The 144,179-nt window shown below is 46.5% G+C and overlaps 1 protein-coding gene across 1 annotated transcript; it reads right to left on the bottom strand.

Annotated features, from left to right (window-relative positions):
- Window positions 1–40,573: 40,573 nt before the first annotated feature.
- Window positions 40,574–102,040, bottom strand: LOC138262386 (cytochrome P450 3A19-like). The gene is made up of 5 exons (XM_069212286.1): window positions 102,019–102,040; window positions 91,196–91,356; window positions 81,594–81,848; window positions 75,209–75,283; window positions 40,574–40,672 (listed from the first exon to the last, which is right to left on the bottom strand). The coding sequence occupies exons 1-5, from the start codon at window positions 102,038–102,040 to the stop codon at window positions 40,574–40,576; spliced, it is 612 nt and encodes a 203-aa protein (XP_069068387.1).
- Window positions 102,041–144,179: the final 42,139 nt, after the last annotated feature.

Raw genomic sequence — 144,179 nt, 5'->3', positions numbered from 1 at the left:
TTGGTAAAAATATTGTGGATCATTAGTCATTTAGACACAAACAAACAGTATAAAATAATAATGTTCCCCCAGCTAGCTATATTCTTTTTTTTTCTCAAAGCAGTTCATCAGTAGAAGAAAGTATAAAGTTCTATGGTGCCCCAGGTCTAGTCAGGGAAGTAGAGTTCATCCTCAAACTGAGGTGGTTTGCCCAGACGTTGTTCAAATAACACACTACCATGACCTGAGTCTTCCCAATCACCCTCATCCACTTCCCATTGTACTTCAGGTATGCTGTAATTCCGGGGTATATAGTGCTGATTCATTTTGATTATGATCAATCTCTTGACGTTTTGAGGTGAGAGACTGGTCCTTCTTACTGTGACAACTGCTCCAGCTGCACTGAACACACGCTCAGCAGAAACACTGGCTACAGGGCAAGCCAGATACTTTATTAGAAGCCTGCAGAACACTGGCCGTTTGCGCCTCTTCCCATACCAATACACCAATGGGTTTTGATCCAGAAAGACCTCCGTTGGGTCATTCATGTAGGGCTGGACCATCCTCTCAATAGTCATTGGTGTTCCACCTTGCTCAACCTCATTTGCCTTTGCCTCCGCATTGGACTTAAGCCCTGGCTTTAGAAACAAATCAAATGCAGATTTTGTGGCTGATGCTCCTGTTCCTGTTGTTGATGCTGGTGTTGATTTTGGCTTCTGTGAGCCAACAGCACTGTACGCAGGATCTATGGAAGTTGTAGCTGCACCCTGGAACATCTGCTCGTGAGTGAGCCTCTAATTTCCAGCCGTTCTGTTTCTAGATCGCTGGCTTGCTTACCAATCCATATCTTTAAGGTTGAAAGATCCCCGTCTGAAAAAGGAATGAAAGTGGGCAGTAATTGTTTGTACCGTGGGTCAAGAATTGTGCCACAGATGTAATGTTTGGATCATACAATGTTTCTTTGCAGCCTTTTATTAACAGATAAGCGAAGGATTAAGCACTACGCCAACTACTGAGCATCTGTTTTTCATCCACACTTGCATGCATTTCAGACACCTCCTTCAGCTGTTTCTGCAGCATTTGCACCATTGGGATAGCTTGGACCATGGTACAGTCCTCCTTTCTGATTTCTTGTGTGACCATATTGGTTAATCTGAATGATTATGCCTTTCACAGATGCATCCCCTCTTCGCATGACATATTCATTGATCGGTCTGTACTGCTCAAACAGATGTTGCAACACATAATAAGTTGAATTCCAGTGTGTTGGCACTGCTTGTATGAGAGATTTAACTGCCATTCTATTATCACTCTGAATAATCCTCAACAGCTTGCAGGCTTTAAAAGAATGGCTAAAATGTGTGCAGATTCTTCTGCATGTGGACAGTAAGTTGCTGACTCTGGGTTCTTTGTTGAGACAGTCATGTACAATGATGTTTACGCAGTGCGCCAAACCAGGACCCCGAAATAGCCACCATTTGACATGGCCTTAACTCTATTACTGCCATTGTCCATGGCAACAAATCCAATGGTAAGCCCTCTTGGGCTCAGCCATTCAAAGACCTTGTCGTTAAAGTCACCCAAGATGTTTACAGCTGTATGGAATTTCTCCATGGTAAAATAACTACTGCTGCATGCGTCCGAGCCATATAATATTTTTTAGCAGTGTCAACACGTGCAGGTATAATTTCTCTCACCCTCTAGCCCTGTGCCCAGCAGTGATTCACATGTAATCAGTGACTTGGCAACTTGGCCACATGTCTGTTGTCAGGTGGATATTGTGGACAGCACTATGCTGCAAAGCTTGTCCAACCAATTCCAGCACATTGTGATGTAGGTCTGGAACAGCAACTCTGGCAAAATAGGTCCGGCTTGGAACCTTCCATTTCAGGCAAATGGCTGCCACAAATTCTAGAAAACCCACTCCTTCCACAAAAGGAAAAGGGAGGATGTCCAACGCTAACATTTTAGCCAGCTTCCCTTTGTACAAAAGTGCCATTCAGTGATTGCGTTCATACTGCCCCTCCTGCCTAACCATGTCAGTAGTAGAAGCCTGGATTTTTTTCTTTACTGGTGCCACTGATGCAGGCAACTTTAAAGAAGAAGGTGGTGGTAGGCTCATTGTGCGTCTCGGTGGGGGGGGAGCTGGAGGGGGAACACTGTATGTTCTTGCCTTGGTGTTTCGACCTGACTCTGAGTCTTCCTGTGCCACTGCAATGTTGCTGATGTGGGCAGCAATACTACTGCACTGCTGGGCACAGGGCTGATTTGTGTAACGAAAATGTCACCCTCTTCTTCACCTTCATCTTCCACCATGATTGGATCATATTCTCTGCTTTCAACACCTTCGCAACCACCACTTGCAGGCTTTTGGCCGCTAAGGTGTGCCTTACAGCGAACTGCGTGGTGTTTTCATAGCTTGTACCAAGCTTACCCCTACTAACTCTTGCTCTGCAAATGGAGCATATGGTAATGTTTGGCTCCTTTACTCTAACCGCAAAGGAGTCCCAAACAAAGGATGGTCAACTTCCTCACACAGGGGCCACTGTCAATGTCTGAAGAAGTGGCAGTAGGTGGATGTTGTTTTGATGACGTTTGCCTCTGCAGTACCTACTTCTACTGAGATGGCAGTGGATGTAGGTTGTAGCCTGCACCTTGTAAATATAGACGTTGGTGGAGGTGGTGGTACCTGTGCCACATCCCTCAGAGTAGATTGAGAAATGGGGTAATGTTGGACTCCACTGGGCTGGGCAAACATTCATGATGACTGGCTTGTCATCAGACTCATCATCATCCTTTTCTTCATACATACCTCCAAGGCATTCAGGAACTTAACTTTTCACTCCTTGCCTCTCCTGGCATGTCTCAGACTGAGGTGGAGTCCAAGTGGAGTCTTGATCATCAGAAGGGGGGCTTGAAGAAGATGTCAGAGATCTGGAAGACAGTGGATCTTGTGAAAGAGGTGCTTCTTTGGCTTCCTCAGCATGAAGCTCAACATCCTGATGTGCTCCTACTTCAGAAGGAACTGCTATTGCTGGCTGCAGCTGTTGTTGTTCACTGGCCTGAGTTTCTGGCAACAATAGGGTACTACTTTGAGAACTACATAAGTCCAATTCAACATCACTGCTCGTCAGCGTTTCTGTGATTAGAGAAGCTGCCTTTGTGCCAGGCACGGGCTTGGGCCTAGTTTGGAGCGGGCCCCTGATGCAGGAGTGCTGCTTCCAGTTTCCTCCCCAGAGGCTGGTCCGGCAGGCGCAAGTTTTTGCCTGAAAAAGGTCTTGGCGACATACCAATGGTGGGAAGTTCCTTATCACTGGCCACTTCTTGGTAGCACCTTTCCTTAAGGCCATCTTGAAGCTGTCAGTTGACTGTAGCACTTAGCTTCACAGGCTGAAGAGACGTCCCTGTGGTTGTAAGTGCGGTCATGCATCACGTTGTGCAAAGGCCTTCTGGCTGGCAGCACTGTGGTTGATCTCTCTTTCTCTTTGTGCACCTAAAAGCAAAAAGTCAAGAAGGATATCAGTGAAACATGGCATTGTTGCATTTGCATTAGTAGTAGAAACAATATAATTTAATGGTTACTTAACTTATAAATAATTATGAAATAATACAGCATATCCATTTGTAAAACCACACCAACATTAACTTCATTATCATGTTCACTCATAAAGGATAAGAAAGAGCAACAACTACAGCTTACAGAACTTAACTGTGCATCAAGTTGGCATGTGGCACTCAGGGAGGTGCTGGTGACAATGGAATAATCCTTGAATAATGTAATGTAGTGCAACTGTACACCTTTGACAGACAAGGGGCTAATGGAAAAACAGTAAAAAAATCAAAATTGTCATTTATTAAAAAAATTCTAAAACCAAGTTTAAAAAATCAAAAAATAATTATTAAATAATATTATTATTATTATTTGGATTATTATAAAATAAAGTTTGCAAATTATTTAAAAAAGAATACAATTTAAAAAAAGAATTCAATTGCTGATGTATTAGGGCAGGGTTCTGCAAAGTCGGTCCTGGAGAGCCGGGTCCATGCCAGATTTTTAGCATATCCACATTTAGAAACAAGATGTTTCAGAAATCTACATTTTTCTAAATGTGGATATGCTGAAAATCTGGCATGGACCTGGTTCTCCCAGACCGACTTTGCAGAACCCTGTATTAGGGGAAGGGGACTACCATAATAAAATGGAGAACAAAGATAAATGGTGGCCTATGACAAACACTCTCATGCACTGGCCAGACAAAGAAGGTATTGGTACAGGAAAAAAAAATGGCATTAAGTCCCTAATTCCCAAAAAAAGAAAATTAAAGGGGATAAACATTTTACAACAATAACACACATCATTCAAAGGCATCAAATATTACCCCACCATACACTGTTTGCAGAAAGAAAAGTGAAATACCGCCTAACAACATTTTTCTATATTTAAGCCAATGCCATCCAGGGTGGTTCAGTTCAAAAGACACCACAAATAGTTGTTTCATCATACACTCATGACTAGTACTGGGCCCACAGATGGAAGTCCTGTTCCATTAGCAGACTATCCCACTTAACATTCACATAGTGAATTAAATGAATATTGCAAATTTACAAAATAAAAAATGGAGAAAATTTAGTGAACTGTAAAACATTTTTTCTTTATAGAAGAAAAATTACAAGTCAAACCATAACTAGGCCCCAAATGCAGGCCACCCACTACAATAAATGTAAAAATTTTAATAAAAGCACAGACGAATATTGGGACCATTTCAAAATGGCCACCACATTCTTGAACCTATTCCTCGTATAACACTTTGAACGCGTATTGGGACAACATCCCGAATGTGCTGCATTGTGGGTACGGGATGAGGCGGGGTTTTTCTAAAAGCGAGCACCTCCAATGGCTCGGATTCAGTCTCATGCCTCGGTGACGGCTGTCACGGGGGTTGTGGAAGGCGAACTTTCGACATATTTAGCCACACAAGATAATAAGGTAAGCCATTTAAAATAAGGGCCTATTGGTTTAGATTGGCTTCTCTGACATCATACGTTAATATAAGAGCTCACTCTGTATGTTTTTGTTGGCGGAATGGGGTAATCCTTTCCCCTTTGGAGTTGTGACAAAGCGAATAACGAGTGGTGGGGGTGTAGTGTGGTTAGTTTTATGTATCCTTTGCGCATTAGCTTCAGGCTATAGGCCTTTGTGCACTTTGCCCTGGATGTATTTTATTCATTTGCTTGCAGCTTAGATCCTCTGTACACTTTGCTCTAAATGCTTTTTATTAGGCTTCGTATTGTTATTTTTCACATAGCCAGTTCTACGGTCTTGTTTTATATTCATATCACACTGTTTAGCCTACTTCAGCACTGGAGTTCTCCATAACACATTCTTGTTCACTCTGTGCTTCAGTCAAGGACAGTCTGGTACATTGCCGATAGACGTGGTAGGTGTTTAGTCTTTGGCATTCCTGCGTAGGGACATTTTGTGATCACGTATAAAAACACTTCCTTGTCCCAACACACGCAAGAGGGAGATTCCGACCAGGGAACCACAACTAGACGCTGACTGCCTTGTTGCAGATGCTGAACCAAGATCACAGGCCTTTGCTCATGTATGAGGGCTGATGTCTCCCCAGTGATTCAGAAAGGCAAGTTAGAAGCTTAACATGCTGTGCTCGAAATAGAACAAGCAGAGGGAGAGTAGAAACTATTAGACACGATGATAGCTTTGTTCCTATGTTTTACTCTCCTGGTGACTATTTCAATCCTACTGTGTTGTATGGTTCTGGTTATTGCGGCTCACGTCTTATTATCTAAAATGCAGTCGTTTTATTAAAACATTATATAAAACTTATACTGCCTTTGTAATTTGTATATGAGATCATACTGTAAATGAGAGAGTTGGTTTGGATCTGAGTGACCACGACTTCCCTGAGAAGTTCCAAAGATGTCATGCGCTCGGCTGCCCAATCATCTCTTCCCCGTGGGAGAAATGAGGCACTGCTAGTTAGTCGGAGCAAAAAACGGATTTAGGGTGACAGAGTTCCTTACACGTGGGTCAGACTCAGTCCCCCACACCGTTATCGATCCTGCTGCCTAGAAATCCAGTAGTCTCATTTAGGATAATGAGAGCCCACGCGACATGGCGCTGCCAACGATTGGTCAGGCTCTAATTTTTAGGTCCGGCTGACTCTCTCGGTCTCATATATATATTGACTCCTCGGTTCCGTAAGCGGAGACGTCCGTGGGGCTGAGGATTTCCGCCACCACAGGATAGGTACATCCTCTTACTTAGTGGTTGGTTGTACAAGCTTGAACTTTAAAGGAAAACCCCGATATTGGTGTGCCTTCTCTGACCTGGCGCTGTTTTTACAAATGGCGAATCCGAATGTAGTGAATATATTGCTTAATATGCGACAACCGCTCACAGGACATCTGATAGCACATGGACTGACAGTCCAGGGGGGTCCGGTCACTTTTGTGGTGGACGCCCATGCAGCCTATAGAACAGAACTTTTTTATTCTTGGGTCGTATTTCCAGCTGTTGATGGGGGTACAAACACTTTTCACGAATACACTGTTGCGAATGTCCCTGGACAGTACAGGGCTTATGCATACTTAGAGATACCTTTATCTTATCAAGAACACCATAATTGGCTTGATGGCACCCTCCCACACAGTAGCACAAGTAAGGTTAGGTCCACTGAGTAATGATGGTCCGACCTGGCCTTTATTGGCTACTTACACACCATATCCTGCGGTTGCTAATTTGGCAGTGGCTGACGTGCGTCGTTTATATATAGACTTAGCAACTACATACAGAAGACTGGTTCAGTTTGTAATACAGGCATTAAATACTAATGCAGCGCGTGCTGCTCCGGCGCACCCACAAGCAGTGGTTCCGGGTATTAATCTGGCCACTGTACACTCAGTTATGGGTAAAGTACCGGCTAAACGTGAGGAAACTCCATTTTGGTTGGCGCAAAAAATTTATACGCTGGAAGCAGTATTTCCCCATACGGGCCTCAGGATAAACATAGAATTTTGACGATGTGTTTGCCGTATGGGATGGTTCCTCCGGTGGACCTTTGTAATACCTGGGGCACGGTGTTTGCCTCGCTCTACACTACGGCACACGGTACACCGACATTAGCTAATTTACCGGAAGTGCTTAAACAAATTCAAGATGAATATGGGGCTGCCCCTGCCTTAGATTTAGGCATGCAGTTGATGGGCAATTTTGCCGCAGTTTCTTCTATTATTTTGAGTAATCTCAAGGGAGAGGCAGTAGCACTAGCAGTGCATATGCATCTTCAGGACGTTCCGCAGATTAATCAGGAGCAGGAACTCACGAGAATAATAGCAGAAACATATTCCAGTATTGGTTGTGATAGCCTTGGGGCTAGACCGCAAAAACCCCAATTACTGGGTAAAAATAATAAAGATAATGCTAAACAACAGCAACCTGAGGGTACTAAAAAGCGCTGGGAAAAGAAACAGCAAACACCTAAGAACGATGGGGGACAGTCTCCGCAACCGGAGACCCCGCAGAATAGGTATAACCTCAGGAATAGGGATAATTTGAAGACGCCTGATAGATATCAATATACTGATACACGCCAATCTCGTTCCTTTCAGGACTCCTCGGACAAGAGAAGTGAGAGAGGTGGGCGGTCAGAGCAGAGAAATGAGTACGTGAAACCGAGGCAGGACTCACAACGCTCAACAGAGGTTTCTATTAAACAAGAAGAGAAACCACTCCAACAAAAACAACAATTTAAAAAGAAGAAAGTGGCAGCAGTCTCAGTTAGACATGCCGCTCAAGAAGAGAGTTCTCTTGACGAACAAGACGTGGGCGTTGGCACTGTTAGACAGTGCAGCAGAGGTCACAATAGTTCGCCGGAGTCTTCTAGAGCATCTGGAGGTGAAAGCAACTGATGACTTCATACAAGTCGAAACAGCAGATATGCGAGTCTCTGATCCTGATAGAGTATATAAAGTAACTCTGCGATTAGAAGGGGACATTGTCCGCATTGTACACGCCATCTTTTGGGACCATGTGGTAAAATCATATGACGTTCTGCTGGCCGAACAAGATTGGCCGCCTGACTTTGTTCGTGACTGTCCGGTTGGGGAAGAGTTTATTACACCTTCCTTCTCACCACTTGTTCCGAGAGAACTAGCGGAGTCCTTTAGTAAAACATGGGCTCTAGCACTGGCCCCCGCCCTATATAGAAATAACGTGGGGTGGGATAGACATTCACCTTACCATGTAATTCCAATAAAGGGCGAACCTCAGCCGCAGCCGCAGTATCCTATCAAATTTGAGGCAAGGGCATCGGTTAGGAAAATTCTTACACAATTGGAGTACCAGGGTGTAATTGAACCCTGTGTCTCGCCGATGAATAATCCCTTATTTCCAGTTGCTACAACCGGACCATTCATATAGGATAGTGGTGGATTACAGACACTTAAATGGACATACACGCACATATGCAATACAGAATTCACACAGCGCAGCGCTTATGAATAATATTGTGCGTAAAAAATACAAAACAACATTAGATATCTCGAATGGATTTTTCTGCCAGAATAAAGCGCCCGAGAGTCGGGACTATACCAGTTTCAGTGCGTTTGGCTCTCAGAAAAAGTTTTGTCGTTTGCCTCAGGTGTATAAGAATAGCCCAGGACTATTTTCGGCTTGTGTGACTGAAATTCTGCACGAGTTGGACCCTGAGGCGTTATCATATGTTGATGACATATATTTGACAGATGATGAGATTCTGCAACATCTAAGGCGTGTAGCACGCATTGTTGTGGGGTTTGCTGAAATTGGCTATAAGTTTAATTTTAAGAAATCAAAGATTGCCTTCCTCAGCGTCATTTTCCTGGGATATGAGTTGTCGAATGAGGGCAAGAGCTTAGCGCCACATTTTTTGGAGAAATGTGCTCAATTGCAGCCTCCTAATACGGTTCGGAAGCTCCAGTCATTGTTGGGGTTTCTGAATTTTGGCAGAATTTACATTCCTGATTATGCTACGCGTATAATACCTTTATACGAGTTGATTCGACCGAATTTTTCGAATAGATTTTGGACGATTGAGCATACACATATACTACGAGATTTACAAACTGATCTCTTAGCAGTTAAACATTTGCACACAAGGGACAATAATATGCATTTAGTCATCAGGGTTATACCTGGGGCTGTTGGGTTTACATATGTCACCTTTAATGAGGGTGAGACAGTCCCGATAGCATACAAGTCTCATTTGTATTCTGCTGCAGAACAACAATTTGCACAGACTGAGAAAATACTCACTGCTGTACAGATGGCTGTAAATAAAGAAAGACCTCTTGACCAGGGCCAACCCATTGTTGTCGTTTCCCCGATTCCAGCCTTGGAGGCTGTTACAAAAGCGAGTGTTCCTAATTCGAAGGCTTTACACCCGCAATGGATACAATGGGCTACGTCTTTGACAGCCACTGATGTAGATTACATATTTGACCCTAAATTGCAGACTCAAGATTTTCTTCAATATGAAATGGAATACCCAGTTCCTGCTGGCACATTGCCTATTGACCAATATCAGGTGGTCATGTATACCGATGGCTCTGCGCAACCAGCGGTTGGGACTAAACAACAATATTCTGCTGCCTGTGCAGTGGTGAGCGGCACTATGGAGGGGGAAGTGTTCTGCCCCCGACATACCTACACTCAAACTTTGGGAGATTGTACGGCACAGCTGGCTGAGTTCAAAGCTTTATTGTTAGCAATGGAACACGCAGATCCGGCGACTTTGACCTTGCTGGTCTGTGACTCCTACTACTGTGTTCAGTCTTTCAATGAATATTTACACTATTGGAAGTTAAATGGGTTCAGAGACTCTAAAGGCAACACCATTAAACACAAATTGCTGTGGGGTAAGGTTGCAGATCTGAAAGAAACGCTTCCTAACGTCCACGTTGTACATACACTTGGACACCAGCGCGTTGGAATACACGTTGCTGGGAATACTTTGGCTGATGAAGCCGCGAAGTCGGCAGTGGCTGTCGCCACTGTGGCCGCAGTGACTCGTTCGAGTTCCAAATCAGACACTGAGATTTCGGCTGCCATAAAGGCTACGGCTGATGGCACGCCCTTTCCTAAAGGATTTCCTTCTAAATATAGTTACTGCTTGAGTGGTGTGCTAAATGCTGTTGTTAACATTCCAGGCATTGGTGTACGTGAAATGCCCAATAAGATTGAGAGGCCTCTATTAATATCTGCAGCACATGAGGGGGCGGCATCTGCACATGCTGGTGTGGCTGCCACGATTTCACTTTTACAGGCTCGTTACTGGTGGCCTGGTCTCTATAAGGAGACAAAGCAGTATGTCCTTTGTTGTGACGTTTGTCAACAAATTAAAGCTTTGTCGGCTAGACGCCCACAGCAGATGCCCCTTCTGATTTCAAATAAACCTTTACAGTGTGTGTACTTGGATCATTGTGGTCCACTGATGCCAGATAGTGCATACAAATATATTTTGGTTGCTGTAGATTCGTGCTCCAGATTTGTGTGGGTCTGGCCACAGCGCTCGGCTGACGCTCGGACTGTTATTAAAGATTTGCGCATCTTTGTCGATACATTTGCAGTTGCGGCTTTTCATTCGGACCAGGTCCCTGCTTTTGCCTCTAAGGCATTCAGGGACACCATGGCTTCATTGGGGGTCCAACTCCAATTCTCGTCTCCATTTCATCCCGAGGGAAATTCTGTCGTGAAGCGTTTAAATCGTGATTTAAAGCAATCCTTAACGGCCAGAGTTATAGGTACGGGTCGTAGTTGGCTAGCCCACCTGTATGGAGTACAGAGAGCACTTAATAACTTGCCTAGAAGGTCCCTGGGGGGTCGTACTTCATATGAGTGCCTGTTTGGAACACAAATGTATGTTCCTGATCTAGATGGTCCTGGTGTGGAGGCGGCAGATACGCCCTTTGACATAAATGATCGTGTCACTGTTTTGCAGGATTTACACCAATTCCGTGAAGATAACTCTTCTGCAAGTGCTGCCTCCTCAGGAATTAAGGATGAGCCAGTAACACCTACTGGTTGGATACCCAGGATTGGGGATCTAGTGCATGAAAAGGTCGCAGTAAAGAAAGAATTTGGTCCTTCTTATCGAGCACCAGTCCCTGTATTGGGGGTTAGCGGCACGAGAACTGTAATTTTACCGCTGCTGCACGGGGCCAAAGGAAATCGTTTTGTTTCCATTGATAATGTCAAGTTACAACATGTGGCCGATTCTGCACAGCAGACCAAGAGGGACACCCAGTAGTTCCGGAATCCCTCTCACTACTGGGGAAGAAGTCCCGCTGCAGGTGATTTGCACCGATGCTGTTTCCTCTCCAAGCTTGGGGAGGGTGGAAGATGATCTTGCGATTGTTCCACAGATGACGATTAATTTGGAATCTTTTGATCAAGTTGCTGTACGTTCTACTGATGTTTCTGAACATGTGGTTTACAGTGTGCCAAGGTGAGAGCCTCCATCTGCTTCTGTGTTCACAGTTGCACCTTTTGCAAGAACTGCCTCTGGCTGCTTCAACGACACTGATGGTGCTGTGTCCGACTCCTCGTCATCACTATCTTCAATCCAAGGTCCACGTAAGCTGCTGTGTTGGCTTAAACGCACATATTTTGTTTTTCCTTGGAACTATTTGTGGCTTTTTATGGTTGTGATGACTCTGTTTTTGTGGTTGGGATTTGTGGTTACTTTTTTTCTAGTAATACATGGTCATTTTCTTCCTGAACAATCTGACATTGAGCACGTGGAGACAGTGTTAAAACCACATTTTTCATCTCATATGGTTCGAAGAGACTTGTCCAATGTGAACATTTCTGCAATACCGATTCCGGATGGGATTGTGTGGGATAAAGTAATGTTTGATATATATGGTCCTACTGAATTGATTCAAATACCATATGTTCTCAAATTATCTATGAATGATATCGTTATACCAGGCATTGTTTCTGATGATTGGGATGTGAAGACAGTTGATTCTATGCTGACAGAATTGCAATATTATACTGTCTATGACGATGAAGATGCTTACCTATTTAGAGATAATCATGGTGACATGTTTTGCTACAGTTATTATGGACACCACTTTATTCATAAAGCTAGTAGCCCTAAGTCCATATTTGAATATGTGCAATGGGAACATTGCCCAACTCCTCCACAGGAGAGTTCTAAAACGTATTATGATAAATTTGCATATTTTTCTGGACATAACCTACGAAATGCTAAGTCTTACTATTTTAAAGTTGCTCTGTATGCTAATAAGCAGATGTTATTGACCGATACTAAATTGCTGTATTCAAATTTGTTTGTTTCTAAACTTTCGGTTGAGGGGTATGAATATTGGTTTAAGACTGTTGACTTAAAAAGTGTCTGGGGAACGAAAAATTGGCAAATGCAGGGCAGGGACACATTATTTAGGGCATGTATCATCCCTGTGCAGATGATTTTCCTCAATGACACAGTACAACAGACTAGCTGTTTGGGCTTAGCATCCATTAAAGAATTGAATTTGCCTGGTATACCTGTCCCTTCCAAATTGAACAATTGGCAGCGATATGTTAATGCCACGTTTAGTGAGTTTACACACTGGGTCCAGAATGGTACGCTTAACACTTCATTGGTACATCCGGGCGGGTGGTTATTTTGGCCTGTAGACACTAACAGGTGTCATCAGCGTTTTGTCACCTCTGCAGGGGGGTTAAGGACTAGTAGGGCAGACCCTCGCTACATTTCACCAGAACATGCTGATATCATAACTACATACAGCGTGGGGAAGCTTTGTCAGCAATGGTTGAGATCATCCACGATGGATGCAGTTAAATCACATCTCAGGTTACTGTCTAATGATACTGACTTGCAAGATTTTTTGTCAGGACCTAAGGTGCCTCGGAAGAAACGTTTTTTATATGAAGTATATAATGCGATTTGGAAGCTTTCACAACAAGAAGCAGCGGCCCGGTTGAGGCAAATTGATCAGGAAAACCTGATACAGGCTTTGTCTGTTGTGGATAATGGGATGCATACCCTTTCTGACCGTGTTTACACAATTGACAGCATCATTTCCTCTGCTATAGACATTATTAAATCGGATATGTCTTCTTTATATCATGGGCAGAGTCAGACGCGGTCCATCATGCAGCTGGGTAGGACTCTACAGACCTTGAAGGCAGGTCGCATTCCGTGGCAGCACATTCGTGCCAGAAAGATCTTTGTTTCCTTTAATTTGACTCGTCAACAACAGCTGATGGCTAAAAAGGAAGCGACGTATGTCATGTTGAATATTGAAAAATTGGAGAAACTGCCTTTTACGGTTGCTGAGATTCCATCAGCTGAATGGTTAATTCATGGGGTTATTAATCTGCCTATCTCCACTCTGCAATTTACTTCTTGTTTAAAACACATTCCGGTGGGTAGATACGAACGGTTGGGAGACAGTTACATACACGAGGTGTGGGAGCTTCCCTTTCTATACAGATGTATTAGTGGTTTGAGGGAGGTTTTTCTTAGCGGTAGTGAATGCAAAACTTCTGTCAGCCATTCCATGGTTTGTAAACAGCTGTCCTTGCACGGGGCGTGTAACGCTTCGATTGCTAACTTAGCTTGTTATCTGAAGGGAGTTCCAGTCCCGTTATTAAAAACACTTTCCAGGTGCTTTCTAACGGCAGTTACATTGTTCTTAACAGCGAACGCTGCTGTGGCATGCGTGCCGGAATAGTTTACGTGGTCGTTGTCACCAAGGCCGTTACGTGCTGCGGGAATGTGTTGTTTCCCCCCACTCAAATTAGGGAGGTAGCAGACATCTGGCCTCATATTGCTACTTCCAAGGTAAATTTCGACAAGTTGAGTCGACTAAAGGCTTTATTGTTTCAAAAGCATGTGGCCCTTACATCTGCTAGCGAGACCTACGCACTTCAGGTGGCAAGGTCATCAGCGGAAATACAGTCCCTGTTAAATACTAACTTTCTGAGTCACTTCGATGAACTTGTGGGACGTATATTTAATGCGTCCAGCACTGCTGGAATTGCACATTTTTTCGAAGCCGTTGGTGTTGGTTTTGCTCACACCTTCTCTTCCATATTCGGTTTAATACCTTTGGCTATACACTCTATTTTCGGAAGCATTTTTGGGGGTTTCCCAATTACTTTGGCTTTATTGTCTGGAGTCTTGCTATTGCTGCTGTTCTTCCGCAATGGCTGTCCCGCCACGACGAGATCCTATATTGATGCTCCCGTCAGCGCAGCCGTGTCGTGATCGCATGATGCAGCATTTTGGAGCAACACTCCTGGGACATTTGGAGTGTGACTGGTCTCTGTCATTTCGACCGGTTTTGGATTGTGTGCAACCCGTGTTTCGGTGCCTTTGGTGCTCGTTTGAACATGCACTGGCTCTCTGTCTCTCACTGCAGCGCCCTCCAGTGGTCGATACTGATCTGTTGATGTTCCCGATTAGGGCTCATTCCCAGACCTGTGCACTACGGTTGCGTTTGCTTCGTGAGGCAGTTTATGAGATTCCCTTCCTGGAGGAAGATGGTATTGTCTCATTCATAGGCCCTGCACGGGATGCCGCCCTGAATGGTTTTGGGGCTTTGGAACACACCTGCTCCATGGTACTTTTTGGCATGGATCTTCCGATATTGACATATATCGAAGTGGAGGAGCTCCTGCTTTCTATTGCTTCTGTCTGACAATTGGATTTTTTTTTTTTCTTCCTCCTCAAAAATTGACATTATATTGAATTTGGCTTTATCGTCACATGCTTCCCAAATTTATGACTTTGTTGTCCTCTGACCTTGTCGAAATATATATTTTTATGTATTGTTTATATCTGGGGCATACTTTTATATTATTGGAACCACTTGCTACCGACAAGGGGAGGGTGTAGTGTGGTTAGTTTTATGTATCCTTTGCGCATTAGCTTCAGGCTATAGGCCTTTGTGCACTTTGCCCTGGATGTATTTTATTCATTTGCTTGCAGCTTAGAGCCCCTGTACACTTTGCTCTAAATGCTTTTTATTAGGCTTCGTATTGTTATTTTTCACATAGCCAGTTCTACGGTCTTGTTTTATATTCATATCACACTGTTTAGCCTACTTCGTCACTGGAGTTCTCCATAACACATTCTTGTTCACTCTGTGCTTCAGTCAAGGACAGTCTGGTACATTGCCGATAGACGTGGTAGGTGTTTAGTCTTTGGCATTCCTGCGTAGGGACATTTTGTGATCACGTATAAAAACACTTCCTTGTCCCAACACACGCAAGAGGGAGATTCCGACCAGGGAACCACAACTAGACGCTGACTGCCTCGTTGCAGATGCTGAACCAAGATCACAGGCCTTTGCTCAGGTATGAGGGCTGATGTCTCCCCAGTGATTCAGAAAGGCAAGTTAGAAGCTTAACATGCTGTGCTCGAAATAGAACAAGCAGAGGGAGAGTAGAAACTATTAGACACGATGATAGCTTTGTTCTTATGTTTTACTCTCCTGGTGACTATTTCAATCCTACTGTGTTGTATGGTTCTGGTTATTGCGGCTCACGCCTTATTATCTAAAATGCAGTCGTTTTATTAAAACATTATATAAAACTTATACTGCCTTTGTCATTTGTATATGAGATCATACTGTAAATGAGAGAGTTGGTTTAGATCTGAGTGACCACGACTTCCCTGAGAAGTTCCAAAGATGTCATGCGCTCGGCTGCCCAATCATCCCTTCCCCGTGGGAGAAATGAGGCACTGCTAGTTAGCCGGAGCAAAAACCGGATTTAGGGTGACAGAGTTCCTTACACGTGGGTCAGACTCAGTCCCCCACACCGTTATCGATCCTGCTGCCTAGAAATCCAGTAGTCTCATTTAGGATAATGAGAGCCCACGCGACAGGGGCTGTTCCTAGAAATAAAGAGTATTATGTTCTTTCTCTTTCGTTTAAATCTGACTTTCAGGGCAAAATATTTGTGTTAAAACAAAATAGATTGGCAGAGTTGTAAATAGAAATGCTTATTTGTAGATGATAAATCTGTTGGCCTGACAGGGTACTTTCTTCCTTGATATTAGATTACATTGTTGCCTTGTTCTTTGGTAGTGGTGAGACTTGCTTGATCTTGACAACATGTGTGATTTATAATGGTGATATTGTTGGTGTGATAGAGTTATTTTTATTTTATATTAGGTACTACTTTCAATGTACGGACCATGTTGCCCATAGTGTACTCACTGTCTTAAACATGAAGGATGGAAATCAATTGGAACATAAAAATGGTAAGGTATGGGTGTCTCTTAATTCGGTTTGATAATATAAATTATGATTATTGTATACAAAAACTGCAGAAATCTTTGTGCAAGCATTTTTATATTTATTTATATAAAATAGTCTTTTTGGTGAATATGAGTGAATGAAATGACACGGGCCGACTATGGGAGGGATAACATGACACTGAATATAAATATGTTGATAACTATTAAAAATGAATATCTTCATTTGTGGAAAAAGTAGGTTGAGAATATTGCGGAGGTTCTCCCCTTTAAAAAAAGTTTTTTACACACAAGTGTGCTTATAAGTTTGATTAGTTATTTTTTGGTTTATCTCATCGTTAAGTTTGTAAGTTATGTTGTTGTAATAGTGTGAATATATGTTCTTTTGATAGAAGTATGTTAAATTTGTATCAAGGAATGTCTTTTATTTATATTTATTTGATTTCTGAATTTGATTGTGTATATTGTTGGTATCCCTTGTCTGTATGTTAACTTAATAGTTAAATGTGATAGGTTAATAGTAACTGTTATATGTTTGGTTTTGAATGTATGATGCCTATGTGGGCTCATAATGTAAGGGTATTATATTTATTGTATTATAACCCTGAAGAAGTCCTGTTCTGAGGACGAAACGCGTTGGCTGATGTTGTTATGAACGTGTTTTAACTTTGAAAGAAAATAAGAATAAAGAGAAGACAACAATGAAACAATATTGAATGATTGGACTGTTTTAAATGTATTGAAAGTGGTGCACCATCAAAATCTATATACTTTACAGTTTCCTTTTTAAGGATTGCACCTTGGCAGCAGGTGCTGTGATGTGTGCACATATTATCGAAAAAATTTAGATTTATCACTTTCTTTTTAATACAAAATAGGTGATGGGGGTTAGGTGCATTTATTGATTAACCTGCTGCCAACTGTATAATTAGTGTCAAAAAGCTTATAATCACTGTTTGATAAAGAAATTGGCCTATAAGACTCACAGACTCTAGGGCACTTTCCTGGCTTCAATATGAGCATAATTATGGCCTCATTCAATGATGGAGGGATACTAGGGCCTTTCTCAAATATCTCACTGAATAGGGCCATCAATACCGGCAGCAAAGAGTCAATCAGAATTTTATACTACTCATGTGGAAGGCTGACTGGCCCAGCTGCTTTGCCTGTTTTCTCCAATTGCACAGCCATCTTGACCCCCCCCCAAAGGATTATAGAACAATTGAGAATAATTTTATTTTCCTCATTCAACCTGTTCATATCTGCTAGCTCTTCTTGACCCAACCAAAACTCCTCCTGATATAGACTCACAAAGAAGTCCAAAAACGCATTTCCTATATCCTCACTCTGCCTTAGTATCTAGTTTTCTCGCATTTGATTTGACATCTGCTTTAATTTTCCAAGCCAGCAACCTGCTACAGTTTTCTCCATACTCAAAAAAGACTACCTACTTGCTTCCAGCTTCTTCTTTACTATCTCCTCAATTGCCCCCTTTAATTATGCTTGTAAGTTTTGGAGTGACACCTGTAAAAGCTCTTTCTCAGCCTGCCCAAGCACTGTTTGACCTAATTTATCCTCTTACCCCTTTATTTGAGACTCGAGGGCCCTGACTTCAGGAATATAAGTTTTCCTTTTAAAAGCAGCAATATTAATCAATTTCCCTTTTATGAAGCCTTATATATATCTCACACAATTCCGGAGGTGCAGAGACAATATTCAGTCAAAATAATTCATCTGTCTTTGCAAGAAGAGCTCCCACCACCTCCTCATCAGCTAAAAGGGTACGATCCGATGCCCACCTTCTGGTTCCCACTCTACCTGCCAGAACTACCTCTAATAACACAGCTGAGTGGTCTGAGAGATGTGCTCCTAAGTGTTTTATCCCTGAGACCTGGGCACTTATTTTATGATCTACCACAAAGTAATCAATACAGGATTTGTGGCCATATTTTTTATTACTAAAAGTAAAACCTTTTTTAGCGCCAGCTCTCTCCCTCCAGAGATCACACAACCCCAGCTCAAACATAATCGATTATATTTGGGATAACATTTTTGGGTTCACTACTGATCTATTAACACTAGATCTATTGTGTGTGCTATTTAACACAATATTTAAGTCTCCGGCCAAGATAATGGGATTCGAGAATTCAAACAAATTAGATATCATATCCCTGAGGCAACTTGGGCCGTCTACATTTGAACCATAATAACCTTTTAAGATGTACTTTTGACCATATCCCACTAATGTTGAGATGACCCACCTTCCTGCTTCATCTACAACACTCTTTGTAATACAACAATTTAGATTTTTCTTTAATAGTATAGCCACCCCTTTTGTATTAGAATTATGATGTGCACAGACCAGTTGTTGGGCCCATTTTCTCTGTTTAAACAAATCAAAACACTCATTCTGTCAGATACGACTCCTGTAAAATGAGAATATGAGCAGCTGAATCTTTCATATATAGCAATAGGCTCTCCATACGCCTTTTTGTATGCAACCCATTTACATTCCACGCTAACATTTTTGCCTGAATTCCCATGACCTAAAGACCATACAGACCTAACAATAAGAATAGTGTGATAGGCTGTGGAACTAGTCGATAGGTTATAAATGGACCTTGGATGTCAGAGGTTTTTAATTTCTTTTTCCCGAATGCTCCCCACCATGTGATCCCATACCTACCCCCACCCACCCTCCCCAGGGGAATCCCCATAAGTTTCCTCATGGCCTAAAGACATAGGGAGACCCTCTACCTCAAAGCACATTACCCAGAGAGGAGAAAACATCACCAAGACAAAAACAATAATCATAATATCATAAGAACAAGGGAGCAACAACAGGGGCGTGGCCGAACCAGGCAAGATGTTGGACGTGTAGACGCGTAGCTCCGACAGGGCCTGCAAATCGATCCTGCTGAAACGGCCCTCCCAGGGACTGAGCGGGAGAACCTGTCCTGGCGGGGAACAGTGGAGCCTGAGGCTGCTTTTCCCGACCCAGCTGGCGCGCTGATCGAGGAGAGGCCTTGGCGCGTGCCGGGCTCGACGTCGGACCCGCGGCCTCGGGTGGGGCGGAACGCCCAACGGAAAAGGCAGGCGGAGGCCGTGGACCACGGCGGGTCCTCGAGGCCGCCGCGGTGGACAGTGCCATGCTGAGGGGCCATCTCAGACCTGACCCTCGCTTCGGCGTCGCTGGAGATGCCCCGCTAACTCTCAGAGCTGCGGAGGCGGCTGCTGGGGCTCCGATCCCGGACGCACCAGGCAGGTGAGCTGCACCCGGGCGGGTCCCAAATCGGATTGCGGGGGCCCTGGAGCTTGCAGAGAGACCCAAGCGCCCATTGGAGAGCTGACGGAGGGGGCCCTCTGGGACATCGAGGGGCGCCCTCCTGAGATCTGGGGACCGGCTATCGGCGCCCCCTGGTCCCCCAGGAGAATGGAGGTATTGGAGCAGTGTTGAGGAGGAGGCCTGAGTTGGATGGGCAACGGCCGAGACTGGTGCTGGGGAGAAGCGGACAAGACTAGTCTGGGACCTGATGGCTGCTCCGGGGCGCTGACCCCGCCACGAGGATCTATGCCACTCCGTGGCAACACCGTGCAGGCAGAGTGGATGGGGGCTGGAGGCGGGCCCCCATAAAACGACCTGCAATGACACATTGAGTGGACAGAAAGTGTACTGGGTTCTTGGGCATCGGTGGAGGGATAACCCCTTGGTTAAAAGAACGGTGGTTGAGACAGCAGCAGGCCCTGGTAGAGTGTGCTACGAACGCCAAGAGCTGAGGCCTACAGCAGAGGGGACCTGCCCTGAACAGGTACTGAAACCACAGAGCAGCGACCTGCAGATGCCATCCAGATCCCGGAATAGAGGCAATATGACGAGTCGCAGAGCCCAAACCGAGCGCGGCGGAGAGCACAGCGGAGATCCCAACCACCCAATAGTGCAAGCCACTCTTGATAAAATACTAGATGCCATCGAAGACACCAAAACAACTCTGCAACATGATATCAACCAGGTGGCGGTGGAGGTGGGCCTCCTGAGAGTGGACCACCAAAAGTTAACTGACAGAGTCCGGGCGGCAGAAAACACACTTTTGGAAATTGCTCAGAAACAAGAGACTCTGGAAGCCACGATAACTGACCTGACCGACCGAGTCCTGCGCCTAGAGAGGTGGGCAGAGGACACGGAGGGGAGAAACAACAGGAACAACGTACGGGTGGTTGGCCTACCGAAAGGTGCAGAAGGAAAAAACACGGTGGGGTTCTTGGAGGAATGGATGCGGACAGTGGTGGCCCCGAGGGCCGGACCCCTTTTTTCTCCCTGGAACGTGCGCACTGGGTGTCCTCGAGACCCCTAGAGCCGGGAAGACCACCCCAGGTGGTGGTGGCCAAGCTGTTGCACTACAGAGATAGATATGCCCTTCTCCAGCGTGCCAGAGAGTCTGGACCCTTCAGGGTAGCGAACGGGGAGGTGACACTGTTCCCGGATTTCACGCTGGATGTACAAACCAAATGAGCCTCCTTCTTGGCAGTGAAGAGAGTGCTTAGGGAGGAGGGGATCCAGTATACGCTCCTCTTCCCAGCCAAGTTGAGGGTGATTGCCAACGACAAAACCTTGTTTTTCCTGAAACTCGATGAGGCATGGGAATAGCTGGAGTCACGAGAAATGGGAGAGGGGCGCCGAGGAGGCGGCAGCCAGGCCAGGCCGGGCGGAACCCCCGTGGGGGACAGAGGAGACCACGGAACAGGCGCCACACTCGGGGCGAACCGACCAGGGCGCAGAAGGACCTCGCTAAGAGAGCGGCCTTGGAGGCTGCTGCCTCCATTAGCGAGGAAATATCGTTGCGGGAAAGTAGTGGAGGAGAATCGGACCAGGCCTCTGTATTCTCAGTGGGGGGTTTAGGTTGTTTTGCGTCTGCTCCAAGGGTGACCCCTCAAACGGCAGATGAACTGGGTTGAATGAACCCATAAACTGGACCTGAGGTGAGAAGTACAATACGAACAGCAGGCCCTGGCGGGCATGGAGCTACCACCCCCCACAGGTGTCTCGTCCACTCAGATACGGATGGCGAGACCTATATTTAACTTGTTGACTAAGTCGCACTGTTGCGCTCTTTCATGGGCCCCCTACAGTTGGAGAGGCGCCCTGGGGAATGGGAGTTGGGAGTTACAGTTTTATGTTTTTAATGGTGATGTCGCGCTGTGGGGCCACAAATATATAGGACACATAGGCAGGGGGCTGGTTGTGTGGTCCGGCGGGGTGTGGGGCACATGGCCTACTACAGACATGTTACCATGACAGAATACAACATATTAACATGGAATATAAGGGGAATGGGGTCGCCCACCAAAAAACATAGGGTGCTCGCTTACTTAAAAAGACAAGGTATACACGTGGCCTTACTACAAGAAACTCATCTTGTGGCGACCGAGATTAAAAAATTAAGGCGGAGATGGAGGGGGCAGATTTTTTCCACCAAATATTCGGCATTTGCTGGGGGGGCCCTGGTGTGGGTCAGAGCGAGAGTTCCCTTTGAGACCACCTCGACAGACATTGACCAGGAGGGTCGGTTTGTAACAGTAAGGGGGACGCTGCATGGAGTCCCGATTACATTAACTAGTGTATATGCCCCTAATCAAGACCAGATCCCCTTCATGCAGCGCCTTTCGAGCCTTATTATACGCCGCCAAGGGGAGGAGCTAATGATTGGGGGAGATTTTAATAGTATAATGGACGTTGATCTAGACCGATCCATTCCACCACTAATGGGTGCCGTAACGCATAAAATAGCTAAGAATCTGAGAGAGTGGGTGAAGGCTTGGGAGCTGATAGATGTATGGCATAGTCAGCACCCAAGAGAAAGGGACTGCTCCTATTACTCCTGCCTCCACCGGGTCCACACCAGGATAGATAGGATAGTATGCTCGACCGCAATTGCACAGGAGGTGACACCCTCGGAATATCTAGGGCGCACCCTCTCTGATCACAGCCCCCTCATGCTTACATGGAAAGCGATCAGCGACAGACCCCCCATCCCAATATGGAGATTGTCCCTGACAGCGCTGGAAGACCAAGCGTATAGAGAGATGCTACTCTCTCACCTGGAGAACCATATTGCTATTAATAAGGGCTCGGCATCTGCAAGACATGTGGAATGGGAAGCTCTTAAGGTGGCGACTGGGGGTTACTGCTTGGGGCAAACAATCGGGATCAGACGCACATTGGAACGGGAACTGAATAAATTAGAGAAGGTTATACATGAGGGTCAAAAGGGGAAAGCAGAGAGGCGACTGAGCGAGATAGATACAAGCAAGCATAGAAGAACTATGCACAGGTTGAGGAGCAGTTGAGATGCCACAGTACACAGGGACTTTGGTGCAGACGGAGGAGGGCAGATCGGGCAGGATGTTAGATGTTAGCCTTGCTGGTGAGACTAAGAGGAGGGGAGACACCCATTGTAGAAGTCAGAGACCTGAAGGGGAAACACAGAAGTACGCCAGGAACCATAAATGATGCCTTCAGAGAGTATTACATCTTCCTCTAAAAGCGCCCAGAGACTCTTGAGACATAAACACTAAATACCTACCTGCACCCATTACCTCTGAACAGAGTAGATCAGAGAGGGGGAGGCTAGCTGGGTGGGCCAGTGACTCTGGGGGAGGTACGGGAGGCCATTGCACAATTAGCAACAGGGAAGACCCTGGTTACAGACGGACTCCTGATGGACTTCTATAAGAAGTCTTTGATCCTACTGGCGCCCCAGCTGGTGGAAATGTACAGAGAGGCGTTCCAGAGAGGCCGATTACCGGACTCAAAGAGGTAGGCACTGGTGATCCCTCTCCCCTAGGCGGACTCAGGCGACGCGTCTGTGACCGATTTTCGCCCACTATCGATGCTGAATAATGATTTCAAAATCCTCAGCAAACTTATGGCCAATTGACTGCTCCTACATATATCCAGTTTGATCCATGAGGATCAGAACGGGTTTGTACCTGCACGCAATACCTCAATAAACCTTAGACGCCTATTTGCCATCTTGCACATGCCACGCAGAGAGAGGCCCCCTGCATGGACGCTCTTGGCCATTGATTTTGAGAAGGCCTTTGATGCAGTCGGATGGGACTACCTGAGGACTGTCATGCGCCGGATGGGACTCTGGGAGGGATGGGCGAGATGGGTAGACCTATTATATGAAGCCCCACTGGCTAGAGTTAGGACAGGCAGGACGATATCGGAAACTTATCCCATATACCGGGGCACCAGGCAGGGGTGCCCACTGTCTCCATTGTTATTTGCATTGGCGATTGAACCCCTAGCGGCACGGTTAAGGATGGAGGGCAAGGGAAGATGAATCGAGTGGGGACAGGATGAACACATTGTCTCCCTCTATGCTGACGACATCTTGATCTACTTAAGAGATGGTGATTCGGGACTGCCGTAGGCACTCGACAGCCTGGACCGCTTTGGTAGCTTATGCGGCCTACGTCTTAACAGGGGTAAGACCTTTGTATTTCCCTTGGTGGCAGGAGGTCCGCGTCCCCAGTCCTGTCCGGAAGATATGGTATGGGCACCACACTTTCAAATACCTGGGCATACAGGTATTTCATGACCTCAGGGACCTACGGGAAGGTAATGTGGGAAGGGCACTCCGATTGCTCTGTTCCTCTGTGGGATTCTGGCAATCTCTTAAATTGTCCATAATGGCCAGAGTGGCATTGTCCAAGATGGTCATTTTACTGCGCCTCCTTTATTACTTCACTAACCTGCCGGTATTACTCCCTCTGTCGTGGTTTAGGGAACTGATCAGTCTCCTCAGGGACCTCATTTGGGATGGCGGACGCAGATGCACGGCGCTCACGATCATGTGTAGACTGACTAGTGCAGGGGGTTTGGGAGTCCCGGACTTTGAGCTTTACAATCTTGCGTGCCAGCTACAGTGGATTTCCAGATGGTGCTCTGGGGGGGGAGGGGCGCATGGACAGGTGCACTCAGAGGGGTACGACAGACACAGAGCGGATCATAGCACAAATGATTGGCAGACGAGTGGAGACACAGGAAGAGAACATCATGACGAAGGTAGCCCTGTCGTGCTGGAAGCGATGCTTGAGACGCATGAGGGTCGGGCACCCTTACTCTGCTGCACTGCCTCTAGGTGTGATGACTCAGGGCACCAAGGAGGGCGTCTTACTGGGTTCCGGTCTGGGAGTCTGGGCCAAAACTGGAGTAGAGAATATAAGGGACCTCTTCAATGATGGTATATTAATAACTTTCACAGAAATGGCTGATCAGAAGGGAATACCAACCGGGCAATTTCTACTACATCACCACTTGTTACACCACATAAAGACACACTGGGACACAGTTAATGCGGAACCTTCCACACACCGGGTCTTACATCTCCTGTTAACCTCTGGAACCGACCGACACCAGGTATCCGGGTTGTATAAGGCCCAGCGTGATGACACACTCGACCCATTGCAGACACTGAGGGAGAGATGGGAAAAGACATTAGGTAAAGATTTGTCAGAGGCAGAGTGGAGAAAGGTCCTGGCATACCCACGGTTGGTTTCACGGAATACTAGACTTCAAAACATACAGTACAATTACACACATAGGACATACCTCACTCCGCACAGACTGAACTTAATAAACAAGGGTGAACTCAGGGGATGCCCTAGATGCGGAGAAGTAGACGCGGACCTGGACCACATGATGTGGCGCTGCCCTGGACTCCTGAGGAGCTGGAGGGCAGCTCTGACTCACCTGGAGGGCCTTTTCGGCGCCACTCTGGGGCTGACCCCCTCTGTGTTTTCTGAGGAGGAGATAAGGGTCATAGTGGAGGAAATATTCTGGGTAGAGCCACAGCTATTCGGATCACAGGTGCAGCAGACCTCCATTGCAAGGAAGATGGAGCTATGGCAGAGGATTGTCGACAAGGTAAATGCCGTTGGACAGCATCCAAGAACAAGGGATGACATCAGGAAGAGGTGGAATGACCTACGGGGGAAGGTGCGTTCTATGGTTTCAAGACACCAGCTTGCTGTACAGAGGACTGGCGGTAGACCCCCACCTCCTCCCCTACAACTAACAACATGGGAGGAGCAAGTCTCGGCGATCATGCACCCTGAGGGCCTGGCAGGAGTAGCAGGAGGACTGGACTCTGGTAAGGCAAATCTTTACTACTTTATCCCCCCCACCCTACCTGCATGCCATCACAAACTCCTACCCCTACCATCACCCCATCACTCCAACACCTCACATATACCTCACTATCACAACCCACCCCTCCCAATACGAAGCCCTGCATGCAACAACAATAAATGGACCCCCATCACAGACCTGCATGGACACCCATAACCACAGCATGCACACTCAATAGACTCACCCAGCCCACATAATCACCAATCACACAAGGCCAAGGCGACAGTGCAAGCACGTTTATACAGGGAAACACACCCATTGCACAGGATGCCACAAACAAGGCATTTGCATCCCAACAGGACCCCTACCCAACATCACTGGACAGGAGGTGCCAGCTACATCAAGTTTACCCCAGAAGAGGCCCACAGCGATGACAGCAGCTCTGCACGCCTGGATCTGGCTGACCAGCCTGGCCCATCTGGAACCTCTGGACAGTCGGTTTCCCATCCACAGTCCCAACCCACAGAGCCTCCCCCCTCAGGAAACACCGGCACAGCACCCACCCAGCGGGCCCATCCCTCTGTCCCCTGGACACGTCAATCAGCAGTGTGTCCACCACTACAGGGACCCCAGGCAACCCCACAAACACAGGACGATCAGGGACCAGGAGTCAGTGGCAGTGGGCACACGGTTCAGGGGACAGAGGCACAGGACAACAGGGAAACAGGAAGGACTGCTGTGCGACAGGGGGAGGACAAGCCCAAGGAACCCACTCTCCATGAGGCACTCTCCAACATCATGGGAGCATACCACCATTCCCAGGAGACCATGGGCACGGTACTGGCCAAGTTTCAGGAGACCCAGCGGCTGCAGGAGGGACAATACATGGGATCAGGGATGACCTCACCAGAAATTACACAATCCTGGTCACCATAGCAGGGGTGCTGGCAGACATGGCCAACACCAAGAGGGACACAGTGGCACACCAACGGGCCCCTGACACTAGCCTGAATGATGAACAGCCCTCCACCTCCGCCGACGCTAGTGAACAGGAGGCCCCGCCACAGGACCAACAGGTCACCAGCACCCCACCCCCTGCAGAAGTAGAACCACCCTGCAAACGGTCCCTGCGATCCAGGCAGAAGACAGAGAACATTGCCAAGACCCCTGCCAGGAAATAAGACTCTCCTGATTGTCACCCTTCTGTCCCACTATGTCACCCTGTCCAACTTGAACTGCCATTACTCCCCTTCCTCATTGGACAATGCACCTGTGATACAAATAGACTGGACTCTACCATGACGTTCCTCCACCATCACCCCAGCCCCTTGCACATACCCCTATACCCATTAGCACCTAAATAAACACCCACTAATCAAAAACCAATCTGGAGTCAGTCTGATCTTTCACAATGTATAATTACAACATTAGCAACAAATAGCAATGTAAATGTTCATTTACTCATACCAATGTATGGCAGTTGTTGCGCAGCTGTCCATATAGCAGAATGCAGGATGGGGTACCGGGATCTGGAAAAAGGAAATCAAAAGAGAAAAGTCATTGTCCATAGACAGAGGTTAAGAGGGTGACATGTACAATGTTCTAAAGTATACTGAAATGTGAGGAGGAGTTACAGTCTCTTACCTGTGTGTCACTTGAAGTACTGCATGATGATGTTCGTTCTGTTGTCTTTATCTTCTTCCTCTGCCTCCTCTTCCTCACTGTCCACAGGCTCTTGCGCTGCCACAAGACCATCACCAGGCTCATCCTCCAGCAGGAAAGGCACCTGGCGTCTCAATGCCAGGTTGTGCAACATACAGCATGCCACGATTATCGATTATCTGGCACACCTTCTTCGGTGAGTAGTATAGGCAGCCACCTGTTAGATGGAGGCACCGGAATCTGGCCTTCAGGAGGCCGAATGTCCTCTCAATAATACGCCTAGTTCAACCATGTGCCTCATTGTAGTGGTCCTCTGCCTTTGTTCTGGCATTCCTCACTGGGGTCAGTAGCCATGAGAGGTTGGGGTAACCAGAGTCACCTGCAAATTTCGAGGGATACCTATTAGACACACACTCACCCTTAGGGACTATCCCATACCCAGACACCTACACATACTGTGTGGGGACCTTGGGCTCACCTATTAGCCACACCTGGTGCCTCTGAAGTTAGCCCATCACAAAAGGGATACTGCTATTCCGCCAGAGATAGGCGTCATGCACAGAGCCAGGATACTTGGCATTAACATGGGAGATTAACTATTTCTGTACACCTGTTCATTTCTGCAAGGGGGAACAAATGCCACATGTGTACCATCAATGGCACCAATGATGTTGGGGATATTTCCAAGGGCATAAAAGTCAGCTTAAACAGTGGCCAAATCCTCCACCTGGGGGAACATGATGTAGCTGCGCATGTGTTTCAGCAGGGCAGACATAACTCTGGTCAACACGTTAGAAAACATTGGCTGGGACATCCCAGATGCCATGGCCACTGTAGTTTGAAAGGAGCCACTTGCCAGGAAATGGAGCACTGATAGGACCTGCACTAGAGGAGGGATACCTGTGGGCTGGCTGACATCAGGTCTGGCTCCAATTGGGCACACAGTTCTTGGATTGTGGCACAATCAAATCTGTATGTGATTATGATGTGTCTGTCTTCCATTGTCGACAGGTCCACCAGGGGTCTGTACACCAGAGGATGCCACCATCTCATCATCTGCCCCAGCGGTTGTAGCCTATGGAGAGAATGGTGAGCAGGGGGTAATTTACCACATAGGTAGCACAACTGTGTATGCATGAACGTTAGTGAATCCGTGTCTGAAAGAGTTAGGCCCTCATTCCAACATTGACGGGCGGCGGAGGCCGCCCGTCAATGTTGCGCGTCAGGAATACCGCTCCGCGGTCCAGAGACCGCGGAGGGTATTCCAAGTTTTCCCCTGGGCTGGCGGGCGGCCGCCGAAAGGCCGCCCGCCAGCCCAGGGGAAAACGACCTTCCCACCATGAAGCCGGCTCGTAATCGAGACGGCGGAGTGGGAAGGTGCGACGGGTGCTGTTGCACCCGTCGCGTATTTCACTGTCTGCAAGGCAGACAGTGAAATACATTTTGGGGCCCTCTTACGGGGGCCCCTGCAGTGCCCATGCCCCGCGGGGCACCGCCGGCCTGTCGGCGGTGCCTCCGCGTCCCGCGGCCCTGGCGGAAGTAATCCGCCAGGGTCGTAATGACCACCTTAGTCTGTAAATGCGGCAATATGTGGTGTGATGCAGTTAGGTGCCATGCCATGTGCACCCCTGAATTGGCGGCTGATTGACTTGTGAGGGGGGACAAAGGGAAATGAGGTAACTGCGCTGGTCTTGTGCAGCATCGCAGTAGGCGGTCGAAGACTGCCGCGCAACTCAGCATTGGTTATCATTAGGCCCTATGGGTTACAGGAGCCAATGGCCATGTACGCTGGCTGTGACGGTACACACCGCCGCGGACGTGACCGCCATTTTCTATCTGTTCACTCACTTGATACCTGACCATCAACAGGAGAGGACCTACACTGCAAGTGCTGCTGTGACCTGTGTCTAGAAGCGACAATGGCTACAGTGTCTGGGGAAAGGGCCCCTGCCTTCACTGCGGAGGACTTGGACAAACTGGTGGATGGGGTCCTCCCACAGTACACACTACTCTAGGTCCTCCAGACAAACAGGTGAGTACACTGTGAGCATGATGCGTGGGCAATGCCTGTTTGGAGTGGTGTGGATGGAAGCCACATGTTGGGGGGGGCTGAGTGCTGCATGTGAGGATGGTCAGTGTATGTGCGTCAGAGCATGGGTGGGAACTGGTGTGCAATGAGTATGACGATCCGGACGGGTGAGTAATTTCCTTTCCTCCTGTCCTTTCCCTCTAGTTCAGCGCCCACTAGAAGAAGGGTATTTGGCGTGCCATTGCCAATGAAGTGAGGACCCTGGAGGTCTATCACAGACGGAGCACCCACTGCTGCAGATGATGGGAGGACCTGCGCCGCTGGATCAAGAAGACGGCGGAGGCCCAGCTTGGGCTGGCCTCCCAACATGGAAGGGGTGCCCGTCGCACCATGACCCCCCTGATGTTCCGCATCCTGGCGGTGACCTATCCGGAGTTGGATGGGCGCTTGAGGGCATCACAGCAGCTACAAGGGGGTGAGTACAGTGTCATAAAGCTGACTCTGTGCGGTTTAGGAGGGATCTGGGTGGAGGTGTGGGCTGTGGGTGCCCCTAGGCCAGGGCGGTCATGCCAGGGTAGGTCCCTTTTTTGCAGGCTCAGAAGCACCCCTACCCTAATGGTACAATTGGGCCGCTACTAGTGTGCAGGGTCCTGTGGGTGTCAGGTGTGCATGTGTTGGCGTTAGGCATGTACCCCATTGGGTGGTGACTACCATAGTGACTGGTCGGGCAAGGCCTAGTGTACAGGGCAGCTCAGTGTGTGTTGCGTCTGCCAACGGTAGTGGTGTTGCTGGCATTGACCATGTGTGTCCTCTGTCTTTCTCCCCCTTCTTGTTTTGTCACCCTGTCCTTGTGTGCATTAGCATCATCTGGCGGAGGAGCAGAGGCACCAGCGACGGAGGGAGCTGCATCCCACATGGCCCAGGAGGGTGAATCCATGGAGGGTGAAGGCACCAGTGGGATGGAGGGCGAGGGGAGCTCCAAGACGGGAACAGGACGGGAAACCAGCAACAGTGACTCCTCCTCTGATGGAAGCTCCATGGCAGTGGCAGACACCTCTGTGCCCACCCCAACAACAGGTACAGCTGCCACCCCCCCTACCAGCACCGCCCTCCCAGCAGCCCCTCAGTGTGTTTCCTGTGCCCGCTCACCCAGGAGGGTGGGCATCTCCTTCACCCCAGGCACCTCAGGCCCTGCCCCAGTCAGCCCTGCTGCCCTCAGTGAGGAGGCTATTGACCTCCTGAGAGCCCTCACTGTTGGGCAGTCAACCATTCTGAATGCCATCCAGGGTGTCGAGAGGCATTTGCAACAAACAAATTCATACCCGGAGGGCATTCATTCTGGCGTGGCGGCCCAACAGAGAGCATTTCAGGCTCTGGCCTCAGCACTGATGGCAGCCATTGTGCCTGTGTCTAGCCTTCCCCCTCCAACTTCCACTACCCAGACCCAATCCCCTATATCTCAGCCTATCCCAAGCACACCTTCAGACCAGCATGCACACACATCAACAGACAAAAGTGGCTCAGGAAAACATAAGCACCACACATGACAGGCACTCACACAAGCACCATACCCATACACACATACCAATATCCACTTCCTCCACTGTGTCCCCCTCTTCCACGTCCTCCACCTCCCCCTAGTCTTGTCTCTACTCACACCTGCATGTACTACATCATCAGCCACTGCCTCCAACACCAGCATCCCCATCACCACACACCTCTCACGTATAATCACCACCCCCACTACCATACACACATTCCCTGTGTCCTCTCCAAGTGTGTCTGTGAGCCCTCCTCCCAAAGTACACAAACGCAGGCACACACCCACTCAACAGCCATCCACCTCATAACAGCCTCCAGCCCATGCACCTTCACCCAAACTCAGCAGCCGTAAACCCCCTACAACCACTGCCTCTTCCTCCACTTCCACACCCCCTCCATCTTCCCATCCCAGTGTGTCTACACAACTTTCCTACCTAACTTGAACCTCTTCCCTACACCTCCCCCCCCGTCCGTCCCCTAGGGCCAGGATGTCTAGGTCCCAGCCCAGCACCTCAGCCACCACATCTGCATCTGCTGTGATCCATGCAAGTCGGGGTGGATCGAAGGGGGCACCCGTCAGTGCTGCCAGTGTGCCCCCGATTCCGCCACCTGCCAAGGTAAAAAAGGGGCTGGCTTCCAGCAGGGAAAGGATGCACCACACACCCAGCAAGACCTCACCCAAACACAGAGAGGACAGTGCCAAGGTCCCAGCAGCGACTGCCAAGGTGGGGAAGGGACACAAGACAAAGGACACCTGCACCGCTGCTACGACCGCCACCTGCACCACCGCAATGACCACCACCTGCACCGCTGCAACGACCGCCACCTGGACCACCACCTGCACCGCCGCTGCCACAACATCAGTCTGCAGCATCCTCCCCAAGGATCAGCCATCTGAGGCTGCCGGAGACGGTATGGTGTCTCCCTCCACCACGCCAGACACCTGCAATACGGCCAGCACTGGCAGCATCTCCGCCGTAGCCACCACCACCTGCACCACCATCTGCCCCGCCACATGCCCAGCCACTAACAGTATATCAAACGTCAGCAGCATCACCAGTGGGCAGCCGTCCGAGGCTGCAGGTGAGGTTCCTGGACATGCCACTTGAGGCACCACACCAGCAATGGCACGACCAGCAGTTGGCAGCCTAAGTCGCTGCAGAATGTACTGTGGCTCTGCCTCCATGGGGTATCATGCTACCTGTTCCATGTACATCTGGTGGCTCAGAAACCCAGGTGAGAGGATGTTAAATGCCACACCCCAGGTGCAGCATCATTGGGTACAAAGCCCCCTCCAGAATCAGTGGAGAAAGGCATCCACTCCCCCAATCCTTGGCAGGATGAAGCACTATGGGCACAAAGCCCCCTCCAGAACCAGTGGAGAAAGGCATCCACTCCCCTAATCTTTGGCAGGATGAAGCATTCTGGGCACAAAGCCCCCTCCAGAACCAGTGGAGAAAGGCATCCACTCCCCCAATCCTTGGCAGGATGAAGCACTCTGGGCACAAAGCCCCCTCCAGAACCAGTGGAACATGTCACCCACTTGAGATACTGTGGCTTTGCACTCTCCAGGACCAAGCAGTGGGCAACCCACCCACTTGAGAGACTGTGGCTTTGTACTCCCCAGGACCAAGCAGTAGGCAACCCACCCACTTGAGAGACTTGAGAGACTTGAGAGACTTGAGAGACTTGAGAGACTGCTGCTTTGCACTCCCCAGGACCAAGCAGTGGGCAACCCACCCACTTGAGAGACTGTGGCTTTTCACTCCCCAGGACCAAGCAGTGGGTATGGGGCCCCCTCGAGGGGCAGTGGCGCCGTACCATCATCCGGCTGAGATGCCCCCCCTCCCCTTCCCCCTGAGGTGCCTGTTTTTTTTTCGACCTGATACCCCTGCAGTGTTCTCTCCGTTTTGAGGCAGGTGTCATGTGTGGGCTTCGCCCGTGCTTTTTGGGACCACTGGTCCACAGACATTTACAAGGGACAGTGTATGGCCTTGTGTACATAATGTAAATATTTGTATATACTGAATATTTAAAATCTATTGCTCTATCTGAATGTTCGAATATAACACTGGTTAAACTCATTTCCTTTTGTCCTTTCAATCTTCCAGGGGGTGACGGGGTGTATCAGTAATGTTGTTGGCTGTGTTAGTGTGTATGTTGTTGTGGGTGGGGTTGGGGGTGTTGCGTGCCGTGTGTGTGTGTCACTCTCTTTTTCCTCCCCCCTCCCTTGTGTGCTAGGTGCAGTACTCACCGTCGTTGCCGCTGCCACCTTCTTTCTACTTCGTGGTGTATTAGTAGATACACCAACATGGGTAGGAACTGCAGTTCGGGCTCCATGGCGTCCTTGTTCATTGTGGAGTGTCAGAAGGTGAGTGGTTCCCCTTCGTTGTTCTGTTTCCGCTGTGCTTTTGATGGCGTTGGTACCGCCCCAGAAAATCTGGCAGATTGGCCTCTCATAATAGTGTGGGTGGTACATTGTCTTCCGCCTGTCTGTTGGTGGTGATCGCCGCTGTGTTTGTTGCTACCGCCATGGCGGTCCGAGTGTTAAAGTGGCTGTCTATGTTGGCGGTTTCTGCTGTGGTCGTAATCCCATTTTTTTTACCACCGGCCTGTTGGCGGTGTTACCACCACTTTCACACCGACAGCCAGGGTTGTAATGGGGCCCAAGTATCCAGGTAAAGACAGAACCTGTCAATGCAGTGACTACAGTCACACGAAAGAACAAGACTGACGCCCCAAGATGAAAACCCAGAGACAAAGTCTGAAGATGGTGCGACAACCCACTACCACATCCAGCAGGCTGTCCAGCCCGAGGAAAATTGTGTAGCATGTGTGGCAAGCCCAACCACTTTGCAAAGGTCTGCCGCTCCGCACAAAAGACGCCCACTACAGGAAGACCGTCTGAGCTATAACTCCGTCTCCCACCACTGCATCCGACAACAACATGAACGACGTCCAACAGGTAGTTCACATCGTATACTCCATCGGCAACAGACGACTGCCCACGTGTCAAGTGGTGCTGCACCACCAGAGCTTTTCAGCCCTAATCGATACTATAGCATCGATTAACCTCATGGCCGGAGACGTATATCAAAACCTCACAAACCACACCGCCGCTGAAACCCACCTCAGCACAGGTCTACGCTTTCCGGATCAGACGCCCACTTGACATTGCCGCCGTTTTTACTACGGACATTACTCACGAAGACTCAAAGATCACATCCAAAATCTATGGGGGACAGGATTCTTGCTTAGCTGCAGCGACGCTCAGAACCTCAACCTAGTACAGTTCGTGTTCAGCATTCACGCAAATGGACTAGAAAACTTGTTAAGTGACTTTAGTCCACTGTTCAAGGGCATCGGATGCCTAAAGGGCCCACCCCTCAAACTCCACATAGATGAGTCGGTAACCACCATGGCCCGCAGGCACAGACGGGTAGCATTTCATCTATGGCCTAAAGTCGAGAATGAACTCCTCATGCTAGCACAACCTGGCATTATCGAACGGGTGTCAGGGCCCACTCCATGGGCATCTCCCATTGCTGTTGCGGAAAAAACCCAAACAACCGAATGCTGTCAGGATCTGTGTGGAAATGCGCCTCCCCAATCAAACCAGCAGAAGGGAGAAGCATCTAACCCCAACCATCGACGACAGCATGGGAGAGCTCGCAGGGTCCAAGTGGTTCTCCAAGATGGACCTTTGGTCGGGGTAGCACCAGATTGCCCTGCACCCTGCTTCACACCCGATCACCACGTTCTCCACCCATACAGGCCTCTGGAGGTACACCGCCTAAATTTTGGCATCTCCAGCACCGCCAAAGTGTTCCAACACATGATCAAGAAGGTCCTGGAAGGACTCGTAGGAGTACTCAATGTAAGTGACGACATCCTAGTTCATGCCCCAACTCTGGAGGACCACCGGCCAAGGGTATCTGCAGTATTCGAAAGGCTGCATTGCGAGGCCTAACGATCCACAACGAAAAGTGCGAGTTCCTTAAGAAGGATATGTGCTTCTTCAGCTATCATTTCTCGGAACATGACATCTGCCAGACCCCCTCAAGGTCCGTGACATCCAGGAAGCCCCAGCACCCACATCTTCCTCTGGAGTCTGGAGTTTCTTGGGGATGGTCACATACTGTGGCCGGTTCATAAAGAATCTGTCGGACCTAACTGGCACCCTTCGAGTGCTGACCCGAGCCGACCACCCGTGGGTCTGGAACACCGAACAAGAGAAGGCTTTTGAGGACACAAAGAAGGCCCTGTCCGCAGAAACCACCCTCACCTTCTTTGACCCAGGTGAGAGTCACAGCTGGCAGTAGATGCCAGCCTCACCAGACTAGGTGCCGTCCTAGCGCAAGAGACAGGATTGTGGAGGCTGGGCACTCATTGCGTTTGCCAGTCAGACCCTCACTCTGACAGAACAACGGTATTCTCAAATAGAGCGGGAAGCCATTGCCATCCACTGGGGGTGTCGCCATTTTCGCAACTACCTTTATGGAAAGGCCTTTACCGTAATCATGGACCACAAACCGCTGCTACCACTCTTCAAAGGGTCATTCTCGAAGCCTCCACCACGGATCCGAGAAGTGGATCCTGCAGCTTCAGGAGTACGAATTCAAGGTTGAGTATCAACCGGGCACCCGAAATTCAGCTGATTTCCTTTCCCGTCATGCTCGCCCAGCTATCCCGCAGGAAGCGGAAGAAGCACACGAGACAGACGAATACGTCCGACTAGTGGTTGACCGGGCTCGCCCACTGCCCTTACCCCTCACGAAAGTGGTGGAACCTACCAACCAGGTTGGATGCCTGCAGATAGCCATACAAGCTGCCAAGTCAGGAGACTGGCACCCGCTGCAACACCCAGTGGCCTTCCGCACGGCAGACGCCCGAACCAAGCTCCAAGCACTCTTCAATATCAGGTATGAACTGTCTGTGAACGAAGACGGGTGCCTACTACGAGGAGTCCGCCTCATACTGCCCACCTGTCTGACATCTGGGGCAGTGGTTCTGGTGCATGGAGCCCGCCAGGGCATAGTCAAGTCGAAAAACAGGCTCAGGAGCAAAGTCTGGTTCCCTGGCCTAGACCAGCAAGTGGAGGACGTAGTCAGGGGGTGTGCAGTCTGCCAGGCGAGTGGACCACCTGACCCCCCAGCACCAGTCATCACGGAAGACGGCCCCACAACCAATTGGGAGAGAGTCAGTGTGGATTTTGGGAGCCTACCTGACAGGCCCCACATGCTTGTGGTAGTGGACTACTACTCACATTATCCTGAAGTGGAAATTGTGCAGTCCACATCAGCTATGGCAGTTATCCCGAAGATGGAGAAGCTGATGGCCACCCACAGCCTCTTTGGCGAAGTCTGCATTGACAACGGGCCCCCCTTCAACAGCCAGGAATGGGCTGAGTTCCTAAGATCACGAAACACCTGACACCGCTGCATCACACCCAGATGGCTGCAGGCAAACAGAGAGGTGGAATGATTCGTAAAGACCCTAACCAAGGTGATCTGGATTGCTCTAGCCGAGTCGCAGATGTCGAAAGCTCCTTCTACACATTCCTCCGGGAATACCGAGTCACACCCAATGCCACCACCGGGGTTGCCCCAAACCAACTCTGTTTTGGTCAGACTGTGACAGATACCATACCACACCACCCAGCGTGAGCAGCGCAAACAGAACCCGAGAACCACTCAACTCAGCGGAGCTCACACACCACTGCGTACGCTTCAAGGAGGAGGCAAGCCGCCTGGTATCGGTCCAGGTCGGAGACGCCGTCCTAGTCAAAGAGGGAAGAGTCACTCAGGAGGAAAGTTCAGTTTGCCATTTGAAGTCGACCCATGGGTGGTGACAGCAGTAAAAAGGACCATGGTAACTGCAACTAGGGGATCAGAGACTGTGACCTGGAACGTATCTCATTTCAAACGACTCTCGACAGCTACCCAATCAGGGTGGACCAGAGAAGAGAACGCTGCACCCAAGGAGCTCAATGATCCTGATGCCACTCAACTTTGCCCTGTCACGTCCATTTCAGAGGAGCGCCTGACAGCAGTGATCACAGCTGCCAACCCTCAAGTAGCGCCATGCTCCCTGCAGCCCGAGCCACCAAGCACTGGCACAGAACCCCGACAGCCAGCTGGGAGGCACGGGAATGGGCGATATCACTTGAGGCAAAATCCAAACCCCTCTAGACGCTATGCTGATTTTGTATCAGACTGAAGTTCCCTGGCCCAAAGATCCAGAACTGGTGCGTACGGGACGCGCATCCCCCGGCTTCTACCGACGTATCCTTTTTCTCTCTTCCACCATGCATGTACATGTGCTCTTTCTGAGTTTTGTTTGTTTGTTTGTTTCTCTCCAGGTGAGGAGGAGTGTAGCACTGGCCCTCGTGTTTGGGTCAGCCCACCCTGCACTCTTTTGCAGGTGCCCCCTTAGAATACCCCTCATGTGCGGGCCAAATGCAAGCACCCAGGCATGACATATCCCAGGGGATATAAGAGGGGCGCGAAGGTGCGAAAGGGGGTTCGTATGGAGACACGGAGAATAAAGTTAATAAATATGTTTTAGAAGCAGCCACCGGCTCAGCGTCGTCATTGCTGCTGGCCTGACCAACCCTACAGCATCCCCATGTGCTTACACAGAGTCAACTCCTGTGACCTGCCATTAGATGGCCGCCATGCCTCCTGCACAGTGACATCGAATTCATATATTGTGATCATATCATTTTGTAATGACGATGAACTACAAATTTAGGACGGATGTTCTTTGTTTATATGGCACCCGTTTGCTATCCGAGTAATCGCAATCTTAAACGAAATAGCCTGTTATTTGTGTTCATCAATTACAAGGACAGGCAACGGAATTTTAAAATGTGTAATGGTGGATGGCATCTCAGGGCATTGAGGAAGGTGTTGCCAAAACACATCTGCCTTTACGTTATTTTTTCCTGATTTAATGGTGTCATAATTAACAGAGGACATTACAATCGGATTTCGTGAGTGCATGGCCATAGCACCCGCTGTGTGAGGACCGGTGCGTTATGAGGACCCGTCCCCATAATGTGTTTAGGTCGTTTTGAGTCAGTGTATAAAAAACTAAAAATTCAGTTATTTTTACTCAGTCTGCTTTGTAACAACTGTTACTTACAGAACGTGAGGCAAATCAAAATATTCCTCAAACTCCTGAGAGATACACTCCACACATCACGCCTCATCTTCTTGGTGGTAGCGAACACTTAAGAATGGTAAAGAGAGATAACACTGCAGGCCTACAGGCAACCGTCTATGGCACCTATGCTCAGTGGGTATTCCTAGATTTTTATTCTGAGCTGGGCCCTTAGGGCAACACTTTCTCCCATTTAAAATTACTGCTTTTCAACCCTCCCTAAAAATAGGGAGTGCATTTATTACTTTCCTCAAATATTCCAGGACTGGAGATAGAATAGTAAATACACCTCCTGGGACTGGAGATAGAATAGTGAATACACCTCCTGGAATATTTGTGGGAAAGTTGCTCTTTTTAACCAAAATATTTCTGGACTGCAGTTAGAATAGTAAGTTTGACCTTCCAGTGAACCCCAAGCCCACTGTTGCCCTGGTAGCACAGTTCAGGGCAAGAAACATGAACAAGCTGCTCAGAGACAGCCCCGCCTAGGGCCAGCCACGGACAGCTCATAACAAGTTGTTAGCAAATGGAGAGGTTTGTCATAGGCAATCGAATTGCTCAGCAAGGTTATACATTTAAAATGCAAGCTTTTTTCAGTAAAATTGAGAGCCTAAATTAAATTTCAAGAAGAAGCTAAAAGAGCTAAGACTCGCAAGCCAGTCTGACACACCTCACAAAGTATTTTGCGTGAAGCAAACCCCTCTGAATAGGTGAGCCACCTCGACCGATTTGGTTGCCTTACTGAAACTGGACACAATAATGACAAGAAAAATATATTTATTTAAAAGTATGTCCATTGTGCATCAAATCACTATAGAATCGAAATATCAAGTAGAAATATACATGTGATGCCCGACATCAAGGAGCAGTGTGGGCCATGGGGTAGGGTGCACATATTAAACAGACATCTGGACCCACCAATGCCAGCCCATACCAAGTGACTGCAAAGGGAGAAGGTTTGTCACAGAGACCTTCAGACTGTTCAAGAAGGGCACGCATGTGAAGTGCAACATTTTTCAAAAGGATGGAGGCCCTAATGTAGATTACAAAAAGGTGAACGAGAGAGAGGACTCCAGCGAAATACCAAAAGATACATATATAGTCCATATTACAGGAGTGTCCAATCTACGTCCAGGATAGCCAGGTCCATGCCAGATTTTTAGATTACCCAGGTCATGTGAATTTACATATAGTAAATCAGAATGAAAGTAATTACCTTGTGGTCATTCAGAAAATATACATTCACCCAGCCCTCCCTGACCGACATTGGAGAGCCCTGGTATGTAATAAGGAACTAAGCTCTAATTTGACATCTGTCACTTTCGAGGTTTATTGTGTCGCATTTTTCCAATCAAGTAGCACCTGTCAGGTGGACCAGCTGTACGTTTGGACTGGCGACGCGGCCTCCCCGCTGCCCAGAGACCCATTTGCTTTGGAGTCGAACCCACTGTGTGTCTGGGCAGTGCCCGCTGTGATGTCTGCAGAGGAGGTGGTGGCGGGCAGCTGCCAGGACTTGACAGCCGCATGCTGAGGAAAACAGGCGCGGTCCTGGGGACCGCCAGCATCGGTTGTACGGACTCCCAAGGACGTCCTGCCTCAACTACCGGCTGAAAGTGGCAGATTACTCCAGCTTCCTAAAGCAATAAGCCTGTTTTAAAAAACATCTGTGGAGACACGAGAACCGGAAAAAAGAGGAGTAGAATTAGATGCAGTTGTAACAAGTTTTTCAGCACTGACATAGGCTGGCGCGTGCCTATGGCTCCGCATGGCGATGAGTGATGCTCTCCTCGTGGTTTAAAGCCAGTAGTCGTGTGTTAGAAACACATATCTGAGAAACAGGAGGAGATAATTGGTTGTGTTTACTATAAAACACCATATCCTGTGGCATAATTATGTCAATTGACAATGCTGATTATAGCAATTGAGGTATAAGAGGCATAGGCAAAGCAAAACAAAATTCTAAGGCGACCAGTAGGTCAGTAGCAACTGAGAGGATTTCTAAGACAGGAGGCATTCAGGAAAGGCCGCAAGGTTAGGCGTTGCTGACCAGTATATTGGGGGTCATTCTGACCCCCGCGGGCGGCAGTCGCCGCCCGCCTGGAGGGAGCCGCCATATGGCCGCTCCACGGTCGAAAGACCGCGGAGGCCATTCTGGCTTTCCTGCTGGGCTGGCGGGCGACCGCCAGAAGGCCGCCCGCCAGCCCAGCGGGAAACCCCTCCCCACGAGGAAGCCGGCTCCGAATGGAGCCGGCGGAGTGGGTATGTGCGACGGGTGCAGTGGCACCCGTCGCGTATTTCAGTGTCTGCAAAGCAGACACTGAAATACAAAGTGGGGCCCTCTTACGGGGGCCCCTGCAGTGCCCATGCCATTGGCGTGGGCACAGCAGGGGCCCCCAGGGGCCCCACAACACCCCATACCGCCATCCTGTTCCTGGCGGGCGACCCGCCAGGAACAGGATGGCGGTATGGGGTGTCAGAATCCCCATGGCGGCGCAGCAAGCTGCGCCGCCATGGAGGATTCTGCAGGACAGCGGAAAACCGGCGGGAGACCGCCGGTTTTCCTGTTCTGACCGCGGCTGAACCGCCGCGGTCAGAATGTCCTGAGGAGCACCGCCAGCCTGTTGGCGATGCTCCCGCATCCCCGGCCGGAATGACCCCCATTGTGTCTTCAATTTCCAATGAGATATTTGCAATTGGCTCCATGCTGGAAGTATGGAGCTTGGCCGACGGGATAATTTTCTTCACCTTGATTGCGTGTTTGGCTCATTTATCTTCTACCAACTCAGGTGTCCTCGTCACAAGTTTGAGGTATATTGGAGTTTTGTTTTTTATGAGCCCCCTGGTGTCCAACTCGAGTGGAATCTGCAAAAATGGAAAGAAAAAAATCAGTGACCTTACGGTTAATCATGACCCAGAGGCATGAACTGAAACATGAGACATGTAAGGAGCTCTATTTCCAGGCCATGAGGTGCAAAACATAACTAACTGTCCAGAAAAACACCCCACTGTCTAGAAATGCATCTGGCAGCCCTTACTACTATCACCTGTCTAAAACACACATTTATTTGCCGGTAACTGGAAAAATTATACCTCTGGGTTCTGTGGGTAATAAAAATATGCAAACTTACGATTTATGAACTTTCTAAAAAACACTGAGAGTCACAACATCTTGTGCCAGAAATTTGTTATTTAGTTTTTTTTATTTGTTTATTGGCATTTCAACATGTATATCTTGCTAAGACACATTTCTGGGATAGGACATCGGTGTTTGATATCATTCAGAGCATTAGCAATACTTCACCACGAGTACCTGTCCATAACAGTTTCCTTCACGTACCAGCAGCATTTCTGACAAAAAAGGAATCCTAACACAACCAACAGAACTCCCCCACCCGGTCCCTCCCCTCCCAGCTTTCAGTTAGTATCCAATCAGTTTAAGCAAGAACATCTTCAAGGGCTTCTACATGACAGTCGCACTCCTGTTTGGCCACCTATACCATTATTACACACATCACAGCTGACCCATCCCCCCAGCAGTGTCCCCACCTACCTGTCAATTAACCTCTGCTGAACAGAGCTTCGTACTTTTAGCTGGAGGGTGTCCTCCGGTGGGACTGCCAGTGCCTGCATCATGACTTCTCAGGATGGCAAGTCAACCCCCAACCACTCATCTTGTGGTGACCATCACATATGTGCTTCTTCCACCCCTGTCTATTCCAGCAGGTCCTTCCTCTAGTCCCTGCACAGAGGGGTCTAGGACTCAGCCAACTAATAGAAATATCTCTCTCAGCTACTGTGAGACCCAACATCGTGAACAGTCTACTCAATTTCTTGATGGCACGATCGGGAAATAGGCCCAACAAACACTGCTTAATCGTACAAGGGACTTCTCCACCCAGTTATTATCAAATTTGTACCAGTATCTTCATTAGGAGGTCACAATAATTGGACAGTGCTACGCTATATGTAGGTAATCGACCACAACAGCCCTGCATCTGTGAGAGTGTGAATTTTCTAACATGTTTATTAATGATTTTGGTATATTAACTATATAGTGAATTAACATGTAAAAACGGGTGACTTTTAAAAATGGTCGCCACAGTTCATTTCTGTTCCTAACTGAGCAAAATTTTCAACAAAAAGTTGTGGTTATTTTCCATAGTTCAATGCTTATATAAAAGTGTACTTGATGGTTTAATAGATGTGTACACAGCTACCCCTAGTGGATTGCTGCATTATATCTTGCAAGGCCATATTTAACTGAATTTCTGTAAAAGTTGAATGTTCTATTGTTTGAGAATGTTACTAATACGTGGTTTCTTCCTCGAGGATGGAAGTGAATGTAGCAAGCAAGAACGTTTCTTCCTGAGAAGAGAAGTTTAGATGAGATGGAACAATGGAGCTACAGACGAGACGGAAGAGGAAAAGTTACTGTTGAGAATATGTCCTGGTTAATGTGACGTTCTTGCACTTTAGGTTATCAATTAGAATTATTATTGGCTGAGTCGTAACCACCCCATGTACTGACCAATCATAAGCTTTTGAAGATTAGCATAACAACCTGAGTAGGATTTTCGTTAGTCAGAACTGGAGAATTGGAGACTTGGAGATTTGAGTCATATTAGCAGTGTGGGTTTAGCTGTCGTTAGGCCTGATACTCTGAAGACATACCTGATGGTGTCCCCTTGCTGTAGTAGACTACATGCTGTTATCGTTGGGGTAATGTATAATATTGCAATGTTATGTGTGTCTCTTTTGCTTTGCAGGTACCAGCTGCAACATATACGTTGACTGCTGCATACTAATAATGTGTTTTTATAATCACCCGAGTTAGAGATAAATTTGTGTTTCAAAATTCTTTTTACATGAAGTCCAACATGTTGAGGCCAATTTGTGGTTAGTGGGGGTATTAACTTTGAATGCTCAATATTTATATTGACACTCTTTGAATATTTGTACTAATGCACTCATTGCCATTATTACCGATTTTGGTGTTGCTAATCAATGTTATTATTTTGGAGATTATTTGCTTGATTGTTTTGATTAAACTCAGATATACTAGACGTTCTAATCAACCTCTATTAATCCTGTGTGCTTAGCACTTGTGTTTGAGAGTTATTTTCGTGACATTAGCATTGTTAATCTAGGAAAATTAATTTTATAATTCTTCTAAATAAACTGGTGTGGTTATTGTTTGAGATTCAAGATTTTTTATTATATTGATCATTTGTTGATGATTACATTCCTCATTGATGACATTCCCTCAATCCTATGTCGCTTTGATCCATTGACTTCTTGCTCAGAATCCACTATTCGGTGTAAGCAATAGGTAGGATTTCGTGGTGCTGCAGCACATCTAGGGCAGCCCTCATTTCCGGCAGGGTAGATTATATATAATCTCCTAGGGGATAGGTGGGCCATATGCACAAATATGTTTTGCTCTAATTTGCATCTTGCTTTAATTGATACCCTACACACACTATCATGTATTTTTATTTACTTCTTGTGGCTAATGGGGTCCTGGCTGATGCGCTGCTACCTCTCCTCCACTTTCAGTGGCCCCAATTGTCTGTCAGCACGCAATACTTGGTACAAGTGTGTTCTCAACCTATGGCCTCCAGACAATGAAAGCATGCTCACTAATGTCTCTGTGGGTTTGGGGGCCTCAGGAAAAAAGAGCCACAAACCTTGTGCTGTGGCCATTATTTTGGCATACCGGATGAACTGACAAAGATCCAGGCGAAATGACTCAAATGCATCCTGCACCGTAATAAATCGTCCCGCCAGACATAGGTCCGAGAGCATGATACACCCTCCCTCTTGCCATCTATTGACCTCCACAGACTGCACAATTTGTGCAAATGGTCGCACAGTCCACATATCTAAATCCGGTGCTTACAGTGCTTGCTGGATCAACCCTCACAACATCCACTCCTATAGTCGGCGTAGCTGTTAGATCACATGCGGGAGCAAGTCAGGGATCCATTTTCCTATTATCAACAGTGCCCCCTTCGTAGGTACCCTCGAGGAGTGATCTTTCACAGCTATCCTCCCCTTCCAGCCAGTGTACTGCGTGCTGTAGGTGTGCTGCGAGATAATAAAATTCTAGATCTGGGACCCCCATTCCGCTTCCCTCCCAATCTATTTTAAGCGTACCCAAACCAATCCGATAGCGTTTCCCTGCCAACAGATGCTCCTCCAAAAGGATGTCCAGCTCCCAGAATACCCTCCTCGGGAACTCATACATAGCACTCTGGAGAACATATAAGCACCTGGGCAATACCACCATTTTTATGAGCACTCATTTTCATCCAGAATGCAATTGTGGGACACAGATTACAAATCACCAGCCCTAAAGTCAGGCCATAAGTCTGTTGCTCACCATGCGATATATACATACCTAAATATTTGACATGCCACCCAATTTCCAGGGCAGCTGGAGTCCGGTAACTGATCTAAGGGCAGCTCTTTCAGCTGACCCAATGGGAACAGCTATGATTTGCACTGTTGACGTAGAGCTCTGAGAGCTCACCGAACTCTTGCATAACATTCAGCAATATGGAGACCAATATATCAGGTTGGCATAGGTGAATCATAGTTTTGTCTGCCTGTAGTGAGACCACATGTACCCTCGCCCCACTTCTATACTCTCCCCATGCAAGGCCTGTGGAAGAAGCATGCCAAAGTTTGGCAAAGTTTGCTAGGACAAAGATCAGGGGTGACAGCCGTCTGCCCTTTCGCCTGTCCCTCTATAAAAATATCTCAGTTGAGACGTACCTTCCGGTTCACACTCAAGCTATTGGTCTTTCGTACAGCAGCTTAACCCACTTAATGTAGTTGAAGCCTTGCCCCATTCTATCCAATACATGCCAGACATAGGCCCTCATTACAACCCTGGCAGTCGGTGTTAAAGTGGCGGTAAGACCGCCAACAGGCCGACGGTAAAAAAAATGGAATCACGACCATGGCGGAAACTGCCAACATGGACAGCCACTTTAACACTCCGACTGCCACGGTGGTAGAAACAAACACAGCGGCGGTCACCGCCAACAGACAAGCTGAAGAAATTGTACCGCCCACACTATTATGACGGGCCAATCCGCCACTTTTTACGGGGCGGATTGAACTCGAAAAAAAACACGTCGGAAACAGGACTTGGAAGGGAAAACACTCACCTCTACACAACCCACGAGGAACCAGGATACCATGGAGCCAGAACTCCAAATACTCCCTGCGATAGTATTCCTGCTCCTCTACCAGGAGCATGAAATATGGCGGCGACGACCACGGTGAGTACGGCACCTACAACACAGGGGAGGGGGGAGGGAAAAGAGAGGGGGACACACCCGCAACACCCCCACCTTCACCCACAACAACATTCACACAAATACATGCTGCAACATTACATTTACACCCCCCAAACTCCCCTGGAAGGACGCAATGACAAAAGGAAATGATTGTAACGATTGTAATCAATAAAAATCCATTAGTCAAAACTTTAAATACAGTATAAACAAATATGTACACCAACTATTCAAGTCCGGGTAGTGCACCATTCATAGTCTGTGGAACACTGGGCCCAAAATGCATGGGTGAGGCCCACACTCGATACCAGACTCGAAACGGAGAGAACACTGCTGGGGCATCAGATCGAAATGAAACTGGCACCTCAGGCGGAAGGGAAGGGGGGCACCTCAGCTGGATGAGTGCACGATGCCAGCTCCACAAGGGGGCTCTATGCCCATTGATGTGTCCTGGGGAGTGCAAAGCCACAGTCTCTCAAGTCTCTCCAGTAGGTGGGTTGCCCACTGCTTTATCCTGGGGAGTGCAAAGCCACAGTCTCTCAAGTCTCTCCAGTGGGTGGTTTGCCCACTGCTTTATCCTGGGGAGTGCAAAGCCACAGTCTCTCAAGTCTCTCCAGTTGGTGGTTTTCCCACTGCTTTATCCTGGGTAGTGCAAAGCCACAGTCTCTCAAGTCTCTCCAGTGGGTGGGTTGCCCACTGCTTTATCCTGGGGAATGCAAGCCACAGTCTCTCAAGTCTCTCCAGTGGGTGGTTTGCCTACTGCTTTATCGTGGGGAGTGCAAAGCCACAGTCTCTCAAGTGGATAACAGTCTCCACTGGTTCTGGAGGTGGCTTTGTGCCTAGAGTGCTTCATCCTGCCAAGGACTGAGGTAGTGGATGTGATACTCCACTGTTTCTGGAGGGGGCATTGTGCCCAGAGTGCTTCATCCTCCCAAGGACTGAGGTAGTGGATGTCAATCTCCAGTGGTTCTGGAGGGGGCTTTGTGCCCAGAGTGCTTCATCCTGCCAAGGACAGAGGTAGTGGATGTATCTCTCCACTGGTTCTGGAGGGCGCTTTGTGCCCAGAGTGCTTCATCCTGCCAAGGACTGAGGTAGTGGATGAAATACGCCACTGGTTCTGGAGGGGGCTTTGTGCCCAGAGTGCTTCATCCTGCCACTGACTGAAGTAGTGGATGTGACACTCCACTGATGGTGGTGCAACATGCAAGCTGCCCAGGCTCCTGCAACTGACCACCAGCCTTGCACGACTGAACACTGGGGATGGCAGCCATGTCTGCGGTGGTGCCACTGGCTCAGGATGTTGCGGGGCCACTGGCGGTGCTGGTGGCGGTATCAGTAGCGGTGGTGCTTGCGGCGGGCTCACTGACTGCGGTGCTGGCGGTGGTGTCAGTAGCGGCGGTGCTGGTGGCAGGCTCACTGATTGCGGTGCTGGTGAAGGGCACAGTGTTTGCGGTGTTGGTGAAGGGCTCAGTGTCTGGGGTCCTGGTGGCGGCCTTGTCCGCCGTGCAAGTTGCCGTCGACGTAGACCTGCCTTTGATTTCTCAGGCCCTTCCCCACCTTGGATGGTGGGCCAGCTGTCTTGCCACTTTCAACTTTTGTCTTGCCTGAGCCCTTGGTGGCAGGTGTTTTTGCCTTCTCCCTCTGGGATGTGGGCAACTTTTTCTGTTTTGGAGGTGGGGGAATGTCCTTGCCCTTGCTCCTTGGGACACTGGCAGCCCTGTTGCTTGGCGCACTCCAGAATCCCGCTATTGCTGGCACCACTGTGCTCGGTGATGTTGTGGCTGAGGTGCTGGGTTGGGACCTGGAAAGGCGGGCCCTAGGGGACGGACGGGGGGGGGGAGGTGAAGGGAAGAGGTCAACATTTGATAGGAAAAGCTTTTTAGACACACTGGGACGGGTAGATGGAGGGGGTTTGGGAGTGGAGGAAAAGGTAGTGGATGTAGGAGGTGTACGTTTGCTGACTTTGGATGAAGGTGCATGGGCTGGAGGCTGTTGGGTGGGTGTGTGACTGTGTTTGTGTACTTTGGGAGGAGGGCTCACAGACACACTGGGAGAGGACACAGGGGATGTGAGAATGATAGTGGGGGTGGTGAGTGCACGTGAGCTGTGTGTGGTGATGGACATGCTGGTGATGGAGGTAGTGGCTGAGGATGTAGTGCATGCAGGTGTGAGTGGAGATGTGACAGGGAGGGAGGAGGGAGACGTGGAGGAGGGGGACACTGTGGAGGCAGTGGATGTTGGTATGTGTGCATGGGTATGATGCTTGTGTGAGTGCCTGTGGGATGTGTGGTGCTTATGTTTGCCTGAGCCACCCTTGTGTGTTGATGTGTGTGCATGCTGGTCTGATGGTGTGCTTGGGATAGGCTGAGGTACAGGGGATTGGGTCTGGGTGGAGGAATGTTGGAGGGGGGAGGCTGGACACAGGGACAATGGCTGCCATCAGTGCTGAGGCCAGAACTAGAGCCTGAAATGCTCTCTGTTGGGCTGCCTGGCCAGAATGAATACCCTCCAGGTATGCATTTGTTTGTTGCAACTGCCACTCTACACCCTGGATGGCATTCAGAATGGTAGACTGCCCAACAGTGAGGGATCTCAGGAGGTCAATGGCCTCCTCACTGAGGGCAGCAGGGCTGACTGGGGCAGGGCCTGAGGTGCCTGGGGCGAAGGAGATGCCCACCCTCCTGGGTGAGCGGCCACAGGACACACGCTGAGGGGCTGCTGGGATGGTGGTGCTGGTAGGGGGGTGGCAGGTGTACCTGTAGATGCGGTGGGCACAGAGGGGCCCCCCACTGCAAGGGAGCTCCCTTCAGAGGAGGAGTCGGTGTCACTGGTCTCTGCTCCTGTCCCCGCCGTGGAGCCCCCCTTGCCCTCCGTCCCACTGGTGACTTCAGACTCTGTTGTCTCGCCCTCTAGGGCCATGTGGGATGCAGCTCCCTCCTGCTCCGGTGGCACTGCTCCCCCGCCTGATGATACTAATGCACACAAGAACAGGAAGACCACAAAAAGGGGGGGGAGAAAGAAGAGGGACATGTTCAGTGCATGCAATGCCGCTACCGTTGGCGGACACTACAGACACAGCAGCCCTCTGCACTACGCCATGCACTTAGAGTTCCCTAATTAATCACAGGGACATGGGGTACAAGGCCTATGCCCGATTGCTGCACACATGGAAGTCACAGGAACCTGACTAGGTGTAGATGGCTCTTACCACTTGTGTGGTTGGGGTGCCACATAGCCTGCCTCACAAAGGGTCCTTGCCTACAAATCTCACCCTAGCCTAGGGTAACCAACTGCCCACCTCCCCCAACCAGACACCTCCTAATGCGCGCAGAGTCAGATGGATGTGACGGTACTCACCCCCTTGTGGCTGCTGTGATGCCCTCAAGCGCCCATCCAACTCCGGATACGCCACCACCAGGATCCAGAACATCAGGGGGGTCATGGTGCGACGGGCACCCCTCCCACGTGGGGAGGCCATCCCCAGCTGGGCCTCCGCCATCTTCTTGCTCCAGCGGCGAATGTCCTCCCATCTTTTCCGGCAGTGGGTGCTCTGTCTGTGGTGGACCCCCAGGGTCCGGACGTCCTTGGCAATGGCACGCCAAATATCCTTTTTCTGGTTGGCGCTGACCTAGCGGAATAGTTCAGGGGAAAATGAAAAACTTTAACCATCCGGACCGTCACAGTCATTGTCCCATGTTCCCACCCTTGCACTGACGCACAAACACTCACCGTCCGCTCATGCAGGCCTCAGTCCCCCCCTGTATCTTCCATCCACACCACTCCAAACAGGCATTGCCCATATAGCATGCTCACAGTGTACTCACCTGTTTGTCTGGAGGACAGTAGAGTAGAGTGTACTGGGGGAGGACCCCATCCACCAACTTCTCCAACTCCTCCGAAGTGAAGGCAGGGGCCCTTTCCCCAGACACATGAGCCATCGTCGCTTCCAGACACAGGTCACAGCAGCACTTGGAGTGTGGGTCATCTCCTGTCGAAGGTAGGGTATAAAGTGAGTGAACAGACAGAAAATGGGGGTCACGTCCGCGGTGGTTCGTACCGTCACCGCCGGCGTACATCGTCATTGGCTCCTGGGACCCATAGGGCCCAATGTTAACCAATGCAGGATTGCGCCGCGGGCTTCGACCACCTACTGCGACGGTGTAGAACGCCAGCGCAGTTACCTCATATCCCATTCTCCCACATTACAGGTCAGGCTGCCGCCATTTCAGGGGGCCACATGGAATTATTTTTAAATGTGTTACACATATCTAGGCCTTGTATACACACAGAGACAGACACATTGCGGATTTACAAATGTTTGCTAATGACATGTAGTAATACCTCACTGTTGGCTGACTCTGTGCTCGCTGTTCTCGTCCATAGGGCACATCTGCTGGGGCAGGTGAGGAGATGGCGGCATCCTCCGGTGTACAGACCGCTGGTGGACATGTCGACAATGGAAGAGAGACATGTAATAGTCACTAACAGACTTGATCGTGCCACAATCCAGGAACTGTGTGCCCAGTTGGAGCCAGAACTGATGCCAGCTATCCACCATTCAACAGGAATCCCCCCTCTAGTGCAGGTCCTGTCAGTACTCCATTTCCTAGCAAGTGGGTCTTTTCAAACAACAGTGGCCATTGCATCAGGGATGTCCCAGCCTATGTTCGCAAACGTGTTGTCCAGAGTGTTGTCTGCTCTGCTGAAACACATGCGCAGCTACATCGTTTTCCCTCAGGTGGAGGATTTGCCCACAGTGTAAGGTGACTTCTATGCCCTGGGACATATCCCCAACATCATAGGTGCCATTGATGGGACACATGTGGCCTTGGTACCCCCAGCAGGAGTGAACAGGTGTACAGAAACAGGAAGAGCTACCATTCAATAAATGTGCAGATGGTGTGTTTTGGCGACCAGTACATCTCCCATGTGAATGCCAAATTTCCTGGCTCAGTGCTCGACGCTTACATTCTGAGGAATAGCAGCATCCCTTATGTGATGAGGCAACTCCAGAGGCACCGTGTGTGGCTAATAGGTGAGGACAAGGACCTCATACAGTGTGAATAGTTGCCTGGGTCTGGGGTTGTCCCTACTGGTTAGTGTGGGTCTAACAGTTGTCCCTCGACATTTGCAGGCGACTCTGGGTATCCCAACCTGTCATGGCTACTGACCCCAGTGAGAAGTCCCAGGACAAGAGCAGAGGAACGCTACAGTGAGGCACATGGGTGAACTAGGAGGAACAGGCCAGGTTCCGGTGCCTCCATATGACAGGTGGTTCTCTGTACTACTCACCAAAGAAGGTGTGCCAGATCATCGTGGCCTGCTGTATGCTGCACAACTTGGCTTTGCGACGACAGGTGCCTTTTCTGTAGGAGGATGGTCCAGAAGGAGGTCTTGTGGCAGCTGTGGAGCCTGTGGGAAGTGCAGATGAGGAGGCAGAAGAAGAGGATATAGACAACAGAAACAACGTGATCCAGCAATACTTCCAGTGAGACACAGGTAAGAAGACACCACTGCCTCCTACATCTGATACACTTGTTCTACTTCTCATCTGTCTGTCACTTTCACCCAGTGTATGGACCCTGACCTGTCACTTTGCCTTTCCATTTCACAGATGTGGGTCCCACTGTGTGACCTCTGCTATGTTACCTCATGGACTAGAGCTGTGTGACATAGGTATGTTGACAATACAATGGACATTTCTATTTTCCTCATTTATTGCAAATACACATTTGTGAAAGCACAGACTGACTCCAGAGTGTTTTGTGATTCAAGGGTGTTTATTTAACTGCAAATTAGTGGAGGGTGTTGTAAAATGGTCAGGGGGGATCGTGGAGGAATTTCCATGGCAGAGTCCAGTTATTTGTCTCACAGGTGTATTGTCCAAAGGGGCATAGGAAGTGGAGCTAGGGAAGTTTAAGGATGGGCATGGTGACGAAGTGGGACAGAAGGATGACATTCAGGATGGTCTCATTTCTTGGCGGGGGTCTTGGCATTGTTCTCTATCTTTGTCCTGGATCTCAGGGACCGTTTGCGGGGTGTTTCTCCATCTGCAGGGGGTGGGGTGCTGGTGTTGTGGTTCTGTGGCGGTGCCTCCTGTCCAGTAGCGCCGGCGGAGGTGGTGGGCAGTTCATCATCAAGGCTAGTGTCAGGAGCCCCTTGTTGTGCCACAGTGTCCCTCCTGGTGTTCACAAGGTCCTTCAGCACCCCTACAATGGTGACCAGGGTGTTGTTAATGGACTTCAGTTCCTCCCTGATTCCCAGATAGTGTTCCTCCTGCAGCCGCTCGGTCTCCTGAAAGTTGGCCAGTACTGTTGCCATCGTCTCCTGAGAAAGATGGTACACTCACATGATGTTGGAGAAGACCTCGTGGAGAGTGGGTTCCCTGGGCCTGTCCTCCCCCTGTCGCACAGCAGTCCTCCCAGTTCACCTGTTTTCCTGTTCCTCTGTCCCCTGAACCGTGTGCCCACTGCCACTGCCCCCAGGTCCCTGATGTTCTTGGGTTGGTGGGTTTGCCTGGGTTCCCTGTAGTGGTTGACACACTGCTGCTTGACGTGTCCTGGGGACAGAGGGATGTGCCCGCTGGGTGGATGCTGTGCTGGTGGTTCCTGAGGGGGGAGGCTCTGTGGTGGCATGTGCCAGTGTGTGGGGAACCGACTGTCCCGAGGTTCCAGATGGGCCGGGCTGGTCATCTAGAGCCAGTTGGACAGAGCTGCTGTCATCACTGTGGGCCTATTCTGTGGGGGGGGGGGTGGACATGTCTGGAACCTCCTGTCTGGTGACGTTGGGTATGGGTCCTGCAGGGGTGTAAAGGCATGATTATTGCATCTGTGTGTGCCATTGTGTGCCATGGGTGGGTGACCCTCTACCCCAGTGCTTACATTCTTGTCTAGGACCTTGTCTAGGACCTTGTGTGATATTTGGTTTGGGGATCTGTGTGGCTATGTGTAGTGGACATGCTTTGGTGATGGGTGTCTATGTTTTGGTGCTGCATGCAGGGCTTGGTGTTGGGATGGGTGGTTTGTGATAGTGGGACATATGTGAGGTGTTGGGGTGATGGGGGTGAGGGTGAAGTTGGGGGTATGTGATAGCATGCAGGTAGGGTGGGGGATGTAATAGTTAAGATTTGAGTCCATTCCTCCAGCTACTCCTGCGAGGCCCTCAGGATGCAGTATTGTCAAGACTTGCTCCTCCCATGTTGTTAGTTGTGGGGGAGGAGGTGGGGGTCTGCCGCCAGTCCTCTGAACTGCAATCTGGTGTCTTGAGACACCCCCGTAGGTCGTTCCACCTCTTCCTGGTGTCATCCCATGTTCTTGGATGCTGTCCCACTACGTTGACCCTGTTGACAATTCTGCGCCATAGCTCCATCTTCCTTGGAATAGAGGTGTGCTGCACCTGTGATCCGAATAGCTGTGGCTCTACCTGGATGATTTCCTCCACCATGACCCTGAGCTCATCCTCAGAGAACCTGGGGTGTCTTTGCGGTACCATGGGGTGGTGTGGGTGATTTGTGAGGTGGTGTGTGTTGTGATGTGTGAGGGGATGTGTTTGTGTGTGTTGTGTGAGTTGCATGGATGTTGTGTGAGTGATGGTGTTGTGTGCCTATGGATGCTAGTTTGTTGATGGTGGTGTCTCTCTCTGTGCTTCGTTCTAAATCTTTGTCGTAGGGGTTTGTGGGTGATGTGGGTGTGTGTTTTATTATGTATTGAGTGTGTGGGAGTGGTGTGTGTATGTGTATCAGGTGTGTGTATTTCGCATTGTCCAATGTGGTTGTGTTTTGTGAATGTTGTGTATTATGAGCGCAGTGGTGTGTACCGCCAATGTAATACCGCGGTTGAAAGACCACCGCGTGGATTTGTGAGTTGTGATAGTGTGGGCGTATTCCTGTTGGTGTGACGGAGGAGGTTTTGTTATCGCCAGTTTATCACTTACCTTTGGTGTGGCGGACTTGTGTGGGTGTCTAGATTTGGGCGGATTCCGAGCTGTGGGTCGTAATAGCTGCAGCGGAATTCCGCCGCTGCAGCGGTGTGCGTCTTCTGCATGGCGGTAAGCGGGATTTACAGCCAATGTTGTAATGAGGGCCATAGTCCCAGCACACAAAATCAAAAGCTTGTCCGATGTCCAAAAAAGCAAGAGCGCATGGATCATTTTCCAGGTCAGGGAGGATGTGCATCAGTCAGCAGAGGGTGCATAGTGTGTTTCATTGGGGGATGAATCTCACTTGGTCCCTATGGCCAAAACCTGGGAGATGGGGCATCAGGCGCAGTACCAAGACATGGCTTAGAATCTTCTGGACTATATTTAACATGGAGAGTGGACGATAGGAACCTGCCTCCATAGGGTCTTTCCCCTGTTTTGCTATCAATAAAATAAGATCCTCTCTCATCAAGTCCGGAAGAACCCCCAGTTCCAGTGCAGCAGTATAAACAGGCAGCAGTTTGTCAACCAGGGTCCTTGAGAATCCTTTATAAAATTCTGCTGGTAAGCCATTTCCCCAGGGGATTTGGCTGTCTTCAGTGCATCAACTGCCCCAAGCAACTCCTGTCTGGTCAGGGGGGCCCCCAATTCCACGTCCTCCGCCAGGGAGAGGTACAGTAGTGGCAGCACTGCCAGGCACACAGAGAGCAACTGTTCATCAATGCAACTGGGTGCGGTGTACACCCCTGAAGATGAGTGACAAAGACATCATTGATAGCCTACTGGGTTGAAAAAATACATCCCCATTGGTCCCTCACTGCCAGTATAAGTTGCACCAAAGTCTCCATCTTTACCAGCTGCTCCAATAAGCATCCCGCCTTGTCACCCTCCATGTAAAGTCTCTTCTTCTCAGTGAGACAGACATGTTTCTAAACTTGATCCCCAACTATACACACCTGATGTTGCGCCTATCCCAGTCTCTCAGGAGTTCCATGTTGGTAGTCAGTGCCCTCTCCAGGATCTCCAAGACCACCTCCTTCCGTGTCAGTTCACTCTCCAACATGTGGCGCACTGTCACCGATGTAGCCATTCACACCCCTTCAATTACCACTTTCAAAGTGTCCTATTCACCTGCTCTGTTACTTGTGCTACCCTAGTTCAGGTCAAAGTAAGACATGAGGGCATCTGTTAAAGTGTCCTAGAAGAACTGGGCTGCCAGCGCTTCTACCCTGAGTCTCCAAAGCAGAACCCTAGGTGTCAGCTGATTCAGAGTGTATGCGAACAAAAGGGGCGAGTGGTCTGATATAAACTGGGCCAAACAGGCCAACTCCACCACCCGGGGTGTTGCGCCTGACACTTTGAGAAAGTAATCCAGTCTGCTGTGCCCCTTAGCTGCCTGAGTGTAGAAAGAATATGCGAGAGTCTGAGAGTGCTTGTCACACACTCATCAATCCCAAGCTTGCCTTTACCTGTACATGCGCTGATGCCATGTTGAGTTTATTACACCGACAGGGCAGGGATCTGACCAGAAGTCTATTGGAAACACAGTTAAAGGCACCCGCCAAGAGAACCTCCACCTCTAGGTAATTCTATGCAGCCAACAGCACTGTACCAAAAAAAGCTCCGTCATCAATATTGGGTGCATAGACATTAATATTTGTAGGAAACTGCCTCTTTTTGACATGGTTACCCATCACTTTTTGCCTGGTAAATGATGTGATTTCGACTGAAAGAACACTGGGTTTCTGCTAACCAGGTACCCAGTGCCAGAGTTCTTTCCCAAAACTGCATAGTTGTTTCCCCAATTGGCAAATCCTTTAGCACCCTCTCTTAGTCCCTAGTGAATGGAACCCCTGGTACCTAGGGCCTCAGGTACTGAAGAGGGACCCTAAGGGGTGCAGCACAAACAGTGTTACTCTAAGGGACCCCTCACCAAGCCCATGACAGGCTGTCTTTGCATGCTGCGCGTCCTGGTGCAGACAAAAGTGAAAACACAACATGGCACACAGCATGTGCGCCATGTCCCCTGAAACTATATAGAGTATATGTAAGTCACCCCTACAGAAGGTCTTACAGCCCTAAGACAGGGTGCATTACATTACATGTGAGGGCATATCTGCAAGAGCAGATATGCCCCTGCTATGTCTTTGTCGATTCTCATGCACAGTAAGTGTGCAGGGAAGCCATTTTAAATACATGTGCTGGGCACTGCTAAATACGAGTTCCCCAGCTACATGATGGCTTCACTGAAGATAGGGATGTTTGGTATCAAACATCTCATATTTGATAAACCCACACTGTTGCCAGTGATGGATTTATCAATACATGTACCCAGAGGGCACCTTAGAGGTGCTCCTGAAACCTGCCAATCTATGGTGTGCTTGCTGACCAGATGGAGCCACCCTGCCACCAACAGCCAAGAGTATGGCAACCTAGGGTGAGAGTCCTTTGCTCTCAGGAAGCCCAGAACAAAAGCCTGTCTGAGAAGAGGGTCTAAGAGCCCCTCCCGCAGGATGATTTGCTGATTAGCCTCCTTGGGCTGGCAAGATTCAAAGAAGCTGCCGCCTTTAGAATGCAAATCTAGCTCCCCTCACAGAAGAGAAAGCCACCCCCTCTGCCCAGAGCCCCCTTCGCACCTGGACAGGTGAGAAAATTAGCTAGTCAGGTAGGTATCCCCCCCAGGCTAGTACTACCCCTAAGGTGCCCTACTGCGAGGTGGACACAATTTTTCAGAAGTAGCCATCTTTGTGATGGTATACCTAGTGATTCTGTGACAGGGCTATGCCCACTTCCCAAAGAAAGTGGTCATATAGGGGGCGTAGTGACCCCAAGGGTCAGTAGCACATTGACTACTACCCTACACACTCCTAACAACCCTAAATTCAGTATTTAGGGGAGACCCTGGCACCAGAGAAGCAGATCCTGGTGATCTAAGAAGCCCAAGGTCCCTGAAGGGACGCACAAGCAGAAGAGGAGAAAGGAAACAACTTACCTGGTACCAACCCCACTGGCCTGTCAGCAACCCTCAATGGATTCTGCACCAAAAGTCAACTCATCCTGCAGCTGTTTCTCCAGCAATCCATGAGGACTGCCTGCCTTCGAAAAAGACTCAAGACCTCCAGTGAACAGCAGACCTTTTCCCCAACAAACCCTAAAGAAAGGACTCTGAAGCCTCCAGAAACGCTAATACCTACCATCTGAAGTCACCAAAGCACTTGCGGTCTTCGACCCAAGCTGAAGTGGACCACCAGTGCCAACAAGGTTCACTAGCTCCCCAGAGTCTGAGTCCATCATGGTTTCACCTGTACTGGACTCCCCGAAGTCGCCTGCAGCCTCTGCACACAGGCCCCCTATCCTGCAGCCTGAAACAGACACTGCTCTGTCGCCTCTGGACCAAGTTGAAGTGGGCCCTTGGTGTCAACAAAGTCCCTCAGCTCCTCTGAGCTTGAATCCACTGTGGTGTCACCCCTCCTGGGTTCCCCAACAACGCCTGCAGCCTCATACCACAGAACCCCTCAACTGCGAGTGCTCCGGACAGAGAAACCCAAAACCAAAGGACACCTCTGCACACATTCCCCCAGGCCCACGGAGAAGGGGACCAAAAGTGCACTTATGGCCCAAGCACCCCATGTTTGTAACCTAACTGTTGTTCTCCTCAACTGGCTTTCTAGCCCGAGCCTGCAGACTTTCTCCATGGAGACTGATCACCATAGAAACACATTGGGCACCCAATGCCATACTACACCTCTGCACCCGGCTGCCCCAGTGCCGCCCTGAGTGACCTGTTGGTGTGGCCCTGACCGCTGCCCATTACTCACCTTAAGACTCAGAGACTGCTCCTGTAAGTCATCATACAGTATCTCTTTGCAGAATCTGTTTTTCCTCCCATAGGGTAACATTGCAGAACTCAGAAATTACATTGTCCACTTTTAAAAAGTAAAAAAGAGTTCCTATTTAAAATCATACTTACTTGAATTATTTTTCTGAATGCCGAAACATATATAAAGTTATTTGCTATTTTTTTTAATTGGTGTGGGTATCCTTTTTTAGTTGTTTGCCTCATTTATTGACCATTGTGTGTAATTGCAGATGTCTTGCACTCCTCTGTGTTAAGCCTAAGGCCCTCATTATCAACACGGCGGTAAACACTGCACTGCAGGCGGCGGCGGTAAAATACCGCCAACAGAAGTGCAGTCCGGACCTCCAACTAAAGATCCAACTGAAGCACAGGCATCCTTAAAAACACCCACCGCCAGCAGAGGAGTGCCGAGAATGAACCAAATATAAGGAAACAGTCATCCGAGGCTAACACAACACGCCAAAATGGACATGGATAGAGAGCTGTAGATCATGCCAGCCCTTCTCCTTACCATATACCTCCACGACCGAGACCGCCGACAAAGACGACGATGGTAAGTACCGCAACCTACGAAACAAGGCAAGAAAGGGCACAGTTATTGACCCACCCACTCCACCCTCCCTGAAACGCTCCCATAACCCTTCACAGCAGCACAAGCCATACACCCCACAGCAAGAGGGACTTACCCGACACAAGGCAAATCCAACCTGTCCAAAGTACATACATGTGCCCCACACCCACAAACAATGAAACGAGAGACCAGGGATCCAGAGTGTGCCCCCAAAAACACAAGCCACACATTAACTTTTAATTCTGCTCTCTGAGCAAATGAATTGGATATAAGGCCAATGGCCAGTCCATAGTGCAAGAAGTCCCATGGGCCACAATGGCCCCAACCTGACTCCCACAAGTGCTATGGTACTTCACCTCATAGGGGCAACAATGGGGCATCCAGGCACCTCAGGAAACAGGGAACAGGGGCAGGTGGTGGTGGGGGTGGTGATTTGCGAGGGGGGTGGGGCTTAGATTTGTGGTCGGAAGGTGGAGGGAGTTTGGGTTTGGCTTTGGAAGGTGGGGGAGTGTGCTTGGACCGAGTGGAGCCAGATGGAATAGGCTCAGCGCGGGGCTTCTTCCTCTCTGCGGAAGGGGCACAGGAATGTGAAGGGCGGACAGGGGCGGGCTGTGATTTGGAAGGAGTGGATATGGCAAGGAGGTGTGCACATTTAGGGATGAGATGGGGTGGGCCAGTGGGATAGAATAGGTCAGCACGGGAGAGGAAAAGTTTATTTGGTGCAATTAGGTTGGGCCTGGAGGAAGGCGTGGGAGTGGAGGTAGAGGGAGTGGTCGTAAGTGGTGTAAATGTGCGTGTTGTGGGTGCAGGTGACTGGACAGTATGCTGAGGTGTGGTGGATGTGTGATGGGTAGGTGTTTTGGTGCGTTTGAGTGTTTTGGGAAGGGGGTGGACACAGTGGGACAAGACAGGCTGCCAGTGTGAATGTATGTTGTCTGGGTGTCTGCAAGTCTGATGAGTGTGCTGCATGTGTCAACTAAAGTAGTTGTGGTGAGTGCAGGTGTGGTGTCTGGGGTGCATGTATGGATGTGTGCTATTGTGGTGACTGCAGGAATAGGCTCAGCAACAGTGAATGAAGGTGCTGTGCCTGGGGGTGTTTATGTGGAGGGGACAGACAGGGAGGCGGAAGAGGTGGGCACACTGGGGGAAGTGGATGTTGATGTGTGTGCATGTGTATGTTGGCTGTGTGAATGCTTGTGGTGGCAGGTCTGGTGCTTGTGTTTTGAAGTGTGCTTCTTGTGTGTTGAGGTGTGTGCCTGCATGTCAGAATGTGTGCTTTGGACGGGTGAAGGGAGTGGGGTGCTGGAAGAGGTAGAGGAGGTTTGAGGGGGGACGGAATAACCAGAGACACTGGCTGCCATCCAAGAGGAGGCCAGAGCCTGAAAAGATCTCTGTAGGCCAGACACGGCACTGTGAATGCCATCCAGATAGGCATTGGTCTGCTGCATCTCTGATGCTAACCCCTGGATGGCATTAACAATGGTTGTCTGCCCTACAGAGATGGTTCTCAGGAGGTCAATAGCCTCCTCTGTGAGGGCAGCAGGGCTGACTGGGGCAGGGGAAAAGGTGCCTTGGGCGAAGGAGACACCCACCCTTCTGGGTGAGCGGGCAACTCGGTGGGGAGCAAATGGGAGGGCGGTGATGGTGTGGGGGTGGCGGAAGATGACACAGTAGGGGTGGGCCCACTAGGGTCCGCCACCGCCAGTGAGACCCCTTCGGAGGAGGTATCGGAGTCACTACCTCCAGTGGTAGTTGCCTCCCCGTGGTACCCCCCTCGCCCACCAACCCAGTGGTCCCTTTGGCGTCGGACGACTCTGCCTCTGAGGATCCGTGGGCCGCTGCATCCCCACTCGCCTGTGCCTCAACTCCCTCGCCAGATGATGCTGATGTACACAGACAACACAAGAGAACATGGATGGGGAGACAAAAAACCAGAGACATTTATAATAGCTGAATGGAGTTAACATAGCGGTTCATACATACACACACTAAGAAGACCCTCCAACAGGCAGCACACACCGCTATATCCATGGCAATGCCCCTGACTAGTGCCCAGAACCCTGCTCTACAGACATTCCCCAAATAACTTAAGGACCCAACGTGTAGTAGACCTGACCATAACACCCCTACTCCCCACAGGGGCCATAATGTATATGGACATCAGTCAGAGTCCCTGCAACTAAGCAGCATAAACCCGAATGCACACACACACATCCATCAAGGGTCAAAAATATGGTATGTGTACTCACCCCCTTGTGACTGCTGTGCAGCCTTCAAGCGCCCATCCTGGCCTGGGTACGCCCCCGCCAGGATGCGTTGCATAAGGGGTGGTCAGTGCCCGACGGGCACTCCTTCCCCGTTTGGAGGACTTTCCTAGCTGGGCCTCGCAGATTTTTCGCACCCGGCACCGCAGGTCCTCCCACCTCTTCCTGCAGTGGGTGCTCCGCCTGTTGTAGACCCCCAGGGTCCGCACCTCCTTGGCAATGGCATGCCAAAGTGCCCTCTTCTGGTGAGCGCTTACCTAAAAGGGACACGCATAAATGTAACACAGAGGTCAGGCACTGGCCAATCATATACAGCTGGCTATATGTCCACTATGGGACAGACAGTACAAACCGATTAACAGCACATACACACTCAGCATGTCAGCAACCCTGGCCCATCCAGTGGCAGAGGTGCACACATGTATGCTGCCAACACCAACCATTATACACATCCATGGCCCCTAATGCTCCTACTCACCTGTACCTCCAGCCGTCCATAGAGCTTGGCGTACAGGGGCAGGACTCCATCCACAAGCCTCTCCAATTCCTCTTGGGTGAAGGCCAGGGCCCTTTCCCCTGCAACACGTGCCACTTCCATGACCAGAGGCAGGACACAGTAGTACACTCAGTGGAGTAACTGCTTGCACGAGATCAGGAAGTCAAGTAAAGTTGGGGTGATGAGTTCGCGTACGCACAGCGGCAGTGTGCACTGTAACCGCCAGCGGCGATCATGATACGTTAGGATTCCCCATTGACATCCATGTTAACCAATTAATTTGCACACAGCGGTAAACACTGCCTTACGCTGTTACGTCAACTGCTAGTGGTATGAGGTCACTTCCTCAACAACAGTTCTGGATTACATGGGGCAGATATTTTGCCAAAAACAACGCATTTATAAAACTCCCATCTGCACAATGCAGGACCTACTGTTCCCCAGACACCCATAGGCATGTGACAATTAACATTTCCTCACCTGACAAGCCCTGATCTATCATTGTGGTTAAGTTGCAGTTATGTCATACACACTATGCATTTGTGTCGAAGACAATCAAGCCAGCAGTGCTCAATGACTGACAATGTGTGCCTATGTATGTGTGTTCCTCACACATGTTTCCAACTCCTCCTAGGCACATACGCTTGTGGCGAGGAAGGGCCCCATCAGTGTACAGACCACTTGTGGATTTGCGGACCATGGTGGAGTATAACATAATTATCAATTACAGACTCACCCGTGCAACTATTCTTAAACTTTGTGCATTACTGGATCCGGCACTGACTCCGGCAAATCGTAATCAGCATGCCATCCCTACTGAAGTGCAGGTACTTTCTGCACTCCATTTCCTGGCCACGGGCTCATTTCAAGTGACAGTGGGCATGGGTGCTGGTTTTTCACAGCCAATGTTTAGCATTATGCTGACAAGATTCCTGAATGCATTTGTACGACACCTGCAGTCCTATGTGAGGTTTCCCCAGAGTACTGACCTCCCTGCCATCAGGTCATACTTCTATGCCTTTGCAACATACCCCATGTGATAGGTGCCATTGATGGCACCCACATAGCTATCATCCCTCCCAAGAGTCAGTGAACAGGTGTACAGAAACCGGAAGAGCTTTCACTACATGAACATTCAATTGGTGTGTACTGCAGACCAGTACATCACACATGTGAATGCCATGTTCCCTGGTTCAGTCCATGATTCATTTGTGCTGAGGAACAGTAGTGTGCCACACAAGATGAAACAACTACAAGAGGACAGAGGGTGGATCATAGGTAGGTGTTTCTGTCACTTATTTCCACCTAGCAGATAACCAGGCTGTCTGCCTCTGAGGCTTGTCGTCTTAAGTTGTGTTGTGCACCTTTTTCTAGGTGATTCTGGCTATCCCAACTTGCGTTAGCTCCTGACACCAGTGAGAAATCCTGGAACAGATGCAGAGAGGAATTCCAATGAGTCCCATGGACGTACTAAGAAGGTAATAGAGCGCACAATAGGTCTCCTGAAGGCTAGATTTTGTTGTCTACAAATCTCTGGCAGTTCCCTGGCCTATGGGCCTGAAAAGGTGTGTAGAATAGTGGTGGCCTGCTGCATGCTGCCCAACGTGGCTGTGAGAAATTCTTTCCCCCTCTTGGCGGAGGAGGGTGCTGTATATCCAGACCAGCTTCCTCAGAGAGGGGACAAGAGTGATGGTGATGATGAGGAAGGGGAAGATGTAAATTCTAGGACCCAACTGATACAACTCTACTTCCAGTAACTATGTGGGACAATTGGATGAGATTGGTGTCTGTGCATCATACTGTCAGTGTGCCTTGTCATCTGGGGGGGGTTGGATTAATACTAATTGCCACTGTGTCCAGGTCTGCATAGGACAGCTTACAATTTAGTGTATTTTTTCTAAACATATTTGGGCGTAACAACATGTAATGCGAGTGGTGCTTTTCATGCTACGGAGGTACAAATAAAGGAGCTATCACCCAGCTGCATCCATACTTCACTTTGTTCACACATAATGACAGGGGACATTGTAACAGGAGTGATATATGTTTTATTTGGTGCAGGGATAAAATCGTGCAAATTACAGTGATGGTAGTGGGTCAATGGTGGTTATCCAAAATGGCAACATGGTGGCAGCATTGTTGTCAGTATTGGTAGGTCCATCCATGCTTACATGAGTTTTTAATTATTGGTAGCACTGTTTGGTGGTTGATTGAGTGGGATAGTTGGTGGACAGTTTTTTGTAGAGTCACTTCCTCGAGGGGGCCTTGTTCTTGGCAGGTGTTCGGGTCCCATATCTTGGCTTGAGGGTCTGTTTGGGCGCCTGTTATTGACCTGCAGGGGATGAGATGGATGTCCCCTGTATTTCCTCAGAGGGTAGTACATGTGAAGTTGCTGCTGATGCTCTTGTTGTCCGGTCTGTATCTTGTGCCGTAGTGGGGACTTCCTGTTCTGTGTGGACCTCAGGCTGTGTTTGGACAAGCTGCAGCAGCGCATCTGCTATTCTGGCCATTGTGGCATTGTGCAGTTTCCAATGCTCCATGGCATTTTGGTGGTGTGCTTGCTGCATCCTCTGACTCTGCTCCAGGGTGGATACTATCTGGGCCAATTTGTCCTGGGTATGGTGGTAGGCTCCCAGGACACTCAGAGATCATGTCCTGGGCTGCAGCATCTATCGTGTGGCCTCCCCCCTGCCCTCCCACTGGGCCTAGCCCCTGTGCCTGTGTCCCCTGCACAGGTCTGGCGGTACCACTTGTACTGGGGCCATCGTCTTCCTGCCTGTTGGTAGGGGGTGACTGTGGCCTCTGTACTTGTGTTCCACCAGTCTGTGGCCTGGATACACATGTGTGGGACGGTTGCCCTGGGTTGATGTTATTGGCTGGGTGGTAGGGGTGTCAGTGGTATCCTGGGTGGGGCTGCTGGATGGTGACAGTCCAGGACTGGGTGAGGGGCCAGCCTGATCATCAGTGTCCAGGGTTCCATCCCCAGTGTCCTGTGAGGTGCCTCTTTCTCCCTGGGGAACACTGCCACTCCCTGTCCTGTCCGTCAGGGTGGCATGGGTGGTGGTGCCTGTTGGGGGAAATGGACATGTCTGTTACATTATCATGGTCGGATGAGGGGCAGGGGCCTGGGCAGGTTTGTGCAGCTTACACACTTTGGGGCCATGCAGGATGCTTTAGTGGGGTTAGCATTGCTTTTAGCTTCAGATGTGGAGGTGCATTGTGGGTGTTATAGGCCATTGTGTTTCCTTGCAGGGGTGGGTGGCTGTGCACAGGGGGAGGGATGTGGGCCTGTTAGTGGGTTTGTGGGCATGCAGGGGGAGTGGATTCAGTGCCTGTGGGCTGGGATGGGTAGTGGTCCTGGTGGTGTTGGAGGGGTGGGGTGGTGCATGCATTAAAGGTGTGATGGATATGGGGTAAATGTAGACGACTTACCCGAGTCCATTCCTCCAGTGAGTCCAGTGAGGCCATCAGGGTGCAGGATGGCCAGTACCTTTTCCTCTCAGTCAGTGTAGTCGGGTAGTGTTGGTGGAGGTCCTCCCCCAGTCTTATAGACTGCAATGTGGTGGCTAGATGCCATGGCCATGACCTTCCCACCGCAGGTCGTTTCATCTCTTGTGGATGTCGTCCCTGGTGCATGGTTGATGTCCCACTGCATTGACCCTGTTGACTATTGTCTGCCATAGCTCCATCTTCCTCGCGATGTGTGTGTGCTGCACCTGAGCCCCAAATAGTTGTGGCTCGACCTTCAGGATCTCGCCCACCATGGTCCTTAGCTCCCATTCTGTGAGGCGTGGATTTTTGGGGGGTGCCACGGTGATTGACGTGAATGGTGTCTGGTGTGTATCTCGGTGAGGGTGCTCTTCTGTGGTTGGGTGTAAGAATAGTGGATTGTGGCATTCGGTGTTTGCTTCTGGTGATCTCTGTCTTCGTTGGCCTACTTTTGTTGCAAAGGATTGTGGGGTGTGTCTGTGAGTGTTTTCTAGTGTTGTGGATGTGTGTCAGGTGTGTGGGTTTCTAGCTTATCCAATGTGTGCACTTCTTACTATTGGGTCCACTTGCCGCCCGTGGCGATCTGCACCGCCAATGGTCGTTCGGCTTCCACTGACCACCAAGGTGATTTGTGCATCATTATTTGGAGGTCGGGTGTTGGTGTGCTCGGCGGTGGCGGGGTGGGAAGTCCAGCATTTCCGCCGACAAGGTCCCGGCGGAGACTGGTGGACTGGTGATTTTTGTCAGAATCAGATTTTTGATTCATTGTATGGTGGGTTTCTGTTCACCGCCAATGGCAGTCTTCTGTTCACCGTCGCCACGGCGGTCGGCAGTGTTTACCGCTGTGTTCGTAATGGGGGACTAAGTTTGCTCGACCATACTACCCCTAAAATGAGCGCTTTGGGATTCCATAGCAAGCCCTGTCCACTCATTGGGGAACCCATAGACCCTTTGCACGGTATTGACATACTGCATAAAGGCTCATCTTCCTACATTGGTGGTACAGTGGTTGGGATACAAGACTTGACATTTACTTACCACTTGGTTGATAAGTCATTTGACAGAGGGATCCAAAAATTGGCTGAAGGTAGTAAAAACATTTTTTTTAAATTTTTCTAAATTGTTTTAAAATCGATGTAGGGCCTCGGTTAAGTCCCTTTACAAAACTGTTTGGAATTTAAATAGTAAAGTAAGTTAGGTCCTTTAGAAAAATAATTTAAACACCATGTCTGAGCAAGGGCCTTCCCAGGAACACAACATGGCACCCTATGAACGTCTTAAGGTACCCCAACTTAAAGAGCTCTGTAAATGCATGGAAACTTGGCATGGGTTCTAAACCCACAAAATCTCATCTGCAGCAATTGCAGAAAATGATAAGACCTTAGCAAGTAGAAATCCCCCCATTGGGGAAGAAGATGACAACTCAGTAGTGGATGAGGGTGACAGTGTCTCCATCTCTTCCCCATCACACAATACCTGCACTGAGAACGTCTTCGTGGTATCTCAGAAGAAACAGATACTGGACATGCAGACCTTCAGAAGCTATCCAAGAGGATAGCATTAGAGGCTAAACTTTTAGTGCAGAACAAAATAGAGTTGAGTTGGGCCTACAACCCATCTCTGGTGGCAGCAAAATTATAAAAAGGGAGGAAACACGTGACCCTAAAATCCCGAAAGGGAAAGTCCCAAAATACTTCAGGGGGTGATGATATCACCAAGTGTATCATAGCATTTGATAGAGCATGTAGAGCCAGGAAGGTTAGCCAAAATTATTGGGGATCGTTTCTTTGTGAACTGTTCTCTAATAAATGCAGGGATAGACTCCTGACATTGAATGTGGTAGATACTGAGTCCTATAGCCTCACAAAGGATACCTTGATTGAGGGCTTTGGACTCACCACTGAAGAATACAGCAGAAAAACCCAGAGTCAGACCTGGGTAGATTTTGGAGACTTTTGAGTAGAACACTAGGTGGCTGGCTAAAAGGTTACAGTGTGAATGATTATGAAGGGCTTTATAATTTAATTATGAAAGAGCATCTGGTAAGTAATTGTGTTCAAGAGAAGTTACATCAGTACCTGGTAGAACCTAGGTCCACTTTCTCCTCAATAGTTGGAGAAGAAGGCAGACCATTGGGCCAAAACAAGGGGGACCAAAACTACTGTGGGGGAAGGTGGAGTGACCATAAGAAAGAGCACGAAAAGCCCTCCCAAGAGAAAGATGGTGATTAATCAAAGGATAAGAGAAAGAGTCTTCTAAAGGCCCCAAAAATGTTCTAAGGAGGGTGGGCCCAAGACTCTTCCCAATCCAAGGGTGGGTACAAAGGTAAAAACTGGGTGCTGGGTATCCCAAGCAGGCTTGGTGTCGTGACTGCAAGGCTCTTGAACACCGAACTGGAGACCATGACTGTCCCACCAAAAATAATGCCTCCAGTGCACCTGTAGTAAATGCAGTAGTAAGTCCCCAGATGGGATTCCAAGTGGGTCCTGACCATGTCAGTGAACCCAATGAGGCAACTCTAGCTTCACAGGGTAGAGTGGATGTAGCTGCCCTGGCTGTCCGGCCCAGTAATCTGTAGTATACAGACAACATCCGCATATTAATGGGGTTAGAGCGGAAGCCCTGAGAGACACTGGTTCCAGTGTCATTATGGTGACTGAGCAACTGGTGTCCTCAGACCAATACTTGAGACATATACAACCCTCAATGCTGATAATCAGGCTAAGATACATACCATGGCGATGGTGTCCTTAGAGTGAGGAGGGGTTACTGGCCAAAAGAAGGTGGTGGTATCTCTTGCGATCCCTGTGAATGTCTGCTAGGTAATGATCTAGAGCCCTCAGCATAGGCTGAGGTCAAAAGAAAGACACATGCAGGTATACTGGGTATACCTGAATGGGTGTGTGTGAAAACACAAGCACAGTGCAAATCCCAGGGTGAAAAAGTAGAGTTGGAGTCTGGAATAATGGCCCAACCTACCAAGAGAAAGGGAAAGAAGTCTAGGAAGCCAGATTCATTGCAGATGCACCCAATGCCATACTACACCTCTGCACCCAGCCGCCCAGTGCTGCCTGGACTGACCTGTTGTTGTGGTCTTGACCTTTGCCCAATACTCACCTTAAGGCCCATATTTATACTTTTTGACGCAAAACTGCGCTAACGCAGTTTTGCGTCAAAAAAATTAGCGCCGGCTAACGCCATTCTGAAGCGCCATGCGGGCGCCGTATTTATTGAATGACGTTAGCCGCCGTTAGCCGCCGGCGCCATCTGGTGTGCGTTAAAAAAAACGACGTACACCAGGCAGCGCCGGCGTAGGGGAAAATGGAGCTTGGGCGTCAAGAAATGGGGCAAGTCAGGTTGAGGCAATTTTTTCGCCTCAACTCGATTTGCGCCATTTTTTTTCACTCCCAACCCCCATAGAAATGACTCCTGTCTTAGCAAAGACAGGAGTCATGCCCCCTTGCCCAATGGCCATGCCCAGGGGACTTCTGTCCCCTGGGCATGGTCATTGGGCATAGTGGCATGTAGGGGGGCACAAATCAGGCCCCCCTATGCCACAAAAAAAATAAAAAATAAAACACTTACCTGAACTTACCTTAATGTCCCTGGGATGGGTCCCTCCAGCCTTGGGTGTCCTCCTGGGGTGGGCAAGGGTGACAGGGGGTGTCCCTGGGGGCATGGGAGGGCACCTCTGGGCTCCTTCAGAGCCCACAGGTCCCTTAACGCCTGCCTTTTGCAGGCGCTAAAAAACTGCGCAAAAGCGGCCGTACGTCATTTTTTTTGACCCGCCCACTCCCGGGCGTGAATTTTGCCCGGGAGTATAAATCCGACGCACATGCCTCGGAGTCGATTTCTTAGACGTGAACGCCTACCTTGCATCTCATTAACGCAAAGTAGGTGTCGACGCTAAAAAATGACGCAAACTCCATGGACTTTGGCGCTAGACGCGTCTAATGCCACAGTATAAATATGGAGTTAGTTTTGCGTCGAAATTGCGTCAAAAAAACGACGCAATTCCGGCGCAAACGGAGTATAAATATGCCCCTAAATCTCAGAGATTGGTCCCATAATTCATCATTTAGTACCTGTTTGCAGCACTTAACTCGTTTTTCCTCCTGGAGGATAGCATTGTAGAACTCAGAAACTTCCGTGTCCACTTTTTAAAGTGAAAAGAATTCCTATTTAAAAATTACTTACCCGAATGATTTTTCTCTGATGCCTAAACGTATACACTTGCTATATTTATACAGTGGTGTGGATCTCCTTTTTGAGCCATGTGTCTCATATATTGACTATTGTGTGTACCTGGAGATGTCTTGGACTCCTCTGTGTTAACACTAAGGGTGTTCGACCACACCACCCCTAAATAGAGCACTTTGGGATTGCATAGCAAGCCCTGTCTACACACTGGGGAGCTCCCAGACCTTTTACGTGGCATTCACATACCACATAAAGGGCCATCTTCCTACAATAGAACACAGCTCATGAGCATCCAGAGTGCTCACCAAGATCGCATATCTCCCATCAACATCGACATCGAACATGAGACTTCTTGAAGGGGACCCTTGGAGATACCCATACTGAAGTTCCTCCCTCATAGCCAGAGTAGGATGTGGCATAAACCTGCTCCCTCCATCTACTTTCCTGGTATTTAATGCAGTCCACACAGAAATGGGTCTCCGTGAAAAATCCTATAGCTACTCTGTATCTCCGAAGGTGAGCATGCACCTTATTACGCTTCTCTGGTATGTGTGGCCCCCTGACATTCCAGGTGAGGAGTTTATATTTAGTCCCCGAGGTCGCCATAGAAGTCTCGTATCTGCAATCCAGTCCATCCTAAGAGCCGTAATGCTCTACCCCTGATGTTTGCATGTAGTTGAAGCTCCCCAGTGTTACAAAACAATCAACATCTACATATCCCAATAAACACCCCTCTTAGACCTCTTATTGGAAGACTGAAAAAAAAAAACCAGACTCAACCTTCAGCCTAAGCCCTTCTTCTCCTCTCTTACCCAGCTACTGTGTTTGTGTAAAACTTGGCGCAGATACTGTCAGGCTAAGCATCTCTAATCCCTACCCCAGTCTCCCTCCCCTCCCTTACTCAGCTACTGTGTTTGTGTAACACTTGGTGCAGATACTGTCTGAGTCACCAAGACCTCTACTAATTGCCAGACCAACTACAGTACCCGGCAATCCTGAGGAGGCCAGACTCTCGGGCTCCCCCTACTATGAAGTAATCACAAAAAATAACCTGACATTTTGTGTGAGTTAAACTATACTGTGGGCCCCAACAGAAGGCGTTCAGAAAACATTCATCCTCCAATGTGTACTAACCGCAGTGGAGGGTCCATCAAATACTCAATTCAAAGCCACTGCAGTATTCAGATCAGGATCTACTACTCTGCAGCAGTACTGTCACTCAGGGTGTCTGGGACCAGACAGATTTGTGTAAAGGAGTTTTGGGTCACCAGGTCCAGTGATTCAATTTGCAATGTTCCATCTGGGCAGACCAGGATACAACCCCCATCTGCTGCTGTGTCGGTGAACCCAGACAACAACTTCACCTGCACCTTTTTCCTGCTCGAACGGCACACCCCAGGGCACTTTGTGTCTCACCATTCATGGTCGCAGCAGCCCCGGTCCATTGCCAAAGATTCCAGACAGTCTGATGCCTCCTGCAGTGACTCAGAAGTGCACTTGGCCCTCATATTGGATTTGGAGCTTAGCAGGGAACATAAAGCTGTATTTAATATTATGTTCATGCAATTGTCTTTTGATGGGCATGAAGTTCGTCCTGAGGTCTTGCACCCTCCAAGTATAATCTGGAAAGATTAGTATCTGTCTTCATATCTCGGGGGCTATGTATGTGCATGTACTGGAGTATTACATCATTAATCTCCTAGGTGATGCCCACAGGCTTGTGCTGCATCAACACCCTGTGGATGCGCTCAATTGAGAAGAACATGGAGAGCCTCCTGGGTTTGTGCCTGTTGACAATCCAGTCCCCCAAGAATAGTTTTTCCCCAAGGCCCTTCGGACCATTCTGGGAACCCTATGAGGCATATGTTATTCCTTCTGCAGCACCTCTCTGCATCCTCCACTCTTCCCTCCATGTGTGTGTGGTGCTGCATTTGAGGCTTGCCACCTTAGCTTTCTTTCTGGAGGGTTGTCATGTCTTCATCAGTGTATGTTACTCTTTCTGTACCATACGAAGATCAAAACAACGGCGGTTAACTTCAATTGCCATAGTATCCATTTTATTTCTAAAGCAGCCCTGGTCCCTTCCATAACTGCAGGCGCCTGATCGCCGGCTCAGTGTCCGGTCGCCCTTCTAGCTTTGTTTCCTGTGGAGCACAGCCAGGAACTGTATATTGATAATTTTTTTTAATCAGTGCAGCTTTGTTCCTTTGTCTTTGCCCATTGTGCAGGTAGTGCCGAATATCGACTTCACCAGAGCACTACTCCCCCAGCCCAGTCGTGGCCGTTGGCCTCCTATAATGTGTACACCAGCTACGCCAGCCTCTCTGCATCCACGTGGGTATGTTAAGGTAGTCACAATGTGCTATCCTCAAGCCAGCTCAGCTCGCACCAGTCACTGTGGTCCTCTGCCAGGGCCAGTGATATTGACTGCATCAGCGCCAGTTCCATGTGCAGTGCTGAGACTTTCAGGGGGTCCCCACCATGACTCCACTTGCTAGGGAGCCTACATGGCTCAGCACTGGCCCTGCAGCACACACCTACATTTATGGGATGGGACTGGGTCACTGCTGCTGCCCTTGTTGAGCCACAATTTCCGTTTCACATCAGTCACTATCTGCGGGCCGCTCACCAGCCTCTGCTAGCCCATTCTTCCAATCTCACAGGTGCCATTTTGAGCCCATTGTTGATCGCCTTCATCGCCCGGGGAGGAGTCAGTGGTACAGTTGTTGGTGCAGCCAAGGTTGGCCATGTGGGACACCCGCACTGGGTTCACAGTTCCCCTTCAACACTAAGCTCTGGGTGTCAATCTTCATGTTTTGGGGTCTTGCCTGCCTCTGGGCTGGTATTGTGATTGCTGCCACACTGTCGGGCCGCGTGATCCTCAGTCCAGCAGTGGCGGGGGGAAGGCACAATCATCTTCAGCCACACTCCAAGGACCAGGGGGTGTATGCATTCTCCTCCATGTGGGTAGTAACAAGCAGGATGGTATAAGATACTGTATTTCATGTTGGGAGCAACCCAGTATAGGTCTAGTCGGTCATCTTAGCTGGCCATGTCCCCCACCATGTGCTAGAGACAGTTGTGAAAATTCTGGAGGGTGACAATAACAAGTAAATATTGTGTTCTACCAAAAAACAATAATTTGTTGACGGTCACTGAGAGTAGCAATATTAATTTGCCCGGGGCATGGAGAATAGAGAGTTGTAAGACTTAAAAAAATGGATCTGCCCCAGTAAACGGACCAATTGGTACTAAGGGCCAGATGTAGCAACTTCCCAAATTGCGACTTGCAATTTGCGAGTCCCTGGGACTCGCAAATTGCAAGTCGCAATTTGGGATGCAGAAAGGTGTCTCAGACACCTTCTGCGAGTCGCTATGGGGTCGCAAAGACCCACCTCATTAATATTCATGAGGTGGGTCGCAATTTGCGACCCCATAGCGATTCAGGGTACTCACGGACATGGAGGCCTGCTGGGAACAGCAGACCTCCATGTCCGTGACTGCTTTTAAATAAAGCAAATTTTTTTTTTCAAAGTGCAACCTGTTTTCCTTAAAGGAAAACGAGCTGCACTTTGAAAAATAAACCGAAACCTTTTGTTTCTGTATTTTTCAGGGCAGGTAGTGGTCCATTGGACCACTGCCTGCTCTGAAAAATTATTTTTTAGGCCAGACACAAAGGGGAAGGGGTCCCATGGGGACCCCTTCCCGTTTGCGACTGGGTTACCATCCACTTCAAGTGGATGGTAACTGCGAGTCCATTTGGAATTGCATACCAGTGCGACTCGCAAATAGGAAGGGAACACCCCTTCCTATTTGCGACTCTGAAATGCATTTTGCGAGTCGGTTCCAACTCGCAAAATGCATTTCTACATACCAGATGGGCTTTAGCGACTCGCAAACGGCGTTTTTTGCCGTTTGCGAGTCGCTAAAGCTTTCCTACATCTGGCCCTAAGTTCTGAAAGTATTTAATTTACAGTAGTGGTGAAAAACAAGTGCATGAATAACACTGTTCATTTCCAGTGACAAAATCACAGTCACTCTTTGATAAGCGGTTGTCAGCTGTTTGTTGAGATCATTATTACATTGACGATCTCATCTGCAGGCCATAAGCATCACAGTTTACTTGAATGGTTGCCTATCATATTGTTTCTTGATTCAAAATTATTTCTCTGTGATCTGAGCTTTGATACAAGGGTGTCCTGTAGCTGTGGTCCACTTTATCTGTATGGCCATGACTACATTGTCTCAACCTACTGGCTCACTAATTCCAAGTGAGACATCCAGAGGCTTCAGGTAGCGGTGCAGTGAAGGACAGTTTTTTTTAGGTTTAACTCCACTTTTCCACCAGGTACTTTGCACAGGTTTCTCAAAGTTCCACCTGATCTTGAATTCCAGTGGTAACCCATGGTGGGCCTTGTGTTTTAAGTTGTAGCCCTAGATTTGCAACTTGGGACTGTGCCTATTGCAAATTAGTTGTGTCTAGGATATGCACAATTTGCATCTTAGGGTGCACATATCGGGTCAGTACTCTGTTTAGTTACATTTTATGGTTAACAAGGTCAAGGCACAATACTGTGCAGCCAGTGCCCCATCTGGAGTAAGCTTTGGTGATAGGTGTTTCTGATTTAAAGTAGAAGGGTCAACTCCTGTGGCCTGATTTATAAAAAGTTAGCGCCACATTTGCGTCTTTTTGTGACCTTCCAGCAGCCTCTATTATGAGATTCAGTGGGCGGAAACAGTTTAATAGACTTCATGCCCCGTGTAGATGCCGCAGTTTGGTATCACAGTTTGGGCTCCATCCACCTGAACGGTCGGTCTGTAATATGGAATGCACACCAGCCTTTAACAGGGCCTGAGAGTTCAGTTGTGAACCATACTCATCTTCAAGGGTACTTTTATTAAAGTTTTAGTGCTCATGGCACCAGGATAGACCAACATATACAACCTCCACTCTGTCAGGTAATACCTTTTATACTCCTAGTCACACTCTTCAAAGGTGTGTTTGCATGTGCACAGGTGATCGCCCATTGGTTCCAAAAATGGAGCACATAGTTTTTGTATGTTTCTAATGCCCCTATTGTCCTCACGACAAAGAACCACACAAAATTGAAACTGAAATCTTCATTATTCTGAGTCCAGATTTTAAGTGAGTGAGGCTAGTGGTGACAATGGTTGACAAGATGGTAATGGCTTGGTTATTTACAAGAAATCTTTGTTACTCAAAGTCCAAAACTTCAACATGTAAGGAACTTGATCAGGGGCATAGCTTGGTCAGTGAGATTGGAGGGCACTGGGGTTAGAGCCTCAGATTTCCCAAACATCACGCTGGCACATAATGTTAAAACACAGTATAGGACAAGCAGGGTGCAGGAGAGGGGCTTTAAGGGCAGTGGAAATGGAGAGGAATGTGAAAAAACATTCTTTTGTGAAATAGGCAAAATGTTTGAAGTTTTTCCAAACAGAAAGAGGGGAATACTGAGTGTGGGCACTTTTGTCTATGTGTAAAAATTCCTGGTGAAATCAGATACACATCTCAACCATACCCGGCTGAAAGCACCTGTAGCCAACTATTTATCAAAAAATACATTTATTAGGGGAGTGTAACACCCCAAATATGCTCCCTGAAGCTACTCCCCTGAATATAATGAGGAAGATGGGAGAGTCAGAAATAGGTCAAGTGCTTTCTAGAAATGTTCCTTCATCCAACAGAAAGGGCCTTGTTACGAGTTTGGCAGGTGGTTTAGGCTGTCTGCTTAACTTCAAACGGGGAGGTTGCCTCAGTAGTGGCTACCACCCTGCCGGACCCATTACGAGTTTCCGGCTAGGTCAGCGGACAGAAACCTGAGTGTCAGCCCGCTGGCCAAGTGGAAAACAGCCTACAGAATTGTCTCCGGCTCGTAATTGAGCCGGTGGCAATGCTGTAGGATGCTGGGTGCACCAGCACCCTCGCATAGAGCACTGTCTGCAAAGACCATAGTGAACCTTATGACAGTGCTGGCCCGGGGGCCCCATGCACTACCCATGCCAAGTGCCTGGGGCCCCCCCGCACCCATACTCTGTCGGCCTTTTCATGTCAGTGCTCCCGCCATGAAATGGCTAGCGGAGAACGAGGTCATAATTCCCAGGGCAGCAGTGCTGGTGGTCTAACCATGGCACGACTGTCATACTTAAAATATGGTGCTGGACCCCCACATTGGTGGCTGTCAGACTGCCATTCGCTAGTCTGGCGGTCAAGTGACCGCCAGACTCGTAATGAGGCCCAAAGTCTTAAATAGGTTTGAAATGTGATGAGGACGATGGACAAGCAGCTTCATTACTTATTAGAAATCGTCATTGCACTGAAGACTACTCACTAGTAATTTTCACTTTCAGTGCTAATTTCTGTAGTTTTTAACTGAGAAAATGTATTCAAAAGTGTCTGGTATTCACTAACCATGATGAAGAGTTGTTGTGCGAAACAAAAATTTACGTACAAACTTACAAGCTCTAGGATGCTGGGCACTGACATTTGAAAACTCTCTAATCCTCACATTTATAAATAATATGGTGAACTCTGGTAACCAAAGGTTTTGCATAAAACTTGAGTTCTGGGAAAGCTCATAGAATTTGGGCCCCTGTCTTGCTTTGAAATTCTGAGGAGAGTAGTTGCTCGCAGGAGTGCAAAAGTGCCAAATGTAGATTTCTAGAAATATTTCATTTCTATAACTTCATTGTTTCTGATACCACTTATATGTGTGAGTCAGACTTCTAGGTGCAAATGTCTCAATTTACGAGTGCAAAGTATTTGCAAAAGGCAACCTTCGCTCATTTTTCGCATTCCACGATGGTGCACCATCTGTGTGATTAAATATCTCTCAACATTTAGGAGTGAGCACTCATACCAAGTGCACAAGAAAATCCCTTTCCATGGTTGAAATTGGAAGTGGGACCTCAAACAGTGAGGGGGTTGTGGTGTAGGCGTTTGATGCAAAAGGGAACTGTTTCACTGCACCAAAGCAATTCTATTTCACCGGGCATAACTTTACAATGTGTACAATTTAGCAGGCTACAATATTTACACACTCCTGAAAAAAAGATTTCAAGGCATACTTTAGAATTCCAGAAAGTTATAACTCCTTAACCACGTGGGGCTACAGACAGGTGGGTGCATATTTACAATTTGTTCTGAATTGGGCCCATAGGACACACGTTGAGTGAGTGAGACGTTTTTTCAATAGGCTAAACCACAGAGAACAAAGCCATGCTACCCTAGTATTTGGTTCCTTACCGGTGTAAGTTCTGCAGCAATCTATTCCCACCTTCAAGCTGAGAAGAGCAAACCTCATTCCAATGCAGTTCCTGGGTACACTTCCAAAGGGCAAGAAAGTGTAGGGCTCATGAGAGGCACTGCCACATGTTGGGAGGGTGATGTTATGACATGTTCTGGAGAATGGCATGGTTAACTGCTATTACTTATAATCCTGTTTAATGGTGTTCATCCTAATGAACAACTTAGATTATATGCACAGATGGGCAGAGTGTAATGTGCTATTTATTACCATTGTTGAGTATGGAGAGGACACACAACTCACAAGCGGTGAAGCCTTAGGTGGATCTGGATGCCCCTTCCCTCACACATCAACAATAGCATATATGCCTTATGCATTTGCATATGTGGTTTATCTCCTGCCATATATATTTCTTTTAACTAATTTATTTAATCAAAGGGTTACATTTGTGCAGCAAGGCAAAAATCGCACTCCAGAGATATCCTGACTCTTGAGTGATCTGTTTGTACGTATATTGTGTTCCTTCTGTGAGGCAGTAAAAAGTCTAATCTCTCCGAGCCTAAAAAGAAAAGAATCCGTCCCTATATAATGTAACTAGTGCTAATGTAAAGTGCTCCAATACCTCTATGTATCTTGACACTTAAACTATATTTTATGCTTATCTTATCTTTATATTTCCATAGAACAATATAAATTTTTGTTGTACATGGAATCCTGATATATAATCCATTAAATGTTTTTAAGTGTTTTACGTGCACTTCATTACACAAAAATATGGGTCGTACACTTGCACCTTTTAAGAATAGCATAATCAGCCATGTTTGTCCTACAAATACACAATAAACGTAATATTTACTTAGAAAAATAGATCTCCTTGAGTTTCCGCTCTCTGCATTCTAACACAAATCTTTTCTCTTTTAACTTTCCAATCTGGAACAGACTGCCAGCTTGCTGCTCGCCATCCTCTTCATCTCCTACCTTTAGATCTAAGGCAGATGCTTCATATCGCCTCAAAACATTTGGCCAAGACCCAATAATTTGTGAAAAGGGAGAGACTGTTAGAAACACGTGTAGACAGAGCTGCTGTGGGGAAAAAAGACAGCCTGGACAGAACTTGGGAGTGGGCACTGCAGGGCTGCAAGAGAGAGGACAACATCTTGGACAATTGAGAAAGGAGCACAAGGAAGAGCCAGAAGAGCTGGGCATAGATCAGCACCTGCTTAAAAGAGAGGCAAAGGAGAGAGAGAGAGAGATCCTAGACCAATGAAGTAGCAGAGAGTAAGAACTATTTAGGTGAAAGAGGGCAGATGACGACAGCAGGCACTGCTGAATAGTCAAAGAGAGCAGGGTCGGACAGGCCTTTTATTCCACAAGCCATTTCCACAGTGAGCCGGAGCCCATTGAGGCGGGTTTTGAAAGTCCAGGGCTGCTCCTGGTGCCTCTGCCACTTTCTCCAGCTCCCAGAGATTAATAGCAGCAGGCATCGAAGATTTCAAGAGAAAAGAAGAGAAGGAGTGTGGGGTGGGGAGGGAGAGAGCGTTGAGATAGGGAGAAGATGTAGAGGAGATTTAGGAGGCTGGCCTGGTTTGTAGTGGGTATCTTGGGTACTTACACCTTATACCAGGTCCAGTTATCCCTTATTAGTTAGATGTAGTAGTGTTCTAGCAGCTTAGGCTGATAGAGGTAGCTGTTGCAGAGCAGCTTAGTCTGAAGTAGGAGACATGCAAAGCTCCTGCAATACTACTTATAGTTACACAGTACTTATACACTACTAAAGACAATACTCAGTGTTACCAAAAATAAAGGTATTTATTTGGGTGACACAGTGCCAAAAATATCTATATATACTCCTTCTGGAGGTATTATACACAATATATACACTAGATACCAAAGTTAGACAAGTAAATACTCATAGAACAATGCAAGCAATAGGAAATGCTATAGATTGCAATGGGAGAGAATAGGTCTAGGAGCAACACAAACCATATACTAAGAAAGTGGAATGTGAATCATAAATTCCCCCCTAGACAGGTGTAGTGTGTGCAGAATCGCTGGGAGAGTAAGAATACAGTAAAGGTAAGTAAATTACTCCACCCCAGAGCCCAGAAAATCAGGAGTAAAGTACTGCAAGTTTCCTTACGACACACTACACCTCGTGATTGGGATTTTGCAGCAGCCAACCAAGTCTGCAAAGAACAACTACTGGATTCCTGACCTGAAGACCTGTAAAGGAAGAGGACCAAGCCCAGAAGTCGAAAGAGGTTCCAGGAAGGACCGGAGCCCCTGCCAACCCAGAAGAGGGTGCAAAAGAAGAGTCCACGGTTAGTCGAAGACTGCAGAAATGCACCCTAGGAAGATGCCAGTGGGTTCCTGCATGATGCAAAGGATGTCCCACAACGTCAAGATCGTTGCAGATGTGATTTCGTGTTGAAATTGCCAACAAGCCTTGGCTATGGAACTGGATGGACCCAGGAGCGACCGGGGGTCCTCAACTCTGTGTGAGGAAGAAGAGGGGTCTCTCAGTACTTTGGAGAATTCTCAGGGTGCCAGCCAGCACCCCCAGAGGTCCCAGGACACAGGGACAAAGGAGGTGCAAAACGCAGTTCATGCAGCACAACAAGGAAGGTCCCATGCTGCCAGAGAACAACTCAGCGAGTTGAGCGTCGCAGGATGGAGTGCTGGGGACCTAGGCCAGGCTGTGCAAATAGTACACAGAGGCCTCAGGAGGTGAAGAAGACGCAGTACACAGGGGTACCATTGCTCTCTGGGAAGGCAAGGTCTTACCTCCTCCAAATTGCATCAGCAGGACCGCAGGACAGTCTATGTCAATGATGTCCACCTTTTGTCTCCTTAGGAGCACCCTCATCGCTGTGAGAGGAGTCCAAGGTTACCGGTCGTCATCTTGGAAGGTGCCTGCTGGAGCAGGGGAGTGACTCCGTCACCCAATTGGAGATTTCTTCGGTCCTTCTGGTGCAGGATGAAGACAGGGAGTCCTCAGAGCGTGCACACCGTGGAAACTGTTGCAGTTGCTGACTTGGAGCTGAGGTGGCTGAAGAAAAGTATCTCTTGTAGATACTTTGTTGCAGTTACAGCGGTTCTTGGAGCAGGCTGCAGTTGATCCGATGTCAGAGGATGCTGAAGTTGTTGCAAAGGATTCCAGAAGGAAATGTGCAAGCAGAATCTGAAGAGAACCCACAGGAGAGACACTAAAGATCCCTGAGAGGGGGATTGGCTACCTTATCAGGTATGGACCTATCAGGAGGGGTCGTTGATGTCACCTGCTGGCACTGGCCAGTCAGAGACCTCCAGAGTCCCCCCACACCTTGCAAAGCAAGATGGCTGAAGTCTGGGACACACTGGAGGAGCTCTGTCACCACCCCTAGGGTAGTGATGGACAGGGGAGTGGTCACTCCCCTTTCCTTTGTCCAGTTTTGCACCAGAGCAGGGGACAATGGGTCCCTGAACCGGTGTAGACTGGTTTATGCAAGGAGGGCACCATCTGTGCCCTTCAAAGCATTTCCAGAGGCTGGGGGAGGCTACCCCTCCCCAGCCTGTAACACCTATTTCCAAAGGGAGAGGGTGTAACACTCTGCTCTCAGAGGAAATCCTTTGTTCTGCCTTCCTGGGACTGGGCTGCCCAGACCCCAGGAGGGCAGAACCCTGTCTATGAGGTGGCAGCAGCTGTAGCTGCAGTGCAAGCCCCAGAGAGCTGTTTTGGCAGTACTGGGGCTCCATGATGGAGCTCCCAGGATGCCTGGAATTGGCTCCCCAATATCACATTTGGAATGGGGGGACAATTCCAGGATCTTAGACATGTTACATGGCCACATTCGGAGTTACCATTGTGAAGCTACATATAGGTATTGACCTATATGTAGTGCACACGTGTAATGGTGTCCCAGCACTCACAAAGTCCGGGGAAACAGCCCTGAACTATGTGGGGGCACCTTTGCTAGTGTAAGGGTGCCCTCACACTTAGTAACTTTGCACGTAACCTTCAGCAAGTGAAGGTTGGACATATAGGTGACGTATAAGTTACTTAAGTGCAGTGTAAATGGCTGTGAAATAAAGTGTGCGTTATTTCACACAGGCTGCAATGGCAGGCCTGTGCAAGGGTTTGTCTGAGCTCTCTATGGGTGGCAAAAGAAATGCTGCAGCCCATATGGATCTCCTGGAACCCCAATGCCCTGGGTGCCTAGGTACCATATACTAGGGACTGATAAGGGGGGTCCAGTGTGCCAATTGAAATTGGTAAATTAAGTCACTAGCCTACAGTGACAAATTTAAAAGCAGCCAGAGCATAAGCACTGAGGTTCTCATTAGCAGAGCCTCAGTGACACAGTTAAACACTACACAGACACACACATTAGGCCATAAACTAGGAGCACTAGGGTCCTGCAAGCAGGATCCCAGTGAGACAGGCAAAAGCATACTGACATACAGGTAAAAATGGGGGTAACATGCCAAGGAAGATGGTACTTTCCTACAGGAGAGAGAAAGAATGGATGGCTGAAAGGAGAGAGATTACACAAGGAGATCAAGGGGCGGGGCTGGTTTGAGCAATTTCTTGAGGGCTGTTTATGTTTCCCCAGCTGACCCTTAAAGACAGACTGAGTAGGGAGGCATTCAAAATCCCAGAGACTACCGAGAATGCAACATGAAACTCAGAGGAGGGAGCCGGGCAAACAAGTGAATGTGATGGGTAAGCAAGGCTGCTAAGGAGAATTTAAAAGAAAGAAGTAAAATTGATAACAGAAACAGATGTACAGTGGCAGACCGGGTAAAGAAAAGATAACATGAAAGAGGTACAGACACTTGAAATGCAGCAAAAGTGGAATGGAGCGAGGGACAGTGGAAAAGTGAGGAAACTTTAATTGTACGGGTGATGTGTTTTGTTGGATTGGGAGGCTTTGTTTTTGTGATCATCGATTTATAGTTACCTTAGAGCACGAGTTATAGTTGCTTGAGATAACTATAGCAGGAGAATTTGTATTGTTTTGTATGTTTAAAATGTGAGCTGAACTATAATGTCCCTGTAACCTTTGTTTTTTAAAGTGAATTTCAATATTTTTTTCAATTTTTTAACAGTAACATCCCTGTAACCTTTGTTTTTTTACAGTGAATTTCGAATTACCGGCCATGTCATGTTGGTGCCACCCAAGGCACCCAGTCACCACTGTTAGGAACTGTAGGGGGAGCCTAAAGACGCCCACGGTCCCAGGTGGCTCCCCACCTCCTGTTGGAGAAGGCACTGCTGTCACAAACAGGGAGGTGCTAAACATGCACCACCCTGTCTGTAAGAGCTGTTTGACAGCTCTCTCTTACTGGAATCAAATTCTTTGCTTTGACTTGGTGGGAGCTGTCAAAGCTTCCGCCAAATCACAGCAAAGACCTATGTCCCGGTGGTGGGCACCCCAGGACATAGCAGGAGCCAGCCCTTGGGGGTGGCACTCACCAGGGCCATTATCGGCTCCACAAGGGGGGCAACATTTCAATATGCATCATGGGGAGGTGGTGGTCCCCAGTGCCAGGGGTCTGAAACATACCCCCTATCTTATTTACTGTATTCAGTTCATTTGGCTTAGATTAAACACACAATATTAAGTTACAAGACATAGGCCCTCATTACAACTTTGGGGGGCGGCGGTTAACCGTTGCGTGGCCGCCAATGCGGCGCACTTCCGCGGTGGCGCTGGGTTGGCGGAGATGTCGGCTGCAACACAGGAGCCGGCGGTGTTGCGGCGGTGCAACGGGTGCAGTTGCACCCGTCGCGCTTCTCACTGTCTGCTATGCAGACAGTGAAAAGCTCCATGGTGCTGTGCCAGGGGGCCCGCGACGCCCCTTTCCGCCAGCCTTTTCATGGCGGTTCCTATTGCCATGAAAAGGCTGGCGGGAGAGGGACTCGTAATCCCATGGGCGCTAGAGGATTAAATCCGCTGGAACCACTGTTGCGGAAAACCGCTGGTCCCGGCAGTGTGACCGCAGCAGAAAGATTGCACCGCCAGCCTGTTGGCGGTGCAATCAACAAAACAGCCCTGGCGGTCTTTGACCGCCAGGGTTGTGATGAGGCCCATAGTCTACACAAACTGAATTAAGTCAGGAGAGGAACAGTGCTAACTAAATTATAGTGATTATAGTTAATGCAGTTAACTGCAGGTAGAAAATACAAGGTGTCACAATATTCTCTAACTTATACATTTGTGGTCAGTTAAAACTCAATTTAGATCTGGAATGTGTGTTGTAACATACCTCATTTTTAGTTTAATCTAACTGTTCTCATAAAAAAGACTTGAAACTCTTTCTATTATAACATATGCCAGTTTCCTATTCACTATGCCCTTATTTCTTCAGGAACTTGTATTACTGCTATTTCTGAATTAGCCATAATATTTTATATCAACTTCCTCACTAACACTCTTGCACCCTTCATATGTGAATGATACCTGTCTGGATTGAACTCATCCAGATCTGACCAATACTCAGGATCCCAGTGAATCAGATACAATGGGATCATCACAATCACTCCTTCTGAGATTGTCACTCCATTCACCTCCACGGTCTTCTTACAGATTCTTTCAAGTTGTCCTCCAGGGGGGTGCATTCCCAAGGTCTTGTTAATGGCCATCTCCAAGTACTCCATCTGCATCAGTGCATCATATGAAGGAGGAGCCTACAGTTAATGGAAAATACCATGGTTAGAGGTGAAATGCTATACATAATATACAGCTGCCTTATTTGACACAAATACATCGCCCATGTAGTGCAAGAGATCAGAATATTCAGTCAGCTCTTAGATACAGAAATTATGTTAGCTTGATGTGCCTAGAATTCTGAAGTGGATGGTTTACAAATCTGGTGCCTTTTCCCTTCTGGGTCTCCCTCTTCCCAAAACATTTGAATGTTAATTGTACCAATTTTAAAAGATTTACACAACCTTGTCCAGACACGTCATCATACACTTCCTCTCAATGCAGGGTTTCTAAAACATGCATTAGTATACTGTTGTCTAAGGAGCTACCATGCTACCACCATTGACCTTTGTGTTGATTGGTTAAAGAAAGATAAAAAATGCATTGATTAACTATATGTTATGTAGCCATTGGAACCTTGAGCAGATGACCTACTTCAAATGTCATAAGTTCAAATGTACAAAATCTATGGCCAATGAATGGTTCACCAGTAACAAGTGAAGTGCCACAGCAATACACAAATACAGCAATTGAAGAACATGAAATTGCCCTTGATAGAATGTTATACCATATTCATTACGGCAAGTACAAATAGGTCCTTCTTAGCAGCCTCACTTCCTGTCACACCTTGCCAAACCTGCAACCTTGTCATGAGGAATCTATAGAATCTTTAAGGAGCTGGTGGGAACTTCATTCTATCACCATCTTTCGTCTCCTCACAATTCTATTTAGATTGAATCCCCTCATATAAATCCCACAAGTAGTAGGATGCGAAAAATGTGTCATCAAACATTTTTAAAAGGTATTTTCTCAATACGAGATTATCAGCAATGGCCTCCTTTGTCTCCTTATTCATGCAGTATGCACCTGAGTAAGGGTGGCAAAGCTTTTTTGTTTCTTGCTGCTAAAGCATGGGACAAGCTCCTTAGCATTCTGTGTAAGGCCCTCTTGAGGCTGTCTTTAGAAGGCAATTGAAAACTTGGCTTTTCTCCTATAGGGCATAGGACAGTTGTGCCTGGATGTGTATCATTTGTGCTCTCAGCTCTGAGTAGCTGTGCGCTCTCTAAATTCCTCCATCCATCCATTAATTCCTTCAATTAAACAAGTTCTATATATGATCTCCCTCTATGAAGTGAGGCACATTGCAGACTCTGATCATGACAGACTATCAACCTATCTCAAGAATATGGAGTCAAGAAAAAAAGCTTAAAACCTGACTCATATGGCAACTCTCAATATACATCAAATCCAATGTTTTCAGTAAAAAAACACAAAATACCAATAGAGGACTGTTTTGGGTTCAACTCCCAAATAAGCAACCAAAAAATACTCAACATTGTGGCAGAATTAGTCACATCATGGATCCAAAGCATGCATGCTCTTTGACATAAAGGCATTTGCTTTGTACTCTCACATATGGCCGTCAGCAAAATGTTTTTCTTAAAATATGTATTATGTCATTGGCCACTACAACCACTTACACCACATTGGCATCCAGATACATGGTTGGACATGCCAAAAAGGCAGCCTGTAGTGCCTGAAGAGCTGATCTGCCAGGCTGTGTGTGTGCCGGATGTTAACTCCCTGGAATTAACATTCTGGGTTGGATACCACCAGTGCTTCAATTCAGCCAGTGGTTAGAGGTGGGGCCCACAGGCACTCATTTTTAGGGACCAGCCCTTCATTTTTCCAATTGGCTTTTTTGATCGGGTGCATGAAAGAGAAAAACATAAAAGGGTGGAATATGGAGGAAACGAGAGATGTAAAACAGTGATAAAGGGAGAAAGTTGGGATGAAATAGACTGAGATAGAATTGTCGGGTAAGACTGGTGGGGGATTAAAGAATTATGAGGTGGAATCATGCAGCTGTGGTATTCTGCACTGGCTCCTGTGCAAAGCTTTGGGCCCCGGCACACAATATTTTACAAATCAAGCACTGGACCGTACCATTCATAATAAGGGCATAAGTATCTTGCAAATGAGACTAACATTTGCCCATGTTCTGCAGGCCAGAAGACACCAAAGTCAAAGTACAGGATCCTTTTTACATTCACACTAATTGTTGCAACCTTGTTTAGCTTTCAACAAATTCAACAAGTATCATTCATAAAATCACCTGTGAAAGATTTGTAAAGATATACCACTGACAGAGCACATGCCATTATTTCCTCAAACAATGTGTGGTGTACTTTCTGCATACACTACTGTTGGCTCTGCCAGGGCTTGTAAAGATTTAGGGCCAGATGTAGGAAGCATTTTGCACGTCGCAAATCGCTGTTTGTGACATGCAAAATGCTCTTTGCAATGCACAAAACCCGTTTTGCGATTTGGTAACCTGGTTACCGAATCGCAAAACGGGTTTGCAAGTCGCAATTTGGAAGGGGTGTCCCCTTCCTAATTGCGAGTCGCAGTGCAATGCCAGATTGCTTTGTGACCGCGAACACGGTCGCAAAGCAATCGCAGTTTGCACCCATTTGAAATGGGTGGTAACCCATTTGCAAAAGGGAAGGGGTCCCTATGGGACCCCTTCCCTGTTCTGAATGGAACTGCAAACATTTTTTCAGAGCAAGCAGTGGTCCTATGGACCACTGCCTGATCTGAAAAAATTAAACAAAAACGTTTAATTTTTCATTTTTGTAATGCATCTCGTTTTCCTTTAAGGAAAAGGAGCTGCATTACAAAAAAAAAAAAAAAACTACTCTATTAAAAAACAGTCACAGACATGGTGGGCTGCTGTCCGCAGAAGGCCACCATCCCTGTAAATGCCGACACTTGCAAGGGGGTCGCAAATTGTGACCCACCTCATGAATATTAATGAGGTGGGCATTTGCGACCCCCTTGCGAGTCGCAGATGGTGTCAGGGACACCATCCTACATTCCGATTTGCGACTCACAAATTGCGAGTTGCTCTGACTCACATTGTGCAAGTCGCAAATCGGAAACTACCTACATCTGGCCCTTAGAACCGTAGTATGTCTCTATTACTTCTTCGTGGCATTATTTAAGTAGAGAGAGTTAAAGCTGAAAAAGTATTATCAGGATTGGACATTATCATGCTAGTTACTTAAAGATTTTTGAAACTACTTTGATTGAACATTATATCATGGGTTGTGCTTTTCAATGGTTTACTGTGGCGAAAGTGGACTTTAATTGTACTTTCTGATTCTAAGGCAAAATGTGGATGATTATATGAAAAACCTAAACTGAAACAGTCTCCAAAATAAAAACAGCCTTAAGGTGCTGTACAATAAGAATGTCTGTCAAGTATATGATAATCCAGGCACCTGTATTATGGAAAAACCAAACGCTTTTTAGTAGATGAGGTAAATGACTGTTGATTGAAAAGCGTTAATATTATATAGCTATTATCTTAAAAGGTTGACACTTCTCTACCATTATGTTAGAAGTGAAAGTTGCTTAACAGAGGAGAGGAGAGGAGAGGCTCCAGGGAACATATTTAATTAATCTAATAGGATAGCTAATACAGAATGATCTTTTTATAGATTTTTATTGATTACATTATCCATTCATATTATTACAAATATAATGGCTTTATCAACAGTAGGTTGAAGGTTGTATTGTAATCATCGTGCTAATAGACTGGTTTTGATTAACTTTGTATTTAATTAACGCAGTGGTAAAATACACTTTTAATAGTTTGCTTTAAATTGTATTTAGGAGAAGAAGAATTACAGAGTTAGCAACTAATGTCTCAAGCTGTACATGTTGGGGTAAGCTGGGCCACCTTAGTGTGCAGCAATGGAGTCAATCCACAAATAGTTCTAATGCAGCTTCCATGGAAGATGTATCGGACCTATTCGATAGGAGTTTGCAGCAAGGGCTATCTTTTAAGCCTCAGTAGACAGACTTTCACACGGATATGGTGTTGCCCTATGGATTCTCTTTTTGAACCTAAGTCTCAGTCAAATTATATGAAAATTGTTTAATATATGTATCTAACTTCAATTCAGGCTTGAATCCGATAGATAATTACATTGTGAAGAACTAGTGCTTGCTGTTTGTTGGTGAAGCCAATGCTGCAGTGGTTAAGCTTACCTTTAAAAGGAATTGCATTTAACTACACATCCATGATCCAGAATGGCACACTTATGACTCAATTGGAACTCTTGACAGTTACTGGCCCCTACAGATATGGCAACTGTACTGTTTGTTGATTCTCTAGGAATGCAAAAATACTTACTCATAGGCAAATGTCTTTCAAGTAACTTTCACTGTACTTGCAATGCAAACCTTGTATTGCATTTGTTGCTCTTGAAAAAACATGTATGTGGTCTAAACACAAAGGTCATGTTTGCAATTTTCATATCAGAGAATTATATGCCACAAGATTGAAAATGTTTCACTGGTAGCACATTTTACACAATCCAGCTGCAGTGAAAATAACTTGCCCTTGATAATTACTGCTATAGCAAAAAAGACTAGCCACAAGAAGTGACACTGCTGAAATACTCAACAATAAATAATTCCTGTGTTTTTCTAAAATTAACTCTATGACTAATGGACTGAAGAACACATAAGAAATGAATAGTGTAAGTAATTTGTAACTGCATAGTTCCTCTATTCATGAATTGTTGTTGATATCTACCCCTTCTTTATTTTATTGGTACGGTACCTACATTAATGTAGGCTACCGTATAGCATCTTCCCAATTAGCTTACTATTGGGAGGGAATTTAAGAGAAAATATCCAACTGATGGATCCTCTTTACTTCCTCTGAAACTCTAAAGAGATCCCTTGTGGAATTTCCAGCCAACTTTATCAGATTACTGCATTTGATTTTCATTTGCACTGATTATTGACTGCTTACATTGGCTCCTCAGGGATTTCGCTTTTCTTTCATCAATTTGATTTTTACCACTTTCTTGGTAGATTTTCTTAACTAGCTATTCATCATTAAATGACTTTTGTGATACTTGGATTAATGAACTCAAATATCCTTAAGAATATTGTGACTTTGAGAAGAGTTATCTTTTACAAATATTTTAATGAGCTCTTGTATATTATTATCGATTAAACTGTCTTTTACCAATGGACAGTTTTTTCCTCTTTGTGTTACTTTACAAGATTTTGCTGGCATTTTGTTTTGTACTGGCTACCTTTTTGCAATCAGTTTAGAAACGTAGGCAGAACTAATGAAGAATATATTGGGGTGTATGTTGTATATAACCAACTGCATATACATATGGCATCATTGCATATTACACATTTTGAGAAAGCATCAAACTGCTGTTGATTCAGACACGTTCTTGAACAAGTCATCTGTTTCCATGTGAATGTCAATGGTGTTTGTTTAAAGGGTTTCTAATAAATCAGCAAGATGAACTATTGACGAGCATCCATTCAGAGTTGCACAGTGACGACCCATCCTTACGGATGGAGGGGCCATGACCTCTTATCTTCTGCATATAAAGAGTGTCTGTCAGACGGAGCAAAGGTCAGCCTGACAGACACGCAATATTTTTAGGTTAATCAGCCAGGAGCTAGACATGCGCTAAATGTGCAGGCGTTTGGCTGCCTGAAATGAACTTTTCTGGGCTGAGAATGTCACAGCTCCTGTGTCCTCAGCAAGGCAAAGGTCCTCGAGCCCTTCAACCTTGTGACGAGGGGAGCGTCTATATTAGCCTCGTACCTAGGCACTTCAGTGTTAAGCCCCGAAGTGTCTATCACTGACACCTTATCACACGGTGGGTCGGGTCTGCAGTCTCTCTGGCCCCACCCTACTCTGTGATGAGGTAGGAGACAGCAGTCCAGACACTCCTGGCACCACACCAAGGCTTCCCTCTCTGAGAACTGCAGCAAGTAAGTTTAGTGATTTTACTGACTGTTTGGTGTGTGTTCCTGTATGTATGAATGTATGTATATTTGTCAATGAGTCTTGTGAATGGGTGTGTGTGCGCCTCTCTGAACGTGAATGCATGGGTGTACGTTACTGGGGCCTACGCCCCCCTTTAAGTTGTACTTACCAGCACCACTGGTGTTTCAAACTTGTCAGTTTGTTCGGGTCTGCTATACTCTTGGGGCCTTATTTATACTTTTTGGTGCAAAACTGCACTAACGCAGTTTTGCACTGAAAAGTTTTGCACCGGCTTGCACCATTGTTTAGCACCATCTGGGCACCATATTTATGGAATGGTGCAAACTGGTGCAAAGGGTAGGCTAGCTTAAAAAAAATTACGTTAGGTAGGTTAGAGTCAAAATAAATGACTCTAACCAGATTAGCGTAATTTTTTGACGCTAAGGGGCATATTTATACTCTGTTTGCACTGAATTAGCGTAATTTTTATTTTACTCTAATTCAGTGCAAAAATAACTGGAAACCTACCTTGCCCTAATGAGATGCAAGGTAGGTGTTCCAGTGCAAAAAATGACTCAATGGCCTTAACGTCATATTTATACTCCCATGCAAAAATGGTGCATGGAAGGGAGGAGTGATCAAAAAATGGGGCAAAGCTTGCTTTGCCCCATTTTTTAAAGCCTGGGTCAGGGCAGGCTTTAGGGAACCTGTGGGCCTATTTCCATTGTGGAACACAATGGAATAAGCCCACAGGTGCCCTCCCCAGGCCCCATCGGGCACCCCCACCGACACCAGAGGGACTGCGGAGGATGGGGGACCCCATCCTAGCCATATACAGGTAGATTGCATTTTATTTTTGAAAGTGCTATAGGGGGCCCTGAAATGGGCACCCATACATGGCACAGGGTGCAAAGGCCATGCCCAGGGGATACTTGTCCTCTGTGCTGGCCATTGGGGTGGTGGGCGTGACTCCTGCCTGTTCTAGGGCAGGAGTCATGTGGCATGGTAGGTTTAGCACCATAAAATGACACTAATCTGGTTATAGTCATTTTTTTTTACTCTAACCTGCCTAAAGTCATTTTTTGGTGCTAAACCCTCTTCTTCTATACTTCCAGCCCCATCCGACTAAAGTCATTTTTTTTTACACTAGCCTACCCTGTGCACTGGCTTGCACCATTCCATAAATATGGTGCCCGGCAGGTGCACAGAAATGGTGCAAACCGGTGCTAAACTTTTTAGTGCAAAACTGAGTTAGTGCAGTTTTGCAGCAAAAAGTATAAATAAGGGCCAATATTTTGTAAGTTTGTGCCTCTTTTGCATCAAAAAATTACGTTAATGCAGCACAAAAAAAATATAAATCAGGGCCTTGGTGCTAGACGGGTCTGGCACCAAAGTATAAATATGGAGTTAGTTTTGCACCGAATTAGAGTAAAACAAATGACGCAAATTCGGTGCAAACAGAGTATAAATATTCTGCAGAGTATAAATATGCCCCTAAATATGGCATTAAGGCCATAGAGTAATTTTTTGCACGGGAACGCCTACCTTGCATCTCATTAAGGCAAGGTAGGTCTCAACTTCCAAAAAATGACTTTAACTCCATAAATGTGGCACTAGACGGGTCTAGCACCAAAGTATAAATATGGAGTTAGTTTTGCACCGAATTAGAGTAAAAAAAAATGACACTAATTCGGTGCAAACAGAGTATAAATATGCCCCTTGGTGTCTATTGTTGTTTTTAGCCAAGAAGTACCAAAACAGATTTTTACATTTAAAAGGTTGCTAACTGAAACACAGTTTCCCATATTTAAAAAAAAATGTATGTGCCACTTTTTGGTAAATGTTTTGTCACCTCAATATTGGTGAGGTTGTGTTATGTTTTTCATATACATGGGCACTAATGCACACATGACAAAATAGACTGAAAAAAACTCATAAATCCAAAGATCCACATTGAGTAACATTTTTAGACATTGTTCTTTGCAAAACCAGATTTCCTAAAGTCTCCACATGTCTCACATTTCTGGGAGTGATGAAAAAGTGATAAAGTGATCTTTTTGATTTGTGAAGTTACTGTGATGTCATAAATGTGGTTCAAAACAGAAGATAAAGGACAGAGTTAAGGTTTAGTGGAAACCTTCATTTAAACATTTCTAAGCCATTACCTTCTAGGTTTTAACAATTAAAACCTAATGGTATTTTACAATCAAATCCATACGATTGTTTTTGTTCCTCACTTGTGTCCCATTTGGTTAATCTGAAGTAAAGTGCCAAAATGATGCAATTCTCTTAGTTGATACTGTAAACATAATGACCAGACTGGTGAAGCAGGAAAAAGAATATATAGTGGAGGATCCACAACATATTAGTTTCCCCCTTTTAATTCCTATATGTAAGTTTTAGCTGAGGCTGTAGAAAAAATGTTAGAAAGATCAAGACCAAACTTTACATGAGGACAGGGGCAGTTGTCGCCTGGGTGCCTTTTGATTTCATATAAATGCATTCAGAGGCTTTGAGAAACTGCATAGCCCTCTGAGTAGGAAGGACACATAATCTATGGATTTCAAAATTCAAATCTCGACTTTGAATCAAAAAAGTTTCAAGGACATTTTAAGGTAATTGTTAGTACAGGATATTTTGTACCTACATCTATCACCCTGGCTTTCCCAAGGGGCAAGGAAGGCAGTTCTCAATCTTAATAGATTTTCTTTCCATTTAGGCGACTACAAGATACTTTGCTTTGTACGCCTCCTCCCCGACCTTATTAAAGTGTTGGAAGGATGGTATCTCCCCAATGCTCCCTCTGACTCACCCAAGCTTGGACTTTTCCTGATTTATTTTTTAACTCAAGTAGAGGTCTGGAAGGGTTCTCTTGTACTCACACCTTGACCAAGAGAAGTCTTGGACAAAAGTAGGAAGGATTTTTCTTCCCCAAAACACCACATCCACCCCACCTTGGGGGCCAATAGTTTTTTTTTCTGCAACTACAACAGTTTAAAAAAAAGACATGTAGGGAGGACATGTGGGGAGGAATTTCCTCATATTTAATTGGTCCCTGGAGGTATGGCAAAGGAGCTGGGGCAGTTTTATTATGACTCCTCTTCTTGCCTTGCCCAAGTGTAGGAAAAGGGCATATTACAAGTTTTTAAAACCTGCTGTGACAGCTAACAGCTGCCCTGAGTCATCTACACAACTGTTAACAGGGCATCAGGGTGGTTGTTAACTGTCATGGTCCTTCTTCACTAGCAAAAAAGAGGACCATTCTAATGACACCTGCTCTACACCCACGAAAGATACCAATGGCACCAAGCATGCATGACAAATGTGTTTATATTCTGGCAGCTAATGTTGCCTATGCAAATTTTAAAATAAAAAAAATACTTGGGGCACCAATTTGAGGTGGATCGGAATGGAACATCCTCCAGATACCAGCAGATGTCCTGTCCCACCTTCTTTTATGTCCCTCAAAGTAGTTCCTGTAGCATCCCCCTTTGGCAGGTAACTTTGGCTCACCTTGTTTGGTAGGAGAGTATCTATCTCCTGTTGCAGTTTCCACGGAACATCAGGATGGGTTGCCAGGTTGTAGGACAGGAAGGAAAGAGCAGTGCTGGTGGTCTCGTAGCCAGCCAATATGGAGATTATGATTTGGGCTATAGTTTCAAGATCGTACGGTGCTGAGGAAAGAAGATCAACAAGAAAGTGGGACACAGAGCAAGATAGTGTATATGCTATGCTTTATATTAGGAAATGTTATGCTAAGTTGTTCTGTGTTGCACAGCATTCTGTTATGCTCCTATGTTATGCTATACTAGACTATGTTATGTTAAGGTGTTATGTTGTGTCATAGTGTATATGCTGTGTTTTTTGATTGTGTGTTGTGATGTGCTGAGCACGGCAATGCTTTGCAATGTTATGATGTATTGTACTGCTATATAAGGGCGTATTATGTTGTATCACGAAGTGCTATGCTTTGTTACGTTGGGATGTGATATGTCATGTCATGTCATGCTGTGCTATGCTGTATTATATTAGAATGTATTATGGTATATCACGTTATGGTCTGTTAAGGTGTGTTGAGTGCTGTCCTATACTTTGTTGTTTTAGGGAGTGTTATGCTATGTCGTACTGTGCTATGCAGTTTTGTTATATTGTGATGGTTTGTGTTACAATGTGCTGTATTATGTTAAAGCTTGTCATGTTGTGCTATGCTGTATTGTTCTGTTTTATGGTGTGGTGTGATATTTAGTGTTATGGCCATCTTCTTTTCTTACTCTGTTCATGGTGCTGGGCCTGTTTTATAATTTTTTGAATCCCTTTCTTATCTTTTCAGTCCTCCGCCCTCCTAATTATTCTACCACTCATTTTTATCTATTGTATTAGTGTATGTTTTTGTGTCTGTGTAATGTTACATTTTTTTCATTTCTTTCCTGCTTTTCGTGACTTTTTGTATTTTTTTATTTTTCCCTTTACTTCCCTGCATCTTCCTTCCTTCCTTCTCCCGTTTATTTTCTTCACCCCACCCAGTGGCATTGCAAAGCAGGGTGGAGAACAGGGGAGCTGTGGGGTCAGGCCCCGTAAACAGCTAGCAGCAGCCGCCTACCTTGTGGGAGCTGTGCCGCCAAGGGATGCAGCCCCAGCCCATCTTTTATGAGGTGGAGATGGCATTGCTGTTTTTTTATATGCAGCGCCCCCACTCCTCCGTGCTGACAGTAGGTGGCCAGCCTGGCAGTGGGTACACCCAGCAGCAGCATCAGCTGCATTGGGGGAGGGTACGCAGGTATGTGCAACGCACCAGCCAAGTCCAGCTCACCACCCAGCAGCTACTGCACCGTCGGGCGGACCTGCTCAACCTGCTAGGCATTAAGATTCCAGGGCTTGGTGAGTATTAACTATATTATTTGTTGTGTTTGTGTTCTACAATGCTAAAAAATATTCTGAATAGCATGATGTTCACGCTCAGAGGTAAGTTACTTTTAGTTTAAGTTGAGAATATTATTATGTGATCTAGTTTGAGCTAGGGTGGTGCTGAGTACTACCTGATCATACTTGTCGGCGCTCGCTGTGACTGATTATTTAAGAAGCCATTCCAATGCAGACGGTTCTTCTGTCACCATAGTGAATTCATGATATTAGTGAGCTAGGGTTCTTTGTGACTTTCTTTATGTAGCTTGTAAAGACCCACGCAATTTCACACTGTGTAGTACTAGTATGCATCTATACATTCCAAAAGAGGTGACTGCATTGGCCCATCAAGGGGGTTGAGAAATGAGAATAAAATCAAAGATCATTCCTTGCAATGCAGTAGTTCGAAATGTAGTTTATGTTAAGGAAATTTGAAATAGGGATGTTAGGAATATAGGGGGTCATTACGACCCGGGCGGCCGGCGGTATGTTGGCGGTAACACCGCCAACAGGGTGGCGGTGTTCCGCCAGCAATTATGACCGTGGCAGAATTGCCACGGCCATTCCGCCGGCACCTCCATTTTCCCGCCAGGATTCCGCCTGGCGGTCATAATCCCCAGGGCAGCGGTGGGGAACATGTCCGGGCTTTAAATAATTTTGATACTAGATACCCCATTGCATCACATATTATGGAGTGTGACTTACAGACAGTCCATAAATGTTTTGAATTTTTTGGACTCGAACACGTTTCTAGAGACCCAAGGGGTGGTAACAGAGAACTAGCCCTTCGAAAAAAAGAAGCATTATGGATTATGAGACTTAGAACCGTTGAGTGTGGTCTTAATTCTGATAGGGAACAGGAATTTTTCTTGGGGAAATGAAGCAATAATTTTTCTTGGGGAAATGAAGCAATAATTTTTCATGTGAATGATGCTACATTGTATATTTTGACGACTGTAATAAGATAGAGTGTAAATAACCAAAATTCTCCAACATTTCACAATTGGCTACTAGTGCTGAAACACATTTTCAGTACTTGCTGTATAGACTTAATCAATATTGACCACCAATTATATTACGGATTGGTGTATGATTTCTGTTACATCTGATATTCTGATGCTTTAGGCACAGCTTACAATGTCACCATGGTATGTTGAATAATTAGCGAGGAGGAATGGTGTTATATGTTTCTTGGCTTTATTCATGCCTGAATTGATGGGAATGAAGGGAATAATTAAGAGATACAATAGTGATGACCAGTACTTGCATGTAAGTTACATCGTAATTTTCTCTTGTTGTCCTAAAAAAAAGAATTTTGCTAATTTGGTTTTGGCTCTTATTTGCGGGCTTGTTCATTTCACAAAGTATTGCTCTGTGTTGCGTAACAAAAGGGGACGCTAGTCTGTTTTTTGTTTCTATGATAATAGGCTCGAATTGACCTTGGAAGCGTATTTAACTTCCGGGTTGAGCGACGCGTTGTGCGTACTCGCAACACGGCGTCTCTCAGCATTGCATGCCATTTCGGAATACTGCCCGTTATACTCAGGTAATCAATCTAGTTAGGGTAGCGTTACTAAGAGGATATATTTGGTTTGAAAGGTCACTAATGGCAAAATATTTTACATATAGATCCGCATCGGGGTTCTCTGAGCGACGCGCTACACGGCGCCTCTCATTTCCGAATGTTGATTTGGATAACCGCCCGTTTTATTCAGGTGAGCAATCAAGTTAGGGCAGCTTTATTAAGAGGTTATATCTATTTTGGAAGGTAACTAATGGTATATTACTTCACATATAGATCCGCATCAGTGTTTTCGGTATCATAATATACGAATGAAGTCCATGGGAATCTCATCTTCAATACTAATACTGGAAGATATAATCGAGGTATCTTATGTGAGACTACTTATATTCGATAAAAACATGATTTTGGTTGATACACAAGGTTATCTCATTTAGATTTGATGTTGTCTTTAATACTATAGACGGACAACTGGAGTCAAGTGGTGAGTATTTAAGTAACCGAGACAGGCTCGGCTAAATAGTACCGTAACTCTTGGACTCTAATCTAAGGCACTAGCAATAAGTATGAGATTGCATCAGACACTGGTTGGTAGTTTACTTTATGATTTGTCACTTCAATGCATTATAAAAGGCAGGGGGCATGCAACAGGTTGGTGTGTAGGGTAATGACACGGAAGGGTGCTGTTTATTATTTGTAGCTGTGTATTTGGTGGTGTTTATCACTTGGATATATTAACATATGTTGGAAGTTGGATATTACACAAGTTCCCTTTTCGGTGTATTATTGACATATGGGGCTGATGCCCCAATGGTGTTTGTTCTCACCCCTTGCCATCTTTACATATGATCTAAATATCTTTCCATTATAATAGTGCTTTGTCGGGTATACTCAGTGCCCTCATATTCTTAAATTCTTTTCTGGGATTTTTATAAACTTTTGAACCCTCAAGTTGTAGCATTTTGGTTTTTTCAATTACATTTAATTTGTTTACAATTTCTAGCCCTGAAGAAGTCGTTTGGGATGGGAGAAAACAATGTCCCGTGACGAAACACGTGTTGGCTTGAATTGTAAAATCATGGACGGGCTATAAGCTTAAATTATAACATGATGGACGGGCTACAATGAATGTTTGGATTGGTTGTAACAAATTGAAACTATACCAAAAACGGTTTGAATTAGAATACCACTAATTAACGATAATAAACGTTTGGATTTGATTGGATAAATTGAAATTATACCAATATTGATTTTTCTGTTTGAAATGTATGTGCTAATATTGAATCCTAACACTATTTGAGAGGTACCGCACATTGTTGTGATTAGGTTTGAGGTTCATTTGAACCTTTTTGAGGGTTGGGTGATTACCTTTGTGCAGGCACCCCTTTTTATTGAGATCTCTAGCCTATTTGAATCCTGAGCGCCTTGTGAACCCTAGCATTTCACCCCATTAGTAAACTCATAGCCCCGTCGCGCATTTCACTGCCCGAATTTCGGGCAGTGAAATGCGCGATGGGTGCTACTGCACCCGCTGCACATCAGCATTGCCGCCGGCTCTATTATGAGCCGGTTGCAATGTTGATGTGACATTACCGCTGGGCCAGCGGACGGTAACACTGTTACCGTCCGCTGGCCCAGCGGAAATGTCATAATAGGGAGACAGGAATACCGCCGGCAATGGCGGTATTCTGTCTCCCGCGGCCTCGGCGGTGTTTTCAAAAGACCGCTGAGGTCGTAATGACCCCCATAGTCTAGTAACATAGGTGATTTGATTTAGACAAGTACAATGTTACTGTTTTGCCTGTTATAACAATTTTGTGGAGGTTAGCTGTACCACTAATCTATTTTTGTTAATGTTCTTTATTTTTTCTTCAATACCCAAGGGTAAGAAGAGGGGCAGCAGAGAGGTGGGCCCAGCAAGACCTGGGGAGGAGGCATTGACCACCAGCGCCAATGCTGAGGGCTCTATTCATTCCAGTAAGTCATATTATGTATTATTATTTCCCTAACTTTTCCCTCTGCCCACTATTTTACTACGTTTAATTTAGCCTTGTTTATTTTTTTTTATACTGGCTCCTTTTTTTTCCAAATCCCCTATCCAAATTTAGTTTAATTCTTGTCATACCCACATTATCTTTTTTTCCTTATTTCATGTTTTCTTTTTTGGTAGCTAACTTTTTCCAGGCTGTACTTATCTGTAGATTTCTTCTGCTTTGTTGGTAATCTTACCCTCTGCCCTATATAGCTTGTGGTACTGTAAGAAAAAGAACATACTTTTGGTACTCGACTGTCTACTATGAAGGTTGCAGGCCCAAGTAAGCTAGTATTATAAATAGTGTTCAGCATGTATGTTAATTGAGAAGGCTTTTTTTTCTTGCTCATGCTCTAACAGTTAACAAGAGAATGGCAATGGTCATGGACCATCCCTCCCACCCCCAATGAAGGGCTGTGTAATTTATTTATACTGCATCCCAGCAGTTCTCATGACAATGCATCATGTCTGGAAAGAATGAGGTCCCACTGCATTTGCAAACTACCACCATATGTCTTTCATTGACCAATATTATTCCACCCCTTCATTGAGCTTCAATGATTCAGAGTCATCATCAACATAGGCTACAGCTCTGCCCCTCCATTACCAATAGTTTTTCATTGGCTTGATTATCTGGCTTTTCTAACATTGTGAACCAACAAAATGCCCAGAGTTATATTTTTGATAGAAGATACTGCAGTGCAAACCGAACTTTAGTGATCTATGCAATTGTACTTTTTTGATTAAAAAAATTAAGGGGAGGCGTATCTGGCATCTAAAAATGTATAATCTTTTTGTCTAGCCACACTGACCACCAGTGCTGCCGGTTCAAGTGCCACTGCAGGAGGAGTTTAAGTTGGAGGCAGAAAAGTGAAGGTAGGGACGGGCAGTGGGAAGTCACACTGCTTGCTTAAGGACAATTACCATTATACTCAATAGCTACAAGGACTTTGTTGTGACTCATGATCGTGAACCTCCCGGTTTACCAGCTACAGTGGTGGTTGAGTTATGGCCTCTTCTATCTGCAACTCAGCTAAAGCTCACATAATGTATGCTAAAAATGATAGCTTGATGGAAACAGGTCTGAACGCATTTGTCATCCTTTGCAGAAATCAAATGCAGAAGGTTGACAGAACTTTTGACCAAGAAAGATGTGTGGTAAACCATAAACAAGTTCTCCACACCACTCCATTAATTTAGACACCATAACCAATGTAGCCATAGACAGAAAACTGCAATCAGGCATATAGTTCAAAACGTTATTACAAACAGAACCTCAAAATCATGTAGACTATGCACAACACCAAGTTATAGAGATATATAATCACCAAAGGTTGCCCAAGATGACAAAATAGGTTCAGGTGTAATAACATCAATAAAACTCAAATTAAAGAAGAATGATACAGAAAGTCAATAGAAATATCTGAGACACAGAATTTTGGGGTGCTCAGATTGCACAATCATTTAGTCAATTCAAATTCAATCAAGTCTATAATCATTGGCTGGGCACAGGTCAACCCTATAGCTAACCAAATTAGGGAAATACATGTGTGGTGAGTAACACATGGGGGCAAAATATAAAAACACAAAAAGAATGTCTTAAAACAGGATAATTCGGGCCACCTGGCACTAACTAAGAAAAATAAAAGAAGCTCCACCATTGTGGAGTTTCTAACCTTTAAAAGGGATTTTAAGGGGCAAGGGTAAATGGCAGAGAGGAAAATACATATCCAAGGGATATAGCATTCAGGGAATCTTCATCAGCAAAGCAAGTGGTCAGCATGCATCAGGAGAGTGCCTGTCTAAGATCAAGACAAGACCGCTCCTGCTCTGCATCTCTCCTCTACTTTGAGCAAAATTCAATCAGCAAAGACACATTAATCCCCATGAAGTGTTCAGATTGGCTACCAGGATAAATTCATATTACGAAAAAGGGGCATCATCTAATTCAGATCATTTGTAAACTTCTGGTTGCAACAGTCCAACATTCTCCCAGGTCTGTCAAGAGAACATCATTTATTTCTGTGTGACTCCAAACGGTTGTAACAATTTTGTACAAATCAGACCGTGTTCCTGCATTACAATACTTTCAAGGACAACTGAACACAGCTTTTCTACAGTTAAACAATATGATCTTTACAAATGACGCTTTGCTTCTCATGGTAATGAAATCTGAAAGAAGTTTTCACTTATGAAAAAAACAGTTTAGCCCTTTTACATGAATGTGAAATGCAAGCTCTGTAGGCCTTAGTTATTCTAACACAAGAAAATATCAAATGCATTTAAATATACTTGTTAATAAAACACATATAATATGCAGATGTATAAATTGAGCATTAATAATATTTCATCAAAATAAGTAAAACATTTTATTTAAATTGTGAAAGCTTTGCTATTGCATTACATTAGGTATGACAGAGAAGTGCATTTTTTTCATTTGTACGTAATTTCAGTCAATCTTTCATAAAACATAATCAATCTAAAATTGTTTAAATTTTGGCTATTAGTTTAGAGTCTAAATTACATTTTAGCATCAACTTTAACCTTCTAGCATGTGATGTAATTGAAAAGGCACATATGTCGAACTATGAAATACAAGCAAATGGCACATTTAAAATGCACGCCGTACAGCTTTCTACATTAGTTTTTCTCGCTTCTACGTTTGCGACTGAAACGTGCCCCAGTCTGCTGACTTCTGTAGCACAAGGACCAGAGCTAAAATTTACAGTCTATCAGGGGAACAAATGGAAGGTTAAAAGAAAGGATTGGTGAAATGACTGAAAGGAAAGGATGCGTGGGTGGGTGAAAGGATCTGTGGGTAAGTATTGAGTTAATGGATGGATGGGTGGAGGATGATTAAAAGAAAGGGGGGATGCGCCCATCCTGCAGCAGCTGGACCACCTGCAGAGGCAGGTGGAGAGCTGTCTGGAGAGGATCGAGCAGAGCCAGGACTAGCTCTGGACCCAAATCAACAGTGCCCTTTTCTAAGCCCTTTTTACATTTTTTGTTTTGGTGGGTGGGGGTGGAGAGGATGTGAAGGGAGTTAAGGCCAGGTTTTAGACTTTAGACTTTTGTTGTGGGCTTTTTTTTACATTTGGGACAGGGTCATTTGTTTGGGGAGAGGGGTGGACCTGTTGTGGAAGGAAAGGGTGTATGTTCTATTTGTAAAAATAAAAATGGATAATTTATTTTACTTGATTTATGCCTCAGATGTTCATTTTAGTGTAGCCTGTTATTTAAATCGGCTAGGTAAAAGTGTGTGTCACCTACCTATACCCTTGCTCTACTATCCTCTGTAACTATGTTGACTACTAGGGGATGATTGTCATTAACTATTTTGCCTACAAAACCCTAGATACACACAAACAACATCTTCTTCAGTAGAAGTTAATTACTAGCTAAACAAGTTCACTTCAATCCATAGTTCTTCTCTTACCTGATTAGATGAAGCACGGGCTAATACCTCAGTCTTCTTACTGCAGGGTTATTTCCAAGGTGGCATCTTAAGGGGGTGGGAGTAGTTGTAGCAGGCTAGCACGTTAACAGGGAATACACAAGGTGCCACTCCCACCTATACAAACTCCAACTGCAGGATTAATCAAAGGGTTATTTATCACTGTCAACTAGGATAAAAGAAAATTTGAGTTAGTGGGTCATATATTATAACTTTAAGAAGACTATGACCAGACTACCACAATGACAGTATTTGACACACAACAAAGACGACCTGATATGATAATAAAAACTAGCAAGTTCAACTTCTTCTGAGCAATATTGAGCTAGTATTTAAAAAACAAAACTTTGGAAATGTAATTCTCGAGTCTGAAGATGTGGGCTCAGAGTCAGGAGTGGTTGGTCAAGGTTAGGCATTAACGCAACACACAACACAAGGTCTTAATGATGATGTGGATGGGGCCGGTGTGGAACATTGCTCAGGTAATAGAAGGTCATGCAGTGAGCTGCTGTCGCTTTCAGCGAATCTGCCCCAGCAAATGTCTGGTCCAGTTATGGTGTAAAATTAAGTCACACCTCAATAAATCACACAGCCTGGAAGAAGAGAGTTAGGAGCTCAATGAATGGATGGGAAAGGGGGTTGGAGGAAAGGTGTGAAAGAGACCAACACTACACAAAAGAAACCACAGCAATAATATTATCGGGCGCTGAGCTGCACACCATCATCAATCTGTTATGGATAGAAACAATAATGGGAAAAGTATGACACAATTTAATTAAATAAATTACAAACAGCCATTCTGCTCCAGAGAGACCTAAGATAGTATATCTCTCAATGTTATGTCTTCTAGGCTTGAAAAAAACAAATTGTGTAGGACTGACGTTAACCCACCCAGTTCTACAAATTATGGTTGATAAAAAGAATTTTATACTGTATTGCCAAACTCGGTGGTACATTTCCATTCTTGGAATGTTTGTCACCCTTGGGTACCTGACTGAACCTGTCTGGTAGGTAAACTGGAGTGTTGAGCTTTCCCAAGGATTTGTTCGAGGAGGAGAGGGCTAAAAAAGGGCCTGCATATTGGGAATCAATAACTGTATTATAGAGTAAACAAGAAGGGCAAACGGAAGCAAGGTAAGCTTCATGAGGAGTCCCGAGTGTACCAAGAAGACTCGGAGGCAGAGCAAGAACATAAAGAGGATTTTCACGTTTGAGTCAGCAATGCAGAAAACACACACAAAGCAGCATTTCCCAAACAAATCCACCTCTCTCCAGTCCACAGAGCTGAGGCCTCACAGTCTTCACCATCATAATGGTTTTTTTTTTAAGCCGATTACTTTCTCCTTATAGCTGTTGCAGTAGTCCTGCCCTGAGTCCTTCGATCCTCCTTCTCCTGATTCTGAGTAACTCCGTCCGAGTGCAAAACCAATAGAGGTAGAGCTGTGTAGTGCACTGCTATTGAACAACAAATAGAGAAATAGAATTAGAGTATTTTGTGTAGATTTGTATTTGGTAACTAAGGTGACTGGTGTGGTCCCTGAGGAACCAGAAAAAAGGAGTGTACCCTTCAGGTCAATTTGCGACCAATCTCTTTCAGGAAAAATGATTACCCATCAGCCCCCAAACATTGTAAATCATTGAAATCAAGTTTACACATTAGTTGAACTCCCTCTCTCACTGTCAGTTACAACTTACATCATCCATCATCACTCACAATCACTCAATATATCACTACTCATTAGTGCAATAGTTAGTATTTACCTTTTCCAATCCGATCATGGTGGTTGATTCAAAATCCTATCTCCTCTTTGATGGTAACAGCACATTGAAACTTGGCATTGGCACTGGCAGTCTTTTAATCAATGATCTTCTGGGACAGCCCGGCTAGATGATGTAAAAATAGAAAAAGGATAGGCAATGGCATGTGAGGGAGGCAGGCATAGTCTTGAATGCCCTGAAGGGAATGTGGGGGCTTCTTCACTACATATGGGTCCACCTCCAATCCGAATATGTACGTGTTTGGTGTAAATGGTGGGACAGCATCCTACACAATGTTCCACTAGCTATTTTGTTTGCAAAGAAAGAAAGAAAGAAAGAATTTCAACGAGAAACAATAAAAGGTTTCTATGGCAGCACTAGCATACTCAGTCCAGGAAGTAGAGTTCATCCTTAAACTCAGGTGGTTCACCGAGAAGTTGGTCAGCAAACACACTTGGTTATGACAAATCATCCTCTTCCTCCTCCAGTGGTGTTTCAGGAACAGGGTAGTCAGGTGGTTTAAAATGCTGGTTCATTTTGATCAAAGTTCATCTCTCCACATCTTGAGGTGCGAGACTGGTCCTTCTCACTGTAACAACTGCACCAGCTGCACTGAGCACACATTCAGCAGACACCCTGGCTACAGGCCACATCAGATACTGTATTACCAGCCTGCTGAGCTCTGGCCATTGGCGCATCTTCCCATACCAATACACCAATGGGTTTTGATTCACATACACCTCTTTTGGGTCATCCAGACACTCATGGAACATCCTCTGAAGTGTCAGTGGTGCTGCCACTTGCTCGACCTCTTTTGCCTTTGCCTATGCACTGAACTTAAGACCTGCCAAAGTCAATGAAGAGATTGGGTCCAATTCTTCTGATGGTGTTGTTGCCATTGTTCTAGTTGCTAGTGCTGGCTGCTGTGAGATAAGACTGCCTTCTCTGGAAGTTGAAGGCGGCAGCCCAAAGCTGAGGAGTGGTACTCTAAGTTCCAGCCGTTCTTCTTCGAGTTCTCCGGATTCCTCAGCAATCCAGCTCTTGTATTTTGAAACATCCTCTTCAGAAAAAGGAATTAAAGTGGGAAGATGTTTTTTGTAGCGCGGATCAAGTGGAGTGGCATGGATGTACTCTTCAGATGAGATTATGTCATTTTGCAACCTTGCATTACAAGTCAAGCGATAGCTTAGGCTCATTTTAGATACCTTCTTTAGTTTCTCCTGTAGCAGATGCAACAACGGGATAGCTTGGCCCATTGCACTGCCCTCCTTGCTAACTTCCAGCATGAAAACCTCAAAAGGGAGCAGCATCTGTGTCAGGCATTTGACTAGGCCCCATTTTTTCTGCAACCATGGTCACAGCTTTCGCAATTGCATCCCCTTCCCCTAGAATGACATAGTCATTGATCTGTCTGTACTGCTCAAACAGATGTTGCAACATATAGTAGGTTGAGTTCCAATGTGTTGTCACCTCCTCTATCAGGGCCTTAACTGGTACTCTGTTATCACACTGAATAATCCGCAACTGCTTCCGGGCCTTTAAAAAAATTGCTGCAATGAATGCAGATTCATCTGCAGGTGGTCAGAATGTTGCTGACTGAGTCTTTTTTTTTAGAAAGTCTTGTACAACCAGGTTGATGCAGTGCACCAAAGACAGTATGCTGAAATAGCCACTGTCTGCCATGGCCTTGACTATTCTACTGCCATTATCCGTGGCAACAAATCTAAATCAGAGACATTTGCGTTGCAGCCATTCAGACACCTTGCTACTAAATTCATCCAAGATGTTTGCAGCTTCAGGTCTCTGATGGGGCCTTACACATATTGGAGCTGGTGATGCTGCCTGTGCCACATCCTTCACACCATAATCCCATTCCATGATTCTAAGGCTTTCTGGAACTTTTCTTTTCCGTTGCCTCTCCTAGCATCTTCTGGACTCTACCGGGGTCAACTCCATGTCCCTACCATCGTCTTCAGAAGTGATGCTTGGAGAAGATGGGGGAGTAGTACCCTTCCTTTTTCTTGCTGGAGATCTGGGAGCCATTGATTCTAAGAGAGGAGGTTCTTGCTTGGCAGGTAGCTCAACTTCCTGTTCTGCTCCAACTTTGGGAAGATCAACTATTTCTGACTGCGGCTGCTGTCCACTTTGCTCTGTTTCCTGAAACAATTGGGTGCTACTTTGCAAAAGGAACAAATCCAATTCAACATCACTGCTCATCGGCATCACCATGATTGCAGTGGTTGCCTCACTGACAGACTTGGTATTGGGTGTAGGCTGGGGTGGTACTGAAGATGCAGGAGTGCTGCTCCCACGTTCCTCCCCGAAGGTCTGTGTGACAGGTACACGTCTCCGTAAAAAGGTTGCAGTTGGCACACCACTGTTGGAAAGCTGCTTCTTCTCACTGACCATTCTTTTGGGAGCAACTTTCTTTGGGGCCACCTTAAAGCTCTCAGTTGGCAGTGGCACTAAGCTGCACAAGTGGAAGAGATTAGAGCAGTGCTTCCCAACCTTTTGACTCCCGAGGACCCCCACTGAATCACTGTTAAAAGCCGGGGACCCCCAAGCAATTTGTACAATTTAAATTTCAAGAATTAAAACAGTAATTTGCAAAAAATACACAAACAAGAACCCACCAAACAAATACTTAAATTACTAAAGATATAATTATTTTAGTTTGAAAATATGTACAAAAATCAAAAGATTTTAATGGGAAGGTCGATACTGCATCTCGATGACTAACTTTTCAATGTTTGGTTTTATGTAGGGAAGCAGAATCCTCTGGTCAGATTCTACATTTCCCAAGCCATTTGTTTCTATTTTTAGGTACATAAGATCTGAGAAGCTTTTTCACATATAAATGTGGTGGGGAAAGGAAGTAAAACCATAAGGGTCTCTCTTCTCTCCATAACCTCTCTGTCACGTGTAATTCATTTGTTTAATAGCACCTCTCATACCACTGTAGGGTGTCGGAGCGCTTTACAGTGGACTACAAAGTGTAGTATTCACATGTCATCTATTCTGGTAGGCATTTTGTAAGCGTGCTTAGTTTGGAGAAGTGCAAACTCGGGATTCAGAACATAACACTGTGGTTAGCGTTGACTTTAATAATAAGAATGTATGCCTATGCAAGCAAACATTTTTTAACACAAATTGCTCATTTCTGCCAGGCGGGTTGCATGCAGCTCTTTGACCGCAGTTCATAGCTCTCTGTGCTACATTACGATTGTAATTTATGAAATGCACAGTGACAAAATAATCTGTCACAAAAGCAGTAACCCACTGTGCTGTGCACATAAAATATTGTTCTTTGCATAATGTACATTCTTTGCAGCAGGCATGTTAACCCTCTGCGCTACCTTAGATGAGTCAGAACTATCGCTAGTCAAACCTCCCATCTCTCTCCTGCAGGAACATTAATCGTATGAGTTCTCTTGACCTTTTTATTTTTTGCGTGAAAGTTGGTGGATGAATTTGAAGTGCTTTTTAAACTGCTGCATTAATAAAGTAATGAATAGAAAAACACGCTCGCGTTTCTGGGAGGCCCCAGCTGGAGAGGTGTCTTCCTGCCAGCTCAGGCCTGCGGACCCCCTGGGAATGTGTCACGGACCCCTGGGGGTCCGCGGACCACAGGCTGGGAACCACTGGATTAGAGGACTAACTGTACAGGTTTCCTCTTTGGCAGTACAGCTGGTGTGCACCTAAAAACAACCAAGCAAGTAAAACATATAGCATTGTTGCAGGTTGAACTAGTACAAACAAATGCAATATTAGTGGGGCTGGTTACTTCTATAATAAATACCAATTTAATCAAGCATTGTAAAGACAAACCACACTACCACACTATAAAATTTAATTTCAAATCAGGCAGTACAACATGCGGATACAGCTTTATCTCCATCTGTTTTAAAGGAGGAACCTGTGGTAGTCAGAGAGTGGTGCATGGGTAAATGGAATACTTCTTGTAGGAAAGTACCATCTTGCCTGGCATGTTACCCCCATTTTTCACTGTATATATGTTGTTTTAGTTGTATGTGTCACTGGGACCCTGGTAACCCAGGGCCCCAGTGCTCATAAGTGTGCCTGAATGTGTTACCTGTGTAGTGACTAACTGTCTCACTGAGGCTCTGATAATCAGAACCTCAGTGGTTATGCTCTCTCATTTCTTTCCAAATTGTCCCTGACAGGCTAGTGACCATTTTTACCAATTTACATTGGCTTACTGGAACACCCTTATAATTCCCTAGTATATGGTACTGAGGTACCCAGGGTATTGGGGTTCCAGGAGATCCCTATGGGCTGCAGCATTTCTTTTGCCACCCATAGGGAGCTCTGACAATTCTTACACAGGCCTGCCACTGCAGCCTGAGTGAAATAACGTCCACGTTATTTCACAGCCATTTTACACTGCACTTAAGTAACTTATAAGTCACCTATATGTCTAACCTTTACCTGGTAAAGGTTAGGTGCAAAGTTACTTAGTGTGAGGGCACCCTGGCACTAGCCAAGGTGCCCCCACATTGTTCAGAGCCAATTCACTGAACTTTCTGAGTGCGGGGACACCATTACACGCGTGCACTACATATAGGTCACTACCTATATGTGGCTTCACCATGGTAACTCCGAATATGGCCATGTAACATGTCTATGATCATGGAATTGCCCCCTCTATGCCATCCTGGCATTGTTGGTACAATTCCATGATCCCAGTGGTCTGTAGCACAGACCCTGGTACTGCCAGACTGCCCTTCCTGGGGTTTCTCTGCAGCTGCTGCTGCTGCCAACCCCTCAGACAGGCAGCTGCCCTCCTGGGGTCCAGCCAGGCCTGGCCCAGGATGGCAGAACAAAGAACTTCCTCTGAGAGAGGGTGTGACACCCTCTCCCTTTGGAAAATGGTGTGAAGGCAGGGGAGGAGTAGCCTCCCCCAGCCTCTGGAAATGCTTTGTTGGGCACAGATGTGCCCAATTCTGCATAAGCCAGTCTACACCGGTTCAGGGACCCCTTAGCCCCTGCTCTGGCGCGAAACTGGACAAAGGAAAGGGGAGTGACCACTCCCCTGACCTGCACCTCCCCTGGGAGGTGTCCAGAGCTCCTCCAGTGTGCTCCAGACCTCTGCCATCTTGGAAACAGAGGTGCTGCTGGCACACTGGACTGCTCTGAGTGGCCAGTGCCACCAGGTGACGTCAGAGACTCCTGGTGATAGGCTCCTTCAGGTGTTAGTAGCCTTTCCTCTCTCCTAGGTAGCCAAACCCTCTTTTCTGGCTATTTAGGGTCTCTGTCTCTGGGGAAACTTTAGATAACGAATGCATGAGCTCAGCCGAGTTCCTCTGCATCTCCCTCTTCACCTTCTGATAAGGAATCGACCGCTGACCGCGCTGGAAGCCTGCAAACCTGCAACATAATAGCAAAGACGACTACTGCAACTCTGTAACGCTGATCCTGCCGCCTTCTCGACTGTTTTCCTGCTTGTGCATGCTGTGGGGGTAGTCTGCCTCCTCTCTGCACCAGAAGCTCCGAAGAAATCTCCTGTGGGTCGACGGAATCTTCCCCCTGCAACCGCAGGCACCAAAAAGCTGCATTACCGGTCCCTTGGGTCTCCTCTCAGCACGACGAGCGAGGTCCCTCGAATCCAGCGACACCGTCCAAGTGACCCCCACAGTCCAGTGACTCTTCAGCCCAAGTTTGGTGGAGGTAAGTCCTTGCCTCACCTCGCTGGGCTGCATTGCTGGGAACCGCGACTTTGCAAGCTACTCCGGCCCCTGTGCACTTCCGGCGGAAATCCTTCATGCACAGCCAAGCCTGGGTCCACGGCACTCTAACCTGCATTGCACGACTTTCTAAGTTGGTCTCCGGCGACGTGGGACTCCTTTGTGCAACTTCGGCGAGCACCGTTTCACGCATCCTCGTAGTGCCTGTTTCTGGCACTTCTCCGGGTGCTACCTGCTTCAGTGAGGGCTCTTTGTCTTGCTCGACGTCCCCTCTCTCTGTAGGTCCAATTTGCGACCTCCTGGTCCCTCCTGGGCCCCAGCAGCGTCCAAAAACGCCAAACGCACGATTTGCGTGTAGCAAGGCTTGTTGGCGTCCATACGGCGGGAAAACACTTCTGCACGACTCTCCAAGGCGTGCGGGATCCATCCTCCAAAGGGGAAGTCTCTAGCCCTTGTCGTTCCTGCAGTATTCACAGCTCTTCAGCCTAGTAAGAGCTTCTTTGCACCAACCGCTGGCATTTCTTGGGCATCTGCCCATCTCCGAGCTGCTTGTGACTTTTGGACTTGGTCCCCTTGTTCCACAGGTACCCTCAGTCAGGAATCCATCGTTGTTGCATTGCTGATGTGTGTTTTCCTTGCATTTTCCCTCTAACACGACTATTTTGTCCTTAGGGGAACTTTAGTGCACTTTGCACTCACTTTTCAGGGTCTTGGGGAGGGTTATTTTGCTAACTCTCACTATTTTCTAATAGTCCCAGCGACCCTCTACAAGGTCACATAGGTTTGGGGTCCATTCGTGGTTCACATTCCACTTCTGGAGTATATGGTTTGTGTGGCCCCTATCCCTATGTTTCCCCATTGCATCCTATTGTAACTATACATTGTTTGCACTGTTTTCTAAGACTATACTGCATATTTTTGCTATTGTGTATATATATCTTGTGTATATTTCCTATCCTCTCACTGAGGGTACACTCTAAGATACTTTGGCATATTGTCATAAAAATAAAGTACCTTTATTTTTAGTATAACTGTGTATTGTGTTTTCTTATGATATTGTGCATATGACACTAAGTGGTACTGTAGTAGCTTCACACGTCTCCTAGGTCAGCCTAAGCTGCTCTGCTAAGCTACCATTATCTATCAGCCTAAGCTGCTAGACACCCTATACACTAATAAGGGATAACTGGGCCTGGTGCAAGGTGCAAGTACCCCTTGGTACTCACTACAAGCCAGTCCAGCCTCCTACACTTCTTAAAAAAGCTATGGTGGCAAGGTGGTCCAGGGGAAATGGAATAATCATTAAAAAATTAATTATGCTGTTGATTTGTCTGCAGTGCCTCACAGCCAGGGTATCTATGAGGAAATGAAATTATTATACAACTAAAGAAACCAAATGCTGGAGCGCGGCTCTGGGCCTTTGGTGGATGGATAGTTAGATGGAGGGATGTGGATGGACCAAGGAGAAATGCAGAATTAAATAAAATGAAATAAAAAATGTAATCAAATAAAAAATGGCTGGATCAAGGTAATGCAGAATTAAAAAATATATCATGAAAATGAAAATCAAAAAACAAAAAATTAAAAAAATTAAAAACAACAACAACAAGGAGAAAGGAGGCATGGGTAACAAAGAACACATGCCAGCCTCTGGCAAAGGGACACTGGCTGGATGCACAAAATAGCTGCCAGTCAACTAGTCAAACAACAACAACAAGGATCAAGGAGAACAAAGAACCCATGCAAGCCTAAAGAAAAGACACACTGGCTGGATGCACAAAATAGCCATCAGCAACATGGTCATACAACAACAACAAGGAGCAAGAAGAACAAAGAACACATGTAACCCTATGGCAAAGGGACATGGGCTGGATGCCCAAAATGGCCACCAGCCACATGGTCAAACAACAACAAGGAACAAGGATGCATGGGGAACAAAGAAGTACCCATGCAAGCCTACGGCAAAGACACAGTGGCTGGATGCACAAAATAGCTGCCAGCCAGATGGTAAAACAACAACAAGGAGTAAGGAGGTATGGCAAACCAGGAGCACATGCAGGCCTATGGCAAAAGGACACAGGCTGGATACACAAAACAGCTCCAGTCACATTGTTATAACAACAAGAAGGAGCAAAGAGGCATAGAAAACAAAGAAGGGACATTGGCTGGATGCTCAAAATGGCTTCCAGCCACATGGTCAAACAACAACAGCAAGGACAACAAAACACACATGCAAGCCTATAGCAAAGACACAGTGGCTGGATGCACAAAATGGCCACCAGTCACATGTTCAAACAACAACAAGGAGAACAATGAACACATGCAAGCCTGTGGCAAAGACACACTCGCTGGATGAACAAAATGGCCACATGGTCAAACAACAGCTGCAAACATGGAGGCATAGAGAACAAAGAACACATGCAAGTCTTTGGACATAGACTATACAAAATGGCCCCCGGCCACATGGCATGAGGAACAAAGACAAATAGTGGATGATGACAAGCACACACACACACAGACATACACACAGACACACAGACACACACACACACACTGGCCATAAAGAAGCATGATGGCAACACTGAAGAAAACACTATTTTAGCAATGCAAAACACAAAAATTAAGTGAGCTATATATCTTTCACAGCAACAGTACACATCCTCCTATGTCATCAAATATTATCTCACAACATATACACTTTTTGCAAAACAATGTAATGCAAACAATAGCCAACTTTTTAATTTAATCCAATGCCATCCCTGCCCTAATTGAAGTTTTAAAAACATATACCACTGATAAATGCATTTCATGACTGATGACTACTAGTACTGGGCTTACTGGCTAGAGGACCCTTTGGAACTTTGGACCACATCGTAAAATAAATATTGCAAATGTTACAAACATGTAGAAAATGTATTGAACTGTGCAAACATTTTCCTTTACAAAAGGTGAAAAATAAGTGAAATGCAAAATAAATAATAATTAAGCCCACACTTAAACTAAAGGCCACCCACCACTTACAAATTTTTAAAATAAATTATCATACAAAAAAATAATGGTGCATGCCCGAGCAAACAAACACCCTTGTTTAATAGTTTTGGAACTTGCTTGGGTGATTTCACAAAACCAAAGTCCTTAAATCCAATGGTATATCCATGAGACAAAGAGAGTGATCTATTCACCTTAAAATCCAAGTGAAAAGTGACCAGGAGATGGACAAAGCAAAGGGAGGAGTCTGCTGGACAGGAACAGGAAGTTGAAGTCTCTATGGCACTTCCTTCCTGTTTGGAAAAAAAAGAAACAAGGCTTCTCACACTAAAAAGCAACTTAAACGGTCCATTGGGGAATAAACTACACTCAAAAACCTCTTTTTCACTAGATGTAGATGTATCTTGAGTAGAAAATCTACCCCAGGTGAATTTGCACTCACAAGTGGGATTGTTTTGGCCGATGTTGTGGCCAGAAATAGCGCAGGTAAACATGAAGTCTTGTGCGTGGGGTCAGAAACCGCGCAAAGAAAGCAAAGTCTCATGCGTGCTCGCTACTGGCCTGAGAGTATCATGGCATTTGTGAGAGAGAGACAAAACTAAGGGGGTCATTCTGACCCCGGCGGTCATGGACCGCCGGGGCCAGGGTTGGCGGGAGCACTGCCAACAGGCTGGCGGTGCCCCGCAGGGCATTCTGACCGCGGCGGTTTTGCCGCGGTCAGACTGGAAAACCGGCGGTCTCCCGCCGGTTTTCCGCTGCCCTTTAGAATCCTCCATGGCAGCGCAGCTCGCTGCACCGCCATGGGGATTCTGACAGCCCATACCGCCATCCTGTTCCTGGCGGTTCTCCCGCCAGGAACAGGATGGCGGTATGGGTTGTCGTGGGGCCCCTGGGGGGCCCTGCATTGCCCATGCCAATGGCATGGGCACTGCAGGGGCCCCCGTAAGAGGGCCCCACTTTGTATTTCAGTGTCTGCTTTGCAGACACTGAAATACGCGACGGGTGCCACTGCACCCGTCGCACCTTCCCACTCCGCCGGCTCAATTCTGAGCCGGCGTCCTCGTGGGAAGGCTCTTTTGCACTGGGCTGGCGGGCGGCCTTTTGGCGGCCGCCCGCCAGCCCAGTGCAAAAGCCAGAATACCCTCCGCGGTCTCACGACCGCGGAGCGGTATTTTGGAGGGGGGAACTCTGGCGGGCGGCCTCCGCCGCCCGCCAGGGTGAGAATCACCCCCTAAATCTTGTATGCATGAATGAATTCTGCCCTGTGCCAGATTGTGGAATTCAGGAACTCTGCATTACTTTGCATACCGCTAAGTGAATTAATTTCACAAACTCTGCTGGCGGAGCGGAGTTCTACTCCCGAGTCAAATTGTATTATGCTGTGTTACTCTATGCTATATTATATCATGCTAAGGTGCATTATGTTATGCTATGTCGTGTAGTGGTGCCTTATGTTGTGTTCATCTGTGCTGCTCATTTTATGATGTGCTATGTTTTGTGCAGCTCCATGCTGACAACACATTACGTATTCTTTTTTTCTTTAAAAAATGTAGTTTTCAGTGACAAAACCCACCATCAAAGACATCATTCCTCAATATTTCAAATCACTTTTAATATGCACAATTAAACTTAAATTTGTCATATTGGTTTGTACTTTACCATCATCATCTACTCTGGTGTCACAGAGTTTAATAGGCATGAGCATAGTTGGTGATCACATGAAACAGAAGCTAATGCCAGGCTGCCCCAGTTCACTACTTCTTACAGCACTTCTTGTTGCAGCCAGTGTCATTCGCAGGGAGAAGCAAATGAGGAAACTGAGAGGCATATTTATACTTTGCTTGCACCCTTTTAGCGTCAAAAATTGTGATGCAAAAACAGTGCAGAGCTAACTCCATAATTATATTTTGACGATAAACCCGTCTAGCCTCAAAATATAGGGGTTAGCGTCCTATTGTGGATTCTGCATGCTACTTTGCTCCAATTAGATGCAAGGTAGGCATTACCGTCCACAATATCACGCTGACTCCCTACCGCCTTATTTATACTCCAGCACAAAAACCACGCACACGGAGTAGGCTGACCCAAATAATGGTGCTAAGGCTGCTTAGTGCCATTATTTAATGTCGGGGTCTGACCAAGCAATAGGGGACCAGTGGATCCATTTCCATGAATAAACACCATGGAATGGGCCCACAGATGCCCACTCCCAACCCCAGGAACAACCCCACCCACAGCCGAGGGACGCCATAGGATAGAGGACCCCATCCTGGGTATGAAGGGGAAGGTTTAATTTTTTTTCTGTGCCATTGGGGGCCCCTTACATTGGGCCCCCTGCCTGGCACTGGGTATTATGGCTTTGCCCGTAGTACACTGGTCCCCTGATCTGGCTCAGAATAAATTACGTCATCCATCTGTTGAAGTTGTGTCAAATCGATCAGTTATTTCTGTATTGTTTGATGTCAGTGGAACCAATGCAAGATCATTTTCCACCCTCCCTAAGCTTGGAGAGGTGTCAGTGTTGCTGCTTACAACTTGTAGAGGAACTTCTTGACCAGTAGTGAGAGGGATTCAGGAACTACTGGCTGTTCCTTTTGATCGGCTGTGCAGGTTCGGCCACATGGTGTAACTTGACATTGTCGATAGATAAGAAGCGGTTTTCTTTGGCACCTGCCAACAGTAGTAGTATGACAATTCTGGTGCTGTGTATTCCCAGGACTGGGACTGGTGCATGATAGGAAGGACAAAATTCCTTTTTCACAGCAACCTTTTCACGTACTAGATCCTTAACTTTAGGAATGCAGCCTGTAGGCATTACAGGTACATCCTTAATTCCTTTAGAAGCAGCACTTTCAGAAGCGTTGTCATCACGGAACTGTTGCAATTCCTGTAAGACAGTGGCACGTTCATTTATGTCAAAGGGTGTTTCTGCTGCCTCCACGCCAGGACCATCAAGATCTAAAACATACATTTGAGTTCCGAACAGGCACTCATAGGAAGTACGACCCCCCTGGGACATTCTAGGCAGATTATTAAGTGCTCTCTGGACTCTATACACGTGATTAAGCCAACTACGACCTGTACCTAAGACTCTGGCTGTTAAGGATTACTTTAAATCACGGTTTAATCACTCCATGACACTATTTACCTCGGGATGAAATGGAGACGAGTACTGGAGTTGGACCCCCAACGAAGCCATGCGTCCCTGAATGCCCTTGAGGCAGAAGCAGGGCCCTGGTCCGAGTGGAAAGCTGCAACTGCATATGTACTGATAAAGATTCACAAATCTTTAATAACAGTCTGAGCGGCAGCTCAGCTTTTTGGCCGCACCCATAGAAATCTGGAGCAGGAGTCAACAGCGACTAAGATGTGTTTGTATGCACTGTCCGGTGTTAAGGGACCGCAATGGTCCACGTACACAATGTAAAGGTTTGTTGGAAATTAAGAGGGGTGTCTGCGGTGAGCGCTTAGCAGTGGAAACTTTAATTTGCTGGCAGATGTCACAACAAAGGATATACTGCTTGGCCTCTTTGTATGGCCTGGCCACCAATAACGGACTTGTAACAATGATATTGTAGCTGCCACACCAGCATGGGCAGAGGCTACCCCCTCAAGCGCTGCTTTAATCAACTCTGGTCTTATATCTTTGTTGGGAATATCTCGAACCCCTATGACTTGTATCTTAACCTCAGCATTCAGGCAGCCTCCCATTCGGTAGGAATATTTAGCAGGAAATGCTTTTGTATAGGGGGTAGCTTCAGCTATGGCTTTCACGACAACCCATATGTCTTCATCTGGTTTTGCACCTAAGCGGGTTACTGCAGCAACATTGGCCGTAGCGACTGCTGACTTTGCAGCTTCATCAGCCAGTGTATTCCCAGCAATGTGTATTCCAACGTGCTGGTGTCCAAGTGCGTGTACAACATGGATATTTGATAGCATTTCTTTCAGATCCGCTACTTTCCCCAACAGAAGTCTGTGGTTGCCTCTAGAATCTCTGAACCCATTCTGGCGCCAGTAATGCAGGTATTCAGTGATGGACTGGACACAATAGTACTAATCACAAACAATCAATATTAACTGTCCAGGATCTGTATGTTCCAGTGTCGTTACCAGAGTCTTTAGCTCTGCTAGCTGTGCTGTGCAATCCCCTAGGATTTGCATGTATGTATGCTGGGGACAAAACTATTGATGCTTTGTGCCATTTGCGAGTTGCGCTGAGCCATCGGTGCACATGACTCTTTGATATCGATCAATAGGCAGTGCTTTTTCTGGAACTGGGTATTCTAGTTGATATTGCAAAAATTCTTGAGTTTGTAATTTTGGGTCAAATATTTAGTCTACATCAGTGGCTGTCAAAGATGTGTCCCATTGTATTCAATGTGGATGTAATACTTTATCGTTCGGAACGGAGGCTTTAGTGACAGCCTCAAGGCCTGGAATTGGAGAGACGACAATAATGTGTTTGCCCTGGGATAGAGGTATTTCTTTAACAACACCCATCTGTACAGCAGTGAGAATTTTCTCAGTGGGAGCAAAGTGTTGTTCTGCTGCTGAGTACAAGTGTGATTTGTATGTAATCGGGACGGTATCACCCTGGTTAAAGGTTACATAGGTGAAACCAATGACACCAGCAATTACTCCAATGACCAAATGTGTTTTGTTGTCCCTTGTTAGTAAATGTTGTGCTGCAAGCATGTCTGTCTGCAGGTCTCTGAGAATGCGTGTATGCAAGATTGTCCAAAATTTACTTGAAAAGTAAGGACGTATTAAGTAATATAAAGATTTTATGCATGTTGCATAGTCTGGAATGTAAGTTCTGCCAAAATTTAGGAAACCCAATAGAGATTGGAGTTTTTTAATTGTATTTGGAGGTTGTAATTGTGCGCATTTTTCAAAGAATTGTGGTGCTAGGCTCTTTCCTTCACTCAATAGCTAATATCCCAGAAACTGGACACTGAGGAATGCTATTTTTGGTTTTTTTAAGTTGAATTTGTAGCCAAATTCAGCAAATCCCACAACAAGGCGGGCTACCCATCTTAAATGTTGCAGCAATTCATCATCCGTGAGATAGATATCATCTACATAGGACAATGCTTCAGGATCAAGGTCGCGCAAGATTGAAGTCACACGAGCCGCTAACAGTCCTGGACTGTTCTTGTACCCCTGGGGTAAACAACAGATTTTTTTCTGGGAGCCTAGTCTGCTGGAACTTGTTAAATCTCTACTCTCAGGCGCTATATTTTGGCAGAAGAAACAGGGTTCAATTACGCCCTGGTACTCCAGTTGTCTGAGAATTTCCCTCACAGGTGCTTTAGCATCATGTTTTATTGCATATTGGGGTTGTGGCTGGGGTTGATTTTTAATAGGAAATACATGTCCTAACCTACATGGTTGAGATATAACGCGGGTGCCTGCACCAATGCCCAATCGATGACGTAGGATTCTTCGAGTTCCTCCAGAACAAGGGGCGCGAAAGAAGGTTTAATAACATCTTCCCCATATGGGCATGTACAGACAAATTCAGTTGGCCAGTCTTGTTCAGCCAACAAAATATCATATATATTTACTACACGATCCCAAAAGATTGCGTCTATTGTGCATTCAATGTCTCCTTCTAACTGTAGAGTTACTTTGTACACCCTGTCAGGCGTGGAGACGTGCATGTCCGTAGTTTCTACTTGTAGGAAGTCATCAGTTGCTTTCACCTCCAGATGCTCTAGAAGATGCTCCAGAAGATTCCGGCGAACTATTGTGACATTTGCTGCGCTGTCTAGCAGCGCTAGTGCCCACTTCCTGTTCTTCAAGAGGACCCTCTTCTTGAGTGGCATGTCGGATTGTAACTGCTGCCACTTTTTTCTTTTTAAATTGGGGGTTTTTGTTGGTAAGGTTTTTCTTCCTTTTTAACAGAAACCTCTTTTAAGCGTTGTGATTCCTGTCTCAATTTCACATACTCTGTTCTTCGCTCTGACCACCAATCTCTTTCTCTACGTTTTTCCGATGAGTCTTGAAAGGAACGAGATTGGTGTGTATCAGTATATTGGTATCTGTCAGGTGTTTTTATATTATCTCTATTTCTGGGATTATATCTATTCAGAGGGGTCTCCGTGCCTGAAGATTCTCCCCTTTCATTTTTAGGAGTTTGTTGTTTTTTGTCCCAGCGTTTCTTATTACCCTCAGGAGCTTGCTTGGTAAAATCTTCATTAGATTTACTCTGAAATTATGGTTTCATTGGTCTGGCCCCCAGACTATCTCGATCAATACTAGAGTAGGTCTCTGCGATAATCTTTGGCAACTTGCGTTCTTGATCCTGTTGAGGAACACCCCGGAGCCGCATGCACACCGCTCTTGCGACCGCTTCCCCTTTAAGGTTACTCAAAATGATTGAAGACACTGTGGCAAAATTACCCATTAATTGCATCCCCAAATCTAGGGCCGGGGCAGCCCCGTATTCATCTTAAATCTGTTTTAACACTTCCGGAAAATTGGCAAGTGTTGGTGTACCGTGTGCGGTAGTATAGAGCGCAGCAAATACTGTGCCCCGTGTATTCCAGTTATCTATTGTGGGAATAATCCCAATTGGCAAGCACATTGTTAGTATTCTATGTTTACCCTGAGGTCCCGTATGGGGAAATACTGCTTCCAGTGCATTTATTTTTTGAGCTAACCAAAATGAAATGTCTTCTCATTCTGCGGGTACCTTACCCATGATCGAATGTACAGTTGCAGGGTTGATGCCTGGTGTCACTGCATGTGGTTGCGCTGGAGCATCACGTGCTGTGTTTGTATTTAATGTTTGCATTACAAACTGTACTAATCGTCTGTATATTGCTGCCAGCTCAGTATATAAGCGATGGACTTCAGCTACCACTAGGTTTGCTACAGCAGGGTGAAGTGTATAAGTGGCCAATAAAGGCCAGGTAGCACCATCATTACTTAGGGGACCTAACCTAACAGGTAAAATCATGCGGGGTAGGGCGCCATCAAGCCAATTATTATGTTCTTGATAAGATAAAGGTATTTCCAAATATGCTATGCTCTGTATTGTCCAGGTATGTTTGCAAGTGTATAGTGATGAAATGTATTTGTGTTCCCATCAACTGCTGGAAATGTGACCCATGAATAGAACAGTTCTGTTCTACAAACTGCATGTGCGTCCACCACAAATGTGACTGGACTTCCCTGGGCCGTTAGGCCATTTGCCAATAAGTGTGCAGTCAGGGGTTGTCTCATATTGACTGCAATTGCAACCTGTTGCGGATTCGCCATATTAGACGTTAAATTTGTTCAGAGATAAGCGCACCAAATGGGGATTTTCCTTTTAGGGTTCAAGCTTGAACACCCTCCAGCATCAGATAAGGTGCCCTACTTAGCTGAGGAGGAAATCCTGAATACCACGGATATCTCTGTATATAGTACTGAGGTTTCTTTGTATATACTGAGACAGAGATACTCAGGAGGACCCAAAAATTAGAGCCTGATCAAACATTGGCGGGGCCATGTTGCGTAGGCTCTCATTATTCTAATGAGACTACTGGATTTTGAGCGGCAGAATCGCCTGCGGTGTGGGAGACTGAGTCTGACCCACTACAGGTGACACATGTCGCCCCAATCCGGGTTTTGCTCCGGCTAACTAGAGGTGCCTGATCTCTACCTAAGGGCAAGGATGATTGGGCAGCCGAGCGCATGACATAATTGATTTCTCAGGGAAACCATGGCCACTCAGGTCTCATCCGTTTCTCTCAGTTACATTAGCCTCACATACACAATGACAACCAGAGGCAGTATATATTTCAATAAGATTTTAAGGAAGCACCTGCATCTTAGATAGCAAAGCATGTGCTGCAATAACCAGGACGATACAGCATGACAAGATTAAAATTGTGACAAGGAGAGTAAATCATAGAACTAACGCTACCATATTGTCATTAGAGTCAATACACTAATTCCTACTTAGGCTATAATAGAGCAGTGTGTTAAGCTCTAATTCTGCCCTTCAGGTTCCTCTGGGGAGACATCATCCCCTTACCTGAGCAAAGACCTGAAGTCTGCATAAGCAGCTGTAGTGAAGCGTTCAGCAATCAGCATACAATTGTGGTTCTCCGGCTGGAATCTCCTTCTAACGTGTAAGGGACAGGGAAGTGTTTTTATAATAAAACAGCTGATGTTCTGAGAAAATTTCCCTACGTAAGTATGTGTGTTTTTCTATGAATGTCTGAGACACAATTTGTACCAGGTTCACCGGCAACCTATCTTACTACAGCCTTGAAAGAAGCACAGAGTGAGCAAAAATGTCTTGTTTGAGAACGTAGTGCTGTCCTAGGCAAAAACAGCTAGATAGAGAGAAATAAAACAAGACCACAAAAGTGGTTATTGTAAAAATAAAAAACAAAGCTAAATAAAATCAATCTAGGTTAAAGTGCACAGCGGGAGGCCTAGTATGCTAAAATAACATGTATGGAGCTATGACTAAAATGGGTACACAACAAAATGAGTCTGATTAGGTAACAGTGTGAACAATGTGACCAGTGCTTCACTGCTGATGGAGTTTGCGCTGTTCTGCGCTGTTCACACTGTGAGCACCATGGCCGCCATGGAGCATGAAGGGGAGAGACAAGATAAAAAAATAGTTCACCCACACTGAAGTATATCGGCAATCGTGCAGTAATCAATGTAACAGGGTCAGTCTGCAAAGCGGTAACAAAACCGCCCCATGGTGGGACAAATGTAAAGCATTGACCAATGACATCAAGGGATTTTTGAAAGGTAAGTCCTAAAACGTGTGAAAGTGATGGCCGTGGTTAAGAGCATACAGAATACTTACAACAGGTCGAAAAGTGTTTGTATGTTTGACCTAAAAAGTGTAATTAAAGTGTAAAAACATGACATGCCACACAACTACATGACAAGACACCATTATGAGCTCTACTGGTTTGTTATGTGTATTTGTAAAGTGCAGTATCACCTGTGATGGTATTCTGGTCCTAGTCTGAACTGATCCCCAGCTCTCAGTTAGTTCGCTGACAGAATTGGGTACTTCGGCATTGATTGTGGGAGTCTAAGGGCTGCCAGGTTAGTGGTCAGCCTTGAATATCGGCACCCCTGTGATTCCAGCAGCTACACTTCACTCTTGCTCTAAATGGTCCATGAGTGTGGGTTGTGCAGCAAACTGTTGCTTGATTGGTGGTATGGGGGCTGTCCTGTGTCCCACAGTTAGGACACATTGGTCAAATAGCACCTGCTCTGCTGAGTCGCGCCTGGGACAGAAGACAGTGTGCTCATGGTGCCTTGGGTGCTGTAGCTACCTAGACACCATACACAAATTTGACTGCTCATTTCTGCTCACTTCCCAGACCTCGGGTATCTCCGGGTGATTGGAGAGGCACAGGAAAGAAAGGGAAGGTGAGTGAAATTTACTCAGCTTCTTTGGTCAGCTTCTTAGCATTAGAGGGCCCGACTGGTTGTTTAATAAACAGTTTCACTACCCACTGATGGTTTGCACTTGATTCAAGACGTCGAACATCATAACCACTGCTTATGTACTGCTAATAAATTATATTTGTATAGCACTTACTACCCCTGACGAGGCGTCAGTGTCTAATTATGAAAGGCATTATTTGAGCCCAAGGAGATTTGGTTGCCAGAAACACACAGGTCGCAATTCAGTATTCTCACATTGTTAGCAGCTTTCAAATAAGTATTTTTAATGCATCGTAATAGTGTAAGATTGAGAAAACAAGATAAGTTACTTACCCTGAGAACAACTCCTGTCTGATTAAAATCAAAGGGGACATAATGGATCTATTCAAGCATAGTCGAGGTGGCGGTAATCAGCCACTGGAGAAAACAGAACCATTGTCCATTAAAAACTATTGTAACAGACTAAAAAGCAGTGAATTAGAGAAACCTTCAACTGTGACAACTTCTATACTAACTACTCTAAATGGTGACATTGCACAGTGAGTGACACAACCTAGCATCCTTAAAACAATTGCACAAATTCCTTATAGTAAATAGGGCTTGGACAAAATAAGCATAATAGAACTGTCATCAACTGTAGATCATTCAACACACCCCACTACAGGGGAGGACATTGTTTGAACAGCACAGAAAGTGCTGCTCTGACTAAGTCAGATGCTAGATTATCAGACAGGGTAGACCCCTCACAGCAGGGTGAAAGAGATGATTCAGGGCTTTCCTCTCACACTCTAAAATCATTGTGTGGCAACATAATAACATCTGTTAACTCCACCCTTTGTGCTGCAACAAACACACTAAAGAGTCAGTGGTACAAACTAGAACTTCAGGTGGACCAGCAACAATCGTTGGCCACCTGCATTGGTAGTTTAGACAACAAAACCAGTAACTTAAAAATCAGTTTAAATAAACACATTAATAAACACTCAACTTCTAAATGCACATGCACCATGATGGTAGACAAACTTTGCATATTACCAATCTTACTAACACTTTGGTGGATAATTTAAAGAAAAATAAGTTGTCCGGATACCGACAGACCCACCAATGGGATGCAATGGAGGTTGTTCAAAGTAGCCACTGACCTCAATACCACAATTACCACTCCATGTGCCGAAACCGAAAAGCAGAAATTTTGCAACTACCACAAAATATGTCGACCACTCATTAGAACCACCTATGGCAGAGCACAGAGAATATTTTAGACAGTGCAAGTGATATATTATCAACTCCTAAGTCTCTGGATTCTGCATCAGACTCTAAACTGCTGCAAGATGGGAAGAGACAAGGCTGAAAAAAATAAAAATAAGCTCATTAGAACTTCAATAGCCAATCCATGTAATATTTCTATAATTAGAACAGAGTCCATAATAAGCAAAATATTACCAGTATTCAATGGTAGACCAGATTAATGTTTGACAAGACCTTATCTTAATGAATGTGTAAACTTAAATCAAGATATTTTATCTGACCATAGACATTGATTAAGCGAATTCCTAACAAAGTGACTAAAAACATCCTAGCATGCAGACAGACCTGCCGATTAAGTCTCAAAGCATGTCATTGTCAATGGACAACAACAAACCTTTAACCTTTGAATTAAAGACTGAAAAGAGGGACTATAGTTACCGCAACCACCTACAAGTATGACATTAGAATAAACATCTTAACAACTTAGCCTACAAAAATCCATCAAATAGTACCAGCCTATCGGGTCAAAATTACTCATTTGAGTTTGGCTTTGTTCCATAATGTATCTTTCGCGGCAGAGAGGATATTTTAAAAAGGAGCAATATGTATGAAACTTTCAACACATTCCGAGGTTAACACACTTACGAACAGGGGACATTACTAGAATCCAATTTGTTACACTCCAGCGAGCCCCTGGTGTGGAACCACAATAGTAATATTGAGATCTAAAAATATGGTACCACACGTACTTTGAAATCAATTTCTCTTTGTGCAATTGGGGATTAGCTTTCAAACCAGGGAGCCAGAGAAATATTTTGTGGTCTTGACCACGCCTTCTCAGAACCCCACCCTGCATCTTGTTTCAAAGAGGATCCTTATAAGAAAAGATGATGCTTTGGACTCTCTATCACTTCCAATAATCTAATTCATATACAACTACTGGGAAACAATTCAAGACATTGTATTATAACTGGCTCACCTAGTACGGAAAACTATCAGCCTGGTCCTGGCTGTCCATTAACCATGGCTCTAATTCTACTCAGCCTTCCTACTCCGATTCAATCTGAAATCTTCGACAAACACCTGTGCAGGTCACAACTCATGCATTTCAACAAACATGGCTGGTCTTAGACGACTGCTTGCTCAGGATATTGCATTAACCTTCATAACAACTTGGGGCATTATTTGCTTGCAGGAAACTTCAAAAACCACATCAGTTCCAATAGGTTGCTTGCAAGAAATATGCTGCCTGGCTGTCAAGCATAACAACTTTGGTAGACCATCTGAAAGTCTCTCTATACATGTGAGAGCAGCCAAAAATGTTATCATTTCGTTGATAGACTTGCAGAATACCCTTTTTTAAGCAATATATATATCTAGAACACTGCTGTGTAGATCGGAAAAATATCTTATAATTCATGTTTATTTCAATCTGAAGAAGGCTGTCTGAAAAAAAAATGAAGCCTTCTACGAATCAATTGAGAAAGTAATCTGTAACCATGCAAATCTTCAAATCATTGTGACAGGCGACCTTAACCTCAGTAATCAGGATAAACTGACAAGTATTTCTTTTGGTCAGACCCTCAAATTGGTCGTATTGTCTGGATAAAAGAGTTGCTGATCTCCTATATAATCTTTCCACTTTGCGAAGCGTTTTTAAATATTAAAAATCTAGGGCCAGATGTAGCAAAAAAGCAAATTGCGACTTGCAATTTGCGAGTCCGTGCGACTCGCAAGTTGCAGGTCGCAATTTGCTATGCAGAAAGGTGTCTCAGACACCTTCTGCAACTCGCAATGGGGTCGCAAAGACCCACCTCATTTATATTAATGAGGTGGGTCGCAGTTTGCGACCCCATTGCGAGTATGGGCACTCACGGGGATGGTGGCCTGCTGGAGACAGCAGACCACCATGTCCGTGACTGCTTTTTAATAAAGCAGTTTTTTTTTCCTTCTATCTGCAGCCCGTTTTCCTTAAAGGAAAACGAGCTGCACTTAGAAAAAAAACGAAACCTTTTGTGCTCGGTATTTTTCAGAGCAGGCAGTGGTCCATAGAACCACTATCTGCTCTGAAAAATTATTTTTGTTTCCATTCACAAAGGGGAAGGGGTCCCATGGGGACCCCTTCCCGTTTGCGACTGGGTTACTATCCACTTCAAGTGGATGGTAACTGTGATTTCATTTGCGACCGCTTTCGTGGTCGCAAATGAAATTGCATAGCATTGTGAGTCGCAAATAGGAAGGGAACACCCCTTCCTATTTGCGAGTCGGATATGCATTTTGCGAGTCGGATCCGACTCGCAAAATGCATTTCTGATAAGCGGAGAGGCTTTTGCGCCTCGCAAACGGCGTTTTTCGCCGTTTGCGAGGTGCAAATCCTTACCCACATCTGGCCCCTAATTCTGACACCCTTTTTAGTTTTGGTGGAGCATCAACTCTGGATTACATTTTTGCTTCTCAGCCACTGCGCTCCTTTTGCACACGGTTTTCTATTTTACAACGTAAAGAAAGTGAGCATGAGATCAACTTCTTCAACCTTAATTTTACCCTTGCAACCAAGAAGAAACAAGAGGGCGGCTGCATATGTCCTTTCCCGCTGCTTTCTTTGGAATGCTATAACCACAGCCTGATGTTTATAGATGGCCACCAAAAATCCTGCACTGATGTCTACATTATTAAACTGAGTTTGAGCTAGATGTGTATGATTTTCTTTCTCCACCAAGGCAGATGACAGAATTCCTGCCACCAAATTTGGGGACTGATAATGTACCTCTAAAGTGGGTGCACATTGTCAGTGCTCACATACCTAGTCACACTGGTGAGTGCTTCCCAGCATGGTCAAGACGCTATACTCACCTTTGTGCAAAAGTACGCCATCTTTTGCTTTGCAGTGTTTAACGAAGGCACCTCAGCCGCACATTGTGAATGATATGTTACACTAGACTGTGCAGGTGAAACACCACTCCTTGGGCAGGCCCACAACAGCCGCTGTTGGTATGATTTCCACATATGATGCACACCTTCTATAATGGCTATTGAATTACACAGGATGCTGGAATTCAGGAGTACTTATTCGTATTATACATTCTATAAAGTCAAACATTAAAGCATGCCTGCAGTCCTGAAAATGGAACAGTCCTATCATGCACGCATTGCCTGTACTTTTATTTTTAATGAGGAGAGTACCACCACTTCTATTTTTGCAAATAGGAATTGCAAGAAGAAAAACCAGGTGCCTCATTGATTTAAGTTGTGTTTGATCTTTGGAGTAATGGAAATGATCTTAAAGCAGTATTAAATTCCTACTCTAATAGGGAGCTGTACATACGCACTTGTTCCCACAGGTGTAGAATATGGAGCGTATGTCCTGCAAGGCAGGCCCAGTTTAAAGAGGATGCAAAAGGCGGCCCAGATGCTGGTAGAATGAGGGTTAGATCTCATATTTTCCACTCAATCGAAACTTTCAAGCAGGAAGGTGTAATGCAGGGCTCCAGGGACCTCGTTTCAACCTACGATATATGCATTTCTGTGTGGTATGGGAGTCTCAGGTGCCCCTCACCACAAACCGGTGTAGGAGTCCCAGTGCCACTTACCCTCCAGGTAATTTTCCAGGTGTAATGTATTAAGATAGTGACGGTGTAATGCACTACATACCGTTCTAGCAACTGCCCAATTAAAGTCCTCATTTTTATAAAGTTTTGGCACTTTCGAGGTGTCTTGGGTGGACTCTCGATCCTAGCTGAGACTGCTGGTTTAGGGATGACAGCACTTTTGTTTGTAGCCGACTAAGCCAATCCTACAACAAGTGGCAACCATCGGCCCAACCCTCCCGGCTCACAAGCAGTACCTCACCAAAAACCCAAACAATAAAAGGTGATTTCTGGCAGCCTTACGCATGGACTCTAGATTGCGACATCTCAGGGGAGTCATGGTGGAATGGAAGTTACCCTTTTCTCACGTTAGTAATAAGTCTTAGTCACACACAGGCAATAAAGGAGATGCAGGAGAGATTTCAATACATTTATTGAAAAGACTGCAATCTACAATAAATTATATGAGCTGCAATGATTATGATAACGAATAATAAAAGAAGCATGATTGTAAAGATGAGAGTGGTGAAAATGAAGACCACCCACCATCTTGTAATAATAGGAAATGTAAAATCCCTATCATGGAGAATCTAATCTCTAACCTAATGAGAGCTAGGTCTGATAAACCTAATCTGCCAATGCATGTCCATGAGAAGCGCCACCCCAACACTTGTTACCTTGGAATGAGGTCTAGGTCAGACTCCGTGGAGACACAAAGTCTGAATCTGCATCAAGGCGACGTGCAGCACAGATGGCGTTGATGGCATCTGGTAGGAATCCCTCTAATAACCTTGTTTGTGTGACATGTATTTATACAGATCTTATAGGACCCCTGATGCAGGTATGTTTCCAAACAATAGATAAGGGGGCATGCTTGTGGTGGCAATTATGTAAACAAATAGCACAAAAAGTACATTATGTTCCTGTCACACGTGAGTGGGAAAGGGAGATGATGTTACCTACGTATATCACTTGATTTTGACGCTGTCAATGGCGTCTTCACAGAGTGGCATTGATAAAGCAAATCAGAACATTTTTGTAACCATAAGAATGGCAGCCATTAAAGAAATAATAAAATAAATGGGCTAAGACAGAGCAAGCTAAGTAGGGTAAAAGTCACTAGGTGACAGGGACACAGGACTGCAAGCCAAAAGGCTAAGCTAACTTCCTGAGTCCCAATAAAAGCTAATATGGATTCACTACAGAGACACCTTGAAGTTTTTGGGTTTGCAAGTCACCCTATACCTTTTACCCACTCTCTCACAGCACAGATATGTTAAACTAGAAGTCTAAAATGAAGATTATGACTGCAAACACAACAATAACCGGTCCTGTCCTTTGAACTCATGCTTGGTATTAATTCAATACCCAGGCCATTTCTGTTATATTTGCCCCTTTTTAGAAACATACCCTCCTGTTTGTGAAGTGGGTGTAGCACTCTTTCATGAGGACGCATTTTACTATTATGGGATCCATGACAGTGAGTACCGGGGTGCGTCCATCATAGAACCTGTAAAACAAAAAGAACCGTATTTGTAAACTGACTGAAGCCAGCAGAATAGCAGAACGGAAGTGTGATACAGTGATACAGTCATGGTAGACAGACAGAAAGATAGATAGATAGATAGATAGATAGATAGATAGATAGATAGATAGATAGATAGATAGATAGATAGATAGATAGATAGATAGATAGATAGATAGGGGGTTCGTATGAAAAAGTTTGGAAAGCAAGTTGCTAACAATATTATGATGTTGGCCCCTGGAGCAAAACATGCTAGCACAGCTTGCCTCCTTGTTCGTAGACCTCTTTCATTAAAAACGTTTTTTAATAGAGCTTTCCCTTCAAGTGCAAGTTTTTTGCAGGTGCAGAGCAGATGCTGAAGATCTTCTATGCCAGCACCACACACACGACAGGCAGTATTTGCCGGATCTCGTAGTCAAGTGGCTGTTTTTAATGCGCATGGTAAAATCCAGAGTCAGTACCTTAAAATCTACTCTTTGGTGTGCTTTGAAAAGCGGAGGCTGAGGTATGCTTGTGGCCCCAGGATCGAGTCAGAGTTCAGTGTCATCCAGGCATGGGACCTCCTTGAAAAGGCTGCTTTGTCCTCCATCAAGGACTGGAGCCTAATTGACCTCCAGACTGCCTTTTTGAAAATGCTGTGCAAAGGTGGGATCCGCCATAGGTCAGTGAGCCCTGTCTTCCTCAATGAATTTTCTAGGTAGACTCTGGCAGGAGAAACGTTCTTGCGCTGAAGCTCTTGCCATAGGTGGTGGTTGAGGGTGTCTGAGGTGGCTACTGGACTTTACTCCAGATTTTTATATCTGCACCTCGTCTTGCCAAAGACTGATTCAGTAAACCAAACTCAAATCTAAGTTGGGTGGGAGAGGTGAATTTCGGAAGGTTAAAGATAATCCAATAAACTTTACATACTGTGTGGTCTACAGTTTACGAGTCTCTTCCTCTTTCTATATCACTCCCATAAGGTATTGTGGGCAGGAGCTTGGCTTTAATTACCTGTAATAGAGGGGTGAATGATGGGCCATTCAATTCCATTCAGTCTTTTTTAAAACAATACTAAGGCCAGGCCTTTCCACATGGTGCTACCTCTTTGATGCGCAGTTAGCAGACTTATTAATGATGACCCCGAGGTATTTGTATTTGTGTGCTTGCAGGAGCTGCGTCTTGCCCCAGTACCACCTGAGGGGACATCCACTTGCTACTGATTGACATTATGCAAATTTTTTTTACGTTTGCTGACAAGATGTTGGTATTCGAATATAGCTGTGTGGGGTTTATCAGGCGCTGGAGGTCTATCTTAGTATGGCTGATCAACATAAAGTCTTCCGCGTACATGAAACACAGCAGCATCTGATCCCCGATTTCTGTACGTGTGAATTTGTGAGGGCAAGAACCCCAGCCAGATTTGCTGAGTACAGATTAAAAAGTGTGGGGGCCAGGACACGGCCCTGCTTCTGTCCTTTGGTGGTAGGTGTCCTCCTCAAGAGATGCTTACCTGAACCCAGTTTGATCTGTACCCAAGTGTCCGTGTGGAGAGCTATTATCAGATCTAAAAGCGGTTGGGGAATACCCCAGCTTGTTAATTTCCTCCAAAGCAAATTCCTCTCCACATGATCAAAGGCAGCCCTAAAATTGACGAAAATAAATGGAGCTGCTGTTTCTGTTTCTTTGCTTTGTGAATAAGAAGTGCAATAGCCATGATGTTTGTTAAAGTGCTAGTTACTTTTGAGAACCCTATTTTGGTGTTAGGGATTACTCTCTTTTCGGCAATCCATGCAGACAGATGCTCCAGCAGGAGTCCTGCAAAGTACTTTGCTTTGTTGTCTTTTGGGAGAAGTAAGCAATAGTTTTTTGGGAGTGATCTGTCCCCATTTTTGAAGATGGGTGAAATTATGGGTACCTTCCAGGAAAATGGGATAGTGCTGGTAAGGCCAATTTTCGAGTACAGAGGTTCTAAAGTTGTTCCCCTGAAAGACCTGATGTGCTTACAGACTGGTGGGAAGGCCATTTGGTCCCGGGGCTCCTTCCCTCCTGCCCTAGGCTATCAGATCCATTAGCGAGACAGTTGCTGCCGTTGTGATAAGTGGCGGCTCCTGTGGGTACATGTGCAGATAGGGAGTTCCTGTAATTGTCAGTCTTCGTGTAGACGTTTCTAGGGAGACAGAGGTTGCTTGCTGGCAGTTGAAGTGGTCCCCAAGACATTGTGCCCAAACATCTTCCAGTATGTGCGATGTAATGCCGCCGTGTGCGGGGCGAGAATGTTTGCATATTGTGTGCCTGAAGTCTGCACCATTGTTGCTTTTTGCATCCATATATAGCTTAGTCCATAGGTCTTCTTCGCGAGTCCTGTTGATTGACCACTTAAGCTTCATTAGTGTCCGTTTTTGGTACCTTAAATTCCAAGCAGGTCTAAGTTTCCGGGCATGCTTCTGAGATGCCTTATATGGAGTTGATTTTCCTTTTGAGTTCTCGTAGCTTGGCTCTTTGTTCCTGCGACATACGTGTTGTCGCTGAAAGAGCTGTAGGTGGAGAGTCGGAGATGGGTTCCGTGAAAATATCAGGTAACTTGGTGGTTAGTAGGCCCCACTTCGCCACCTCACTACTGCTTGTGGTTTCCAATTTGGCTACCAGGTCCATTGCTGCATGGGACACGAGCTCTATGTTTGATTGAGCACATTTAACCCATTTGTAGTTTGTGGTGTAGGAAGTGTTAATGGGGACTATTATTCTTTCCGATCTGGGGATTGTCAGAGAAAGGACTAGCTCCTGTGGGCAATGGTCGCTCTCTCCCCTGTCTCCTAGGTGATAGGTGGCGACTTGTTCAAACAGTGGCAGAGAGACAAAGGAATAGTTAATTGTTGTAGAAGCATTTGTTGAGGAGTGTGATGCGACTGGTGGGGAGTCGTCCCAGAATCTTCCATTCAGGTCTCTTAGTGTAATTGTTCCAAGCCATTAAGTGGCATCCTGCTTGTTGTCGTGGGTCGCCCATGCTTATTGTTCCCCTGGGTTGGGAGAGGTGGAAAGAGCGATTGCAGCTTCATCTGTGGAGGCTCCAAGCAGGTACAGTTTGAAATTGCTGAGACAATGATGTTTGCCGTTTCAGCTATTTCTCCACTGCTTATGTAGTTCTCAAGCTGATCCACCAGCTGAGTGGCGTCTTTAGATTTAACCTTAGGGTGGAGGTAAATTTATACAATACCTCTGCTCTGGGCGCATTCTCAGTTGTGGTAATTATGACAGTGTTAATGAAAGGGAGGGTAGAGGCAAGGGAGATAGCTTTGAATGACTTAGCTAAGGAGACCCTGCGGGTGACCATACCTTGCCTTTCTGGTTGCTGCCGTAAATAAACACATATAACTCTGCAGGGGGAAAGGTTCATCTAGCCATGTTTCTTTCATCAATATGATTTCAAAAGTGCTGATGTACTGGAGGAAGCCCTGAACTGAGGTTTTGGCAAGAAGGCCGTTCAAGTTCTGTGAACAGAGACAAAGAGCATCCTTTGTTGGTGAGGCGCCCCTTCTTTTATCTAGTGTTTGTCACCAAGTCCCATTACAATTGTTGATCGTTCTAGAAATTCACCTTAGGTCATTGCTAGCGTGTATGAAATCTGTTGATGTTGCTGTTGGGCAGCTCCGGAAACAGTCAGAGGTGGTAACTGTTGGAGAACTTGAGTTCCTTGGTGAGCATCCCAGGGCGCTCTTGAGTATTGAGCGAGTTTGTTTAATCAGAGGCTCTGGTTTGATAATGGGGCCAACCGTCAGTAGGGGAAGCGGGTACCCAACTTGCATACTTGGTGATGTTTATACCACAATGCTTAAAGGTTGCTCTTTCCGCAAAGATTGTTTAGGCTACTAGCCTTGACTTCCACGTGGCCTTAGTCACTTCGTCCAAATGAACAGTCATGGGGGCGGGGGTCACAACTCGTCCACAGATTCTCAGAACGATCTCAACTTTGCATGTGTTCTTTGGCCTCCAGTGTCCCAGTAGAAACTATTGAACAGGGTCAATAGGAGACTTTGATGTGAGAGGCAGACTTAAAGCTTTATTTACAATACTAGTAGACAGCCCAGCAAGGAGTAGTCAGTGCTTAGGCAGGCACAAACGCTGAACTAACAAGTTCTTTAATCTGGTCGGAATATGAGTAAACAATGCAGAGAGTGAGACTTAAGCAGTGGGTAAAGTAGACTGAGAAGGGGCTTCTGAGGGAAATAAGAATGAGGTTGAAAGACAGAGAGGGAAAATTAATTCATCACCAATGCAATTTTCATTTTAAATACGGTCAAGTATACATAATTATAGATATCTTACTATTACTATAGAAATTGATTCCAGCATTTAGCATTTGGATTATTCTTATGTGATCACAACTTTGGAATCTTAGGGACGGCTGAAACAAGGAGCGAATTGTGTAGAGTTACATGATTAGTCAGGTGGGGATGCTGGGATTAACCTCCAGGTCTTCTATATGTACAGTGAGAGGTTAAGGTAGGTTAAGGTAGATTGACAAACTTTGCAAATTTAGCCAGTTCTGTGTACATGCTAACAGTTTGGGAAGAGGCACTACATTTCTTTTGATTCACAATGCCCTGGAGTGTATTTAAAGTGAAACTACAATATTCATAAAAATATGCTTGATCTTTTCGTGCAAGTACCTCCCTCAAACTTCCACAGCCCGGTAGCTCATAAATTTCAAATTTGAACTCACCAGATCCTTATTTTGCTTTGAGCAGGTTACTAAGAGAAGGTAGGCTAGCCTATGCACTTTGTAAATTAGTTTAATTTTGTCAGCATTCTATGTCCAACCTGAGGTTACTATTCCTCCTCAGCTCTTGTTCGGTATCTGAGACCATTTCTGATAGTCCTCTGCTTTCCCTGTTACTTTCAGAAGCATACTATGGTTACTTCCTCTTTTGTATGGAACTGTTCTAGTAGTAAACAGACACTTCAGGAAGCACTCATTGCAAATTTATTATGTTTTATTTTAATCTTTCACAGATGTTAACCCAATAAAAATGTCACCATTTCACATTCACTGGGATGTACCAGAGAGAATGAGAATTTGGCTTTATATGAGTGTTGGTCTGATGTAGTTCCCTCCCTGTAGACCCATTGTATTGCTAAGTGTCACTGATCGCCGGATTCTAGCAATCTGTCTTTTAGGGGATTTTTTTATTTTATTTTAACGATACTGCAAGTCTCCTTTCCTTACTTTGTAAGTGAAACAAATTCCCCAGTTATTCAGAGTGTGTTGAAAACCTTTCATACAAAAACAGGGCACTGATTGGTCCTTATGTTTTGAGGTCCTGTCTTAAAATCAGTAAATTCAGTTCAGAGGCTTAAGGTGGCACCTAGTTTCCTTCCATGGATTATATAGTACTCATCATACAAATCTTATTATGGCCATATTCCATCAAAGAAATTAGCTTTATAATTTGAGTTTAAATCTGCTTTTATCTACTCTCCCAGTCACCAAGGGCAGCCTTTGAGACCTTCGACTGCACAAATGCTGTAGTTAAGTTATGTTTGAATACTGGTGAATACTAGGGTCAGTGACCACATTCTTTGGACCCTGATGATCAAAGAGTTGTTGACAAATTTTGGCAATCAGAATCTTCCATTCCACTCAATATACTGGTGATGTTGCAAGTTCTGACTTTAAGGATGTTCTGTGCATTTCCAAATTGAATCATGCAGCCAGTGTGTTTCACTTAATATGTACGTCTGCTTCTCCTTCGTCTTATGGGGTAGCATTGTTCACATAGATCGTGGAGGTCTCCGATCATCCTGTCTAGCACATCAATTATTTCAATGGAAACATATTATATCCGTAGTATATTGTTTCCATCCACAGGTCAGTGATCTGATGCCCCTACTTTGTCAATTTTTGCATTGATGTGTCGTAGGGATTGAGATTCAGGGCCAGATGTAGGTACAAAGCAAATTGCGACTTGCAATTTGCGAGTCCGAGCGCAGTCGCTATGGGGTCGCAAAGACCCACCTCATTAATATTAATGAGGTGGGTCGCAAATTGCGGCCCCATAGCGACTATGGGCACTCACTGACATGGAGGCCTGCTGTAGTCAGCAGACCTCCATGTCCGTGACTGCTTGCTAATAAAGCAGTTTTTTTTTTTCAAGTGTAGCCCGTTTTCCTTAAAGGAAAACAAGCTGCACTTAAAAAAAGAAATCCGAAACCTTTTGTTTCGGTATTTTTTCAGGGCAGGTAGTGGTCCCTTGGACCACTACCTGCCCTGAAAAAATATTTTGGGGTCCATTCACAAAGGGGAAGGGGTCCCATGGGGACCCCTTCCAATTTGCGAGTGGGTTACCATCCACTTCAAGTGGATGGTAACTGCGACTCCATTTGCGACCGCATACGCGGTCTCAAATGGAATTGCATACCACTGCGAGTCGCAAATAGGAAGGGAACACCCCATCCTATTTGCGAGTCGGAAATGCATTTTGCGAGTCGGTCCCGACTCGCAAAATGCATTTGTGCATAGGAAACTTCGGTTTGCGACTCCCAAATGGCAATTTTTGCCGTTTGCGAGTCGCAAACTGGTTCCTACATCTGGCCCTCAGTCCTTCATTAGAGGTACTGTGAGCAATCTAAACTTCCATATTATCAGCTGAACTGCGAGGCTCACTCCAACCGCGTTCATTATATGAGATCCTCTAAAGAAGTGGCAATGCCGTACATCTCTAATATTTTGCAATCATTAATAATCATACTTAAGGGCACATATATACTTTTTAGTGCAAAACTGCATGTTGGACCTGGCCCTCTTACAGGGTCATTCCCCAGACTTTTTGCTTTTTGCCTTCTTATTTTTCTGACCTTTGTTGGCTGACGTTTTGACTCTGAGCACTTTTTCACTGCTAACCAGTGCTAAAGTGCATGTGCTCTCCCTTACAAAATTGGTACGACTGGCTTATACCTAATTGGCATATTTAATTTACCTACAAGTCCCTTGTAAAGTGGTATCCCTATACCCAGGGCCTGTAAATTAAATGCTACTAGTGGGCCTGCAGAGCTGCTTGCGCCACCCACTGAAGTAGCCTGTCCAACCTTTCTCAGACCTGCTAGCGCAGGGCCTGTGTGCACAGTTTTCTGCCACATGGACCTGGCATAAAAATTTACTTGCCAGGCTCAGAACTCCCCTTTTACTACATATAAGTCACCTGTAAGGTAAACCCTGGCTGGCCCTTTGGGCAGGATGCCATGTATGTAGAAGGCAGGACATTTGACATGTTGCGTGGCCTGTCCTGGTTGTGACAAACAGCCTAACTTGGTGTCTCACTGCTGTGAGTGCTGCATTCTCATCTGATTGCATTGGAAATGCCCTGCCTTATGTGTAAGGGGTATTGTCTGATTTATGAGGGGTAGCGTAGGCATGTTTGGTATGGTTGTGATAGTATTGAGAAATGATGCTTACTGGTGTATTTTTTATTACTATCACCGAAATGCCCATACTAGAAAGTGCGCATTGATCTGTGCTTATGACTTTGGTGTTTTGCAGCTTGCCTCCAATCCATGTCGGGGCACACTGACAGTTGGGGCTTTGTGCATACTTTTTAGACAGCCTGAACACAGGGAGGGTGGAGGTGTCACAGAGGTGCATCTACATATTGTAAAGAACTTCCTGGGCTGAGAGAAGAGAGAAGAGGGGTGCACCTGTATTTGTAAAGGCTGTGCCCTGGCCTCACACAATAGGGTTGTTTACCCCCACTGATGTTTGGAGCCTGTGCTGGAGGAGAGAAAGGGCACCCCCAGAACCAGCTGTAACCGGTTGGAACCTCCTCTCCTCCCCATTGTGAAACACACTGTAAACTTAGTATAAGTACAGGGGAATTTCCCCCACAATTTAGACATCATTTGACATCACTTTGGACTCCAGGAACCTTACCTGGAGCTGGACAGGACGCTGTTGAAAGGACTCACCAGGACCACCTTGTAATGATGCTGCTGTGCTGACCTGTGACCTGCCTGGTCACAAGGAGGAACTGCCACTGCTTGCACCCCCTTGTTGTGCTGACCTGCTGCTGGGTTCTCCAGCCCTGCACCCCTCTTCTTCACCTGTTGTCTCCAGAGGCAGGGTGCTGTGGCCCCTGACCTCTGAAAACTCTCTTAAGCACGAGGAGTGCTGCCTCGCGCCTTGGGAGCACTATTTTGTGCCTGTCAATCGCTTTATCAAAGGCGCACTTTTCTGCCTAGAGAAAATCACTGCCGCAGCCCGGGTTGCAGATTTGGCTGTAGCACTTTGAAAAGCGCCTCCTAATTGCCCCCAGGATCACCACCGCAGCCCAGGCTTTGGATTTTCGTTTAGCGTGAGGACTGCGCTATTTCTAGTGCCCCCGGGACACAAGGAGAAACCAAGCGGAGCAAGCGTGCTCCTATCGGCAACCCCGGGGTTCGGTTTGCTCTCAGAAGCACCCCCGGGGCACCAGCCGCCCCCAATTCCTGAGGAATCACCGCGGCGGCCCGGGAACAACTTCTTACACTCGCACACCACATTGGGTGCGGTGAGTGCCTCCTTGGGCCCCCGGAGGGGTCCGAGCTACCTACAGCCTCAAAGCAGGACTCGGGGAAGGCGTGGGTACTGCCCCCCTTCCCCGGTCTCTGCCCTAGGAGCAGAACGCTCCTTTTTCCTCTTTAAAATCAAACGGGCCTTTTTTTTTGTCTAAACCTGAGAAGGGAGACCTCGACGGAGGTCCCTTCCCCCTCACCCCTGAATATTGGTAGGGCCTCGCCTGGCTCCCACCCCAAGGACAGGGTGTGTGGAGGCTGAGGCAGGCCCCCATCCAAATCGTGGGCACACAGAGGGGCCAGGTTTCTACAAGGAGAGGGTGCTGACTGCCCCGCTCCTCCAGGAGCACCGTGTGGCCCTCACTGTGTGCACAGGAGCACCGGGGGCCCCCTCATGTTCTGCTAGGCACAGGGAGTGCCTCCTCACCAGGAAATAAGGTATTTTCTAGCAATATAGTGGCTCAGTGAGTCAAGTATGGACCTGGGAGAATTCATATGTTTTACCTGCTTTTCCTGCCATTACATATATGTGCTAATGTTCCTTTTGTGGACATGATTTGCTGATATGCATTTTTAGGACTTGTGAGATGTTTTGTAATGTTCCTTTTATGGGTATTTAGGAGTTATTCATGACAAGTGCATAGAATTCTTACTGTAGTTCCTGACTACTGCTTATTTTGCAGAATCCTGACTACTTATGTGTTCTAATGTGACAACTGCGTATTCTTGCAGAGTATTAGTAACTTGTGTAACGTTCTGACAACTGCTAAGGTAGCAGGGTATTACTTACATGTAATGTTGGTCTAATTATGTTTTGTGCAATACAGTTTATTTTTACATAGCTCAGTGTTGTGTTTAGTTTGTGGTGTACATTTTGCGTTGTGTGTGTTGTGTGTGTTGTACAAATGCTTTACACATTGCCTCCGGGTTAGGCCTGACTGCTCGTGCCAAGCTACCAAGGGGATGAGCAGCGGCTATCTTGGACGTGTAACTCCCTTGCCCTGACTAGAGTGGGTAGGTTCTACCTGGCTGAGGTGCATGCCCTAGCCAACCAGAAACCCCATTTCTAACACTGCACTAACATAGTTTTGCACCAAAATGTTTAGCACCGGCTTGCACCATTTCGGAGCACCAGCCAGGCACAATATTTATGGAATGGTGCAAGCAGGTGCAAAGGGTAGGCTAACATTTAAAAAATGACATTAGCCGGTGGGGCTGGCGGTATGGGAGAAGGGGGTTTAGCACCAAAAAATGACGTTAGGCAGGTTAGGGTAAAAAAAATTACTCTAACCAGCCTAGCATCATTTTCTGACACAAAACCATCCAAACCACATGACTCCTGTCTTAGAAAAGACAGGAGTCAAGCCCACCACCCCACTGGCCAGCACAGGGGACCAGGGTCCCCTGGGCATGGCCATTGCACCCTGTACCATGGAAGGGGGCCCATTTCAGGGCTCCCAATGGCACTTCAAAAGAAAAAAATTACTTACCTGTACTTACCTATAATTATCTGGGGTGGGGTCCTCCATCCTCCGCTGTCCCTCTGGTGTGGGTGGGGGTGTCCCTGGGGCCTGGGGAGGGCACCTGTGGGCTTATTCCATGGTGTTCCACCATGGAAAGAGGCCCTCAGGTCCCCTAGCGCATGCCCTGACCCTAGCGTTAAATAATGGTGCAAAGCTAGCTTTGCACCATTAGTTGATCCCTCCTGCCCCCGTGCCTGATTTTAGCACAGGGGAATAAATATGGTGCTAAGGCTATAGAGTCATGTTTTGCACGGGAACGCCTACCTTGCATCTCAGTAACGCAAGGTAGGTTTCCACGTCCAAAAAATGACTTTAACTCTATACATTTGGAGTTAGTTTTGCACCGAATTTGCATCAAACAAATGTTGCAAATTTGGCTCAAAACAAGTATTAAATATGCCCCTTAGTTATTTACTTACAGAGTACACGTTGTATTTTTAGTCTTGGGACCACAACTCCATGTAACAGGGTCTATTCTCTATTACCTCCCGTCCCTCCCTTGCCTTCCTTTTAACCAATGAGCCTTCCTGCCTCCCCCTAGACCCTCCCTTCCCCTTTTAAACCTCCCCTACCCCCACCACCTCCTGTTTTTTCTGTCTAGCCCACGCTAGACTTACCTTTCACTTTTTCCTCCACAGTGGGCCTGGGGGTCATCATTCCTGCACTCCTCGAGGCGCGGGGCGCCTTGGGGTGTGCTCTGGCCGGTCGCGTCTATGCAAGTAGGCGGGGCTGCTTGGCAGACGCGTCCTAAGAGTCGGCTGACGAGGTCAGTCGGCTCTTTACGGCTGGGGCGTCTGTTTCCGGTTCCTCGGCCCGCGGAGGTGCCTGTGGGCATTTTTTGGCGTCAGAGATGGTAGGACGGGCGTTCTGCCCGCATTTTAACTAAATTCCTTAATTAATGGTGTACTTTTATTGGGTGATTGCTTTTTTGGAGGTGGACCTGTACCTAGTATATTTAGAGGTTGGGTTCAGGGGGATGGTAGTACTGTTTGAATTTACCATGCTGAAGGTTCCTACAAAAAGGCGCAGGATTGTTTCTTCTTCCTCCTCCTCAGGGGAGGAGGGTACTACTGCCATTTCTACACCTGGGGGTCGCCAGGTTCCGGGTAGTTCTTCTGCACCACTCATGTCAAGAGAGGAGGTACAGGACATGATAGAGGTGGCTGTTTCTAGGGCTCTCCAGGCAGGGATGGCCAGGCCTAGTCGGTCTAAAGCTGCCCGCCTCCATTGACTGCGGAGAGATCCTCTTCAAATGGTGAGGAGGATGCTCCATCTACTTCCTCTGGGGGGAAATATGTCTCCAAGGAAGAGATGTGGGAGGTGATGTCACATGTGCGGGACAATTTAGGTTTTCCAGTGTTTCAGCCTGCGGGATCTGACTCACACTTGTTCCCTCAGTATCAGACGCCTTCTAAGTTCGCCATGCCGTTTCAGGGACCTGTGAAGGATATGGTGTTTAGGGAATGGAAGGATGTGGATAAAGCTCAAGTTCCACGATTCCTTCATAAACTTTATTTACTGGAAGGGGAGGATGAGTTACCTCCCTCTGTTCGTCTTGATTCCATTTTGGCAACCCTGATTGGCAAGACGGCAGTCAATCCGGAGGATTGTGTGCCTACTGATGCTTTTGTGGCAGAAAATCTGGCCCTGCGAGCAGGTATATATTCTGCTTATGCGGCCCAGTCGTTGGTGCAGGACTTTGATAGGCTGGCAGTTGCTGTACAGGAAGGTGCGGAGTGCTCCAACCTTCTAGCGGTTATGGAGCAGCTGGCCAGGTTGCTGGCGGACGTATCGTCGGATGTTGTCCGTACTTCGGCTCTGGCATCTGGGCCTTTGATTGGGGCCCACAGGTCCCTCTGGTTAAGATCGTGGAAGGCGGATCCTGGAGAGAAGTCTGCTCTCCTGAGACTGCCTTTTGAAGGACGTAGTTTGTTTGGTGATCAGTTGCCTTCCATGCTTTCCAAGGCATTTAAGGAGAGGAAGCATGCTTTACCTTATAAAGGTGGCCCTGCTTCTGGCAATTGGTGGAAGAAGCATTCCCGTTCTTCTCCCAAGATGGATGCAAAATCTTTTTCTTTCAGGAAACGTCATTTTCAGCCCCGTTTTTCCCCCAAGAAGTCTGCTCCTTCAAACCGGGATGGGTTCAAGAAGGGGTCCTGAGAATCACTGTGGGCTTGGCATAGGGCAGGTTGTTGGAAGGCTGAGGCACTTTCTTTCTGCTTGGCAGGAGAGTGTCAGCGATCATTGGGTGCTGGATATTGTGGCCAATGGTTACGTCATAGATTTCGATGGGGTGCCTCCAGATTCCGGGGTGCGTCCCACTCCTCTGCCTGCGGTCGGGGCACGGAGAGAGGCGTTGTTGAACGGGGTCCGAGACTTACTTCTCAAAGGGGCCATTTCCCGCGTTCCTCTAGAATAAATGGGTCGGGCACTTATTCCGTCTTGTTTCTAGTTCAGAAGGTGTCAGGGGGTTTTCGGCCTGTCCTCAATCTGAAAGGAGTGAATGCTTGGATCATGACGGTGCATTTCCGCATGCTGTCAATTCAGACTATTTTTCCGATGATCAATCAAGGGATTTTCTGGCGTCGCAGGATCTGCAGGATGCATACCTGCATGTGCCAGTGGCAAAGGCTTCTCAGCGGTTCCTAAGGTTTGCAATAGGCCTGGAACATTATCAGTTTTGTGTGATGCCTTTCGGCCTCAAGTCATCTCCACGGATTTTCACCAAGGTGCTGGCCCCTCTAGTGGCTCTTCTACATTCAGAAGGGGTGTTTATTCATCCTTATCTGGACGATATCCTAATAAATGCACCCTCACAGGTCCAGTTGCGGAGGCATGTAGCCCGGGTACTGGTGGTCCTGCAAAACCACGGGTTTTTGATCAACTGGGGGAAGTCAGATTTGGTCCCTTCCCAAGATCTGTTTTTTCTAGGGGCTCAGTTTCTGACTCATCAAGGTTTGGTGACTGTGTCGGAAAAGAGGTTAGGTGTGCTCCAGTCCTTGGTGAGGACGATCGTGTCACAGTCTGCCCCCGAGCGCTTTTATGGTTACGTCGGCAGGGACATTTGGCATCAGTGATTTTTCTGATTCCTTGGGCGCGATTCCATCTTCTTTGCTTGATGAACCAGTTCCTAAGGAGGTGGGCTCCAGGGTCTGGTTCTCTGCTGTCTCGAATTCCGGGGTCAGGGTTGATACGGAGGGAGTTGAGATGGTGGTTGGGGTCCATTCATCTTCAGGTAGGGGTGTCTTTGTCTCCTCTAATCCCAGTTGTGATAACGGCGGATGCCAGCCTCTCAGGTTGGGGTGCTTGGATGGGGTCGGTGCAGATTCAGGGATTTTGGTCTCCGCTAGAGGCCAATCGGTCGTCAAATTGGCGCGAATTGAAGGCAGTGTTGTTGGCTCTGATTCGTTTCCAGGTATCCCTGAAAGGAGCTGCGGTTCTTATTCGGACAGACAACTTAGTCACCAAGGCTTATGTAAACCGGCAGGGGGGGACAAGGTCGAGGGCTTTGTTCAGTCTGGCAAGAAAGATTTTTGTGTGGGCTCAGGAATGGGTTACTTCTCTCCGGGCTACCTACATTCGGGGGGTGGTCAATGTTCGGGCGGATCTACTAAGCAGGGTGATTCCTTCCTCATAACTTTTCTCCCTCCGAAGGTCGCTGTTTCTTCATCTTGTCCGCCTCTGGGGTCTTCCAGTGATGGATGTGTTTGCATCCCCAGAGAATGCCAAACTCAGTTGCTTCTGCTCCCGGTTTTGTTGTCCTCAGGCTTGGGAGGTGGACGGGATGTCGTGTCCTTGGCCTCGGGGTCTTTTGTACGCTTTCCCACCATTTCAGCTGCTCCGGGCTTTTCTGTTGAGAGTTCGGCATTTGGGAGCCAGGGTTATCTTGATTGCTCCCCATTGGCCGAGGGCGAATTGGTTTCCATTGCTGCAGTTGATGGCGTCAGGTCGGATGTGGCCTCTTCCTCTTTGTCCGTCTCCCCTGGAGTTTCCTTGCCTCTCGAAGGGGTCATTGAGGAGGTTGCACTTGATGGCCTGGAAGTTGAACGGTGGGGTTTGACGGGTCTGGGGGTGCCGGTAGCTTTGAGTTCTACGTTACTGGCTTCAAGGCGGCGTTCCACTTTGATTTCTTATGGTAGACAGTGGAAAGTTTTTTCTTCTTGGTGCTTCCGGCATAAATTGGATCCTACATGCACTTCTATATTTGATATGATGCAATTTTTACAGGATGGTGCACAATTGGGTTTGTCGGTGGCTTCTCTGCGGGTGCAGTGGGCGGCTATTCAGGCATTTAGGGGTCCTTGGCGTAATCTGTCGGATGAGGGTCATTTGATGCCTAGATTTTTTCAGGGTCTTCTTAACCAGTTTCCTCGCCCAGTACGTTCTTTTCCTTCCTGGGATCTTTCCTTGGTTTTGGATGCATTGACTGCTGCCCCTTTTGAACCTCTGGGGGATTGTGACTTGCGTCATCTTTCTTTGAAGACGTTCTTTTTGGTGGCCATTACTTCGGCGCGCCGTTTAGGGGAATTGGGGGCCTTGGCCTGTTCTTTTCCTTTTTGTAAGGTTTTTCCGGATCGGTGGTGCTTGTTCCAGTTCCTTCTTTTATTCCAAAAGTTAATTCTTCTTTTGATGCTCGCCAGGAGGTCATACTTCCTTCATTTTGTCAGAATCCTTCCTCGGATGAGGAGGTTCAGTTACATTCTTTGGATGTGCACAGGGCATTGTTAGAGTATCTGCGTGTGGTGGCTCCTTTCCGTAAAGGGGATTCTCTTTTTGTGAATTTCGGTCCGGCCCGGAAGGGTGAGAAGCCTTCCACGGCTTCGTTAAGTCGGTGGGTGCGCTCCTTGATTCTGTTGGCGTATTCATTGAAGGAGGTGGTTCCTCCCCAGGGAATTCAGGGCCATTCTACCAGGGGTATGGCGGCTACGGTGGCTGAACTTCAGGGTGCTTCAGTGGTGGAGATTTGCAGGGCCGCCACTTGGGCCTCTCCTTCTACATTTGTTCGGCATTATAGGCTGGCGGACTTGGGTAGTTTGGAGTCGGTATTGGGTCACCGAGTCTTATCCTCCATGATGTAATAGGGGGGTAGGGTCTCGATGGTCTTTATGTATTGTAATTAAAACTTATTGCAACTCAATGTCCATCTCCTGTTTTCTCTTGCTATGTCTCATTGGTTAAAAGGAAGGCAAGGGAGGGACGGGAGGTAATGCGTCCATTACTTACGATAATGGCATTACTCCTAGTCCTACTCCCTCGCCTTCCTTTCCATTCCCTCCCACCCCCCCCGGTACGGACCGCCCAAGTTGCTGCTTGGGCTTGTTTTTGTACAGGAGGTGGTGGGGGTGGGGGGGTTTAAAAGGGGAAGGGAGGGTCTAGGGGGAGGCAGAAAGCCTCATTGGTTAAAAGGAAGGCGAGGGAGTAGGACTAGGAGTAATGTCAATATCGTAAGTAATGGACGCATTACAATCTTTTGGTTTATTTCCAACCTTATTGCTGCCCTAAATCCTCTATTCGCTGAATACAAACTTTACAACAAATGAACCATAACAAATGAACCATAATTCTCAATTTGATTAGTAGAGTTACCTGAAGAAGGGTCAATAACTGTGCTGACTTATTCTGCATTTTACTTGTTATGAATTAGGTTGGAACGTGATGGTCTTCAAAGGCTGGTTTTCCAGTCAGGTTTCCTTGCACCTTTAGACCTGGGCACATAAGATACATGTCCCGAATAACTGCATTAAACAAATCCACGGACTGCGTTTGCAGAAGTTGAATGTTCTTAGCTGATGAAAATGTTGACCTTCTGCCTCACAGATTCTTGAACAAGTACAGACTATTTACTTTGAGCTGGTAAAGGCCATCAACTGTAATAATTAAGGTTTTGTCAAAATCAGAGGCAGAGAGAACATGCCTTCAAAATAACAACGTAGGGGAAGCCAACAGTGGTGTCCTAAAATAATTAACACAAATATAAAGGAAGTGTTTTTACATTAAAAAACACTGGCCACAGGACTGAAAAACATTAGAGTGATGGGTGGAACAATGTAAATAAGGATAGAAATAAGAAAAGAACATCTTGTTAGGTCATGTATAGTAGTAGTATAATTAATATCACATGTCTGCAGTCTTTGATAGGAGGGGATGATCTAGTTATCACAGGTATTTTCAGAGATACACATACTGGTGTACACCCTACTCACAAAGGGTATGGAGTTAGGATTTTCCTCCAAGAACGAACACCGAAGGGCTCACAGAGAACTGGCTTAAATTAGGACCAGTTCAGACCCTCCACATGCAGTCATATTATCGCTAAGTCACTCCCATCGGATTAAACAGAAAAACAAAAAATTCAGACAGGGAGGGCGCTGAATACTATGGAAGATTGTGAAATGGCATTTGGAAAGACTAAACTACTAACTACTGCAAGGATGGGAACTTGCGTGAGCAGCAATCCAGTTCTGGGGGAATAGTGGCACACATCTCATTGTGTGGCAACAATTGTTCGTTGTATTAGTTTTCTCCTTCTGCTTAGCTGCTGGGTTCCCCCAAAGTTCTTCTTTTCTCACTTCTCGGTTCCCTTTTCAGTTTAGTCCTTGCCTCCTCATTCAAGACTTTTTGCACTTATTTGTTTGCTTCCACAAGTTTGTCACTGTTCAGAACTCCCCTGCTCTGTGGCATCCTGTAGATCACTGCTGGTATCCTGGTTGAGGTATGGTTTTCAATATCATATGCTCCACCCTGAAACAGGATACATTACTCCCCACTGCATGTTACATTGTATGTAACACTGCTTCACCAGATATTACTTTTCATTCTATTGATCTTTAGATATTTATTATACTTATCCAGAACTCACTCAAGATACCACCTGAGAACAAGACACCATACCAATCTTCTAGCAGATGCCCGTCGATTTAGTGTATTCTCGACATCAAGCGCTCCTGTTTATTCACTTTTACTTCCTGTTCTCCTCCGATTTCTTTTGAGGGGTATCACAATTATTGACATTCTCAGAGAGACTCAGGGATAACTGGGATCCTGAGCATATCTATGATTCTGATTGTAACTTGCCATAAGGCTACTAGAAATGATGATGGCGCTTTGTGCGAAGGGTGACATTACAGTAAATTATTTTTTTGCATGAATTTTTATTGGCATTTGTCATAAACAAACAAACAATGCAACGATTCACATTGGGAAACTTATCATGTTTGCCCAACACCACCCCCTCCCATTTTGCTCTACCTTACTATTCACAGTGGACATGGTGCATATTGATTACTGATTCCATCCTAGTAAGGGTGTTAATAGAACAACCCCTAAACCCCCGCATCTTGGGGCTAGGTCGAAACACGCTTCCAACATCCGACCCATCCCAACCCCCTCCCCACCGATACCTTCTTCAGATAAACTATATCCCTAACCTTTGTGTACCACTCCATGACAATCCGGTACAGTCTTCAAGGTGGTCAATCATATGGTGGCTCAAGCTGGTCAGTTAACATAGCTACCCAGAAATTGACTTAGTCCCAGGTCAAGACTGCCACTGCGTCGGTTAGAGTAAAAAATCTACAGTCAGGGTACAGATCCCAAAGAGTAATGCATCCTGTGGCAAACCACCAGTCAACAGACATTGTCCGTGATATTTGTGCGAATGGGCGGAGTGAGCAACTATTAAAGTCCGGCGCAAAAGGGGCATACCATATCACCCGTCGAACCACCGTCTCCATCCCCTGACACACCTGCCGGACTGTATGGGGAACTGTGTCTGGAACTCCAGCTCCCAGCATCAAGAGCTCATTCAGAGGGACCCCACCACAAGTGCCCTCCATACATCCCTTCAACCAATTGTCTTCCTTATGAAGCCAATGGATTCCATGCTGTAACTGGGTCACCAAATAGATCTCCAGGTTTGGGAGCTCCAGCCCTCCTCGTGCCCAAGTATGCTTAAGAGTGGCCAGGCTCACTCTCTTTCTCCCTGATCACCACAACAATTACACTTTCAGCTTATCTAGTTCAGTAAAGGGGGATATCGAACATGGCATCCTGGAAAACATCAGACAGCGGGGAAGGATGATCATCTTAGCTAATGCCAGTTTACCCATCAAAGACAAGCGGGGGTATTCTAGAATTTTAAAGAGGCTATGAGACCCTCAAGCACCGTTCCTATATTCAGGGATTCAAATAGTGCAACATCCCTTGCAATCTTAGTCCTGAGGTACCGCATGCTAGAGGTCTCCCAGGGTATACTCATATTCAGAAGCTCCTGCGCAGGAACCTACCCCAGTACGCCTAGAGGGAACAGTT

Source organism: Pleurodeles waltl, chromosome 10 (genome assembly GCF_031143425.1).
Source record: "Pleurodeles waltl isolate 20211129_DDA chromosome 10, aPleWal1.hap1.20221129, whole genome shotgun sequence".
Taxonomy (NCBI): Eukaryota; Metazoa; Chordata; class Amphibia; order Caudata; family Salamandridae; genus Pleurodeles; species Pleurodeles waltl.
The sequence above is the reverse complement of the archived record's forward strand: the minus strand, read 5'-3'. Positions and strand labels throughout refer to the sequence as shown.

Bases quoted from the DNA above. Each gene is read 5' to 3' on its own strand.
- LOC138262386 (XM_069212286.1), bottom strand. From the start codon at position 102,040: ATGGCCAGAGCTCAGCAGGCTG. The intron at 75,284-81,593 runs GTGTTAGTGAGG...GCCTCTCATGAG, and splicing joins CACATATGAAGGGTGCAAGA to CCCTACACTTTCTTGCCCTT. The intron at 40,673-75,208 runs GTGGGAATAGAT...CCATTTTTGCAG, and splicing joins TTGCTCTTCTCAGCTTGAAG to ATTCCACTCGAGTTGGACAC.